Below are 129,626 nucleotides of genomic sequence, written 5' to 3'. Positions count from 1 at the left end.
AAATTAATATTCAATGATTAATTTAAAATTATATATTAACAAAATGTATTAATAACCTAAGGGGCACTTTGATCCTTTCACGTTTGAAACTTTAATATACTTAACATGTTAGTCTGTTTGGGATCCACACGTAATATATTATATTAAGGGGACCCAACATTAGTTTATCGTCCATTTAAGGGACCCACATATAAAAAACTCAAAAGAAAAAACGAAATAAACCAACTTTCTTTCTTTCTTTCTTTCCCTCTTTCTTTGTAACGTGCAAAATTATACATTGGTATGGTGATATTACATAATATAAAGGCGGGGCCTCATTCTTCACAAGATGGCGTCGGAAGAAAGGCGCTTTGCCTGAGGAAACCGATCAATTGCAAGGGAGTAATAAGAAGATCAAGTGAAGGAGGCCAATGAGGGTGGACGCAATGAATTCCCTACTCTCTGCAGATCATATGTGGATACCATGAGAAATTGAGGGACCCCCACTACCAACCAAATTGCATAAATTGCAGAAGAAGATGAATATGATAACGATGGGTTCTATCGGGATGATGACTCAGAGTGGAATATTGATAATGAAAACACATAAGAAAACAATGCTGCAAACGAAGACCAATATTGTCCAACCATTATTCTGACGAAGAAGGAGAAATAAAGGCTTCGCAAACCCTAGAAGTAGTCAATTATTATCAAACTAGTGGGGAAATCTACAGGGTATGCTTTCCTCTCCAAAAGGCTAGGGCTGTCATGGAAGCCAACAGGATCTATGGACCTAATCGACATTGGAACAACTACTTTATTGCAAAATTCAGGGCAAAATTAAGATGATTATAGGAAGGTATTGACTAAAGGACCATGGATCCTTTCAGATCACTACCTCTCCATTTGAAAGTGGAAACCTGATTTCAACCCATAAGAAGTTGAAGTAAAGAAGCTTGTTGTTTGGGTTGATTTCCCAAACATCTCAATAGAGTGAACAAAATTAAGAATGATGAAAATCTGAACCCGAACTTCCAATGATAGGGTTAAGTTTAAATCAAATCGACGAACATACTTTAATGAGAAGCCAAGGGATCCTTGACCATAACAAGGTACCCCTATGGAACCCATATCCAATGGTGGAGGATACAAGCTGACTTCAAACACAATAGGTGATGATGAGATGATTCTGGATAGGGAATATCCCCAGCATTCTTATGAAGGTCTTCGTTTGGAACTGCATGGAAGTTTATAAGCCAAACTGCATTGTTATTTTAGAACAAAAAATCAGTGGTGACCGTGCGGCAAAGGTCATCAACAAGATGAATGGGGTCTCCAGCTTTAGAAGTGATGTTGCAGGCCCTTCCAAAGGTATCTGGCGATGTCTTCTTGAATGAGACTGAAAGACCATAGTTAAAACAAAATCACAGAACTGCAAAATGAACACAGTGAGCCAATCAGAGGAATTAAAACATTACCAACTACTTCAAATTATCAAGTAACTCTGAAGGTTCTTACCAAGGTGGTTTTTATAGACGCACACAGGGGAACAACATTCTAGAGGCAGAATTGCAGGCTATTTATGAAGGAATGCACGTGGCAATTAGAGAAGGCTTTATACCTTTACAGGTGGAATTCGACTCTCATAAAGCAATTACTCTCCTGAAGCCTAATGGCCAAGTCCAAGGGAAGGTGTCTATGGTGATTTACGCAATCAAAAACTTACCAAGTTCATGTAGAAGTATACGATTTACTCATGCTTACAAAGAATCAAATATTGTTGCTGATTGGATGGCAAAGTGGCTAACTACTCTAGAAAGCCCCTTGCTAAACTTTTCGAACCCCCCTCTTGAAATTGCGGAGATCCTCTAAGCAAATAAAAGACAAGCAATTTAAGCTCTTAAGCCTTTTTTGGTTCTTTAATCCCGTTTGGTACTAGGAAAAAAAGAAAAGAAAAGAAAAGAAAAGAAAAGATAGGAGTTTTAACACGAGTTCGGATCTTCACCCTGTCGAGGGAGCACAGACTGCTCCCTGATGGCTTCTCAACCACACAAACACGTGGGCCCAACAGGTGAAAATTTGAAGTTTTTTTTTTAATTTGTTTCAAAAAGTGTTTTTCACCTGTGGGCCCCACGTACTTGTGTGGTTGGGAAGCCGTCGGGGAGCAGTTTGTGCTCCCCCGACGAGGTGAGGATCCAGACTCCTTCAACACTGGCCCCAAGGGGGTTTGAAATAAACCAAAGTTTCTTGGCTTTCAAAACTTTCCTTGCATTTTGTACGGATGATATTGTCATCATCGAAGAAAGTTTAGGTTTTTGAATTTAAACATGACACGGCTAGATTTCAACTCTACTTATTACCTAGGAATGTTAATGGGTTGGGCTGGATTGAGATAATCTAAACCAAAATCTATTGGGCCGGCGGAAAAAGGGGGGGGGGAAACGAAAAGGAAACCAACCAGGAGAGGTTGGTGCAAGCCCGGGGCGCCCCACCCCAGATTAAACCCACATATTGGGGGATTGGGGAAGGGGAAGAAAGGGGCCCCCCCATCCTCCAAACCTCTCCCCCCACCCCACACAGAGGACCACATGTTTCCCACCTTTCCACCCACCTGCAACAACGCCCTTGGGGATCTAAACATAGAACCCAAATCCCGTCCAACCCTATCCGGTCTTAAGAATCCCAAAGTTAAACCCAACTTGCCAAGGTTCTTTTAAGCTTCAATTGCCCTTATTTACCCTAATCAAGCCCTATTTTTTAATCAATTGAAAATAAAAACAACAAACATGGGTTGGTGACCCCCTAGGAGACTTAAACTCTCAATCTCATGCTCCTCCTGTTTTTACCAGGTAAAATCAATCTCTTACTACTAAAGTGTTGGATTTTACCAAATGAGTTAATCACTTGAGGTTAATTAGAAATTCAGTTAAATATAGTTATTAAAACTCAATTTGTATTTAGTTATAAATTTATTTAAACTAACATAGAGTTGGGTAGGATCAGCAGAGTTTGCGTTAGGGCTAAACCAAAACCCTACCCAACCTATTCAGGGCTAGTCATTTTTAATCAAAATACCATTTGGGTAGAAAAAGTTGGGTCGGGTTTAGGCCGTGCTCTAGGCGGGTTTGGCCGTTTTGAGCTGACAAGGTTTCATTGACACCCCCTACTATTACCCCATAACAAATCTATGACCAAGGTGCTAGACTCTGTAGCCATTTCTTCCGGGCGTCACTTATGGTTGGGATCTCTGATGTTCTGCTTACTTTGAATAAATTTCTTATAAAACAAAATAATAAGATTTGCGGTTGTACTTACAAAAGAATTATCATTTGGTTCCAAAATCTCTGCTTTCCCGCAGGGGAGCAAGAGACTATGGAGAGTAGAAAAAACACATCAAGAACACCCACATATGGAAATGAAACCCCGAACATTATCAATGATTTATTCAAATCTGGTATTGATATATACCTAATTCAGATACAGATCTCACTTCACTACTTGGAATCAAATGTTAATTTCATCATCTGAAAACTGATTTTGTTTTGGTTTCTTTGATTATGTGAACCATATGAAGGGTCTATGCATAAAGCCCATCAAAATTTAAATACCATCAAACCAAGGTCCAGTCAAGAAGGATGGAGAATCAACGGTTGGAAACCGTGAAGCTCAAGCTAAGTTTCAAGTTTAGTTTATATATTTTTCGGTAACTGTCAAGGGTCCTAAGAATGTGTTCCCAAGCTCCTCAAGTCTCACACCGAAAAGAAAATCTTCTCAAGTCTCACCTAAGAAATAAAATTGTTCAACCCATGATGATCGAGGCCTCTGACAATAATCTTCGAAAAAAGTGCTACTTTTCAATACCATTCATGTTTTTTCTACCCAAAAAAATATACAATTTATGCTTTCACAAACATGTTCTAACATGTTCATACGTCATCAATGATCCAAAGGATAGAAAGGAAAAGATACGAGTTTGGATTCTCTATCTATTACAATAGAGTACGTTGAATCATAATCCTTTTCACACATCAACGAAACCCATTGGAAGTTTTACTTTGATTCATTTTGTCAAAATTCAAAATTAGACCCTCTTTCTAATATATAGTAGAGAGATATGAGGGGAACATAGACCTCTTAGGTCGTAATCGAGGTGTGCATAAACGGACTTGGGCAAACCTCAAGTTTAAAGGAGAATTTCTTACCCTATTTATTTCCCTTAACTATACAAATTAAGTGACCATTAAAAGAAGATACTCAACGCCAATCTTTGGTCCAAATTCTGATTAATAACAGAATTTACAGTTCCCAAGACAGACTACGATTAGGAAATTAATTAATCAAGCAGGTTAAACTAATTAATGTTTATTAATTAACGTGCCATCGTACTGCTACCATCCATGCCTGTAAAGAGCTTCTTCTTGCTAGTACTAGCTTTCCCTGCAACTACATCAACAACTTCATTCCCATTCTTGCCGTCTCTGGTGGTTCTCTCTACCCTTTCACATGATGGGCAAATCGTCAAAGTTGCTGCCCTGGGAAGTTGGATATAGAATGGTGAAGAAGATTCAAGCTTCATTGAACGCAACTCTTGAAGTTCTTTCTTCAACCTCCGGTTCTCATCGCTTAAACTCTCACAATATTTCTTCAAAAACTCACGGTCCACTTCTGTTTGCTTCAACTTATTCCTGCACCAAGAAGATGCGAAGAAAGTAACAGAGGCTCAGCTTTATTCTAAATAAGCTAGCTTATATTTTGAAGATTTGATCAAAACCATACCTTGCTCTTCTGTTTTGAAACCAAACTTCAACTTGTCTTGGCCTTAAGTTCAATTTATTTGCCAAATCTTGTTTCTGGGTCTGTTTAAGAGCATTTGGATGACTAATTTCAATGCCTGCATGTAAAATTATTTTCAAAATATTTCAGAGAAGAGGATGGACTAAGTACCAAATTAAGAGTTGGGTGTTCTTTGAAGCTGTCTTCAAGCAAGGTGGATTGCTCCTTTGTGAGTCTCAGTTTCTTTCTTGTATTGTTACAGTTGCTTTCACTGTTGTTGCTGTTGCCTTCATCGTTGCCTTCATCAATCAATATCTTTGAGTTACAACCATCTGGCGAGTCACCATCATCATCATCATCATCATCATCCATGCAAACTTCTTTTGTGGGATTTGGAGGAAATAAGACATGAAAAAGAACAGGAGGTTTGGGTTTGGGTTGTTTGGGCTTATGTTGCTGCTGCTCATGAACAAGCCCCAGAGAGAGCCTTGTGTTGCATGTTTCACTGCCTCCTTCCATGTCTTCTCCAGAAAGGAGAAGAGGCCGGGAGAGATTGAGAGAAAATTGTATTTATATAATCTGGACTTTATTGACAAATTAGAAACTTCAACAGATCTAGAGGGTATAGAATGATGATCCAATTTTGTTTTCATTACTAATTGCAATTAAAATATATAGTATCTGCTAATACAGAATAATGAAGTTGTAATAATGGAAAGAAAACTCCCTTTCTACCAATCCATGTTGACCGGGAATTAATCTTTCTAACTTAGCAATTACTTATTGGTAAGACCAACCCATTCTTTAACTAGTAATAAGTTACTTCATGAGATGTTAATAAAGTAATTAGCTAGGGTTTTTAGGGTTTCAGAATTGAAGACAAGTTAATTAGTGGTTCAGTAATCAGGGTTCTTGATTTGATCATTGTTTCCCTCATAGGTTTTGAATTGGTCACGAGGATCTAACGGTTGATATGTCTCTTGCCATAGGGACATTTTATGATTTCCGTTGCAGAAACATTGGCCATGTAAGATATAAATGGTAATAAATATCTTATTCATAACTGCAAAAAGAAATAAATCATTATATGTGATAAACTATTACCCAATTACTTAAGGAAATAAATTATTGCTAAATTATTTAGGAAAATAGAAGGAAAGGAAATTAATCAGAGGATTATGTCTTTAATCGTCTGAATATGTGAAAAGTACTAATTACAACCAAAAAAAATTCCTTCTAGAAATTCCTAATTTGATATCTTATTTCTCCATATCCAGAGAAAATAGGAATGAGAAATCAGAACTAAAATTCCAAAAATAATTCAAAGCTATGCATTTCAAGATTTCAACTTCAACTCTAACCTACTAAGTGGTCTACCTTTCAGACCTACCATGTAAGGAAGTCCACTTGAAATTTGCATCTATCAAACCCTTTGGAAGTCAATACACGTGAATGCTAAAAAAAATTTACAAGTTCAAACCGTATGGGTCAAATAGTGATAATGATAAATAAGAGTGATTTATTCTTCATTAATTTATAAATCTTCAAGGGGTTTGGAACATGACTGATACAATTTCAATATAACATGAATAGATGATATAGCTAAAATAATTAGATTTTTTAATATAATATTCAAATTACAACCTAATTAACTAAAAGTATCACATTGGCTCTTGAAGGACGATATTTAATTGTGTCCTTCAGTCAAGCATAAGGGTTTGAATGTCCATGACCAAATAAAATAACTGTAAATGAATGAACAAATAGTCATATACAACAATACCCCTACGATAAGGTCATTAAAACAACAAACCCAACTAGCCACATGAGATTATACAAGAAGAAGAAGAAGAAGAAGATCGAAGAAGAAGAACAATAACAGAACAGCTCCTCTAGAGGGAGGGAGACTCAATAATCACGGTGTCACCATCTTCAACCTTGGCACTTTCATTAGCTTCAAGAGTTTGGGTCATTGTGGTATTATCATCTTCAACTTCAACATTTCCACTAACCTCATCAGGAGTTTGAGCCATTGTAGAATCACCATCATGAACCTTGGCACTTTCATTAACCCCAGAGCTTTGAGCCACTGCAGAATCATCATCTTCAACTTTTTCACTATCAGTAGCTTGATCAGTTGTTTGAATCACTGTGGTATCATCATCCTGGACCTTGGTATTTTCGTTAGCCTCTGGAGTTTGAGCCGCTGTGGTATCATCATCTTGGACCTTGGCACTTTCCTTAGTCTCAGTCATTGTAGAATCACCATTTTCAACCAAGGCACTTTCATTTGTCTCCAGAGTTTGAGCCATTGAAGAATCACCATCTTGAACTGTGGTGCTTACATTGGTCATAGGTGATTGAATAATTGAAGAGTCACCATCTTGAAACTTCACACTTCCATTATTGCTGGCAATTTGAGTGTTTGTGGTGCTACCATTGTGAACCTTGAGAGATTCATTGGCCCTAAAAAATTGACTCATTCTGGAGTCTCCATCTTGAGCCTTGGTGCTTTCATTAGTCTTAGGAGTTTGAGCCTCCTCTAAAGAAATTACAGTTTCAAAAGCCCCAACCAATGCCTTCACCTTGCTCTTCCTCTTACCCACAAGCTTACTAGCTGTCATTTCTATCACATCATTATATGCTGGTGATGATTCCTTCTTGCCTTGAACAACTTGATTACTCGAGACAACATTCTTTGTCTCTGGCTTCAGTTCCACATCTTCTCTTTCCTTTGTTGGATTGTCAACTTGAGCTATATTTGCTTTATGAACATCTGTGCTAACAGTTGCATTCTCTCCTTCCTTGGATTCACCTTCCTCTTGAGGTTTAGCCAATTTTTCTTCTTGTAACCCAACATTATTTTCAAATGCACTATTGTTACCTTTATGCTTTTGGCTGTGATCTACATGTTCACGAGGATGATTATCGTCATAAGGCTTCTTTTCAACTTCTTCTATATGGGGATTTCCAACAATTATCTGTTCTTGTTCTGCTGAGAATGTGGAACATACACAAGGTTCAGATTTCACTTCATCAAGAAAATCTGGCTCAGGGTCTGGAAGATCCATTGATTTCAAATCTAGAGTTGGCAGGTCCTCAAGACTTCCAACTTCACTTTCCATCTCAGCTACCTCCTCTTCCATCTTGTCCAATATGGGTTCCTTTTCTTCTTTCCTATGACTAACCTCAGAACTTTTGGAGTTAACCTTCTCCACTTTAGCTTCTTTTTTAATGGTGCTGCTTGGGCTTTTCTTTACCATCCTGGAATTTGAACTGGGCACAGCTGGTTGCATTTTCCCACTTTTTGATGTCTTGAGTGTTCTCTCTGGGGTGCTTCTTTGTGAACTGACTATCTTTGTTGATGGTAATGACTTGAGGGTTTTATCCTTAGAAGCAGGTGGTAGTGGTGTTCTTTGAATTTGAGAGGTTGAAGAAGGCTTAGTTGAGTAAACCTGAGATGGAGGTTTATCAAAAGACCTTCTTCTGATAAGTTTTGGATCCTCAGGAGGTTGTTTCTTGCCATTCTTCAATCCATCAAGGCGAGAGCTTATTGTAGGTCTGAGGTAATTGGGTACAGATTTTGCTGGTAAAAGTGACTGACTAGAATTAGATGAATCGATGCTTGATGATCTGGGAACTCTTGCTCTTCCTGTGGATGGATCTCTGCTTTTAGGACCTATTGGAGATAAACCTCTTTTTAGGTCCATACTTCTAGAGCCTGTTGGATATAAGCCTCTCTTTTCCTCCCCAGTTAGAGCTTCCTTTTCCTTTGCAGTTGTAGCCATTACTTATTATTGGAGCTCAGAATATGAAAATTCTACATAAACTGGAAATAAAAAACCATAAATATATGCTGAATCTTATCCGAAGCACAAGTAGAGATGCAGGATGTGAAAAGCATTAAAACTCAATTCAGACCAAAAAAAAAAATTGCATTTAATCATGGCATTTTTTAAGGTAATGTTATGTTATGACATAAATAAATATTGTACCCAACTTTTGAAGATGGATCCACATGTACTGACATATTTTCTTGGGCGACCAAAATGCTCCAATACATATTTTAAGAGATCTCTGATGGAGGGAAACAGTTTAAGCTAATAGAACTATCAACCCATTTACCCAATTAAAGCCTATATGTAGCCTATGTAGTATGTACTCCTATGAGGTCATAATCTGAGATTGAGATTTTCACTTTAGAATTTTGGATGAGAGTTATTTTAATGTCATTGTGGCGATTAGTTGAGAGATTTCTCATTCTTTTATTCTTTTATATAGTTCAAAAATTAATTTTCTTCACCGCATAAACGTAGCACACTGCATTGACATGCGAACATGATAAATCTCTATGTTTTTTTCATCTTGTTTCTGTTTGTGTTTTATTGGTGTTTGTTCTACAGCAAATGTCAGCAAATGTAACAGGTAAATAACATATTTTATTGAGTTCTTCCCAGATTTAATCCTACTCATGCATGCAACCCAGGTATTAATACCCCTCGAATCCAAGAGTTCAGTGGCCCCCAACTTGCATGAATTATAACAGATCCAACCCAATCCCCTATCAACTTAGAAATTTGAACCCAAACATCTAAATCACACCCAGCAAAAACAATTGAAAGCCTTACAGTTTCAGAAATCCATAGAATCAAAACTAATCGTCATCTCATCATGACAAGTAGAAACTATACACGATTTTACATAGAAACCAAGCCTTAGGTTTTGCACTGTCAAGGATGATAAAACAATGAAAATGTTTGTCTCAAGAAATAAACCCTCTCGTTACTAGCAATACAGATGAAGAAGACAAGAACTCATACATGAAAATGATAACTACAGGGGTAATGTTCCATACCTTTTTGATTGAAAGCAAGCTACTGAATTGCATTTCCCATCTCAGAAGTGTATTCTGAGAAAAAGAAAGGAATGTAATTGTTGAGAGATGAATGACAATGAAAGAGAGATGAAAAGAAAGGGATTGGGAAGTTGGATTAAGTTATAGGTGCGAGTAGTACGCACGTTGTTATAAGGTAGTGGACCAAAACTGCTCTAATTAAACCAAATACCGGTAGGTGGCTGACCATGTCAAAGGACAGTTTTCCTTTTTCCCCATTTTTTCTTCTGTTTTTCTCATCATCATCTTTCCTTGGAAAATGAATCCGTATAGTATATTATACAAGTATTTTCTACGCCATGCATGGTATGCATACGTATTGGTGGTAAACACTTCACGTTCATGTCACGATGTACAAGAATATATTTATTCAAACATATATAAGGTCCAATTAATGGTCCATATTGTCAACCACTTAACATGATAAAATAGAGAAGAGAATATTGTAAAAGTTTTAATAGTAGAAAATATAATAAAAGCTAAATTTATACGTGCAAATAACATATATATATAACCTAAGATTATTTTATTATGATCAAGTCGTCATTGGTTCAAATCAATAAACAATTGTTCTATAGAACGCGGTGAGATTGCATGCATTAAGATATTTTTTAGAATCATAGAGGTGGGAGTCTCATGCATTATGTATATAGCCAAGATTTTATTTCAACATAAGTTAGTTCAATTTGAGGAAAAATGATGGTAGGTTAATCATGTTATGCCACTTTATAGTGAGTTATCCAGCTTGGTTTGGAAACATGCATGGGTCAACCAGGCTTGTTAGTCTAAACAAGGGTATACAGAGGGGTTCAACCTTAAGTTCGTGGTCAAATCGGGGGATAAGCTTGGGAATTTCATTTCAGAAGCTCCAATGACAATTAGGGTAAGGATTGCCAACAAATTGTCTCCATTATAAACGTGAAATCCGGCGCTAGATCTAAAATGGGCGAAACGCACCCAATTTACTCTGGATATGGCTACGTAACAAACATTCTAGTTTTCTTAAGATTGGATTTTTTAGTCTATTATGAAAGCCCTAACTAACTCAGATCCAACAACCGAGAAAAGAAGGAAATCCACAATAGCTAAGCAATATATGATCAGCGATGGTTAGGTAACTTAGGTCACTCTATTTAAATTTAAAACCCTATAACTACTTCTCTCAAGGGGTAAAAAATGCTCACTTCTCAATAGCTCCATGACCATTTCTTGTGGTGATAGGACCTTGTTTTGGATGCAACAGGTCATTAATATCTCAACTCTCGAGTGATTGCGATTAGTAAATTAGTATGATTGATATTATTATTACATGTAAAATTAGTGTAAAATACTATTAAAGTATTGCTCAGTTGGTAATAATTGACAGTCTGACACCTCTTAGTGAAAAGATCATAGGTTTGACCCTCCTTGTGCTATATATAATGCTTCGCTCCCTAATATAAAGCTACCATTAATCCCTCCCCCAACTACCCCCCCCCAAAAAAAAAGTGAAAATTTTTAATTAGTCTAATGTCAATTGTTGGTTCCTTAATGTAGATTGGATGGCTTAGCTTGTAGCAACTCTTCTCCACAATGAAACTTCTTTTATCTAGAAAAGAAAAAATCAAATATTGGACATTGTTAGAAGTGTATAATAACAGTTGTCTTAAACTAATTGGGATCCTTTACCTTCGAGGGTAAAGAGAGCATGTAATAACATTTATGTTCATTTTACCACACATTCAAGAGGAAGCCCAACTCTAAACGCTAATAAGATAAACTCCTTGAATGTACGATGATAAGGTAAAAGTAATATATTCCTCAACCCTCAAATTAAACTCGTCCGAGACAACCTCTAGATGTACTATACAAGAGAATTTGGCTGGAAGTCATCATCCCAGTAAGGCAGTTAGCCAAACATCATTGTGTTATTGAAGTTTTTATTTTTCTTCTATGCTGTCAATTTACCAAAAACCAATCTACTTCCTCTAATTACTCCTCGTGATTAGAATAAAACATCAATAACAACCATAATCAATCGACAGAATCATGCATGAGAAAAATTATCTTTATATTTATATGACTTAATTAAAAGTACTTCCTAAAAGCAGAATTTGATAAATTATGCATCTAACTAATGGTTTTCCATTACTTTGCTCTGACTGCTCTCTGAGTGTAAAAAATCATAGAAGCCAAGGTTGGATCTGTAGTCATACACACGGGTAAATAAAACAGAAGAACTGAGGAACTCCGATCTACGGCAATATTAATACAAAGGTGTATGTAATGATATATATCACTTCAGAAGTGTCACTACATGTTCAGAAGGAGGCTATGGAACTGGGTGTTTTGGTGTTGGATTGGGATGCGTGGAGACACCATGATAATCAATGTGGTAAATCATCTGATCATCTTCACTGTCGCTGCTCTCAGAACTTCTGGGTGAAGAACCCTCCCTTTGAATGGTGGTTACAGTTGCCTCCTTATTCTCATTCTGTATTAATCAGTTCAATCAGATTTTCAGACAATCTCAAACAGGAAATTAAGAAGAGAATAATCAAGATCTCCTACCAAGACAACAACCCACCTTGATTTTCCAGTGTTCAGCTTCTGGGTTTGACATGAATGTGTTTGATGCTGTCATTGCTCGCCTTGCTGTGAGTGTCATTATGTGAGAAGAGTGTGTGGTGGTGGTTGATGAGAAATGACACAAAACAGTAGTAAGAAGGCAGAGGAAAACAACACAGATCAGGGACTTCATTGTTGAAAAGCTCAAATTAATGGAAGCTAGGCTTCTTGAATTTCAAGGAGGAGAAGAAGGGAAAGACATTAATAAATAGATCTTCCACTGAGAGGGAAGGAGGACAGATAACAAATAATTGATTGGTGGGTGCAGGAAACATGTCTCTTCATTTGCTTTGGATTCTGCCCAATGTGTGAAGGAGAAATATCCAAGACCATAACACTTAGCTGAAAACCAACCTTCTTTTCAATTATTCTCTTATCCTCTTAGAAATAGTATCGACATCGAGATGGGTAAATAGGTAACACCATTAATGTTTGATTGCAAGCAAGGATGTGATTTTTAACCTAAAAATTAAGAGACCCATTATTTACCAGAAACAAGAAAGGTAAAAAAGATAAACGGGTAGGTCCTACTGGCAGTGGGATAGGGGAACAAGAAAGTAAGGACTTTTTAAGTTTTTAACAAAGTTACATCCAAAATGATAAGACTTTTTCAGATCTTGCTAGGTGTAGTGGTGCCTATGGTCTTCACCGTTGGATGGACAACATGTGGACTCTATTAAGTCTCAGCCATAAAAAAGATTGGTTTGGTTTGAACAAAAAAAATGGTTTATTTCATTTAAGATAGTATAATCTGCATATTCTCTATTGTGTGGTTGAAATTATAAATTTTTTGATTACAGTTAGTAAAGAGAATTTTAAACTAAGAAATAGACCCTAGAAACTAAAAAAGGGTATTCTGAGCAATTGCAATAATTGGGTTCATTGATATTTCTGATCCTACTCACACTGGGCCCAACGCCCAAGTGGTTTGGCCAATAGTGGACCAAGAGATATTGAAACGATGGGGGTGGGTGGAGGCTTTCGAAGAATACAAATAACCTTTGATTTTTCTTTTCAGATTTGACGAATATCGTAGCGTCTATCCAATAATGAGCATCATAAGCCCCACCACGTCTAATGCACAAACCCTAGCAAGATCCAGCTTTGTTTAAACATGGGGTGAAGAGAAAAAAAAATTTGACACATCGGTTGATGGCTTCCCTAGTTTAAGAAAGCTTCCCTACCCATTTTCTCACCCCCATGACGAAGTGAGCTTTTGAAAATTTATTGAAAAGTTTACATTTTTCCCATTTTGTTCCATTAAACAAAACGATGCAAGAAAATCTTTATAAGTATTATGTAATAGAATGATTATTTAATATTGTTTTTTACCATATTTAATTATGATATTGTTTCCCAGGCAATCAAACGAAAAAGGATTCCAAAAGGAGAGTTCATTTTTGTGTGTGGGGTGTGGGAACTGGAAAGTATTTTTCATATTTGAAATCGGTTTGCGTCTGATGAAGTGAAGTTGAGTACACGTGCGTGTTCCAAGCCAAACAAGACCAATTAATTGATGTTAATGTCCATAACGGTGAAGACAAGTGGCATTCTCATGCCAATGCTTTGGCTGATGATGCAGTGTCTAAACGTCTAACAGAGTTGAGCCCCACTGGCCTAATCATGGGCTTCGACCCATGTGAAACACTGACCCCGCTATTGAGTACAGTTCGTGCTTCGCATTATATTGCCAATGAGCGAATGGGTCCGAGAAGGCTGTCTTGACTGGGTGTGGGGCAATGCCCCTAGAGCCTGTAGAGGGGCTGGTCTACGTTGCTTTGGGCCTTTGAGTTTCTTTATAATTTGGGTTTCGGCTCATGAATAGTTAATGGCTTAGAGTTTCTAAGCATATGTATAGGTGAATATACTGGGCAGAATCCGTATTTGATGTTTGTCTTGTTTTATACTCACATTGTGTGTGATTGATCTACGCTAATCCTAACAATTACCTTTGGAATATGAAATGCTGATGCACATAGAAGAGGTTCGATCACAGCCAAGGCTTCAATCACAAGTGAGTTCTGACTTCTGATTTCCAAAGATCTAGCAAAGTAAAAGCTCAATTTTTTCCATCAAGATCCCAACCGATGAGAGCCATCCACATTAACGCTTATCCAACCCTGAAAAATTGCTGCAAATCTGATGATCTGGTTTGCTGATTTACAAGATTTTCCATGAATAGAATCAGTGAAGTTGTTGATTTTCACATTGCCCACAACATATTAAGTTGGAGAATGGAGTCATATTTACCCTCCCTGTTCTTAAAGAAAAACGATAAGGGTTTTTCGGTTGGACATTGAGTTCAAGATCAGATGTCATGACACCAACCCAACTTTTTATTTTTTTAACTTTTAAGGAGACCCACAGAACCTATTTGATTCCATTCAGCCATACTCAAAGCGCAGTTGATGAAAACATGTTCAGCAGCAGTTCAGTAAGAGAACAAACTGCACAAACATCAGGGATATGGCATCTTTTTTTCCAGTCCACTTATGTTTTATAACGTAAGGTTTGCTTTTCATTTTTTGGGCCGTGGGTCATAGGAATGTGGGCTTGGGCTTTGTTGAAACTTAACTGTGCACACCTCAAATTTGTTTGTCCTGTGATCCCAAGCTCACTCTATGCAGTTGTGCTCTTTAACATAAACGTAGAAGCACTACCAACTTATGTTGACTATACCAGGCATTCGATAGAACTACGTTGACAGGGCCTATAATTGTAATGGTAGTTTACAAGGCTAATGCTTGGATATGTTAAACCCGAAGGTTCAAACATTTCGTGAGAATATGCTCAGTGGGGCCAGTACTTGTACTAGTAATTCACAGGGTTAATACTTGCATAAGTCAAACCCAAAAGTCTGAACATTTTGTTTTTTTTTTTTTTTGGTAACCTGAACATTTTGTGAGACGATATTGATTGGGCCATTGCTTGCACAATTTTGCTTTAATCCTGTGCAGGACAATCATTTGAAACAACTCGAGCCGTTGGAATCGAGATCTCGACCAAAATTTTGCGTGACTATCCTGCTCAAGTTTCACAGAATTAATGTTCACATAGGTCAAAACCTAAAGTCCAAACATTTGGTGGAACCTATGCCAATGCTTGCATTGGTAATTCACAGCATTGATACTTGTATCGGGTCAAGCCCTGAATCTCCTCTTTTACTTACCCAAAAACGAAAAACAAAAACAAAGTAGCTACCCGCGACCGGTTGAGGCCTTCAAAGAAACCTAGGTAAGTTTCAAGTTTCAACTCGGTCTGACCCTGAACGGTCCAAAACTTCTTCCGGGACTTTGAATATTCTACTACGCTTTTGGAATATTTTCTCTTTTATCTTCGGTTTTTTTTAATAGAATTAATAGATGATGATGATATTCAGAAATACGAAATTACTGAATCATTCGACCATCAACTTCGATTTTGCATATGAACAAAGAGAATCAACCTACAAATTATAAACAGATTTCCTAGATGCTTTTTCAATAATCAGTAATACTGCAGTGGAATTTGAATTAATATCAGCACCTGTAAAAACCTCTACCTTATAAAATGAATGTACCAAAACACTAAAGCACAGAGGAAAATGAAATGAAAATCAAATAAAAATATTGGGGAATTTTTCATTTCTAAATGTAACTGCTGCAAATTTGAAGGAAGCCAGTGATTAGTAAAGGCTCTCTCCAATCGTGTAAGCAGCTTTTGATTTTCACTCTAGGCTCTATGCAAAAGGTGACTTGGTTTCAATATTCACCAAGCACCCGTGTCTGAATTAGGGCCATCATAAGTAAATCAATGAACACACCTAAAGTAAATCGAAAGAGTAGATCCATCACCCGATTTAATTTTAGAACAATCGCCGTTTTGAAAACACTTTAAAAATTGAAACTTAAAAGGAAAACAAAGATCAAATCGAGAACCATTTAAAAAAAAAACTTGGAAATCAACAAAAAGATATAGAATTTGGAAAAGAAAATGAAGAGATGGGCAGAGAAGGATCCATTTAGCCAGATCTTGTGGCATGAAACAACAGTGGGTTTCAAGCAGTCTTCCACCGGCGATTTAGTTTCGGCTCCAAGCGGCAGACGGGACGCCATCGATTGGGCACCTGCTGCAGACTCAAAAATGGAGCCGTCACTGGTTGAGATCCACCAAAACCAACGACATCAGAATCAAAAAGAGGGAGAAATACATGATTAGAAACTGAAAACCTCTAAAACCCTAACCCTAGCGTCTGCTAATCGGAGGAAGCAATAGAACTCGTGAGGAAGAGTGACGGTAGGTTTGTTGTTCTTATATAGGAGAGACGGTAGGGTTTGTTTGCGCCTCGGCCATTACGCGAATGGCTTACACGTACCTTACCATAAAAAAATGACTTACACGTATAACCAATCGAATCGAATCGAATGAAAAATTAGATCTCGCGTATGGTTCGTTTTTTTTTTTTTTGGTAAAATGTATGGTTCGTTTTGCGAATTGAAAATGGACACGTTTCAACAAGTGCATCGAAGCACGCACAGACTGATTTTGTCATTTTGCTTTAAAACAGCGCTGCTCCAAAGACCCAAATGCAATTTGAAATTTAAAGTAAATATGAACTGATGACTGAAGTGTTCATCCAATGTTCTTAGATTTTCTCTGGACCCACATTCAATTTAGACGGTGCGCTGCTAAAGCAGCGCTGTTCCCCAGCACAATCCTGCACTGACACACCATTGATCGTAAATTTTAATCTATATCATTTCACCTGTTAAGCCAACACTTGTGGCTCATATAGAACCAATGGTTCTAATTGGAATCAGGTGAAAAAAAAATCAAATTTTAAAAAAATAACAATTAGGTGTTAATGCAAACAAATTAAATATTTCACAATTACAACAATAACCTTTAATGAAAACTAAAAAACGGGTTTTAATATTTTTAAAAATTTTCCATTGCCGGGAATTGAACCCGGGTCTCCTGGGTGAAAGCCAGATATCCTAACCACTGGACGACAATGGATGGTTGGATGTTATTTTTAACTTTTGTTATAAGATCTTGTTTCTAAATGTTATCAGCTTATATCCAACAAACTGCGTGGGGGAGGGAAATGATATGTGCCGAGAGAAACTTGAATCTAAAACTTCATTGGCCTTAAGGTCAAGAAACAAAGAGATCTTTCAATATCAATATACCAGTTGAAAAAAATACAAACCTGAAGAAGAATCAAAACAGAATGGTGTATCAGAGGATGAGTCAAATAATCAGTAGTTAATTAGAATTGTCAATGGCCTCAACAAAAATCCATTCTATTGCATTCCTATTATCCAAGCAATCCAGCTTCTTGCTTCTAAGTTTTTGGGTTTTGAGGCAATGTATATTCCTAGAGGATCAAATGTAATTGCAAATCGCCTAGTGAGGATGGCTCTCTCCTTAAGGAAAGTTAGAGATTGGTCTGTATCCACTGCATGGCTGATAGAGCTTTGCTTGGCTTTGCTTGTTTTACCTCTTCAATAAATCAGTTGACTACCACCAAAAAAAGAAAAAGACGGTTCCCCCTGTTCCGGGCAGGAGCTCTTTACTTAAAGGACTGTTACCTTGTCACTCTCTTGATTTGAGGCAAACATCTATGGAAGTTTTGGCCTCTGTTTCTTGTTTCAGCATAAGCACATTGCCTTCTGCCTACTGTTTTATCTTTATAATCCATTGGTACCTTTGTCTGGTTTCAGCATGAGCACATATAGATGTTCGGATTCAAAAACAAGTAAGGATCAGGCGCTTGGAAAACAAGGATTAGAAGTCTAGTTGGGATTGAATCGCGAAATGTAAACACCACCCAAAGCACTAATATTTTGCTGGGCTAGGTAAACTAATAGCTTCGATATTAAAGGCCACATCTTACAAATGATAAATTTCAATGCATAGAGCATCATGGCAGGAGTTATTTAATTCCACAATGATAAACTTTTGAGTATGAAAAACTACTGCTTGCTGTTTAGTTCTTGACTACATTTCAGTCTGAAATCAAGCACAAGCATAATTGAAGAAAGGAAAATCTCTCCTTAGATGAGTTAAGAGTGCAACCCCAAAGACAAAATGTTTCTTCTTTCTCCCCATAACAGACGCTCCTGGTAGCTAGTTCGAAGCTGTTGCAATAACAAAGCAATCAGAAAACCTAACAATTAGTTGAAGTAAAAGCAATTAGGTTGATGTTACTTTAGCATCAAATGAAATAGAAGAAAATATGTTCCCCAAGTATTACAGAAATATCAAAATACAAACGAATAATGTAAAAATAAGGAGGACCACTTCTTCACATCAAATTTCAGAGATGCATTATGTTAAACTCTTATTGAAGATTTAAATACAATTTCATTATACACAATTACTTTGCTGTAAAATGGTAATTAAGTACAATATGTTGGATGCTGATATCATATCATGTTTCATACACATGTGACAAATAATTAAGAACTGTAGCTAGTGTAGAGACTTATCATTTTTCGAGCATGGAAAGAGGGTATTTGAGTGATATATGTCCGTGAATGCTAAGTTATTCATTTCCAAATGGAAATAAGGGAGCCATTTTTAATCTATCCAAACAACAAAATAAACACAACCCTAAAAATTTAGTATCAGAACAAAACCTGCAAACCAGAACTCAGAAACACAATGATTGTGAAAATACCCCTGTGATCAAATAGGCAAAAGTAATATTTGAAGAAAAAAACAGTAACTCAAATACATGTGACCCAAAGATCTTTATACGGCACTGGAATTGGTTTGGTCTATTTAACCTGAAAGTGGTATCTTGGGAGCCCCTACCTAAATATACCCACTCAGCAATGAAGGTACAGATCCTATTAAACCTACAGAATGGTCGAACCTATCATTTCAAACCAATTTGCCTCAACAACTCAACTACATAATCCAAAGCTGTTCGATCTAAATTAAACTTAACAAACACCACAACAATTCATCCATAAAAACAGCAAAAAATCTGATTAGGGGAAATACACAGAAGGGAGCCTCCAGGACCTCCACCAAACTGGATGAAAAACACCTAGAGTCCCTCTTAGACATATATGCTTCATTTCCTCTAAACAATCACTGAACAATAATAGTGTAGACAAGGATAGTCAGGAGATATTATTCTAGAGATTTGAAAAACAGTAACTCATTGAACACCATTAGAGATTCACCATAGGCTCATTGAACACCACAGGTGCCAGGACTAAGATCACTACCTTCTGCTTCAATTGTAAGCACATCTTTTAGGGCATCAGCCAATTCCTCAGCATCGTCAATTGGTTCAGCTATATAGAAAGAGCGAAATTATGTATAAAACAATAGGATTAGATACTTAAAATTAACATAACTTTGACATTTATGATGTAAAAAACTTGCCTCTAAAATCTATACCAAACATCCAATTTCGAAGGCATGCCAGAGTCCGACCATTTGAAACCAATAACTTTCTTTGACATTGATCAATAACCCTAACATCCTCACAAAAAGCAAACTCTGATAAAACAGTGGAAAATGGGATAGCCAAAATATCACGTGCCATCCGAGCCAGTACAGGATACTGATACTCAGCTTCCTTCCAATAGGCCAAAACATCGAATTCTGCCCACGCTCGGGGCCTTGGTTCTTCTAGATACTGATCCAACTGAGAAGCCTCTCCTCCTTCAAGGTTATGCTCCTTCAAATATTGGCAAAATTCCTAAAAAGAACATAGTAAAAGCTGGTTAACTAAAATCCAGAAATCCAAGAATAAGCTCAAATTCACGCATAAAAAAGAAACTCTTAAACCATTACCTCCAAATCCGAATCAACTCCAACCGCACCATCATCATTGTTTAAAGGGGCTCCTACATCTACCATGTTCTGGTAAGCTTGAAAAAATTGAGACAAGTTGCTTTTAACATGGGAGAATATCTCATGTTCTTTTGACTCATTGACAGACACTTTATTAAAAACCCATTGAACAAAACTAAGTTTGTATCGAGGATCAAAGACCATAGAAATGGCCAAAATCTGAATGTTATCACTCCAATACTTATCATACTTAGTCTTCATGTCTTCTACAACCTTTTTCATAAAACAATCCTCAGATGAAATATCCTCCAACAAAGACTTGTAGATCTTCCAGGCATTAAGAAAATTTAAAGTTGAGGTGGGATGCTTCTGAAGCACAGCAGCGACAAATTTGAAGGGCTTTAAACACTTGACAATTTTTTCAATCTTTACCCATTCTTCAGTAGAGGGACAATCCCCATAATTGTTGTCCATTAAACGGAGATTGAGAAATGCTCTCTGATAAAATAATGCGGATTCAAGCATATGATAAGTTGAGACCCACCTTGTGGGCACATCTCGATGCAATCCTGAGTTGATTGAAATTCCCACCTGCCTGCAACTTTCCAAGAACTTTGTTTTCCCCCCTTCAGCACAGTCCACATATTTTACACTTTCCCGAATCAATTTTATAGAACCATCTATCCACTTCAACGTATCTTGCACAATCAAATTCAATATATGCGCACAAGAACGATTGTGGAAAAGCTCACCATTACATAAAAGAGCATTCTTCATATTCAAGTTGTGCTTCAAATATTCAACAAACACGTCATTTAATTCAGTATTATCCACAGTAATGGAGTACAATTTATTTTCAATGCCCCAAGCCACCAATACTTCTGTCATACAATTATAAATGTCCTCACTTGTATGCAGAGCAGGCACAACGCGAAATCCCAACAATTTCTTGTGCAAAACCCAATCCTTGTCGATATAATGAGCAGTGAAGGATACATAAACTTCAGAGGAGATTGATGTCCATATTACCCCAACATCAATGGACAAAGAAACACTCTCAACAGATGATTTTAAGAAATCCTTAATTTTCTCAAACTCCTTAACATATAAGGTTTCCACAACTCCCATTAGAGTATCTGCATCAATATGATCTAGACCTGGGCAAAGATAAGACATCAAAATCCTAAACTGATCACATTCAAAGAATCGTAAAGGCAAGTCACGCCTCAGAACTAGTTCTATAATATGTTCATGCAATATCTCCGGGTCAATCTTCCTGTCTTGCAAAGGGTGGTCGAGAGATTCATCATCTTCTTCAACTGGTTCATCATCCTCTTCAAGCGGTTCATCATCCTCTTCAAGAACTTCATCATCCTGTTTGAGAAGCTCATCCCCCATCTTTCTTTTCTTTACACAAGAGCTATTCTTTTGGGTGTTTTCACTGCCATTCATCTCATGATCGTGTTCATTTTCCATTCTGAGTGGGAATTAAACAAGTCAAGTAATAAACCTAGAGACAAGGTAGAAAAGAAAAATAAAAAAACCTTAAGGGGAAATAGAATAATAATAGATGGAAGAAAAAAAACAAAATTTTAATCCTTACAACATTAAAGCCTGTGACCTAAAAACCCAGCAAAATCTCCCCCTCCCCCCAACCCACAAAAAAAAAAAACCAGCAATATGAAGTAGCTTTAGATTAATTACCAACAATTAAAATGAATAGCAAAGATGATTTATTGGATTCAGGCTATAATTTCAACTAATGCTTTGTTTGGAGCTCTGGTCAGTGGGAAGGAAAAAAGAAGAAAAGAAAAGAAAAAGCCTCATCAATCACTATATGGTTCCATTGCTTCTACTTGAAATGCATTTTCAAAAAGACAGTTAAAAAGAAGATTCAGATTCTAGTTCTTTAGAGGATGTGAAATTCACCAAGAACAATCAGTGAGGGCCAAAAGGGTTTCACGGTGATTCTTCCATGTTTGGAGTCCAAAAAAAATCCCCTCAGCCAAATCATTTTCCTCCCATAATTTATGTTGTTAGATGCTTCGGAATTGAAATTAGGTGCACCCCACTTTGCATGGTAGAATAGGCCCAAAGTTTGATGTAAATAAAGGTAACATGTACAAATCAAGGTGTCCAATTGCTAAGTAAGCTGTTAGGGTATATATATAATGTGCATAACTGTCATAAAACATTTAAGTGAATTTTCACCAAATCACAACAGACGTCCACACTCGAGCTCAATATCCTCATAAATGTTAAAGGGGGGGGGGGGGGGACATATATACAGCAGGTAAGAGATGGGAAAACTTATCTTTAGCAAATTAGAGATACCCTCATAAGAAAGAGCTGGACAAGTTCTCTAGAAGCATAAGCGAAGGGAGTTGACACAAGGGGGGGGGGGGGGTGCGGTGAAAGTAAATCAAAAAGAGAGTTTCAGAATCACTGAAGCTTTACAAATCAAAGTGCTACTCTAAAGTAGAATCATTGAAGCTTTACAAATCAACCTTTGATTGGAGGCGACATCGTTAGCTTGGTAGTAAGGTCTTTAGTCGTAATAGCAGAAGACAGAGGTGGAGTTTCCACGAGGGAGGGGGTGTATGTGCATGACTCTACAGAAGCATTGTATACTCGAATGCAGCAAGCAAAAGAATGGAAACCAAACAAATATATCGAACAGAGAATGACTGGGAGTATATGTGCTTGTAAGTGAAAGTTGAAAGAGAGACAACAGCCCCCAAGGGTGAGCCCTCAAACTAAGTCATACAGAGAATGACTCTATGTCCTTGTAAACGAAGCTTGAAGCTTGAAGTAGTGAGGCATATGTAATTCTTCAACCTACCCCAATGGAGAAAGAGAGAGACACAAGGTGGGTGAGCCCCAGAACTAAAACCCAGTTTGATGTTTCTCTCTCCAACTGATACAACTTTATATTCTGGCATCTAGCAATGTGATTTCGAGCGAGAGAGAGATTTTACCTGCAAGTGATGGACTGGGAGTTCGACGATTGACGAAAAACCTTTGCCTTCAAATAGAGGATTTCCGTGAACTCTGAGAGTAACTTGGAGAAAGTGAACGAAATAGGGTTTTGGCTATATAAAGCAAAAACAGTAAACCCTAATGAGTTTCCATGGTTATTCGATTCTGTCCTTCCGGCGGTATTCGGTACGGTAAACGGTAATTCGGTTCGGTCCCATCGGCGGTATTCGGTTTCTATCGATTTCAAAACCTATACCGAATTTCTTTTTTTGATCAAATTTAAATTTCTTAACTTTGCAGACGATGAGGTCGTCGCATCTGACAACGCAAAACTCAAAATTTACTTTTAGGAATTCAAGCCAGTGCTGTTCTTCTGAACGGAACAAGTTGTCTCCAACCATAGCAAAGAAGATTTAACAGAAACACTAGGAATCAACTGCAGTAAGGCTTTACCCCCAAAAAACAAAAAATTGCAGCAAATGAGGTTAAAGACATTAATTGTTGTTCTTCGTGACCGGGGATCAAGTATTGGTATCTTCAACATCAGGTTGAAGACGAAAGGTTGCGAAGCCAATGTAGCTGCAAACCTGGTTTTGAGAATCGGAAACCGGGTCGCGAATCGGCTAATTTTAAAACCGATTCAGACTTTTAAAACCAGTTAGCTTTCTTTACATTTTTTATTTTTACTTTTCGCATTTCAATATCCAAACTCCAAGCATAAACAAGTAAATGGAAGGATTGCACTTATTGTTTTTTTTTTTTTTTTTTTTCTTTTCCGATGAAATTTGTCAAGGCTAATTTTGCGCATCTTGACGAAAAATCTCGAGAATAGCTATTACAAGTAATTTAAATATAGAAAAAAAGAGTTCAATACATGATAAACCATTTTATAAGATACATAATTGATAAACTAACCTCTCTAACAAATCAAGATTGATTAAGAAAGATCACTCATTCATACAAAAATCATAAAATCAATATTGATTTCAATATTTTTCCTACCTATCGTTGAAGCCTCATTTAAGGAGTTTCATCACAAGTAATTGGAAACACCTGAGCTTTCCTCCCTTCTAATTTGCAACCAAGAATTGACCACTTCTTTCCAAAATCTTCTTTTTGTGAATTATCATCGAAGTTCTTAGCATAGCTAATAGCATCGTAACGAAGATTTGGTGGCTTGGAAACATAACAGTCCTTGTATTCTGTGATCACTAGTTTTCGAAGATATCTACAGAATTCAATCATGCTACTGCAACACATAACATCGTCAAGTGGATCTTCCTCGTGCAATAAGGATACATTTGGATGTAAGTGTGAATTTTGATCACTCTCACTATCCCTATCCATTTGTCCACAATTTTGAAGAGTCGTCTACTTCAAATTGAACGATGGGGTAGTACAAGAGGCAAAGGAAGAGAATTCTAATCGTATATATAGATAGTACATTGACTCCAACGCCTTTCTTGCAACAAGTTAAGAGTTGCATGCCTTTAGCATATGTTTTTTTCTATGCGTGTCACATGCCACAAGGATGAGCAGAAGCAATGAAAATATATAAAGAAAAAAATGAATATTAAAGGGAAAAAAATATCTAGTTAGAAAAAATAAGGCTCATGTAAATAAATTAAATTTGATATCTATATATATTTTTTTTTGTTGGCAAATATCTTCATTTTTTTAAAAGGGAAAAAAATATAGTTAGCAAAACTAAGGCTAATGTAAATAAATAAAATTTTATATCTATATATTTTTTTTTTTTGTTAGCAAATATCTTCCTCTTTTTTGAGTACGGGTGAAGAAGGAATGTATAAGAGTACTTATGGAGAAATTTTAGTTATAAAACTAAAAGAATATAACTTATGTGCACTATGCATGGTACACGGCTATGCACAAGTTACTAAGAGAAGGAATGTATAAATTTCATGTTAAAGTATATAGATGAAAAGACCCTTACCTTTGTTTTTATAGGAGATGAGGGTCATGTTATTATGTTAGTCTAATATCTTAGAGTAAATGATGGTATTACTTATTACCCTTATTTTGTAGATCATATGAAATTATGAGTTTGAATATGGTAAGTTTTTCATCAATAAAATCTTCATTAACTAGACACAAAACTAATCATTGCAAAAGTTTGATGGTTGAAAACTTCTCTTCTCTTTCCGTAACACTTCATTTTCCCCAATTTTCGACTATCAAAACAGATGAGAAGGCATCTAAGAGGATACACATACCAAGTTTCATGATTTGATATACCAATGTAAGGTTGGTCAGTTGGTAAAGACAGTATGTAATATCCTCCAATGTGAGCTAACCGTTCTGGAGATTTTTTTCTTTCTTTCTGTAAACAACCACACTTAGATGTTGTAAATTTGTATTATATAAAGTTTACGAGGTTATATCTAGTAGTTTAGAACTTTGCATACAACAAAATATGACAAAGGGATATCTAGGGAACATATGGTCTAGTCTAAACCTATTAAACTGACGCAAGCATCTAGACGTAGGGTATGGATGATATATAAACTATTACCTATAGACTTTTTTTTTTTTTTTGGGGGATTAAATTACCTGTGTGAAACAGAGAGAACAAAATTTCATGTTATACAAATATCTGTAGTCTTAGGGCCGAGAATTATTGAGTCGGGATCTTTTATTCGTCACGTTAAAGACGTATTTCTCTCATAACTCTCAATCATACGTTAAGGAGTTCACGTGGGGTCTATTGGGAGTTCTAGTTTTAATTTATTTTATCAACTTTCATAGATAGGCTCCAATAATTCTCTCGTTACCTGGGATAAAGCATGCCTTTCCTCTCAAGCAGGGACCTAGGCTTCAATAAAAGCCTCCCACCAAAACTCCGCCATTTTGGCAGAAATTTATCAGGTCCATTTCTGACAAGGAAATGGACCTGATATTGGTCCCCTTTTGGCCAAAACAGCCAAAAACTGCTTGGCGTTTATTCTATGAGCCAGATTCTCTTGGGAGCAACGTCCTCAATAAGGGAAATATTTCCCCCTTTCTTCTTTCTTTGAACCCAAAGTCCTAAAAAAACAAGATCCTATATTTGGAGTAGTTTAAAGGGTGTTGTGCCATTACTGAAGGAAAGAAGCTTTAGAAAGATAGGTGATGGCTCTTCTACTTACATTTGGTTGGATCCTTTGGTGCCAGGGGGTTCCCACCCGATGTCTCTTGCCCTTCAGTAACTTAGGTAGAGCATCCCAAACTGTGGACAATTTTATTTTTAAAAATGGTTGGAATTGTGATGACTTATCAAACGGACTGCTCCCTTCAATTCCCATTGAGAGATCTCTCAAGTCTCAAGTCCACTTTACAGAAAAGATGCAGATTTTTCTCCCTCATAATTTTATTTTATAATCCCACTAGACTGCATGAAGTGTCACCAGGCATGTTACTCACTCACTCCATGGGTTTCCCTCTAATCATTTTAAATGTGGGACTGACACCGGTTACCGGTACCTAACGGTGTGGCCCATAAACATCACATGTCTTTTACTTGTAGTATCAAAATTATATATATATATAATATATATATGTGGTGGCCACGATCACGATCACGATCGTACCTTCCTTATAGTGGAAAGTGAAAACACACATCACGTGTCATCTGGAGCATTGACTTGGATTCTACTGAGGAAGGCTTACTTGCTTAACTTCTGTATCCCAAATGCGGAAGCGACTTATGCCACAAGTGTCGCATAGCAGATCTAGTTGGTTGTGATTGAATCCTAGAATAGAATAGGTAAAAAGTCATGAAGACAACTTACTTATAAAGCATGTATAATGCCAACTAGTACAGCTTATCAACCGTTTAGGGACAAGATTAAAATCTTATCACCCAAAAAATTTGTTAGTAAATAATCTCTCTATTGATCAGACACATATACATGTCCAATGAGTGACGGCCGCGAGTTTAGAGCGATGTTTGCCTCCCTCAGAAAATACCTACCCTAGTATGATCAGACAAGCAAACACCTGTCAAACTCTCATCCACTGCCGTGACTTTTGCTTCTCACCCTCAACAAGTACATGGCCATACGGGGCCGTAGGCCCGTAGGTCCTTTCTTTAATTTACTTTTCTACTCGACAATCGAGATTCGGAAATCAACACGGCTTTCCCTTCAACAAAGTAACGACAAACCGTCAAAACCCCCCATTCATTCTCTTTTTTTTTCGTAAGAAGAAAAAACTTCCTTCATTCATTCATTCATTCATTCATTCATTCATTCAAGTTGTGTTGAACTTGAATCTTAAAAAAGAATTAGATTTCTCTCTCTTTTCCTTTTCTTTTCCCAAATTCTCCTCCGTGTACGATTAGCACGATGCGAATAATAAATTGGGAGTGCTTCACCATCAACAGTGTCACAATCTCTCTCTCGTCAGCTGAACAGAATCGTTTTTATATTGTTCCTCCCTATTATACTTTTTCAGAGACGACAGATTCGAGAAAACGGTGATATCCAGGAGTTATGCTCACTGGTGCAGATCACTACTTTTCTCATCTCTTGCCCTTCCTTAGTCATCAATCTCCCCAGTAACCATATCTCTCTCACGCGCAAAATCAACAATTTAAGTCTTCGTAGAGTCACAAACCTTTTTCCATATCTTACATCTTCTGATCTGCAACTCCAACATCCAACTTCCATAACCGATGGGATCCGCTGGTAATTTTCCAAAACCAATACTCTTCTCTCTCTCTCTCTATATGTTTTTCTGTTGACGTACGCTTAGACATTTATGTTTTTTGCAGGAGATATTCGAGAGCATCTGCTGGTAGTAGACGAGGACGGCGAAGCAGAAACAGAAACGAAAGCGAAACTTCGGATCCAAGGATTGACCAGAGTATCGGACACGGGAGTGCCGATACTGCACGGAGTGAGTGTAGATATACCAAAAGGAATGATCGTAGGAGTGATTGGACCAAGTGGTAGCGGTAAATCAACGATGCTAAGAGCTTTGAATCGGCTTTGGGAACCGCCGGCGAAAACTGTTTTTCCTTGACGGAAAAGACATATGTGAGTTGGAAGTGCTCACGCTTCGCCGTAAGGTCGGCATGCTTTTTCAGCTCCCGGTTCTCTTCGAAGGTACGTTCCATGTTCCATGTCAGTTGGCTCACACGTACTCCACTCTATTGACCCAAAATGGAATCTTTTTTTAGGAAGCTAAGGATTTTGCTTCTTACCGACACGTCTCCACCTTACCGTGTGACACTGGAATCATAACTAACTTGTTCTTTCGGTGAAAAGCAAAAGATGCTTGAAAGTGAGAAAATATAATAAATATAAAATTTAAGTAATTGGGTGATAGATTCATAGATTACCATAGATGTGGGCAATTTGATAAACCAGAACTAATTTTTGAAGAGTTTGAGATTTTACTGTATAATGTAGAAATCTAAGTTTTTTTTTTTTAGGGGTGTAGGAATAGAAATTTTAGTATCACTAGCAATACAAAATGAATCACATAAATTCCACTAATGTATTAATATTTACTAACATAATGCAGGTTAAAATGTTAAAAATCTTTGGTTGATTAGACCGTTTCAATTATTGAGCATCTTTTCTAAAGGTTTTTATTTTTTATTATTTATTGAAATGATTAATTATATATCAACTATGTAGGTTAGTTAGACCTACTCTATGCACATGTAAGATTGTAAAATTTACATGTGGTCTAGGAAAAACCTCATTCCAAAGGCATGATACATTGATGGATTAATTCATTGATGGATTAGATTCATTTAGATTTAAAATTTTGAACTTATACTCATTTTAGTAATTAAATTATTTATATAAAATGATGTAGTAGTTCAACTAAAAAAATAACAGTTAGACCTTAGATTTTAATAAACTACATAGTTGTTATACAACAAATACAAAATTTCAAAATGCAGCCTTTATAACCACTAAGTTATGGAATCTTGTGCATTAGATTTGACTTCTTCATTTTTGAAATATAATATAAAGAAAATTAATATCAAAAGATTACTCAGCTAGTGATGATAAAATCCTTTTAGTGAAGAAGTCAATAAGTCATAGGTTCGACTCTCCCTAATAGTATATACTATAATTCTCACCCTTTAACATGAAACACCCTTACTTGTATTATTTTATATCTTATATTATAAAAATATAAAATAACAAATGAAAGAAGAACTCAAGAAGAAAAAAAAATATGCTAAAATTTAGGATTCCTATCTTTGTAGGAGCAATATTGTAAAGTCATAAGAGATCGAGGATTCTTAGGATTTAGATTAAGATCTAGCTCTAGAGGATCAAATGATGTAGCTGATCTTCTAGCACGGAAAGCCTCCTCGGTTTTAGGCCCGAGCTTTTGGTCGTGTTCCTCTAAGTGGTTGTTTGAGCTTTGCATAGCTCAAAAAAAGAATTTGTTAACTGAGTGTATCATTGTGCAAATTTAACAGAAATTTTGAGATGCCTCTACCAATTTGATATATTTTTAGAATACAGTTTTTGCCAATTATCTTAATGTGTCCTAAGATTTTCCCTAGAATATAAGAAACATGATTTGTACTCATAAATGACAACTTTTATATTCCCTCAGGCACAGTTGCAGATAACGTTCGTTACGGACCACAATTGAGAGGTAAGAAGCTAAGTGATACGGAGGTGGAGAAGCTGCTCAACCTTGCAGACTTGGACTCTTCCTTTGCCTCTAAAAGCGGAAATGACTTATCTGTTGGTCAAGCTCAAAGAGTCTCACTAGCAAGGACCCTAGCTAACGAGCCAGAGGTATTATATATTAAAATTGCTTGGGTGTAGCGAATGGTTGAGACCGAGATGCCGATTGAGATTTCAATCTCGACCGTCCATTTTCAAAAGTGTTTTTTACATTTTTTGAGAAATGGACAATCGAGATCGAAATCTTGACCTGAATTCTCGGTTGAGATCTTGACAGTTCGCAACACAGGTTGAGCTCTATAATACATGATCAAGCATCCACGGCTGCACTAAAAATGATTGATGTCTGACACAGTTGATTTGAACTTTAACTTGAAGGTCTTGTTGTTGGATGAACCAACAAGTGCTCTGGATCCAATATCAACTCAGAATATAGAAGACGCCATCGTGAGGTTGAAGAAGAGCAGGAATTTGACTGTTGTGATGGTTTCTCACAGCATCAAACAGATCCAAAGGATCGCTGATTTGGTGTGCCTCCTTGTTAGTGGAGAGATTGTTGAACTTCTAAAGCCCGATAAACTCTCTGAAGCCAAACACCCTATGGCTCAAAGGTTCTTGGAACTCAGTTCTTAGTGTGTTTCTATTCATCTTCAAGGATAAATACTACTGCTATTACTGCAATATATGAGCTTGTAATTTAAAATGAACTTGGAGGTCTTATACTTCTTGGCATCCATATGCATCGTCAAGTGAAGAAATTCTTGTAACCAAATCCGTTGCAACAAAGATTGTAACCTTGTTAGTTGTTCGATCTCTTGTTTTATTCTTAAAATTTTGTGTTTGATCAATGGAAAAAGAAAGAAAAAAAGTGATCAAGTATATCATTTGCATTATCCATATCAAATGACAAGATTACCCTCGCACTAATTAACTTTTAAGATGAAGATATGAGGGCAGGCACAAAAATAGGGTTATAAGGTTTTAGTAGAGATATGTGCTGGAAGAGTATTAATTACTTGTATAAAGTTTCATACTTTATAAGAGGGGTATTAGCGGAAAGATGAAAACAGAAGAGATGCAGGTTATACATTATATTGAAGATATACTAATTTTTCTTCAATCAAAATGCGATTTATAAATGCTATCCAAAACAAAGTTTCTGAATGAGATAAGAGAAATATTTATAATGCAAGGTAGCGGGTGAAGCCACCTTCACCAACCAAACTTTAGATAGTTCAAGTTTCTTAGCTCCTTTAGCTAGCTAAGAAGTTAGCATAGAAATTTCCAGCTCTAGTCACATGAGTGAAGAATCAAAAATACTTCATGAAATTTTCCTATCTCTTTCACTAGGAAGCCTCTGGCCCAATCAAGATTAGTCTTCTTCTTGTTTAGTGCACTAATACCATAATAATTTGAATCTTGGGAGGAGAATCATTTTGCAGTTTTGGATAAAAACTTGGGGAAAATTAGTACACAGATTGTACACCATGTACTAGATGATGAGACATTGGGGAAAATTAGACAAAAATTGTACACCATGTACTAGATGATGAGACAATAATCCATCTTGAGAAAGGTGCTAGTGTGCAATTTTGCGAGACTGGCATTATGAGTATTTTACGTGATGTATCTAACCTCAAGGAAAAGAAGAAAAAGAACACCATGTCTTAGTAGTAGAATTTTAATGGGTAAGTTTTTACTGAAAGATTGGCATTGTAACCATCGTTTGCCAATTAGATATACATTTCTTTGTTCAAGTTATATTCATATATCTTAGACTCAAATCTTTAAAGTCTCTCTATCAATTCCTTGTAACCTCAAAGAATGACTTTTCCCTATAAACGTACAAGCATAACCTGATGGGAAAGGTGCCATTGATGGTCTTTGTGTTTTAGTGAGGAAGGCTTGGGAGCCATGCCGTTTGCAAGTGCAAGGAAGTCATTGGCGAAGGAGTGTAGCCAAGTGGGAGTCCTCATGTACTCCCCTTCAAATGCAATGTGGATCCGACGTTTGGGAAGAGAGGAAGTGACCAGGTTGGTGGGGTTATCCGAGATAGCGAATTGATGTTTTTGAGAGGATTCAAGCTAACTCGGTGGTGGAGGCCAAACTATTAGTGATTTTGGAGGAGTTTGTTTGGTGGAAAGTTTAGGTACTTAGCCGTGTAATGTAGAGACTGACTCGGTCAAGGCAGTGGGTCTCCTTGAACCAAATGCTCGAGTTCAAGGAGTGGTCGTGAGGGTGGTTAGAAGTATTCAGGATGTGGTGGGGTTGTGTGGGTGTTTCCACTTCAAGCATGTTGTGCGAGAAGTCAATAAAGCAACTATTTTGATGTTGAAGATGGGGCTCCTTGCTCAACAATCATCAGTGTTCTTTCTGAATCCCCTGAGGATTTGAGGGAGATCATTAGTGTTGATCTTACGCAAGGGTCTATTTAATTTTTTCTTAGGTCTATGACCCTGCTTTGTACCCCAAAAAAAATCCACTGGTATATTTATCAAACAAAAAAATTCTCAATTGGATTACCATTAGATTTACTTATAATTATTTTAATATTTTATTTTATTTATTTAGGTTTTCAATAGCCAAGCCGGATCTGGTGTATCATAAGGGATTTGCCTTTTCTATTGATTCTTATGGATTGGATCCAAAAGAAATTCTTGAATGAGGTATTCAACAACAGGGATGAATCGAAAATAAATCTTTAATTGTTCTAACTCCTATTTTTTATGAAGAAAATGAATCTTTTTAATGAGGAGGATCATAAAAAAAATCAGCCCAGATGTTCTGCAGGAATGATTTGGAAGGTCAAAACTTCTTATGGAGTGTGAGGAGATCCTACGGGTGGACCATGCAACTTATTTTATGATATAGTGTAGTTTGTTTTTAGGTCTTTTGATCTAAAAAAAAAAAAATCGATCCATTATTGTTTTGTATGGTTGTTCTATTTGCACTAATTCTGCATTGCCTTAGGCTTAAACCCCGCACTGCTTTCGAGATCTAATCATAAGTGTGTCGTGAAAAGCTATTTCCATGTGGACTGTGAATTGATGGGTTCTTTCTCCTAGTTTCCAGTTTCCGTTTAAGAGATGGGTCAAGAAAAAGTTTAAGAAATGGGCCACATGGTGTTCAGCCCATCAACAAGGCCCATCAAATACTGTGAAATTCAATACCAATTCTGAAGGCTAGATTTAATGGTGCAAGCGTGGCCCGACCCGACCGATCCTCCATCCCTGATTTTGGGGACGGAGGAGAGTCTGTCTAATTTTAGGGCGGAAATAGCTAAGCTGGCAAAAACTGATTCCTCTCAATGAACAGATCAAAAATTCAATTCTGCCTGGGGCCTACGGATGACTAAAATCAAGAAAAATAAATAGCTGCCATTGATAGAGAGAGAGGTCGAATATTGAGATCAACTAAAAACAATTAAGAAGAATTGGATATTTGTGGATCTGATACGAATATGACAGGTATACTTCAATGTTCTGTGGAGAACTGATTGCAAATAAAATATGACTCCACCTGTCCCAACTCCCAAACCCATATCGAGTTTTTAAGATGATTATGACTACAAATAGTATTTAAAACAAAAAAATTAATGTTCCATAGCGAAAATATGAGGGATTTCAATTTTCAAAAATGAAAATTGTTAATTGATTATTGTATAATTTTTCAAGCCTAGATATTATCTAAAAGTCAAGATACAACAAAATTGAATAGGGAGAAATGGCGAGGTAAACAAGGCAATGAGAAAAAAAAAGGAGAAGATGACGAGCAGAAACTAACCTGGAAACTGGAAAGCAGAGAGCTTGCGGATTTGCAGTCAAAACGGAGAAATGAAGCTTCCAAAACTGTAAGCCGCCAATCGCCAGAAGAGTTGAGCACTTGCAGCCAAAATTGACAGTTGAATGCTTCCGAAATTTTTAGACGCCAGGGAACTACATACATGCAAGCGCTTTTTAGGTCTTCCTTTCCAACTAATAAAAATCAAAGTAGTCTTACACTGAAAAAAAACATCAAATCAAATTATCAAACTAGGAAAAAAGAAATGAAGCGGGGTGGCTCGCCGGATCACCGTGAATGGTGAAATTACGCTTTTATCAGAATCCAATCTCCCGTTCCCCATCTTGTGATGGTATTCCCTTTTTACCCTCCAGATAAAAAGGAAAATGAAAATGGCGCTGACACTCGTTTTCTAATAAAGCATTAAAGTTTGAACCCAACAAAATATAAATAATTAAATAAACTAAATTATCTGTACGGCATAATGGCGTCATTCGTTGATCGCATACAATGGAACGAAAATACCATGATACCCTCGTCTTCACCAGTTATTTTCCGCAATCAACCCTGATCGACAAGAACATGTGCAGTAGCCAGCTCGGAAATTTCTAAACTGAATCCGGACCGATAAAACTATGTTCTAGGGTTTTCTTCTCTTTTTTGTTTTGGTAAAATTCTAGGGTTTTCTTCTGTATAGGAGAGAGAGAGGACAAACAAAGGTAAAGCTGAAATTAAAAATTTAGAAATTCTGCAACGCGGTAATAATAGAGATGAATCCTAAGAAGACCAAACATTACTTTAATTGATATTTTCTTGAATTATTAAATCCGGATATCCGAAGAACATTCCCAGAACAATAGATTGAAACCTTCCACAATGGGAAAACACAGTTACGCTGCAAAAGGAAGCAACTGATAAATTGTTTTTTTTCTTTCGGACGAGTAATAACGATACTGGCTAGTGGCTTCGCAAGGCATTTAAAAACAAATCAGCAACATAGAAATCGAAAGGGGAGTAGGGGTTCTACGAAAAAAAGAAGGAAAAGAATGCAAGTTGCAGGGATGAATGGTACGAGAGAAAGGCAAATAGGGTTAGGGTTCAACTACGAGTGGAATTCGGAGAAGACGAGGTATTATGGTCTATATGCCACGTCATCAATGTAGTACTAGCTTGTTGAAAAACTATGGCTTTTTCTTGAGTGAAAGACAAATTAGGATTTGTTGCAAACCGGAAGTTCGATTCGCGAGTTGTGACTCGAGTTAAATGTTGAACGGTATGTTATTGATAACTTGATTTATACAATATACAGTTGTCCGTTGAATCCGGATCTTCTCCACCTCGAGGGGGAAGGGGACCATGGCTTTCTGACCACAAAAACTAGTGAGTCCCACTGATGAAAAAGTTTTTTTTTTTTTTTTTTCAAAAAGTGTTTTTCACCGTGGGCCTTACGGTTTTTTGTGGTCGGAAGCGTCGAGGAGCACTTTGTGCTTTCCGTTGAGGTCGTTGATCCGGACTCTTGTCCTTTATCCCTTCATACTTCTTAATGGTGATATCATAGGTTCGACCCTTACAAATAACAAAGTTTCCCCTTGATTATGTAATCGAGGTGTGCGCAAGCTGATCCGGATGAAGCTCAGATAAAAAATAATAATAAAAAAATAAAAATTATAGTACCCATTGCTTCTGAGAGGCATTGTCCATTTTTTATGGGAATGCTCGTCCACTTCCATCATGTTCCATCTCCAATTGTATTCCTTGCAACAATTAAAGTTGTCTCGTGGATGGTCAGCCAATTTCGCCATCACACTATATCTATTGTGGGGTTGGAGAAATCGTGATACTCATGAAGAAGACTTCACTCGACCAAGGGGAGGGATGAAAATGATAAAATAATACTACTCATATGTGGAGGCAGCTTGGACCCAAGAAAATAATCCACAATTATTATCACGAAGTGTTAGAAGAAAGGCAAAGTGGAAAAGACCAACGGAATGGTGGCTAAAATGCAATGTAAATGCTGCAGTTAGTAAAGAAAATTTCAATCAAATTGGATGGGTTTTTCGCAACTTAGAAGGGGTGTACTTGGGAAGTTTTGTGCATAGAATCCCCAAGACAAGTGTTCTTGAAACCGAGCTCCATGTTATTTGTGTAGGCATATGCTATGCAGTATAAATAAATATGCTACCTGTTTACGTGGAGTCTGACTCTTCACAAGCAATCGATTATTTGAAACTGAGTGCTCAAAATCAAGGAAGGATGACAAGGATTATTGTGGCAATTCAAGAGTTGGTAGATTTGCATGGAAATATCTTCATTACTCATACTAATAGAGAAGCAAATATGGTTGCCGATTGGATGGCGAAAAGAACAACAACATTGGAGTCTCCTACGCATTTCTTTTAGGAACCCCCTCAAGGTATAGAGGAGTTCCATTAGGTGGATCGTTTGACCAGCTCTTTTTAAATTGATTTGGGTTTTTTAACCCGTTTATGTATAAAAAAAAATTAAAAAAAGTTGTCTCGTGGATTAGATTCAATCTAAACCCATTGGGAAACTCATAAATACAATATTATGAGATATCGCTCGTCTCAAATCAATCCTCATTTTATGGTGGAGGAATTTTTTGAGCCGAAAATTAATATTTTGTACTTCACTATACATTTATATAAATAAATTGATTTAGGTTCATATCTTAATAAAATAATTCTTGCATTGTCAACGTAGAATTGCTTTAGCTATAAGATCCACGCTTCTTAGACTCTCACCGATGTGTCTCTTTTGAGAATGTAGTCGAGGTACGCGCAAGCTGATTTGAATAAACCTCATAAAAAAAAAGTTTGCATTCCTACTTTGTGTTTTTATATAGAAATTTATCTATGTTTCTTTTGAATTCAATATGGTTGTTGAGGTATAATAAAAATTATTTTACTTATTGAAAAAATGAGGGATGCATAAGTGGCTGGGTATAATTATTTTCTCCTATCATGTTTGATTTAATGCATGTCTCATTAATTAATCGTGGATTTAGATGATGGTCTTTGTCACAATCTTCTACTCTTCTTATTTTGAAACGGATACTTATTATTTGAGATAAGACTGTTGTGTGGAAAATTCGAGTCTAGAGGAAAGCCCTTCATAGTCCCCCCAATAAAAAAAATGAAGCTATTTAGTTAAAGAAGAAAAAAAAGTATAGTGAAGCCTCATGTACATGAACATACATATGAATATGAATATACCATCGATACCCTTGACACTTACTTTTGATGAATTCTATTTGAATGGACTACATGCATTAGATTTCCCAATATAATATTTATGTTGGGCATTTATAGGCATCCATGGATACTCAAACCCATTCCATTACCTTCTTAAAATACCAAACAAATATATAACAGCTTATGAACTTACTTTGGTTTTCCATGGTTGCAGCCAAGGAATGAAAGTTCGTTTATTTCATTGGCGATATTTCGCCCCAAATGGCTATTAAAACAAATTAATGAATTTTAAATTTTTAATAACTGACAAGTTAAAAGTTTGTAACCCATGCCAACGGATATTCCAAAGTAGCTTCATCTTCTTCTCTTTAGTTCTGCAGCTAACTCTGCCACTAGTAGGTTGTCAGGAAACTTTACTAAAAGCATATATTATTCATGTATTTGCTTGTTTATGTTCATCTTCTTCTTCTTTCATGAGTTGAGAAAATTTGAATAGAATGGATTGAAACAGGTCTGAAAAGAACCGGAAAAAGCTGCAGATGGAGATGATTAAACTACCTAAGAGGTTAAGATCAGATGTTCGGAATTTATGCTTCATCTTTTTCTCTTGTGGGTGAAAGCACCGACTGTTTCACCGCACCAGCGATTACTCCTGTGGTGTTCCTTCTCCTAACTCCTAAGTCGACTCTTCCACCAGCATCTACTCCATCTCCAGTTTCTTCACCGATTTCATCTCCACCATCACCTCCTCCATCTTTCGAGTCTGCACCATCTCCTCCATCACTACTACTCCAGCAGGAAGTCTTGAATCACCAAATGACGGTGCTGCTGGTTTGTTCATAGCCCTTTCCGGCGATATTTAGCGAGAAATTGCCGAGTTTGGCGACAAATTGGCAAGATATCGTCGAAATCATTTTCAGGGTTGATATCGTTTCGCCTCATACCGATATTATCGAAATTCGACGATATTTTGTTCCTAGGTTGCAGAACCTTTTTTTTTTTCTTTTCCCAACGCTATGCACCTTTTTTTTTCCCCAACGCTATGAGTTTATTAGTTTATTTGCTTAAAAATATAGTATATTTCTATCGAAAAAACAACCAAATTTGAAGTGATTGAATTCAAAAAATATTGCTTGAATTTTACTCGTTTGGTTCTTACTAAAGGTAAATCAAAGTGGTTCAATATGGACTAAATATCCATATAAATACTAATTGATACAAATGTTGATCTCACCAATTATAATTGACCAAACTAGCCTTGCCTATATTCAAGGAAGATGAAGACACTTTCAAATCCAGAACCCTGTTATTGCCATTAAATCCCTTAAAAAGCTCCAACATATTATTTATTTTTCATTTTTAATTTTTGGAAAACACACGAGTTTATATATTATAGAACCCAAAAAGAATAAAAGAAAAAAAAAGAAAAAAAAAAAGGATAAAACGCTGAGGGAGAGGTGAAGTGGGGTCCACAGATGCTCCTACCTACGGTCACCTTTTCAGCTTTGACGATGGCCAGTAACCGACCTTCCAGTCAGTCAGACAGGTCTCGCAGAAAGGCGAAAGCCACGCTATAAACTGGGCCTAACAGCACCAAGAAGGCAACAACCACGACCGTTAAAAAAGAAATTAAAACAAAGTAATGGACAGAAAAAATTAATTTATTAATTTTACCTTTTTCACCTGCAAATGTGAGAAAGCAGGAGAGAAAAGAAGAAAAAGAAAATTTTGGATTCAAATCATCCCGAACAGTTTTAGAAGTTGAGAGATTAATTAATTGTTAATAAATTTTTAATTTCAATTACAGTCCATCACAGTTCATCATCATCATTTCTTTGTTTTCTTTGTCTTTTGGGCGGTCCTTTTTCGCTTTCCTATTAGTGTTAGGCACGTCTGGCACTAGTTGTTCCTTCAAACATTCTATCCCTATCACACTCCCTCTGTAAGATTCTCTCTACTGTACCTGGTTTTGTTGTTGTTCATCTTCTTGCACTTTTACCTTCTTTTTTCTTCTTTCTTTTCTTTATCTTCTTTCTCCTTGCTACAGTTTCTTACCTTTTGATTTAACATTTCTGGTAGATTGAGGGCCAAATTGGATTCATTTCTAGGGCTTTCTTTCTCAGTCAAATTGGATTTGGTAGTTCTTCTTTGAGGGCTGTTTCCTTCTCCAGGTACGATGCGAGTTAGAAGACGTGGATATTATTATTTTTTTAAATTTTGATATATTTTAATGTGTTAATATTTGTTGAATTGTTCGGTGTGAACGGAAGATATATGGGTCGTCGATATCGATCGTGAGTTGTAGAGGTGGCTGGAATTGTCTTGGGGTTTTAATTGGGAAGGAATTGATCTGCTTTCTGTTCGTTTTTTTTGTTGAGTCAAATTTAGGTGTTGGTTCTGGTGACAGAAGGGAAAACGATTAGTTCTCTCCTGTTTTGGGTTTCGTCTGGATCTATTTGTTGCTTGGTTTGAGTTTTGTCATTCAATTCTCATTAGATGATGGGGGACTCACGGGTTCAGGTAGGAGCTACTCCTGTGCTTGAATGGAATTGAATTGGATTCTGATGTTCTGATGTTACGACCCCTGCTTGAAATTTTTCATCCGTCGAAGAGGGTCTAAAGTCACTATTAATTTTTTTCTTTCCAAAAAAGAATTTTCAGTTGTATTTTATCTGACATTTCCCTTGCTCTGTTTCCAATTTCTAATCTGGCAGAGTTTTATTTTGAGATGTGATATAGGTTATTTGTTAATTCTTTTTGTTCTTTCTACATACATCATACACTTCATTTCCTCTGGTCCTCTCTCTTTCTAAGTTTATATATTCTGGCTGATTAACTATTATTGCTGTTCCTCATCTGTTCTACGGGAACATTTTGTCTTAGTCATGCTGAGTATGTGTCTAAAAATCCACACCAGAGAGTAAGACATGCCATCTTATATTAGGATCGACTTAACATTTGCCTTCTCATATTTGATGTCTTAAACATCGTGCTTCTTAATGATGTTTTCTTGAGTTAATGTTTGGTCTGTGTTACTAGGCATTCAGGTTGTTATTGATCTTCTTATTACCTGCATAATTGTTTCTTGAATTGGTTTGGTGTTTGGTGTTTTTGTTTATTTACTTTGTGTAATTATTGGTCCTTCAGCACAAGAGCTCTCAACATGGTAATGATAATGGTTAAATTCTCTTTTCCTCCATTGGTGAGCTTGCGTTAGTCAATTTTGGGATTTTGTTTTTGAGGATGGACAGAACTGCTAGGAGAAGATAGAGTTTTCCAATTGCCGTGGATTTGCAACACGACCCCCCCCCCCAACCAAATAAAAGGGACAAAAAAAAGAAGAAGAAGAAGACACAAAAGCTTTTTAATTGATTTAAGATTGTTGAATTGACCCTGAGGCCTGAATTGGCAGTAGGCATGATAGTGCTTGCTGTTTCAGACCTTGATTTGAAGTGCAGTGGGGTTGAGAATACAAGGTAGGGATTTGATTTAAAAGTCAACCATGTCTGTGAAGGACAACCCTTATAGGATTTTCATAAGATAAGTTTTGAGTAAAAAAGTTTCTCACATTATACGTAGATGGCTGGGATGGTTAAAATTTTACGAGTTGTATGATGGCTGATGAGCATGATCCATAATTAGTGAGACCTGAATGCTTATGTTAAATTATCATTATGCATTCAAACAGAGATGGTAATAAGACTAATGCTCTTTTCTCTGATGTACATTGATCTACAGGATATTTCTTCTCCGTCTATCAAGCCAAAGTGGACAGAGAGTAAAATCTTAAAACAAAGAAACAATATGTCTGTTTCAAATAGGGATTTGGATCCTGCCTTCCAAGGAGCTGGACAAAAGGCGTATCCTTTCTTTCTTGTGTGTCTTACCTATTGTTTTGGCTTGATTTTATCTGGACTTGCATTCAGCCCCCTGTATTTTTAAGTGAGAAGTATGCTACAGGACTCATGCAGTGGCATTTGGAAGAAACACAACTGTTTATTCTGTTTGATTGAATTCAGATAAGTTTTAAGCAGTTGTCTGGAGCTTGAGATCAGCAAGTAGATTATCTTCCACTTGATCTTTAAGAAAATGAATGACCAAAAGGATTTTTCTTTTGAGCTATAGAACTAGAAGGAGCAAACTAGCTTTTCACTGTGACGTTCCGATTTGGTATTCTAGTATAGTAATAAGAACAGGGAAATGAAAGAGTTGGAACTCCAGAAATCTCTTTCATTGTAAACATTTCCTCATTTATGTATATATATATATATAATAAATTTAGTTTATCTACTGTCTATTAAGAAACAGCAGAATGCTACACACAGTGATGATTTGAGATTTGACTACATTATTGTGCTCCTGTTGGAAGGATTGGAACTTTGTTTACTCCTAAGTACCAGATTGAAAAAGTCCTTTTGTGGATCTTTCATGGTTTCTCAGTGAAGATATTGAAGAGATGCTGGCTTTTTTGGAATAACTCTTTTAGGAAGTCTAGTGTATTAAAATTTGGCCAGGTCCTCAAAATGTTCCATATTATAATTTGGTGATCCCTCATTATTGATTGGTAAATTATGGATGGTTTTATTGTAACAAGTGGACTTTTACGCTTAAGTGGTAGAATGAGAGAAATTTTCAGTGTCAGTGTGAGTGTTTTCTTGGTATTTTGTATTTGGCTTTGCTACAATACTTGCTCCCAACAATATTCAAATTCATTGCCTATGACAGGTTCACATCTTGTCTACAGTGAGAAAGGCCATGAGCTGCATAACCTGGTGTAATGCCTACTAGAAAGAAAGAGAAAGCATTGTGCTTCTCTTTCTTGGTGAGGTTCTCCTCAGTCCTCCCTGCTTATATGCTGGGGCGGGGAAGCATACAGTTTACTTTCTTTGTTAATTTCCCTATGTATTTTTTACTAATAAGTGATGTAAACTGCAGCTATGCAATTGGCGCAATTAGCTCATGGTTCATTCATGACCATTTGACAATAATAAAGCTTCTCTCAGATTTTATATTAACTAATCGTGCTTGTGATACTATTTAATTGTTGTTATGTTTAAATATCAATATTCTGGCGGCGTTATCATTTCAATTTCTATATCTGAACTTTCAATGTTTCTTGCTTGCTTGTGTACCTTTGACTTTTGAAAATCCTTAACAATGTGTAGTGGAATAGAGATATGGCACATCGAAAATTTCCGTCCTGTGCCTGTACCTAGGAACTTATATGGCAAGTTCTTCACTGGAGACTCATATGTCATTTTGAAGGTATGCGGTCTTGTGCTGATTTTAATATGTTGATGTTTGGTACATGTTCATTGGAGGTTGGTAATTATTTTGTATGCCTCAGTGTGATAGAGTAGTAGCAGCTCCATAATTTATTTCCTGTGGATCCGAAGTGACTGAATGTTGTTAAAAACTTAATACTTCAGAAATTCTCTAACTCCCCCAGTACAAGGGGAGAATTTTGTTTGTTTGTGATGTTATGGGTCTATTGCTTCTCCTTAGGGTCAGCTATGAGTTGACCATTCATATGACGCATTTTACAATCCCCTTCTTTAAGTGGAGTCTGTTGCTTTTCTATCATAGTTGTGGAACTTCTGTGATGGATGCAGAAATTTTACTTTTTGATGAAGTTATTTCTGTAGAGAATTTTGATTTGCATTATCTCATGGATAACCTATTTGGCATATCTGAACTTATTGAAAATTTTGAATTTGCACTATCTCAAGGCTAACTATTTGGCATGTTGGAACTTATTGAAAAACAAATAGGTCTTAGAAGGGCTGCAGTTCTATTTTGGAATGAAATAAAATGAATCCAAAGCTTAAAGATACAGCTAGTATGTTTCTGCTGAATCATTTTCATAGAAGTGGTACTCCAGATGCCTTTTACTTCTTCAGTGAATAGTCTGGTTGAGTGCCTCAAGTGGGCCTTGCTTTTGATGCAGTTAGTTTTATGATGACATTTGCTTAAAATTTCATCATGAATGCAATGAGGACCGCAATGCTGAAAATGCAGAAAATTGAATGGGAAAGTTACACAAAATTCATTGTACAAGCATTGTAGTTTTTACTGTCTAGAGACATTTTAATCCCTACTAATAATGTGGACACCTAGTTACTAGAAGGCTGAGTGCATTACTACTGATAAGATGAAATTTCTTCAAGGAAGATAGGATCGGACTTCAATTTGTGAACAACACTATTGACATTCATATGTTGGCCTGCAATTTCCCGCGGGATCAAGTGAAAGATGTTGGATTCATCTGACCAACATCTGATATTTGGGCAATATTGCCATGGTAGCTACAGAGAACGTTAGATAGGAACCCCCTTTTTTGTTCCCTCCTTTCTTTTTGACCCTTGGGTGTGATATTCCATTCTTTACATGTCAATATTGATCATTATTTCATTACTTCTGACTGTGACACCTTATGCAGACCACTGCCTTAAAAAGTGGTTCCCTACGTCATGATATCCATTATTGGCTGGGTAAAGACACCAGTCAGGTTAGTGGCTGTTACTATTGAATTTTTCTTTAATTTACTTGACAGTAACTGGATCCTGTATGCAGTTACATATCACTCGTTTGATTTTATTTTGTCTGTTATTGATGTCAAATCAATAGGATGAAGCTGGAACTGCTGCAATCAAGACAGTAGAATTGGATGCAGCTCTTGGCGGACGAGCTGTTCAGTACCGGGAGGTACAGGGCCATGAAACAGAGAAGTTCCTATCTTATTTTAAACCATGTATCATACCTCAAGAAGGAGGAGTTGCATCTGGCTTCAAGCATGCTGAGGCTGAAGAGCACCAGACACGCTTATATGTCTGCAAAGGAAAACATGTAGTCCATGTAAAAGAGGCAAGTCCATGTACCTGGCTGATCTTTTCTGAGGTGGATTTATTGACATTGGTCAAATTTATATGTATGTAATTTTAACTTCTTTCATGGTGGACAGGTGCCATTTGCTCGATCCACACTCAATCATGATGACATTTTCATATTGGATACCAAGTCCAAAATTTTCCAGTTTAATGGTTCCAACTCATCTATTCAAGAGAGGGCTAAAGCACTAGAGGTTGTTCAGTACATTAAAGATACATATCATGATGGGAAATGTGAGGTAGCTGCCGTTGGTGAGTAGACATCTTTACTGGGAAGCCGGAGATTATATTTTAGCCTTGCATTTTATAAGTTGTTAAATTGTTATTGTATGTAGAGGATGGCAAATTGATGGCTGATGCTGAAGCGGGAGAATTCTGGGGTTTCTTTGGTGGCTTTGCCCCTCTTCCAAGAAAGGCAGTCACTGAAGATGATAAAACAGATGAATCCTTTTCCATGAAACTTCTTTGGTAAGATCATGGGTTAATTTCTGAATCTTCTTTGCCAAGAATATATCTTTTTCTCACAGTAATAATTTGACATAAATGTGTCAGTAGCTTCCCTAAATTTGGTAAACCTTTTTTTTTTTGGGGTCTTTTGAGGTATTGAGTTTGGGGCTTACAACTTAGTTAGAGACATGATTCACTTATGGCAAGTGGTCCTATAGATACATAGAATCACATAGTGATTACACATGCTAATCAATTTGATCAATAGATTGACCAATTATACCCCAACGAATACGAAAAGGAGAAGCTTTACAGAACAAACAATTTATATTGCTTACATGTTTTGCACAGGAGCCTTGGACATAACCTATGAACTACATGATACTGTTGGGCTCTTACAGGTTCTCTTCTGTGCAAAATTCTAGTGTACTTTTTTGAAATTCTATGAAGGAATTAGAGATAAATTGTAGTCCTTGATCAGTCATATTAGCAGTTCTGTCAGCCTGACAAACAACTAATCAGAGAGGAGTGAGTCTGGCCCAACCCCTCCAACCCCCCTCCACCCAAAAAAAAAAAAAAAAAACCCAAAGGCATGGAAAGCAACTCTGCATCAATTTTTTTTCCTCTTCTTTTTTCCTGCTTTCTTTAGATTTTCATTTCTCATTAATGCAGTTCTAATTCAAGTGTGGACATGTATTTTCCGGTTATGACTTGGTTGTAACAATATGTGTTTGCCTATTTAGGGTCGAGAAAGATCAAGTCCAGCATGTTGAAGCTGATTCCTTGACAAAGGAATTGCTCGACACAAATAAGTGCTATATTCTTGATTGTGGAATTGAAGTTTTTGTTTGGATGGGAAGAAATACATCTCTTGATGAGAGAAAGAGAGCAAGTTCGGCTGCAGAAGTAAAATCTCTGACACTACCAAATATATATTGTCCCCCCCCCCAATTGAATATATTTTCTTAATCCCTATCATGTCATGCATAATCACCGTAGGAGTTAGTTCGTGGCCCTGATCGACCCAAAGCTCACGTCGTTCGTGTTATTGAGGGATTCGAGACAGTGCTTTTTCGTACAAAGTTTGATTCATGGCCTCAAACAAGTGATACTACTGTATCAGATGATGGTAGAGGCAAAGTTGCTGGTTAGTGAATTTCAGTCATTTACCAAACCCTGCTTTTACTTTCAATTTATGTTTTTTATTCAAATTTGATATAGTTTTATTCCTGCTGATTTGTAGCACTTCTGAAACGCCAAGGAGTTAATGTCAAAGGACTTTTGAAGGCTGCACCTGCCAAAGAGGAACCCCAACCATATATTGATTGCACAGGCAATCTGCAGGTGCTGTTACAATGATGTCATACGCTCTCATCAGTTCATGCAAAAAAATATATTCATATATTAATAGCATCTGCATTGCAATTTTAGGTCTAGTTTTTGACCCTAGTTTCCAGCTTGAATGGACAGGTTTGGCGTGTGGATGGTCAGGAAAAGACTCTTATTCCAACTTCTGAACAGTCAAAGTTTTACAGTGGAGATTGTTATATCTTTCAGTATTCATATCCAGGAGAAGATAGAGAGGAATACCTTATTGGAACTTGGTTTGGGAAACGAAGTGTGGAGGTGAGAACTTGTTTAGGAATACCTAGCACCGGAGATCTCAAATGCTTACTGAAATCCTATCTTTATCTTGTTCTTGTGCTATACTCTGGAGTTTATTATTTTCTTTTACGTTCCCCTGAGAAGCCCCCCAAAACGAAAGAAATGCTCAAATTGCTTGTCACATCTCACCATTAATAAAATATTGTATCACTTCTCTGTTTCTCTTCTAAAGGAAAAGTAATGAAATTAAAAGGTTTGAGAAGGATCAAGCAGAAGACATCACAAAACAGTATCCGGACTTCTGATTATGGAAGGCACTGATTTGCCAGATCTGTACCTACAACATGAGTAGATATATCTACATTAGTTAATCTTTAACTGGTTTTAAACTCGGTATGTTGCCATAGCTGTATTTGATGCTCTTCATGGAACTGTGATTATTTTTTGCTAACACTAACTAAATATTACTGATTTAATACATGAATCTTAGGAAGCAACCATGGATCATGTAAATTGTTCCCATCTCTAAACTTATTGAAGTCCTTTCCTTGAGAAGTGGAAGAGGACACATCTCAGATGGAAAAGAGCGTTGTAGGTGCTTACCATTTGGTAGCCCCAGTTTGTTTTGAGAATAGAGGGTCTTTTCATCATCTGCTAGTAAGTAGTTATTGTATTTTAGGTCTCCTTTTCTCCATCTAATCTTTTTAGGATATGTGTTACCAGCTTGTACAGCGGAGCGTTGGGCCATGAAGAAGAAGTCATGTGAATAAACTTGATGTTGTACATATGAGGATGTTGAGATGGATGTGTGGGATAACTAGAAAGGATATAGTAAGAAATTCTTATTTGAGCTGAGGTAGGTGTTGCACCAACACATGATTAGATATGTAAACGAATCAGATTCAGAGCCGAATCTGATTAGCAAAACCACTATCCGAATCATCCGGCGGAAATTTAGAGAAGGCATCTGAATTCGAATATAGAACTTTATCGGATATCTGATAATAATCCGATCAGATAAACTATCTATTTATTGATTGGTGATTGTCATTTTTTGTATTTTTGATTTCCGACTTCTGGTTACTGATTACCAGTTTCTGAATCTCCTCATCTTTTAAGTGCCTGCTGGCGTTCCTCTTTACACCTTAACCTGTTTGTAATCAATTTAATGAACACCTTAACCCATTCACAAGTATTATAGAACTAGATCAAGATTCTCTGTACCGTATACATGAACATTTCTCATCATGTTTGGCAGCGCCTACTTTTAATGACCATATTTATGTTAATGGATGGTATTGGCACGATTCAGATTGAGGGAACCATAGTGAGAGGGGCAGGTCAAATATTGCCATAGAAGTATTGAGGAAAGACATGCTTTGCTTAAGTAGTTAAGGCTTATATCATGTATGACCCTGAAGCTTATTGGAGTGGAAGGATTATGGCAAGCCCAATTAGTGGGCACGGGGATGTATTGATGATGACAATGATTGTAGAGAAGGGATGTCGATCACAAGCATACAAAGAATAGAATATGATGTGAAGGCGGCATGGTCATTTTCAAAGGAGGCCTTGAGATGCACCAATACGATGGAGTGATTTGATGCTGATTGAAGGATCTAAAAGAGCTTGGGGGCAAGCCTAAAGTGACACTATGTGAAGTAGTGAGGATACACTTTTCATAGTGTTTTTTGGTAAAACACTTTTCATAGTGTTGGGTCTTGTCTCCAGTTATGGCCTTGATTAGAGCTGATTGGAGTTTTATGGTTCTTGTAGCCAGCCCTATTTAGGTGGGTTATTGCTTAGTTTTTGTTGCTGATGTGCACTTTCCTCATTACATTTTGTTTTTGTGTGTGTCTGAGGATCCGTGTAGTGGGTCCCAAGTAAGCCTGAGTTGTTGCTGTTTTATAATTCCTCTTATGCTACTACACAATCTTTTCATCTTCAGTCTTTTGTACAAATACTATGTTTTCTGTGATCATACGCCTATTATGATTCCTTATATTTCTGTGTTGGTAACTTACTGCAGGATGAAAGAGCTTCAGCAATCTCTCTGGCTAACAAGATGGTTGAGTCGTTGAAGTCTCAGGGCACTCGGGTACTTTTACCTTATACGTTGTCTCTCATTAATTTGGTGAACTAGTCTATAGTCTGATAAACTTGTATGTTGTTATTTTATCAATAGCATCTTGATTTTGCATTTGCAGGCTCATATCTTTGAAGGAAATGAACCTGTTCAGTTCTTTTCGATCTTTCAGAGCTTTATTGTGTTCAAGGTTTGTATCTATTTGATTAATGTCGAAAGGAACTTCATCTAGAATGCTATTTCTGTTTCTATTGATATATGTATACTATCCTCAATTATCGAAATATCAACTAACTTTGCAATTAAATAGGGTGGTGTTAGTTCTGGGTATAAGAATTACATCATGGAGAAAGAAATCCCTGATGACACCTTTTCAGACGATGGTATCGCATTATTTCGAGTTCAAGGTTCTGGGCCTGATAACATGCAAGCAATCCAAGTTGAACCGGTACATACCCTTCTACTTTCCTTGTTATATTTTGTTCTGGAATGGTATAATTTTCTAAAGCTATAAGGTTTTCTTTTTATTTTGAACCAAACTATAAGGTTTTTCTGGTATGCATTTTGTTAAGATACATTGTAACTGTAGGAGTAGCTTCCCTCCCCAGCCTAATGATGTGTATTTGTTCATACCTGTCCACACATGGAGTAGGAGTTATAGGATACTTCATTTCTTGTGAGTTAATGCTTCTTCTTTTTTTCTTTCTCATATTGGAGTATTTTGGATTACATTTTTATTTCTTCGTCAACTCTCCCAGCTTGGTTTTTCTCTTTGAAGAATTGAGGTTGTAAAACGAACTCTACTTCTTCATAAACAATATCATGAATCTTGAGAGATTCTTGTAGAGTGTCATCTATTTCATAGTTGTTCAGGCTTCTAAACAGCCCAAGATGTTGGAGGGATCCAGATGCAAGGCATCCATAGTGCCTGGAAACCCAGGTGTCTCCTATGCAACCCCTTGACAACTATGCTGGACTTCATCCTCACTGTTGGCCTCCTCTTCCAATACTATGTCGACCTTGTTTTCTTCAGCCTTATCTGCTTTGAGCTTCGTGATATAAACCTTTCACTCTAATATTCTCCCATTGATCTTCCATACTCGAATCTTCAAGCAATGTTTCTTTGCCATTGCAAGTCACTGTGATCCCTTCAGCTTTATCCTAAATTCAGGCTCTTTTCATTCACTGATTTTGTTTGATCTTTCTTTTAAGTGTGCAATGTTTAGCTGAGACGCTACTTCCAATGTAAGCTAGAAGTTAGTTCTTTGTACCTTGTCTAAGTAGATGTCATCTCCTAATGTGAGTGCTCGTTGCAACTTAGCATAACCAACTCCTGTCAATCTCCTGATTCCCTCAGCCAGTTGAAGGCTAGCCATTTCGGAGTTGTTGCAATACCACTTGATGGGTTTCTACAAGCCTAAGAGACTAGGTTTCAGAAACTTAGTTTAAGCCGAATTGCAGCGAATGATGTGTGATCACAGTTAAAGAGGAATATCACAACCAAAATGCGAAGTTCATTTGGGCTGATATTCTGGTCTAAGATCTGTACTATACTGAAACAATCCCTCAAATGATGATCCTGATCCATCGGTTGGATCTGGATCAATGGAGGGGAATTCTAATGAAGGTAGAAGTGGAACTTTTGATTAGAGTTTCCAGATCTGGGATCTCAGGTCCTTGGGAAAATTAAAGCTGTATTGATGATTAAACAGAAACCTAACCAAGCAACAACAATAAATCATAGTTCAGATTTATGCACGGAGTTATATTCTTACCTTGGGATTTGAGCTACAGTTAAACAGTAAGCGGCATTAGTAATAGCAAGTACAGAAGCTTACGAATACTAACAGAATAAGATGCTTGAACCCTTGTTATCATAATCAGAGTACAACTGAAACCCACAGAACATAAAAATGTAATTTTTAATATATATTTCTGATCTAAATAATTCAAAATTCTGGATATCACAAAGTTCTAGTTGCAGAAGGGACTGACAAAAACATCTCACAAATAGGATATAAAACAAAAAACAGAAGCATAAGAATTGTGTCTGTTTGAAACTATAACAGATCTGAATATCCAGTGATATCTTAGGGTATAATGTCAGTTCAATCTGTTATGGCCCTGAATCTGCTTTTGGCAGCCCTTGTGATTTACCTGGACTCATAGTAATCATCCCTGCGACCAATCACACACATAACACGCACTCCAAAGTGATTCAATCCACACACACACAGCGCTTAAGGGAGATAAAAAATGGAAAATCACATAAACTCAGTGAAATTGCAACAACCTCTGGAATCTGGATTCAACTCTACTGGGATGCAAGATGCCCGACTTCAATCCCCTACAAGCCCCTAACTGAGGTCTTCCCCTCACCGACAAGCACTGCTCGTCCCTTCCCTGTACAACATTCTTCTCCCTTTGCGTATCTCCACTAATATAGCCCAACAATCCCCAAAATTCCCTAACTGCTTTCCACATAGGCCAGCATGGAAGTGGCTGCTCCCCAATAGGATGTTGCCACTTGTCCTTGTCCCCCCCCCCCCCCAAAAAAAAAAAGAGGGGTTGTTTTGATACCCTACAGCTCCCCTACACCCTCAACTTTAGGGAATCAACACAATCCAATGACTTAGACACTAAAAAAGATTAATCACTGACTTGTCTGCATAAACTAAACACTGCACAAGAAGAGTAAAACAAGATGATATAAAGGAAATATATGACCTGAGCACTTCGCTCAAGCCTCATCATTCAGCACCCGCTGATCAACCCAGCATCTTACTAGGCTGCAACTGTTTCCCACATGCCATGTTGGAAGGAATAGGTTAAAACAGAATACAGTAGGAATAAGTTAGAAAAAAACAACACAAAGTTTATCCAGAAAAAAACAACATAAAGTTTATCTTCTTAGAGTATTTCTCCAGGATAAAATTCTATCTAAAGAAATAGGTTAATTAGGTGTCTCACACAGTTAGAACTCCGTTCTTGGTGAGGAAAGAGTTCTAATTGATAAGGGTTTATCCAACATTTACAAGGAAAAATAAGCAGGAAAATAATTTAAAAAAAAAAAAAATCTAATCTAAACTAAGAAAGTAAATCCATGGGCCAAAGCGTAGTTGTCAAGGCCACACTTAGGTGTCCAGGTGCCTTGGTTGGATTGTGTTATGGCTGCCTCCCAAAGTGTTGGTCACGCATAGTCACAGAATCAGTGACAGCTACACAAAAGGCCCAACATGTATAAAACCAAACCCTATGCTCTATGCTTATTTCCATTAAAATAAGCACTACTGAGTGTCTAATCTGCATCACTAGATTTCAAATTTTAGAGATTCTATTGTGAGTAGAAATCTAGAACAACAGAGTTGATGGAAGATTTGAAGGGACGAAAACAGTGGCAGAGCTACATAGGGGCCTGGGGGGCCATGCCCCCCCCCCCCCCAATCTATTTTTAAATTTGATTACTTTGATTACTTCTTTTCTTATTTTTCTCACTCCACATGTAAAATGCCACAATTTGTCCCCCCCCCCCCCCCAATATTAAAAATAATGTTTTAAGATAAAGATGACAGGTATAGATGTCATTCGTAATCATTATCCAACGGTTATCCAACGGTTATCCAACGGTGAACGGTTACCATTAAACCCCTGTTTTGAAAGAACAAAAAGTTAAATCTTAATTAGTAACTAACTCTCTATCCATAAAATTTTTCCTATATGTTCTCATTTATTCTCTCTTGAGTCTCCTCTTTTATTCCCTTTTTTTTCTCTCTTTTCTTTCCTCACACCTCTCACAAATGGCTTAAGTAGTTAGGGAAAATTTGGAAAAGCTAGCAGACGTTGGAGTTTGCCTAAACTATCTTCACAATTATCAAGTATTCACTCTCTCTTTCTCAATTTTTCTCTCTCTCAATTTTTCTAGTATTCTTTTCAAAAAACCTTAGAAAACCACGAAGGCATGAACCAATTGAATTTGTTTTCAATTTAATACTGAATTAATTTATTTTTTTTAACATAAAGTGGATAGTATATTTGTATAGTTGTATGAACTAATTATTGAAGTAATTGTTCTACAAAAAATAAAAGCATTAATGAGTAATTGAACTAAAATAATTTTGCAGTGGGTCCCACAAGGGCCCACACAATATGTGCAGTGGCTTAATGTTTCGTCCGATGGGGAGGTGATCCAGACTTATTATTTGCCCCCCCCCCCCAAAAAAAAATGTTTAATACTGGCTCTACCCCTGGACCGTAAAACATAATTCACTTGGAGGAAATCAGCCAATAAACATCAATATGAGTAACAAAATCATTTAACAATCTAATTCTGAAGCTTAGCAGAATTTGATTCTAACGAGGAAACTAGAATCTCAAGTTTAGGAGAATATGACGCTGATGAGGAAAATGGTTTCTGAAGTTAGCAGAATTTGATGCCTATGACTAATGAGAAAACTGGATTTTGATTAGAACTTGAAATTTTTTTAAACAGAAACTGAATTAGAAACTAGAATAGTAAACTCAAATCAGAATGAAGGAGATTAAGAACAAGATTCAATTAGCAACCTGAAACGTGGAAGAATATAGTGAACTGCAGATTAATGGAAGTAATAATCGAAAGTAGGAAAAAAAACAAACAAAAAATTAAAAAACAGCAGAGAAGGAAGAAGATTACCTGGAGAAGAAAGATGAATAGAACTGGGAGGAGGGGAGAGATTGGATCTGGAATATCCATTTGTTAAGAAAACAGAGCAAAAACACAAGCACACAAGCACACAAAACAATGAATTTATGTGGATCACCCGAAGGCTACATCCACAGCCGAGCAGATTTGGTGTTTCACTATGAGGAGGAAGAAGAAGATATTACAGCCTAGCCAATTTTCTCTACCCACTCTCTACATTTCTCAACCCAAATCACGAGACTATAAATAGTTACAAGAAAAATGGACAATGACAGATTTACCCCTGTACTAAAAAAGAATGCCCAAAAATAAATATAAGAATTTCCATAATCTCTAAGACCCATTGCAACTAAGTTGTGTGCACTGTCTATTCATGGAATCCAAAGTCAACACAACCTTTCCAATTTTGTCTAGACTTTCAAAACAAGTCTAGGTTCATTTCATCACATGCATAATCAACCATGACAATAGTAGACATTCCAAAATCTTATATTTCCAAAATTATACTTTCTTTAATTTGTCGAGACACCTCAACGCTTGCATCTTTTACGAGCAATTCAAATTTTAATATTTTATTTTCAAATTTGAACCAATTTTCACATGTGATGAAAATTAGTCTTCACCACAACACCATCCTCATATGCACACTCAGTAGCTCTGATACATCTCCAAGACATTTCGATCAATAGGGGTCTGGTATAGAAGATGCATACATAAATATGGTCCTTTAAATTTCCAGACTAACTTCTAAAAGGGCTCCGAATTGCTTTCACACATGGGATTAAAGTAAATAAACTCAAAACAGAACTTTTGGACGCTATTAAATATCTAAATCTGACTTGAACAGTCAACTACCACTGCTGTAGACCAATTTAATCCCCACTTTATGGACTTTTCGACAAAACCTATTATATTGAAACTCAGGGTATTTTCTTCACTGAAAGTGTTTATTTTTTGAGACTTCCACCTTTCTCCTTTTCCTCTGTCTCATGTTCTTATTCAGATGATCCATTAATTCTATAGCAGTTACTGTCATCAAATAATGTAATGCCTTATTTCTTGTCAAACATTTGTTACCAAATATGTTAATTTTTTATGTTAGCTACCTGGATTAGTGGTTAGTTTTGTAGCTCTGTGAGATATATCTCATTCCTGTGTAATTTGATATTTGTCTGTGGAACATATTGCAAAATCACTGTAATATCCTTGTGGAGCAAATTGATTGTCTGTGGAACATGATAATGTTATTGTAAGGTCCTAGTGAAAAAAATTAAGTTTAAATTTGTTCTCATCTAAACACAGTACATTATAAAATTGCTTTTCTTACATCCCCCCTTATTTCTAACAGGTGGCATCATCTTTGAATTCTGCTTACTGCTATATATTAGTTAGTGGTCCCACTGTCTTCACATGGTCTGGAAGCCTAACTACTTCAGAGGATCAAGAGCTTGTTGAGAGACAGCTTGATTTAATAAAGGTTCATCCTTCGCAGTGGCTGGTTCTCTTTTAAGCATTTCAAATGAAATTTTGTACAGTTTCTGCTAGTTATTTGCTGTCCATTCTGTTATCTGAACTGATTTATTTATGCAGCTGGAGTAACTGGATGGATCCCTCTTTGCATTGATTTGTGTTACTCTAAAAATCATATTTGATTGTCTAGAAAAAATATTCAATGTCCATCCTACTTTTAGGGCATGGAAATCAATTTTCTCGCCTTTTTACTACCATTATTAATACTTCCTTGTTGCAAGGATCCATGTAGCCGAATCCATTTAGTTGGAATAAGGCTGAGGTGCTGTTTTATTTCATCTTTCTTTACTAGGAATAGGATGATGACCCTTTTTGATTAATGAAGTGATATCTTCTAGCTTGAGTGTGGCCATTAGTTCCACAAGATGTTCGCAGACTCTGCAAACACATGACCAGTCAATTGCATCATCTTCTCTGATTTAGATTAACTTGGTATGTTGTTAACCAGTAATCTAGTTTAAGGGGAATATAAAGAAAATTCATTTGGCTGCTGTCATTTATTGACTTGGACTAATTTCCAGCTCATCTCTTACATGCAGTACCCATATCCTTTGGATGGGAACCAACACTTCATATTTGGAAGACTATATCAGTTCTAAACATAACAAATAATTTGAGGCTGACATATGTTTCCCAAATTCTGGTGGTTTGAATAGCCTGGTAATTTTGAATATAGTATATCCTCCCTGAGGATCTTCAGTCAGAAAAAGATTAAAGTTATGATTGATCACTACTAGTTCATACTGAAATGGATAGGGTTCCCGGGAGAAAACATTCCTCAGAGAACATCTAACTGGAATAGACAGGATTCTCAGGAGAAAACATTCTTCAGAGGACATCCCATTAGGAGCACCTTTTTTTTTTATATATAAAAAAGTTTGCTACCATAGCACTTCAGCTTTTGTCATTTGTCCTGGATTATGTGATTCAATAAAAGGTTTCTTGTTTATTTATATTTCTTGGTGGGGTTGTGACCTTTTAGGCTTACGCTAGTTAGAAGTTGAGTGGTATTTGTACATTCTGAAGTCTACCCTGTATAAGTTAATAGTGAAATGCCCATCTCTCTTGGATTGTTTGTGTGGAGTGAGGTGAGAGGTGGGGAGGAAGTGCAGGTGTATGTCAGTTGACTTACTGGATAGTCTACTGAAACTTTTGAATTGTATCTGTTTTCTGTTCTGAAGTTTAAAATGATTGTTCTTAATGCTTTCATATGATCACTCCATAAGTCCATATTGAACACACTGTTCATCATGTCCTTAACTCCTTATCCACCTCATTGTCGTGCAATACCAATATGCTTTGAATTGTTTGCAGCCAAATGTACAGACAAAACCACAGAAAGAAGGCTCTGAATCTGAACAATTTTGGGGTTTGCTCGGAGGTAAATCTGAGTACTCCAGCCAGAAGATTGCAAGAGATGCTGAAAGTGATTCTCATTTATTCTCTTGCACTTTCTCGAAAGGTATAAGGAGTTTATGTTACTTTCCTTTTCTATCCAGTGCTTTTCCTATGTCTAATGTTCCGTGTATGACTAATATACTTTATGTTATCCGAAACACACTGCCAAACTGGTTCTTGGGCTGCAGGTGTCTTGAAGGTGCGTATTTTTCAGTTCTTTTTACCCATTTTGTTAAGCAAATATGAGAAATTATAATTTTGCTTTTCTGTTCAACAGATCAGAGTGGGTTGACACTCTTTGCCTATAAACTTATCTGTCAAGAATAAAACATTTCCTGTTATATTATGACCAGTTCATGCATGGTAGAAAGGATATGGATATTAAGAAAAGTAAAATTTTAGAAGAATATTATCAAATGAACCTGAAAGATAGTAAACTTAAGCTGATTAGGGAACTAGGTACAGAGTAAGTTTAATTGTCATCAGTTTTGATGAATCACTGGAACAATGTAAACTTCCATTAAAAGATATTTTGTGGCATGCTGGCACCTTTTTTTGGTTCTACGGTTTTAATCAATTTTCCTAGGCATCAATTAAATTCAGTTGCATTTTTTGGTGGTTGAGTCATTGGGTTCCTATAAAGATTAAAATTTGTTATTTTGTGTCATCTGGAACTGTCCTTATTTATCTCAACTTTATTGGTTTTCGTTGAATTAATAGTGCAGTAGGTGGTCCAATGCTTTGTTTACAGTGTAAAATCTGAAGTATCCGAATGGTTTGGCAGTTTGAACATGGAACCGGGTAATTGTTGAACATTCTGATGCAGATAATCACACAAGTTGGATTATTCCATTAAGCCTCTTTTGGTTGGGGCCAAATTGGAAAGTGTTCCAGTGTTTGTTTTATGATGGAAAAAAGCCATTGAAAAGGTTTTCAAAATATCAATTTCTGTTTGCAGGTAAAATTTTGTGCTGAAACCAATAAAGGAATGTAATGGGCCACTTTAGTGGGCCTACAATTTGGTAGGAGCTAGGACTCTTGAGACTAGTCAAGTTGTATTAGATTAGTCCAGGTTGGACCCTTCTTTATTTTTTGAGCCCTTTTTATGTACTAGTCAGCTTAGTCCAGTTCTGGAATTATTGCGAACCTGAGTCCTGATTCTATTCTAAGCTTACATTGTGTTTTTATGGCTCTGGTTTACGTGAGTGTCAGAGAAATCTGCTTTTAGTGTCCAGGTAGTAGCTTGAATTCCATATCTGTTTAGGACTAGAGAACTGGTCTATAAATTCTATGCGTCAATTTTTTGTGGCTAATACCAGAAACGAATTTATGAATTGAAAAACTTTAGTTTTTTCCAGCAAGTATTGCCTTTTCTTAATGTGGCAATGATCCAAACAGACAGACTAGGTCCTACCATACAGTTTAATAATTCTTATATTCATTAGTATTAAGGTTTCTTAACTTGGTAATTTTTGGAGCAATTATCAGGATTTGATGTAGTATACCTGTTTAAAAAAATAAATAAGTAAATAAAGAAAGAAAGAACGAAAGAAAGAAGAAGAAGAAACCTCTAATGGTTCCGAGTCTTTAGACTGAGCCTACAACCTCAAGTTCTTTTACAGGAAAATCACCTTATGTAATTATGCTTTTATGCCACATAGAACCCATATCAATGCAATATATTTAGTAATAACCTAATATAAGAAAAATCTACATATACTATGGAAAGCATTGGATATTAATATCAGTATTCATCAGAAAAACAATAAACATAGTGCAACTTAAAGTTGTGAAATGTCAACGAGGTGTTGTTGCCTTAAACCCAAGAAAGAACCTGGACCACCTAGGCAGTGCACTGTGTCCACTGTCTAATCTGGGATAGGAATGGACCTACTTATGTCTTTTTAGTAATCTTCTGTCTTGATCTTCTACTCAGATGGTCTTGCATCATTGTGGTGCATGATCTGGACTGGTATTGCCCAGGACCAATCCAGACTTTTGTTCTGATCTTTAAAAGAACCTGCTGCAATTATGTAAATGTAGTACCTGATCGTCAAAAACTTGTTGCATCTACTTCTCATTTAATGTGAAGACTTTGCTCCCCCATCTTTTCCAAAATTCTCTTCTTTTCTTGAAGCATAGTCCCTGAGGATCTCCCGATTTCTCAAAGTTAATGCAATTATTAACTTGACTACAAGTTCTCCAATGTTTTCATCCCCTTATGATTTGAATTCCTAACAAAGTCAACAATGAAAACAGAAGTTCTATTACCAATTTATATACATTTCAATGCCCAAAACTACTCTCTATACCCTTCTAGAACTAACAAAAAAATAGTAAAAATAAGGGTGATTTGCTCGTCAGGAGAGGAAAGTATTTTTCTCTCATGTCAGGCTAATTTTTTATTTCAGAAAATTGCGAAGATACCTACGATCTTCTTAGTTTCACTAAACGTGTTGCAGCAATTGTGATACTTCCTAACCTCCAATCCAAGAAGACCATTCCCAAAAGGTAGAATTGATATGCTTTAAACTGCTATCTTCATGCTGGTGTGGGGGAATATGAATCTCAAATCAAAGGGTACAAATGAGCTTGTTTGGAATAATTACATTATTTAATTGTTTTAATGTTAATGGATAAATTTACTTCCTCAAGAGATTTTGTTCGATGGTGTGAACAGAATGGTTAAGCCCTCTAGTTTTGCTGTCTCAAGGAGATATTTATGAAACTTTTTATGCAGAAAAATTAGAGAAGCGATTTTCTTTTAGTTGAAATATTCTTTGGGTTGGTACATGTGCACTGGTTTTTGTGTAAAGGATATTTGTCATTTGAGTCATTTGGCCTAAATAGGGGGGGGGGTAAGGGTTTTTCCAAAAAAGAAGAAGTACGGAGAAAAAGAAAAAAAAAAAGAAAAGAAAAAAAAAAAAAAGAGAGGGGCAAAGAAAACAAGAGGAAGAAGGAGGGGAGACAAGAAACAGGAGAAGGGTGAGAAATGATAGAAGAGGCTGACATGCATGAGCCTAAAATAAGGTTCAGAGTTGAGACTACAACATTTATTAGTATACAGTAGTCAAACTGTTCTCTCTGCTATTTGTTTTCCTACCTTTACTAGGATTTTCTCTGTTCACTATTATTCTAATCTTACATATCGACGATCTCTCTAGAGTAGATACCCCCTTATCTAGAGTGCCTTTTTGTGCTATGTCAGTTTCTCCTATTCTCTGTTAAATCTGAAGTGTCCTGTTTATAGAGTTAGTTTCATATTCTGCTCGATTACTTCCATATCCTATATATCCTTAGTACTAGTCTTTTGTTAGATTTTCTGGTTGGGGATTAGTCTGCATTGGTTTTCTTACTTTTGTATACTCTATCATGCCATATATTTGTATGCAATTTCATTTATGAATCTATGATAATAAAATGTATTATGAACTGCTATTTTCATCTTCTTTCCTTCCCCACTCCACACCCCTTCTTTTCGTGGGAAGGTGTTGGTGAATATAACTGTGTTTTCTGATTTAATAAGATACTTAAAAATTAAAAATTCTTAAGAAACATGAAAACATCTTATTGCTTCTGTTGTTCCTCTTATTGCTAGCCGAGAAAAGCATTCACCCACTGCTGTTAGTCATGTTGTGATTGCAGGTTAAAGAGATATTCAATTTCAGCCAGGATGATTTGATGACAGAAGACATATTTATACTGGATTGTCGTTCAGCTATCTTTGTTTGGGTTGGGCAACAGGTGGATTCCACAAGCAGGTCCCAGGCTTTGACTATTGGTGAGGTATGATTTTGTTGCTTTGGTCAAAAGGCTTTGTCCAGCAGATTTAGCTTTAAAGTTTGAGTTGACTAGAGTTAGTGAAACTGCACAACTGTTGAAAACATGTTTACCTTAGCCTTGTCTTTCAACCATGATTAAACTTACGTTAGTCCTTGACCCTAGTTTCCCATTGCCAAGTTATCCAATTAACCATGGTTTGCAGAATATATCAACCATTAGTTATGATTTGGATATTTCAAAATAATTTCTTGACTGGGTTCTTGATGCTTTCTTCATATTGCACAGAAATTCCTTGAACATGATTTTCTCTTGCAAAAGTTATCTCTTGAAACGCCAATATATATAGTCATGGAAGGAAGTGAGCCATCCTTCTTCACACGGTTCTTCTCATGGGACTCTGCCAAGTCTGCAGTAAGTAATCATCTAATCATGAAACTCATATGAAGGTGTTTAAAACTTCTAAGTGTACGTAAATATTTTTTGTTGTGTGCAGATGCATGGAAATTCATTCCAGAGGAAACTTTCAATATTGAAGAATGGAGTCAGTCCAATAGTTGATGTAAGAACAATTTATGATGAACATGCGCAAATGTTTCTAAATTGGCCAGACTCCTTGAGCTTTTATTGTGTTTTTACCTTTCGTGCTTTTTCTGTCACACCTTTTGTATGATTATTTTTAAAATGGTTATTGTAGGTTCTTATGACATGTTTAAGAGTAGATGCAGAAGAAAAATCTGTTTTATATATTCAGTTATTTTCCCCAAATTATATCTGGTTTTTTTTTTTATCCATTTACTTATTTTATTTTATGTGGTAATGGGATGTTTCTTTTACTTTACTATGTTTTCTAGAAAAGAACAATGTGAAGCTTCAACAAACTGAGGTTGTTGAGGAGCTGTTTAGTTGACCTGATGTAACCTTAGATCGAATAGGACCAACTATGGACCAGTCTTTCAAGATCTTAAACAGTACCACTAGTAGTGAGTCTAATAGGGTTTTAGGATGGTACGATGAGGCAGGAACTTGAAACAAGTAAGAGTGTAGGTATAAGGTGTATATTGTTCGAATTTGGGAAGGTTTTAATTGTCGGATTGAGTTTATGTTAAAAATCAGGGATTGTTTGGGAAAATGACAACTTAGCAAAACGGCAAATAGGGTGTTTGGAAAGTTAGAAGATTAGAAAGAGAATTGGGGTTGGGGATAATTCAATTAACTGTTCTCAAAGATATTCTTGAATAATGGGATTAATGATAGATGATATTCTTGGGAGAAAGAAAAGAGAAGAAATTAGACTTAGGATACCAATCCTGCATGCATTGCTTCACAGCATAAAAAGAAAAACTCTGAAAGTCATTTCATCTAATCAAATCATCTCTAATTGATGGGGAGATACCTCATTCATCAAAGGTCTCCTATTCACTCTAAAACTCTACGTGACAAGTAGAATCAAAATAGAAACAGAATTCTATCTAGCCATGAAGTATCCTAATCCAACTCAAACACTGAATTTAACTATTAATTCCATTTACTGGCATTGCCTCCACTTTACGGGCTTATTAGTTAGATCTGTTGTCTCAATAACCCCAAAAGTAACAAAAGCCTAATGTGTATAACTTACCCATGGGTCAAAATAAAATTCTCAATTGACACAATTGGATATTCTTAAATGCATCATGACCTATGAAGTTAACAGCCGTTCTACAATAACAGTGAAATGGCCGTGACGGAAGAAATCAACCCTATGAGAGAACTTTGCGGCTGAAGCCAGTAGTGAGGCAGACCTGGAATGTTAAGAAGATCCATTATTTATTTATTGTTAATATTACATTTAGTGACAAGCCTAAGAAGATTTTTCAAACCCTATATATTATATGCTTCAGGAAATAATGAGGATCGGGTGGTGCAAACGTCGGGGTGAAGCCCCAAGGTTGGGGTTGCTATTGGGACCATTTAAACTATGAACTCAAATAGTAACTGCAGTGGTAATGCTGTAATTACTAGTGGAATAGAACGCATGACATGGAGGGGTAATTGTGGAAGATAAATAAATTCAAACTAAATAGAACAATAAGACAAAAGGAAGGGTCCTATTGGAAATAGGGATTAAAAGAAATCTATCATGGGGAAGAGGACTCAGCTGCATCTAGGGGATTTGGAGCTCAGGTGTGAGCTCGGTTCTACCTTCCAGTAAAGTTGAGACTGGTTTTTTGGCAGAAGCCCTAGGGATGAGTTCGCCCTCTCTCATAGCCAGGAAAGGGTCCTGTGGTTTGAATCCCCCTAGGAGTGTGACTTTATTTGCTGATAGATCTGTAAGAGGGACTTTGAGGAGTGGAATTTCAACACATTCTCTTCAAGGTAATGACACTACTACTGGGAACGAAATAGCAACAGGGTGAGTAGAAAGAAGATGGGTTCAATCCCACACAGCAGGTGACCAGAACTCCAAAACAACATCAGCAAGAGAAAGACTAACAGGAAATAAGAAAGAATAAAGAAAGGAATAAGCTAACTCTTGCTTTTTATACCAAACACACCCCCCCCCCCGGGCAAAAAAAAAATACCCATCTTGAACCCCTATATTTTGCATGATTTTGTTTGGAGTTGGTTTGTAAATGGATATATGCTGTACAAGCAGAAGCCCAAAAGGAGGACTCCTGTATCTTATGGAGGAAGGTCCAGTGTGCCAGACAAGTCACAGCGGTCCAGAAGCATGTCTTTTAGCCCAGATCGTGTTCGCGTAAGAGGCAGATCCCCAGCTTTCAATGCTTTAGCTGCTAATTTTGAGAATCCAAATGCCAGGAATCTATCAACTCCACCTCCTATGGTTAGGAAGATCTATCCAAAATCTGTTACACCAGATTCAGGAAAGCTCTTGTCAAAATCAGCAGCAATAGCAGCACTGACTGCTAGTTTTGAAAAACCAGTGGCAAAAGAAACTCTTGCTCCAAGACCTGTACGAGGTATTGTTTTGGTATGACCATTGAAAGTCAGGGAGGTATGCCTACTTCATAATTGAAATTTATATATTCACTTTTTATGGGTGAAGGAAACTCGGAGGCACCCAAACCAAAACCAAAAGAAGAGCCAAATTCAAAGGAGGACTCCAATTCTATGGGCAGTATACAGGAAGATGTGAAGGAGGGTGAAGCTGAAGATGACGATGGGCTTCCAGTGTACCCTTATGAACGCCTTAAAACATCATCAACTGATCCTGCTCCAGATATTGATGTGACCAAGAGAGAGGTAAAAGTTTGAAAGACATTTCATCACATGTGTAATGTGCATGTCTGAGATCCTGTGATTTGGTGATTGCAGACTTACCTATCTTCAGAAGAATTCCGGGAGAAATTTGGGATGACACAAGATGCTTTCTATAAGTTTCCAAAGTGGAGGCAGAACAAACTCAAAATGTCTCTACAGTTGTTCTGAGTTGCCTTCATGTCTAGTTTTCCTTCAGCGCGCCCTGTATCATAATTGCAGGTTGAGAAACCGTGGTTGTAGATCTGTATGGTTTATTTCTCCCTCTTTTCAGCTCAACATTCAGTTGCAGTTCAAGAGAGAGAGAGAGAGAAATAGTTTTTGGTGCTTAATTTCATTGCTTGCTTTTTACAGGGACTCTGAAACTCCTAGAGGTGAAGGGGACAGCATCAGTGCATTTTTAGCTGCTTCTGTTCCCCAGAAGCTTGTTTTCATGGTTTATGGACAGGATCAGGTTTCCCTTATCATTTTTTTTTTTAACTTTTTTCTTTTGTTTGCATGTCCAACTTTGTCTCCTTTTCCCATATTATTTCCCCTTTTGGTTTTGTCCGAGTTAGTCGGCTTTATTCTTTGTGAGCACAGGTTGGTTGTGAGCTTGCTTTTTTTGTTTTCTTTAACATTGTTTCTTCTAGAGATTAATGGGCTTGTTGCTGCAGAGTACTTAGAATGTATTGTATAATCGGGGATGCAAAAGTGTGTACAGCAGAGTGTAAAAATTCATTTGTTAGCAAATACTTGCCCAGTTATTTGTTTTGATAATAAATTATGGTTTTCCATCCTCTGTAGGCTCATTTCAGTTGTCCCTTGGCGTTCATTTCCTCTTTCATTTTTCTACTCCTCACGGGGTTTAGAAGAAGTTTCACCATTTTTTGGTAGAAAGTTAGTTTCACATTTGTGTAATGGCACAAGTTGGTGAGTTTGTTATAGACTTAAAAAAAGGTAATTTCCTTGGCGAAATTGTAGCACTGTTATTTGGGACTACCAGAAATTCATTTCTTTTACTTCTCTAGGCTTGGGGAGCCATAGCTTCTGTTCTCTAAGGTATTATTTGAAATATTTTTCTATCGATGTGTGGTAGAGCCCAGATGAGATCTAATGAAATGCTTCTGCGATTCCATTGTCAAGTATTGGAAGCTTGATGGTGGTTTTGAAAGAAACTCCATGTCGAAATCAAATGAAGTTCTAAACTGCATTTATTGCTCAATGAGTCATGTTATTCAACACTGTCACACTGTTCTACTGGCGCTTTGGTTACTCTTTTAATTTTCATTTTTTACTACTTTGTTTATAAATCAAGAAACTTGAGAAAGTTTCATCTTAGGGGGTTTTGTTTTGAAGTCACAGAAACCCTTATTTTAATGAAAGACTGCCAGATGCACATCTACCATAAATCCTTTTTTCTTTATATAAGTTCCAACACCAGAAACCAAATGAGAATTTTCAGGAAATAAAGCTAGTTGCTCCTGCTTAGTTCTTCGATCGAGTCAAGATGCAGTCGGAGGTCTCTAAGCTCTCCCTTGAAATCTCTGTTTTGCTCGTTTGATTTTGTTTCATACGCCTAATGGCTTTGCAGTCGAAATCCATCTAAAAGGCTCTCAAGAATACGAAAAACGTCAAATTTAATTCTGAGATTCTACCCCAAAAATATATAGAAACCAAATTTGAAAAACGAAAAGCTTAGCCTTGGGATTAATAAACGTAATGTTTACTACCCTTTAAATCAAAAAAAGCAGTCTTCGTTATTCCCTTTGTTTTTCTTACCAAATAGAAAAATTGTTTCATTAGTTTTATGATGAATTAGAATAATTAAAGGAGAAGAAACTAGCCAACACAGATCTGTTCTAATGGTTGAAACCAAAACCTCATAGAGAGAGGGAACCGGTTTTCAGACTCATCCGATTTTCTGTTCCTCATGATAGACAGAGAGAGGTTTTTTGGGTGACAATGGTGGGTATTTTCCAGCAAGAGCTGAAGTTTAGGTAGAAAATGGGTGAAGGAATCCACTTAAAGATGAGCAGAGTGGTGCTAAGAGGCATTTTGGTTCATTGACATTCAGAACTTGAAAATTTTAAATGGCTAGTGTGAAAATGTAAATTTTTGCCGCTTTAGTGAGCAGAAAACAGTTTTGGCCCAACTTAACTCTAAATCAATAGAATCCAACATATTGGAGGTCTTCCATGACAGAAAATATAACTAAAAGCAGGTAGACCTAAAAAAATAGAAAATCTAAGTAAAGGAATCTTTTCTTAGCTAACTTGACTCTCTTTTTTTTGGGTAAGACCTAGCTTGACTTTTACAGTTTTACTCCATCGAAAGGGTGGTTCCAAACGTGAGATAGAGAAAAAATATGGCAAAGATAGTGGCTCTCTGAAAATATAATATATAATGAGAAATAATCTTTTAACTAAATCATATGTCAAGATGGTTAGAGGGAATTTTGAATAAATGAAAACAAAATTTCTTCTTGGCTTTGTTAGTTGCTTGTAAGCATTGTGATTGTGATGCCACTGATATCTTCTTCTGGTTCATCACTTTAGCCTACTTTCAGTTATTCTATTTTTATTTCGCTACCATCTTCTTTGTCTACGTCTCTTTCTCTTCTTTCTTTACTTCAACATAAACAGGGCTTGCCCACACTTTCAGCCACCTTTATTGCTAAGGAGAGATAGGATGACCCATAGGTTCAGTTTCAACACTTCAACAAGATCCCAGGTAAACCCTAATAAGAGAGTCAAGCTTATCGGATAAAGTTTATACTCATGATTCCCAAAATACAGCAATGATCCAAGGATCCAATTGGAAGTAAATCTGAAACAGAACTTCAGGAAATAAAGCAATGAGATAAGAATCCGATCCTACTTAAGACAGATAAAGCAGAACATAGACTGCAAATTTGATTGCAGCTAAAACTCAAATTATACAGAGAGTTTTAAAAACAATAGATGCAGAAAACCTTTCTTGATTGAAAAAAGAAAACAGTGTCTAGGAGGATCAGTAACTATGGATTTCTACCCAAAAAAAAAGGAACAGAGCCCTGCTGTCCTCCGAGGATCTCTCACCATCTTCTGAATTGGACAGCAATTAATTGTGGTAAAAGCTCAATTGTTCAACAGATCGTGAATGAGATTTGGCTCTTACAATCTATACACATAAATTACAGCCAATCATAACTGGACTAGGAAATTAGAATCTAAACAGCTAATAGCAAACGTCGCTAAAAATATAAACAGCAACCTAACAAGAAAATCCCACATGGAGGTCAGAGTGTTTTAAGCTACCTAAACAACTTAGGAGACAACTTAAAATAAAAGACTTTAAAAAACGATCCTGTAAATTCTGAAGCCCACTAAAGTGAGTTATCTGGATAGCTTTTCTTCTTCCATAACTCCTACTTTTCATTTCTAGTTGCTCCTGATTACAGTACTTGGTATCAGTCACCAGCATCAATTCCCTTCATTACCAACAAATAAACCACAGTATAATATATCCATTTCCATGAGTGGGTAAGCCACTGCTGCAACCAAGATCCAAAACTTGGCTAATCGCACCCTTCACTTGTCAAAGCTCCAATTAAAATTTTGAGGTTTAGTTTGACAGTCAAGAAGGGCTACTCAACTTGAATTTTAGCTTATTCAGGTATATGGGTCTCTGAATATAGAATATCTCCCATTTTCCCTAAATTTTGCCTACGTGATCTAACTCCAATTCAGATCTTGTTCAAATTTAGCCCAAAGTTCTAAATTTAGGATTAAGGTTCCGTGGAACGCACCAACCTATAGCCCTGATTTTAGACATTAAACTAATGAGAATAATGCATGAGCCACAGGACTGAACAGAAATCAATCAATCAAGCAAAGCAAAGGCCATGAGAAATGCAAATATTGACATCTTCAAGTAGGTAAAATGACACAGCATCCACTGCCCCACTGGTCTATGTATATTAATCAGGTGCCAAAGTAAAACTCATTTTTTCCCAAATGAATTGCCAGCCACAGGCAGATTGCCTACTTTAACAACCAGGTAACCATTGAGAGCTGAATATAAGCCATACCCTGGAAAATCCAGTCATATTTGTAAACAGAAACCAAAAAAAAGAAAAGACTGACTCAATAAATAACTAAGAACTCTATGGGCCTGTTTGGTTACATGAGTCTGGAGATTTCAAATATCTAGAGATTTCAAATCTATGGAGTTATAATTTATAAAATTAGATGTTTGGTTGTGGAATGAAATCTGTGGATTCATCCTAAAAAACTATTTGATCGATGTGATTTTTGTGAATGTGCAAATGTATAGCTTTTTTGAAATCTCTGGATTTCACCCATTACCCATAAATCTACAGATTCACGTTTTTAGTGTAAAAAGGTGAATCTCTAGATTTCATGAATCTAGAGATTTTTACAACCAAACGGGTATAATTCTCAGATTCATGAGTCCAGAGATTTATTCATGTAACCAAACAGGCCCTAAAATATTATCAAATTGCAAATCCTTAAAAATGGTTCAAGAAAGAAATTTTTCAAGAGGAATACATCAAGAAGCCCAGAAACAATACTATATATTAGTACCATTATTTAAACATAAGCACACCATTTATTTTTGCAAGTATAGATCATTCCTCTATCACTGTAAAGAACATGATATGCAGAGCAGAGATAAATTTTATCAGAAACTTTAGTAAAAAAAACTTTAAATATCCAACCAGCAAGCGCGTTTTACTAACCAACATTTAAAAAAAGAATCATTCATGAAATCACATAGATATTTCTTATTCCACTGAAATGTAGAATAAGGAACAGCAAAGCACCTGTTGACTGAGATTTGAATCTTGATAAGGTAAAACATGATAGAACAAGCATTTGAAGAAGTACAACCAACCCTGGCACCTTAACTGATTAAACAGATAGGGATCGCAACATTCTTAATTGTTTAATGGCTGGCAAGACACTCTTTTTAGCCTTCCGCCCCTTCTTGACAGAACTTGTCTTCAGCTTCACCCTTTTTGTTGTGGGTGGAATCTCTCTTATGGGACCTGCAGGAATTCCTTTTTTAAGGGCACTACCTCTAGGAGTTGTGGATGGGGGTAACCTCAAACTCTGTGGAGGTAAGGCACTGTCAGGTTTCCAAACCAAATTATTTTTCATGGAAAACCTGACCTTCTTGGAACTCTTTTCCCCACTCTTTCCAGCAACACTACCTTCGACAGCACCCGGAGTACATAAACCCTGCCCATCCTTACTCTTGGATCTCTTTCTCTTTTTTGATGCAGTGCGACTAACTGCTGCTGTTGGTAAATCAAGTGAGCTCATACCATCCTCTCCCATGCCAACCTCAGCAGCAACTTTCTCAAACTGCATCTGTAGATTTGATATCACAGTTGCATTCAATTCAATTGAATTTTCATCACGTGCCATGTTTCCATTGCAATTCTCAGTAACTGCAACATTATTGTTATCTTCATCCTTCATTTCACTATCATCATTTGAATTCTTCTCATTTCTTGCATCTACAACCTCACTCTGCTCATCAAGGGTGGTTCCATTTTCCAACACTATGGAATCAGGAACAACAGTATTATTCTTTTTACGCTTTTTAGTTCTTTTCCCACTTCCATCCAATGCTTTCTTGGCCTTCTTGGCCTTTTTTGAAGGGTTGTCAGCAAAACCATTAGCAACCACCTCAACTGGCTCTGAGCAGACTTCAGCCGCTTGATCATTCTGCCCGGTAACAGGGATCAAATCAGGCACCTCTTCGGAATTGTCATCATCAACATGGGGGTACGGAATCTCTATCCCAGCATTTTCCAAATCACTTGCTAATTTGAGAAACTCCTTATGCAAAGCAAACAAAACTTTCCTATTGCCTTGAAGACAGCCTGAAGAAGAACCCATATCAAAGAACTTAGAGTGAAGTCCCAAATTCAATGCTATCGTCCCAAATAACACCACTTCATCACGGGAATCAACATCTTCCCCTGCTTTCCTAATCTCCAAGAGCTTGCTCCGCATTACTAAGCAAGCGCCCAAACATGCTGGTCTTAATCTTATTCAACTGAACCTTGTCCGCAGATTTCATCATCACAGCAAAGAAAGGACTCAACAAAGCATCCAGAGCTTCCCTCCTAATCGGAAGAAAAACCTTGAGTTCATCCAGAAAAATCTCCGAGATATGGTAATTAACACCCTGAGCGGGATACTTATCATCAGCAAGCAAAGTCCTCTCCTCCAAGACACTCATTAGACTAGTCAAGAGCCCAAGATCCCATGAATTCTTCTTTAATAGAAGGAATAAATTGTGCATAAACCTCCTAAACAAAAGATAAAACTTGTCCAACCTCAAAAAATCGATACCACTCCATTCACGACGCATCGTAGCTAAAAAAACCTCAATGTATTGCAAAGAGACAGCGAGATCTAGACTTACAAGCAACGAAGTAAGACGATTGATGAGCAAGAGCTGTACAGGCTGCTTGTCCGCGTGCCAAACACAGTAGAAGAGCCCTTTCCAGATCTTCTTCATCTCCTCCTCGGGCACTTGCTGTTGCATAGGAAGCCATTTTTTAAAGGTTCTGATAGTTCCGTCCCTAGTTTTTCTGTCGCATGATGCAAGTTGCTTGGCTAGGAACGAGCCGGTTAGGGCACGGTCCATTGACAAAGAGAAACCCTAGTTTTCTGCAAGTTGGATAAGAAACGGAGGAAGAAAAACCCTAGATTCCAAGAGGGTTAGAAGAGACGAAGGGACAGAACAGAGCAAATGAGCGAAATGACGCTCTTGATTGATACCTGCTAGCTGCAACGGTAGAATCGTCCAAGGAGAAAAGACGCTTGCTTCTTCTTAGCTTTACTTTCCAGTTTTCACTAATCTCAGTGGCGTAAACGATAGAGAAGGGTCCTCATTTTGAAACCCTAGGCGTGGGCGCGCGTAACCAAGGGTTTAAATGCGCAGCATTGAGTTGTGTGTGGCCACGACCGAACCGAGTGGTATGGTAAATCCAGATCCCCTCTCCCCAAGTGCAACCGATACCCAAAGTTTTATCTCACAATTCATCTGATAATAAGTAAGCTCATGATACGTGTGTCAGGGTGTAAAACATAAAATTAGGTGGAGGGTGAGAAATGGGTGTATGGTGGTGAGCCAAAATACCCATTTTGTAAACAATCAATAAAATTAGGGGAATTTTGAGTCCCACATCCCCGAGTTATACCTTAATATATCAATCATTCCCTATATTTTACCCAATGTATCAATCATTCCCTATATTCCCTATATTACTAACAACATTAGTATATGTTAGTTTTTATTTATCCGTTTCTAATATTATCCTCGCGGGTTCGGTTCCTCTCTATAGAGGAAATCTTTCAGGGAGTGGCGGAATGCCGAATGAGATATTGGATTCAACCACTTATATCATTTTGATCCAATACCTAGGGGGAAAATGCCAATTTCTATCCTCTAAAATGCATCTATGATGAGAAAAACTTAACCGTCTATACAGATCTCCACAATCAAGCTTGAACTTCTGACTCTTTCTCCTTCCCATCAGGATTCTTCGACTTGGTTTTGAGGCAAATTATTCCCTTTTATTTTTTACATATAGGCTGTGTTTGTTTGTTGGAAAGAAAAAATGGGTGAGAAAATTCTTGAAAAAAATATAGATTGCTTGTTTTTCCCTTAAATCCCAAAATGACAGATTGTTTGGTTGTTTGGGATGGGAAAGTGAGAGACAAGTTATCTGGTGATGTGGCAACCCAATTTTCCCACCCCAAGCCATTTTAAAACCCACAATCTGTTGTTTGGTTGCTTGGGGGTGGGAAAGTGAGAGACAAGTTGTCTAGTGATGTGGCAATCCAATTTTCCCATCCCAAGCCATTTTAAAACCCACATATTTGGTAGAACTTTGTGAGAAAGTAAAGAAAAGTAAAAAGTGGGACCCACCACTATCATTTTTCCACAAAATCATTTCTTTCCTTCCATTATTCCCTCACCCCACTATACATGAGACCCACATGTTTTTTTTTCCCACCCTACTTTTGTAAACAAACGCAGCCCTAAGGAAACCCACTATACATGGGACCCACATGTTTTTTTTTTTCCAAACCCACTTTTGCAAAAAAACTCAGCCCTAAGGAAACGTAGTAGTTCCCCTACAGCAAGAATATAAGCGAACACTACTTGCACAGAAGAACTCAATTGCTGGAAGATAAAAAGAGAACTCTAAGATGGAATTTCAAACTTTATTTGCCGATGAATTGAACAACACTCTAGTCAAATTTTCCCGGATGGGTTTTAGAGGATAGAAATTGGTATTTTGTTATAGCTTGTTAGATCAGCATAAGACAGGTGGCTAAATCCAATAGCTCATTGGTCACTCTCTAAAATATTTCCTCCATAGAAAGGAGTTGAACCCTATCCACACATCCTAAGTATAAAAACAATATCCAATAGCAAAATTTTCAAACTTGTGAGGATTTATGATTAAGAGATGAAGAAATTGCAGATGGTCAGAGCAAAATAATGATTTAACATGGGGAGGGGCAAAATACCGATATTTCACATCGAACATAATGAAATTTATATCCATTATCTTGATCGTTGAACAATTTCTCCAATGGGGGCCCATGTATTGATATTTCATACATGAAAAGAAAATTATAAAAGAAATTTCAAAATTTAAAGAACAATGAAATAAATTATGAGACCGTGTTGACATTTCACATATAGGAAGACGGCTATAGGAAAATTTTCACAAAATTAGAAAGGTAAAAATAAAATTTCACAAAATTGAAAAGGTAAAAAAAATTCAAAAAACCAAGGGGGCTAGGGCCTCAATTTAGCTCCGCTCATGAAAACGGTAGTGGGAGATGTTTCCATTGCAATTCTCAGTAACTGCAACATTGCTGTTATCTTCATCCTTCATTTCACTATCATCATTTGAATTCTTCTCATTTTTTACCTCTACAACCTCCCACTGGTCATCAGGGGTGGTTTCATTTTCCAACACTATGGAATCAGGTATTCCTTTTACGTTTTTTAGTTCTTTTTCCATTTCCATCCAACGCTTTCTTGGCCTTCTTGGCCTTTTTCGAAGGGTTGTCAGCAAAACCATTAGCAACCACCTCAACTGGCTCTGAGCAGACTTCAGCCGCAGCCGCTTGATCATTCTGCCTGGTGGTAATAGGGATCAAATCAAGCACCTCTTCGGAATTGTCATCATCAACATGGGGGTACGGAATCTCTATCCCAGCATTTTCCAAATCACTTGCTAATTTGAGAAACTCCTTGTGCAAAGCAAACAAAACTTTCCTATTGCCTTGAAGACAGTCTGAAGAAGAACCCATATCAAAGAACTTAGAATGAAGTCCCAAATTCAATGCTATCGTCCCAAATAACACCACTTCATCACGGGAATCAACATCTTCCCCTGCTTTCCTAATCTCCAAAAGCTTGCTCCCATTATTAAGCAAGCGCCCAAACATGCTGGTCTTAATCTTATTCAACTGAACCTTGTCCGCAGATTTCATCATCACAGCAAAGAAAGGACTCAACAAAGCATCCAGAGCTTCCCTCCTAATCGGAAGAAAAACCTTGAGTTCATCCAGAAAAATCTCCGAGATATGGTAATTAACACCCTGAGCGGCGGGATACTTATCATCAGCAAGCAAAGTCCTCTCCTCCAAGACACTCATTAGACTAGTCAAGAGCCCAAGATCCCATGACTTCTTCTTCAATAGAAGGAATAAATTGTGCATAAACCTCCTAAACAAAAGATAAAACTTGTCCAACCTCAAAAAATCGATACCACTCCATTCACGACGCATCGTAGCTAAAAAAACCTCACTGTATTGCAAAGAGACAGCTAGATCTAGACTTACAAGCAACCAAGTAAGACGATTGATAAGCAAGAGCTGTACGGGCTGCTTGTCCGCGTGCCAAACACAGTAGAAGAGCCCTTTCCAGATCTTCTTCATCTCCTCTTCGGGAACTTGCTGCTGCATAGGAAGCCACTTTTTTAAGGTTCGGATAGCTCCGTCCCTAGTTTTTCTGTCGCATGAGGCGAGTTGCTTTGCTAGAAACGAGCCGGCTAGGGCACGGTCCATTGACAAAGAGAAACCCTAGTTTTCTGCAAGTCGGATAAGAAAGGGATGAGAGAAATAAAAAAGAACCCTAGATTCCAATAGGGTTAGAAGTGACGAAGGTACAGAACAGAGCAAATGAGCGAGATCACGCTCCTGATTGATACCTGCTAACTGCAACTGTAGAATCGTCGAAGGAGAAAAGACGCTTGCTTCTTCTTAGCTTTACTTTCCAGTTTTCACTTAAATCTCTGTAGCGTAAACAATTTTTTTTTTTTTTTTTTTCGGGGTAAAGGTGCTTTTTTAATACTGGAATTTAAACGATGCGAACCCAAGACCTCCCCATGGGAATCTGGGCGTTTAACCGCTCTACTAACCCACCATTGAAGGGTCCTCATTTTAAAACCCTACACTAGGGGTTTAAATGTGCGCATTGAGTTGTGTATGACCACGATCGAACTGAGTGATTGAGGTTGAAATCTCGGTTATTCATTTATTATTATTATTATTATTATTATTATTATTATATATATATATATATATATATATATTTAAGATGAAACACCACTTACTTCACTTCGAGGAATCAACTACCAAGAGGTAGAGTCCAAATCCCCTCCCTTGAGTGTACGTTACATCCAAAATTTTGTCTCACAATTCATTTGACATATAAGGTTCGTCAATTTTGGAAAGCTAAGGACGGATGATGAACTGGAGGCAACACTTTTTGATCTACAAGCAGAATTTGTAGCAGCAAAGGCGTGATGAATAGAAGTGGGGGAGGTTTGGAGTACACATCGTGCATTACCAAATCTTTTACCGAAACTTAGATCTTTTACTTGGCCCCTAAATATAATATCTCAATTGATGCAAATTACAATGACATCTCAGGCAATTAAGCTTGATATAACCCCCTCCCTTGTGCTCCATAAATGGATTGGGCAGGTAGCACTAATGGCAACTACTTTAGAAGTAGAATGTAGTGGAATGCAATCTAAAATTTGTAACTGTTTTTAAGTAATATAATGTTTTCTTATATAAAAACAAAAAAACTCATCTAATAATAGGTAGGCTCAAGATGCCTGTGTCGGATGGGCGTGATACATAAAGGTAGGTGGCGGGTGAGAGATGGGTGTATGGTGTCAGCATAAATACCCATTTTGTAAACAATCAGCAAGATTAGGGAAATTTTAAGTCCCACAACCCCGAGTTATCCCCTAATATTAATGTCATTCCCTATATTATCCATTGTATCCATCATTCCCTGTATTACTAATGTGGATAAAATAATACCAAACTCGGTTGAACCATGGTCGGGTCATTGACCACAGTTGGCAGCAGCCATAACATGGTCGAGACCGGTCTCTGACCAGGACCCAACAGTTGCGTGAGGATGAAAACTCAGCAGTTACGGATATGAACATGGTCTTGAAGACTGCGGGATCATGTAACCGAATCATAATGGGTAACTTCAATCTATGAGAGTGGAGATCGTGCCAAGTTTGTAACTACTCCTGGAGAAGGTAAAAACCCTAAGATCGAACGGTCATCAGGGAAGAAGGAAGGCAAAGGAGTTTAACGGTCAGGATTGAGATATAAAGTCTATTTAAACAAGAAACCCACGCCCAAAAGAAGTATTTGAATCGTTTCCCTTACTATTATAGTCAATTGATGCTCTGCAATTCGTTAGAGCTTCAGTTCTTTAACTGACTTAACCTTCGGAGGTGGCCTCCCGATCCCACAGTCGGGCCACGTCTAACACTCTTTTGTAGGTGGTTCCTTAAGTACCTTAGGACTAAGCAGAATTTTGACGCATCAATTACTAACAACAGTAATATTTGTTAGTTTTTATTTATCCGTCTAATATTATCCTCACAGGTTCGGCTCCTCTCCATGGAGGAAATCTTTCAGGGAGTGGCGGAGTGCCAAATGAGATATTTGATTCAACCACTTATATCATTTTGATCCAATGCCTAGGAAAAAAACACCAAATTCTATCCTCTAAAATGCATCTACGATGAGAAAATTTTCCATCTATATAGCTCTCCACAATCAAGCCTAAACTTCAATTAAACTTCTCTTTCTCCTTCTTGTCAGGCTTCTTCAACTTGCTCTTGAGGCAACATTGTTCCCTTTTATATTTTTTCATCTAAGGAAACATGGTAGTTTCCCCACATCGGGAATAGAAGCAACATTACTTGCATAGAAGAATTCAATTGTTGGAAGCAAAGTTTAAAGTATCCCACGATACCATACGGTACTAGCCAATACGTATCCATATTTGACCAAACCAATATGAGAAATCTCAATACGTTTATCCGTTGAATTACACTAAAATACATTAACTAGAGTGATACAATACTTGATACAGGATGATACGTCTCTTAAAAATTAAAATCACCTCACCGATACGATACTCAATACCGATACTTTAAATCTTTGCTGGAAGATAAAAGAAAACTCTAAGATGGGATTTTGTACTTTATCTGTGGGTGAATTGAACGATACTATAGTCGAATTTCCCGGATTTGGGTTTTAGAGGATACAAATTGGTATTTTGTTATAGTTGATAGATCAACATAAGACAGGTGGTTGAATGACTTGAATCCAATAGCTCATTAGGCACTCTCTGAAATATTTATTCCATGGAGAGGAATTGAACCCTATCCACCACATCCTAAGTTTAAAGACAATATCCAATAGCAAAATTTTCAAAGTTGTGAGGATTTATGATTAAGAGAGGAAGAGATTGCACAAGGTCAAAGCAACTAATGATTTAACATTGGGGAGGGGTAAAGAACCGATATTTAACATTGAACACAATGAAATTTATATCCATTATCTTGATCATTAAACAGTTTATCCAATTAGGGGCCTACGTATTGATATTTCAAACATGAAAAGAGAATTATATAAGAAATTTCAAAATTTAAGGAAAAATGGAATAAATCGTGGGAGAATGTGTTGATATTTCACACATGACACATGGAAAGATGGTTTTAGGAAAATTTCACAAAATTAGAAAGGTAAAAATAAGATTTCACAAAATTGGAAAGGTAAAAAGAAAATTTCAAAAAATTAAGGGGACTAAGGCCTCAATATAGCTCCGCTCATGTAGACGGTAGAAGGAGACAAAGAAATGAATTGAGTGTAGGATTTTTGGTTCCAAGTTAATCTTACCCTTTTGATTTGATTTTTTTTTGGGTAAAGAGAAATGGGGTGAAACAAAATCAAAAAGAAAAAAAAGAAAGAGACTACACTGGCATAGGCAGTAAATCTGCCCTAAGGAGCTCATTCAGGTCCAAAGTCAAGTATTGAATAATCAACGAGTTACTGTCCAAAGGAAGGACCATTATTGAACATCGATCAACACTGTCCAAAGGAAGGACCATTCTTGAACACCAATCAACAGTTTTATTTCCTTTCCTACTTACATGGGTAAATCAAACATGTCCATGCAAGTGGTAGCTTTTTCGGGAATTTGGATAAGCACCCTGTCAGGGTGCTCCTCAATGGCTTTACCACCACAAAACATGTGGGCCCCGTAGATTAAAAATAATAAAATATATAAAAAATCATCATCCAACCCCTGTGCGCCCCCACATGTTATGTGGTGGTAAAGCCGTCGAGGAGCACAAAGTGTTCCCCTGACGGGTGCTAATTCGGATTCTTTTTCCGGATAGCTGAAATTATGTCACCATATTTTACTTGAAAACACCCATTAGTTTCGAAAAGGGATATGGCTTGCAATGAATCTAATAAGTGTGATTTCTTAATATATGTTACACTTCAGCGTTGATTGATAAATTAATTTTAAAGTAAATCGAGGATGGCGCCGAAAATTTCCCTCCAGATTATTTTTCTCTAGAAACCCGAAACAGGTTTCCTGCGGTCCAATGGTCGAAGGTCGAAATATAATTGTCGAATTCACAACTGTAAAATGACTAGCCAGCCCTCGCTTAATATGCCAAAGGGTGTATCACTTAATTTATTATTATTTTATCACTTAATCTGAAGACAACTCGAAAGATCGATATCAAAATTGCGGGTCTTGACTCTTGATGCGTTTTGGCAGGAAAGTTTTAATGCGTTTTGCACTTTTGCAGAGGTATCGATCTAAGCCCAGCGAAATCTAGCGATTTCTCTCCCATTCTCGCATGTCGAAAGTAGGGTTTCGGAATTAGCAGCAAATTTTTGGAGTTTGGAGCTTGAATCTCCCTTTCTTCACTTGGTTGTGAAGTGAAATCGGCTTTTCTCATTAATCCTACCACCGATGGATTCTCTCTCTTCTTCTTCTGCAACAATGGCCCTGCAGACATGGGAGCTCGAAAACAATATAGTAAACATGGAAACTCCGTCTGTGGATTCCGACGCTATTTACTTCTATGATGAGCCCGGACAGGTCAAGTTCCAGAATGATAAGCCATGGGCAAACGATCCTCACTACTTCAAAAGGGTCAAGATTTCTGCTCTTGCGTTATTGAAGATGGTGGTTCATGCCCGTTCGGGTGGAACCATTGAAGTGATGGGGTTGATGCAAGGGAAGACCGATGGTGATGCGATTATCGTCATGGATGCCTTCGCATTGCCAGTTGAAGGCACGGAAACTAGGGTTAATGCCCAAGCAGATGCGTATGAATATATGGTCGATTATTCGCAGACTAATAAACAGGTAGGGTTTCGATTATCCTTCAATAGAACCCTTTAATTTTAACTCTTAACGGATGAAGGATTCACTAGGCCTTCACTACAGATCCTAATGTGATTGGTATTTATGCTTTCAATGTATGAAGAGTAGTTGGTTTGTTTGATTTTGATTGTTAGGCGGGGCGACTGGAAAATGTGGTCGGATGGTATCACTCTCATCCTGGTTATGGATGCTGGCTTTCGGGTATTGATGTTTCAACGCAGATGCTTAACCAACAATTCCAGGAGCCGTTTCTAGCCGTGGTTATTGACCCGACTAGAACTGTTTCTGCTGGTAAAGTTGAGATTGGAGCTTTTCGAACCTATCCTACGGGGTATAAGCCTCCAGACGAGCCAGTATCGGAGTATCAGACTATTCCGTTAAATAAGATCGAAGACTTCGGAGTACACTGTAAGCAGGTTAGGAATTACTGCATTGTTGCATTACAGAGTTGAAGAATGTACAATTTTGTGGTGGTTGATTGACTTGTTTATTTTGTTCAGTATTATTCACTGGATATAACCTATTTCAAGTCTTCACTTGACTCCCATCTGTTGGATCTGCTATGGAACAAGTATTGGGTGAATACTCTTTCTTCTTCCCCATTGCTGGGAAACAGAGACTATGTTGCTGGCCAAATTTCGGATCTTGGTGCGTTATGAAAATTTCTTATTCCCTTCTTTTCTAGAGGTTTTCTTTCAGCTTACTGTAGTTGTTTGTGGGCATTGTTGTCTGATTCTTGATTCAGTATGGCCTAATCATCAGTATATGGGTATAATTATGTTCAACAAGCCTGAAGCTTGAACATACTCTACCAGCTGATCTGTTTCAGCTTTATGCATAGACTTTTTAGTGTTGCAACTGTTGAAAGTAAAAGAAAATTTTCTTGTGATGATGCAGCTGAAAAGCTGGAGCAAGCAGAAAATCAGTTAGCTCATTCACGGTTGGGAGCTTTTCTAGTACCCTCTCAAAGGAAAAAGGAGGTAAGCTTTTTTTTTAAGCCCTGTTTTGCAGTTTAATATTAAAAGCATCTTTGAATTCAGTAATGGTGTCATGAGGAGCTGGAATTGTACTTATCTATGTCCTTTTTGCATCATAAGCTAGAAACCAGAAAACTAATGAAAATTGAGCAGCATATCCTTTTGTCATGCATACTTTTGTGATTGTTCTAGAAGAAATGAAACAAAAGATACGGTAGAACTAGGACAATTATTGTATGAGGTCTACCCAATGCTAGATGTAGAGGCGCATAATAGATTGATATGGACATCATGAGCTTTCCTATAAATCTGTAATATAAATTGACTATATTATGATGGATTTCTTCAGTAAGTCTTGAATTGCACACTCACATTATCTAGCCTTCCCACGATTAGTGAGATTTTACAGGGCTCATCTCCTTTACTTGGTTGCCTTCAACCTAGTACCAAAATAGTAAATTTACAAGACCTTGAGAGAATATTTGTGAAAAGGTACAATACTGCATCTAAGAAGACAATATTTCTTGACTCTTGAGAGAATATCCATGAAAAGCAACAATATGTAAACAAATCCAAGATGCATATTCGAGGCCATTGCCAGATGTCAACCCCCATACATGGTCTTACGATTTTGCAGAGACCTGTGTTTTTGGTAAACAGTCGTCCGGGCTTGGTCACTGCAACCCCCTTTGTGAGTAGGCACCCCTTCTCCCGAAGTTACGAGGCTATTTTTCCGAGTTCCTTAGAGAGAGTCGTCTCGCACCCCTAGGTATTCTCTACCTACCCACTTATGTCTTCTTCGGGTATAGGTACTCTATGGAATGCTTGCCCACCTGTGTTAGGGGGCTATTACACTTGGTTTAGGGTTTAGGGTTCGAGGTAAGCCTTAGATTGGCCCTAAATTTTGATATGATATACACTCAACTGAACAATACATTTGGTCAGATTTTTGTTCATATAGTAGTTGCTAATTGTTTGCTTGTGTCTAAAAATGCTATGCAAGTGCACGTGTCGCAATCAAGTAGTAAATAATAAGTAGAGTATCAATCCCACGAAAAATTATATCGTTAACTATCAATGTAAAAGGAAGACTAATTTAAACAAGATTAACAAAATTACTTTGTGATTAATGAACTAAATAAACAAAAGACAGGTTATTAAGCTAGAGATCCTAAATGGAAAATATGCAATAGAATGAACTATAAGAAGTGGTACGAATGTTGGGAATCAATTTCCCCTCCCCTAAATTTAGCTGTGAATGCTACAGCAACGCTGCAGCACAAGGTATATCAAAGAACCTTGAACACAATTGCACACGGGTATTTTCCAATCCACATATGCACTAACATCCTATTTTAAAACCCTCATATTCCTATGGAGAATTGAACTGAAAATGCAAATTATGCCCGAGTCCAATAAAGGCTACGTGAGGCAGGTAAGTATTCCTACCATACCCACTAATTAGCTAAACCCACATAAGGATTAAGCTAACTCACGCTATTCAACATTGATTTAGCTCTAATTAACTTTCCAATTAACTAAAACCACAACATTCACACACAGATGCTCAATCAATAAATGAAATTACTAAAAAACATACATGCTGAATACATTGATAATAAATTTGTTACAGTAGAGCTACAACAAATTGGATAATCACAGTTCAAATCACATGTTTGGGTACTCTTATCATCCCAACAAAATAAGGAATTAGTTCATGTTAAAGTTCAAATGCAGAGAAATAAATGCAGCCATTAACACAGTTCAGCTAGAATATGAAGAATTAAGAACTATAAAATCAAATAGAAAACTAGGAGAATGCTTCCACAATGCTCCAGCTCCCTATCTTCAGTAGGTCTTCCTCATGCATGAGCTCCCTCTCTGTCTCCTTGGTTCTTCTCTATCATCCCCCTGTTTAGTAGCTCTTATTCGCCTCTTTATTTTCCCTAACTTTTCCCCCAAAGTGATAGGGTAAAAGTGGATTGTAGGTTTAGAACTTTTCCTTATGATATCAAGGGCTGAGATCCTTCACTTAGTGAGAAGAAGAATGTCTAATTAGTTAGCCCTTTTCAGTCATTTCACTAGGTGGTACCATGTGTGTTCAATCTGGGAAAATTCTGCTACTGTAATGCTGTAGCATCTTTACAGCAAGCTGAGAAGACATGTTCTTTATTCTTCTTCTATGATTCATGTCATATATTCATTTATGGTTCTTTTCCTACAAGGCCAAGAGAAAGAGGGCTGATCAATTCCATCTATTAATTCAAGAGAAATTCATGCATGAATGACATAAAAGACCTTTACAAAATTTAAAACACTAAGACTCACTAAAACGAAAGTTAATGAAAATTAACACTAAAACAAAGAGAAGATACTCTTGGATCAAGCTATCTCAAATATAAAATGACTAGAATTAACTCTTTTTCATAGAGTTATCACACCCCCAAACGTAAGATATTGCTTGACCTTGAGCGATAAAAAGAAAACCACGAAACAAAAATGCAAAGGATAATTCCAATAGACCAAAAGAAAAGAAAAAACAACCTAGCTTAGTCATGCTTAGGATAGAAATTAGACAGAAGTTGCCTCTCAATCTTTCTCTAATTTTCAGTTCCAACACTTATTGCCAATAACACTTAGATGTCATAATTTTACTCATAAGGATGCCCACAAGTGTGTGTGTGTGAAAGTTAAGGATTTCACCCCTGATTACCCTAGTTCAGCTGAATTATGGTCATCAAGCTTAGTTCATTGATCTCATAAGTTGACCAAGTGATTACCTCTCCACTAATTAGGGACTCATATCCTTTTACACCCCAAAAATCCGTTTTACAATATTTTGAGTGTTTGACCCCCAAACTTTATCTCTATGAAATTTCTCACTTTTTTTTTTTTTTTTTGACATTCTTTGTTGTCATTCTTGCCTTTTTACGCGAATACCAACATTTGTGATGAAGGTACCCGGTTACTCAACAAGATCACAAACAAAAGTGCACATGCATGCTCATATTCCAGGCCGCTGTTTGGCGTAAAAGTAAACATGGTTTCATGGATACTCCTAGTTGCTTCTTCTTTTTTTTTTTGGCTCATATTCCGGGCCACTATTTGACACAAAAGTAAATATGGGTTACATGGGTACTCTTGGTTACTAGGCAACCCAAAGTAGCGGAGCATTATTCTCTAGGGGGAAGGGAGAGGGTCAAACCTTTGCCAATACACACAATGTACATAATTTTTGGAACAAGTCATATTACAAGCATATTTTCAGTTACACACCCAAATTAGGACCTCTATATGTCAGTCTCAAGGTTCTCATTCAACCAATTTTGAAATCCTAAACTCTCACATTGATCCAACCTTCTCAGGTTCTCCAAGGCTTGAAGCATCACTTGGTGCTCAATAGTAAGACATCACAAATATGAGTAAATGAAGACATCAGATCATTATAGCAAAGTTGTGCTAAGACCTCCCACCAAAATCAGATTAAGAGGCACAGACATTCTTATCAACTAATTGCCATCTAAATCACATAACAACCTAGATTAGGAGATGGGAAGATTTATAACAGAGACTATTTACCTAATTAGGAGACTTATGGAAATGTGTAGAGAATGTAGGAAAGACCTTCATATGGTATTTATTGACCTAGAAAACTCTTATGATAGAGTATCTAGAGCGTTAATTTGGCAAGTACTAGAGGAAAAAAGTGTTGTAAGTAAATATGTAGATATAGTTAAGGATATGTATGATGGTTCGGTGACTAGTGTTAGAACAGTGGGGAGACAAAGTAATGAATTCCTGATAACAGTTGGGCTACATCAAGAGTCAGTTTTAAGCCCATATCTATTTGCACTGGTTATTGATGAATTAACCAAAGACATTCAAGATGAGGTCCCCTGGTGTATGCTTTTTGCGGATGATATTGCGTTGATTGATGAGACCCAAGTGGGGATTAATACCAAATTAGAATCATGGAGAGTAGCTTTGGAATCAAAAGGCTTTAAACTTAGTAGATCAAAGACAAAATATCTAGTTTGTAACTTTAGTCATAATCGAGCAGATGATGAGGTGGTGATACTTGACAATAAAGAGATTCCCCAGAGTGATTGTTTTAGGTACTTAGGTTCAATCAAAGTAAAAGAGATGATTGAGAGGATGAAGTTTCCCAAAGAATTAAAATAGGGTGGATGAAGTGGAGAGGTGCGTCCGGGGTCTTATGTGATCGGTGTATTCCATTAAAGTTTAAAGGAAAATTTTATAGGACCGTTATTCGACCAGCTATGATGTACGGTGCAGAGTGTTGGGCTGTTAAAAAGAATCATATAGATAAATTCAGTGTAGCAGAAATGAGGATGCTAAGATGGATGAGTGGCAAAACTATGATGGATAAGATAAGAAATGATCATATTAGAGTTGGTTTGGGAGTTGCTCCCATAGGTGATAAGCTTCGAGAAAGTCGTTTGAGGTGGCACGACCACGTTCAACGGAGACCTATAAATGCCCCTATATGGAGAAGTGATATAATCCATATTGAAGGAACTGGAAGAGCTAGGGGTAGACCTAAGATAACCTTAGGAGAAGTGGTGAGAAAGGATATATATAGCTTAGGCCTTGTATCTAGCATGACCTCGAACAGAACTGATTGGAGGGCAAAAATCCATGTAGCCGACCCCATTTAGTTGGGACAAGGCTTGTTGTTGTTGTCATAGAAATGCACACTATATACACGAAACATCAACTAACATTACTGTAGCAACAAAGAATCAAAGCAAACAAAACCTAGGCCATCACATAAGCTAAATGACTTACAAACCTTGCTACAACATCAAATAGCAAAAACAACAGAATAGAAAAGCCATAAGTTAAAAAAAATGAAATAAAAATTGACTTTAGAATGCTACTCACAAATCAGCAAACAAAAACAGTAAGAGACTAAGACCACATATAAAATAAATATGACAAGATGACATGCAACATGCAAAACCTACCCCCAAACTTTAAGTGAGCAATGTCCTCACAGCTAAACATATAACCAAGGTTTAAAAAAACCAAATGATGCAACCATTGAGAAGGAGAATAAAAGCACTTAGCTGTTGCAGAACGTGAGATTTCAGTGGCAGCTTTGCTATAGCAAATGGGTTTGGGTCATTATGGGGTTGTAATGGGTCAAGGGTAGAGGTTTGGGAGTGATGGGTTGGTTGGTTTAAAGAGAAACCGAGTTTGGTCGAATTGAGTGGCCCTGTTCTTGTTTTTCTTTTTGCTCAGATGGTGTGGCACTGTTGCAGCATGGCTATAGCATCTCATAACTTCCGCAGGTCACATAATGCATTCCTATAACTGTAAAACAAACTTTGTTATAGCTTTGCTTTGGCAGAGTAGTGAATTTTTCTGTGGAATGACAAATGCTCTTTTCATCAGTTTACTCTTCCACTCAAAGTTGCAACACACTCACTCATCCTTTTTGTTTTCCCAATACTCCTTACAAGTCAAAATACATGTTATCATGTCATCTTGCATTTTTACTATCAAGTTAAAACTAAGAAAAAATTGTAAACTACCCACAAACAAAAGCTAACTCTACTATGCAACTACTCGACCAATGAACAACAACATAATAAAAAAAACAAATTGGGTTGCCTCCCACAAACGCTTGTTTTTAAGTTGACTGCCTGACTACTTCCCTTTTTAGGCATCTTGAAGGATGATCTATGTCTAGTGATGCTCCATCATTCTTCCCAATAATGTTTCATTCACTGCATGCTCTATTTCCCAAGGCCATTTAATGATTTCTTCTTGCACACCTTCCATAATTAGACTCAAACTCCTTTGCTGCTTCACATACCTGTTGTAACATTCCTCGAACCAAATTTTAAGCTTGTATACTGAAGGACTGATCCCTTTGATCTCTATTGTATTCCATCCCAATGCTCTTCTATACTTCTTCAGCACTTCGAGGAGCATATCTTCTTGCTCCTCTGTTAGCATTGTTGAAACAATAAAAGGGAATGTCTTAACTTCACCCAAATAGGCATACCGAAGGTGTTCTGGAAGAGGTTTGAACTCTAACACAAGTGGCTCTTCAATTCATGGTTTAAGGGGTTTAGTTTCACACTTAAATAATTCAAGACTCTAATTGACTCCCAAAATGCCTTTGCTGGTCTTGCCTCTAACCAAGCCATATATCTACTTGCTTCATCATCCATTTGTTCAATTTTTATTGCCAATGAAAGGTCTTGTGGGTTTTTAATACACTATTTCTCTAACTCTTCTGAAACCAGCTCTTCAATGACATCCACAATAGAGCACTCTTCTATTGCATCTGGAGATCTCATTGCCTTCAAAACATTGAGTGTAACTTGTTCTCGATCAACCCTTATTGTCAATTCTCCTTTCTCTACATCAATTAACGTTCTCCCAGTTGCTAAGAATGACCTTCCTAAAATAATGGGCACATCTCTATCCACTTTAAAGTCCAAAACAATGAAATCAACAGGAAAGATAAACTTATCTATTTTTACCAAAACATTTTCAATTTTTCCTTCTGAGTAAGCAAGAGATCTTTAGCTAATTGTAAGGCTATTGTTGTTGGCCATGCTTCTCCTACTCCAAGCTTCTTGAAAATTGACATTGGCTGGCATAAGGTTGATACTTGTTCCAAGATTAAAAAGGGCTCTTCCAATATAATTACCTTCAATAGCACAAGGAATGGTGAAACTTCCAGGATCTTTTAATTTTGGAGGGAGCTTGTTCAATAGAAATGCACTACTCTCTTGTGTCATTACCACTGTTTCAAACTTTCTAAATTTCTTTTTCTTTGAAAGGATGTCTTTCATGAATTTCACATAATTTGACATTTGTTCAAGTGCTTCTACCAATGGTATATTGATATGTAGCTGCTTCAAAACATCCAAAAACTTCTTAAATTGATGGTCTTGCTGCTGCATATGAAATCTTTGAGGAAAAGGTGGTGGTTTATAACTTTGTTTTTCTGGAGAACTTTGCTGCAATGATGCTGTAGCATTTGGTTCAACACTCTGTTTTGTAGAATCAGTGTGTTGCTTTTGAACAACAACCGTATCTTCCTTCTCCCCTTCTTCTTGGATAGAAATAGGCTCCTTCTGTTGGCTGGACTTTGAGTGGGTTTGTTCTAGAGTTTTTCCACTCTTTAATGCAATAACGTTACAATGCTCCTTGCCTTCACGCCTAGGATCTTCTATGTCGCTTGGCAGTGATCCTTGAGGTTAATTTCTTAATGCACTAGCTAGTTGTTTACTTGATTCTCCAGATTCCTCAATGAAGATGTTTGACTCTGAAAAATTTGCATCATTCTTTGCCATATACTCCTTTAATAGAATCTTTATTGATGAAGAGGGTTTTATAGGCCGAGTCTTCACTTGCTGTTGAGTACTTGGAAGGTGGTGAGGTCAAGTTGCGATGGAAGATGGATTGATTTGTCTTTAAGCATTCCAAAAAAGTTAGGGTGCTGCCTCCAACCAAGATTATAAGTGTTGGAATATGGGTTATTAGCTTTGATGAAATTACCAACATAGTAGGCAGATTCTGGGTTGGATGGATTGCTTAAAAAAAATGCTCCCCACCACAATTTGTACAAGCGACTGTTGTATTTGTACAGCTGCAGCCAGGTTCACTGATTTTAACACACTAGTTTAGGAGAACACTTGTGCAGTTAAGGCTGTCAGTGCATCCAACTCATTAATCCCTGCTACTCTCTTATTTACAGCTGCTCTCTCAGCTGACCATTCTTATTTAACACGCTAGTTAAGGAGAACACTTGTGCAGTCAAGGCTGTCATTGCATTCAACTCAAATCCCTGCTACTCTCTTATTTACAGCTGCTCTCTTAGTTGGCCATTGGTAGTTGTTGTTGGCTATTTTTTTCCAAAATCTCATAAGCTTTATTGTAAGACTTTGCCAATATAACCCCATTTGCTGACGCATCCACTATGGTCCGAGTTTGTTCATTTAAACCCTTGTAGAAAGTCTCCATTTGAATTCAATGAGGACATTTACGTAAGAGCTCCTTAAATTTGTTCCACGCCTCATGCAAAGATTCACCATCCAGTTGTTGAAAACCAATGATATCATTCCTGAGCTTGGCATTCTTTGTTGGAGGGAAGTACTTCATCAAGAACTTCTCTATTAAATCATTCCATGTGGCTACGGACTGTGGAGGTAAATAGTTCAACCATGCTCTTGCCCTATCCCACAACGAGTAAGGGAATAGTTTCAATCTCAAGGCTTCTTTAGTTGCTCTAGGTATCTTGAAATAATCACTTACCTCCATAAAAAGTCTAAGATGGAGATGAGGATCTTCTGTTGACATCCCACTAAACTGTCCCACAGTTTGGAGCATTTGGAACATTACAAGCTTAAGTTCAAAATGTAGCGCATGGATTTCTGGCCTTACTATGCTAGGATTTAGCTCATGCAACATCCGTACAACATACTCTCTAATGGCCCTATCTCTGTTATCACCCTCAGCTGTTATATTATTCTTATTATTATTCACCCCATTTCTCTCTGTTGCAGCCATTGTTTGAACTGCTGGTAAACCTTGTTGCTCCCTTCTTCTAGCTCGAAATGTCCTTTCGTTTTCTAAGTCAAAGGGTACCAACTCTTGATCATGCAGTGTATTAATACAAGGGTCAAAGCACCTGGGAACAAAATAAGTGTAATATCAAAGTAAAGAAAATGCTGTAAATAAAACTAGAAATTACTTCTACATCAATTATCAATGACAAAACTCCCGGCAACGGCACCAAAAACTTGTTTGCTTGTGTCTAAAAGTGCTACACAAGTGCACGTGTCGTAATCAAATAGTAAATAATAAGTAGATTATCGATCCCACGGAGAATTTTATCGTTAACTATCAATGTAGAAAGAAGGCTAATTTAAACAAGATTAACAAAATTACTTTGTGATTAATGAACTAAATAAACAAAGGACAGGTAAATTAAACTAGAGATCCTAAATGGAAAATATGCAATAGAAGGAACTATAATAAGTGGTATGAATGTTGGGAATCAATTTCCCCTCCCCTAAATGTGGCTGTGAATGCTACAGCAACACTGCAGCACAATTGCACGGGGGTATCTTCCAATCCACATATGCACTAACATCCTATTTCAGAACTCTCATATTCCTATTGAGAATTGAACTGAGAATTCAAATTATGCCCGAGTTCCAATAATGACTACGTGAGGCAGATGAGTATTCCTACCCTACCCACTAATTAGCTAAACCCACATAAGGATTAAGCTAACTCATGCTATTCAACATTGATCTTGCTCTAATTAACTTTTCAATTAATTAAAACCACAACATTCACTCACTAGAGCTCAATCAATAAATGAAATTACTAAAAAACATACATTGATAATAAACTGTACTACAGCAGAGCTACAACAAACTGGATAATCACAGTTCAAATCACAAGTTCGGGTACTCTTATCATCCCAACAAAATAAGGAATTAGTTCATATTAAAGTTCAAAGGCAAAGAAATAAATGAAGCCATTAACACAATTCAGCTAGAATATGAAGAAGTAAAAACTATAAAACCAAATAGAAAACTAGGAGAATGCTTCCACAATGCTCCAGCTCCCTATCTTCAGCAGGTCTTCCTCATGCACGAGCTCCCTCTCCGTCTCCCTGGTTCTTCTCTTTCCTCCCCCTGTTTAGTAGCTCTTATCCGCCTCTCTATTTTCCCTAACTTTTCCCCCAAAGTGATAGGGTAAAAGTGGATTGTAGGATTAGAACCTTTCCTTCTGATATCATGGCTGATATCCTTCATGTAGTGACAAGAAGAATGTCTAATTAGTTAGCCTTTTTCAGTCATTTCACTAGGTGGTAGCACGTGTGTTCAATCTAGGAAAATTCTGCTACTGTAATACTGCATCATCTTTACAGCAAACTGAGATACATGTTCTTTATTCTTCTTCTATGTTTCATGTCATATTTTCACTTATGGTTCTTTTCCTACAAGGCCAAGAGAAAGAGGGCTGATCAATTCCATCCATTAATTCAAGATAAATTCATGCATGAATGACATAAAAGACTTACAAAATTTAAAACACTAAGATTCGCTAAAACGAAATTTAATGAAAATTAACACTAAAACAAAGAGAAGATACTCTTGGATCAAGCTATCTCAAATATAAAATGACTAGAATTAACTCTCTTTTGTAGAGTTATCACTAAGGCTGCGTTTGTTTGCAAAGGTGGGGTGGGAAAAAAGGGGTGGGAAAAAAAAAACATATGGGTCCCACATGTAGTGGGGTGAGGGAGAAGAAAAGGAAAGGAAAGGGTTTTGTGGAAAAGGAGGGGGGTCCCACCAACCCCCAAACCACAAAAGGGGGTAAAAAGCAGGGGGGAAAGGAAACACGGACGGCTTCAAGGAACCCCCCCACCCCAAGCAACCAAACACTACCATTTTAGGTTTAAAGGAAAAGTAAGAATTTACATTCAGTTCCCCCTCCACCCACCTTTATCCAGCAAACAAACGCAGCCTAATGTATTGATGTCTAATGTCTCTCGAATTCAGTAGCACCTCATGGCGCAGTGGTGGCCAGTTGCAGCCTCAGTCCAAGGGCATAGGATTGAACAAAACATCCCCCCACCCGTGCGCGCATGCTTGTGGGGGTGGGGTTGGGGAAGTAATTTCTTCTGGTTTGATGATCACAATGAGTTGGGTGGTATCTGCTTGAGTTCTATATTTATCTAGGTGTGAGGTGGTTCCCTGATCCTGTACGATACTGCACTTCTTTCATTATTGTCCCTGCAGTATCCTTCTTTCAATAGTCACTGAAACTTGGTTTTCAGGGAACTTGTGTGGCTGCAAACCAGAAATCAGCAAATATTCTTGAAGGAGGCTATTGTGCCTTATTCCTTTTTTCTTTTTTTTTTTTCCCTTGGCTTTGGGGGGAGCATCTATCTGCCACAATGCATAGCTACTTAATAACTCTAATCTACAGTTGTGCTTTGACCAATAATCCTGATAAGCCCTTTTTTCTTGGGGGGGGGGTAATTATTTGGTTAAGAAGGATGCTCCCACCGAGTGTGAATCATCTTCCCTGTGCTCCCCCGATGGCTTTACAACCACAAACTATGTGGGGGCCACAAGTAAAAAAATAATAAAACATTTAAAAAAAAAAAACATCACTCTAATCCTGTGGGCCCCCTGTAATTTTAGGTCAATAGCCGACGGAGAGTGCTCCCCGTCGGGGGAGATGATCTGGACTCATTCCCACCACCTTCCAAATTTGAAGGGGGAGGGGTGCTCTTTGCCCCCTCTCCCTCCGCTTTGCGTGAACAATTGCACAGACAGTTGCAATGTGCATGCCGTACTCGTAATGCATCAAGCCAAAAATTTGAGATATGAGGTTGGGGTCAAGTTAAGGCTTCTTGCGTAACATGTACTTCATTGTTGTAATGCCTCAGTCCACAATTGAGATGTGGGCTTTAAGTCAAGGCACCTTTAATTGCAAATATTTAGTCAGCATCCTCGTTGCACTTCAAAAGAAAAGTTGATTTTGTTACGGCTTACGTGTGCTGAGAAACATGTTTTTCTTTAATGATTCTACTATTGCTATTTTATCTGCTCTTCCAGTCCACATTCCATGGCTCTTATAGGAGTAGTCCTGCTTTTTCTTCCTTTTTAGATGGATTAACAGGTGATCTAATGGTCTTGGTGTATTAACCCTGCCAGTCTCTTGTGAATTCAAGCCAACCCAAATAACTGCAATTGTCCTTAGCTTTCTAAGCTCTCATCTTTTTGTTATGCTTTTCTTTGTTATTTATTTGTACCCCATTTATTCATAGTCTTTAATGGGGTTGTCACTTCTGTGTGTCCAGGAAGAATCTCAACTAGCTAAGATCACTCGTGATAGCTCAAAGATCACAGTCGAACAGGTGCATGGTCTCATGTCACAGGTGAATTCACTGTTCTTTATTCTTTTTTCTAGTGTTAAACTGTCTTTATGGAAGCTGCTTCACCCATCTCTTACACAGGATCTTATTATATCCATCATTTTCTCAGGTTATCAAGGACATACTATTCAACTCTGTGCACCCTTCGAACAGATCTCGAGCGACATTGACAGAATCATCCGGTCCTGAACCTATGGTTGAAACTTGATGCTGCCCCTAAATTATAGCATTAGCTGCATATCTTACCTTTTGATGTTACATGTCCTTGATGTTATAGCCAGATATCTGAAGATTCTAAACACTTAGCAGAGCTTTTGGTTATTTTTATTGAGATGTAAATACCATGTGCGGCCTCCCGATAACAGCTTGTTGATGGCTGTTGGGAACTTGTCTAAAACTTCTATCTCATCTCGGTCAGAAATCGGATTATACAGGATGAGTTGAATCTCGATTTCCAAATTGGCAATTTTAATTACTGCAGTGTGATAGCTCTTTTTTGATATCATCTTTTGTTAGATGTGTTGTGGTTTCATGGTATGCTCGTGCATCAGTATTGAGATGAGAGTTGAGAGTCTAATGCATTATGCATGTTCTTTCGTACAGCAAAGTGGTCCTGTGTATTCTATTCTATGAGTCTTAGTTATAAATGGCTTCAGCATCATCATGGAAGGAATCCCCATTCGCGAATATATGGAAGTAAAAGACAGTCATTCTCTACGTACTCGCGAAAAACCAAATTATTACAAAATCAGGATGCTTTTTATATGGTATGAACATCAGGGTTGTTCTGTTCATTATCAAGAATTTCCATTTATTTTTTCGAAAAAAAAAGAACGCAGGTCCATTAAGTTCCTTTTGTTTCAACATTATTCGAATTATTGGATGTATCAAAATATTATGACTCATGGAGGGGCAAAGTTACCCGTGGGCTCCTAGCCTACTACTCCCATCTCTTTCTTCTTCTATTTATTTTTATTTTCTTCCTTATTCTATTTTCATTTGTGAAATATCAGCATTTGGATCCTATTTTTTTTTTTTTTAAATTTCTTTCTAATCCTCTTTTGAATATGTGAAATATCAATACTTTGCCCTGTTGATGTTAAATTCTAGTTCTGACTGTGGACACAAGCAGTGACAATAGCTTGCCAAAACACAATGAAGATTTGGTGCTTTCGGAGCCTAATTAAAGGTGGATGTCTCTTGTTTTTCAGTGGGTCGCATGTTCTTGCAAGACACCCAACAATTCGGTTTAAATTTTGTTCCTTTCACTTTTCTTGGGTATAGAACATGGCTTCTTCTTGACAAACACTTCCCATTACCAGGTTCATTGCTTTGCTCTTTTTACACTAGGTTGTTGCATGTGTGATGCAATGCATGGATTGAATGAGACAGATTATGAGCAAAAACAGTTTCCATGTGCAGAAGAAACGAGTTCATGTGATCTGTTTATAACAATAGTAATAAATTTTGATAACTCTTATTAGTGCTGCTTTTGGGGATTTGCAAACATTTAAATGCAAGTAATGGGTTTATAATCTCATGAAGTAATGGGTTCTGTAATCTCGAACTTTATGGGCAGTAGAATCACTCTATCTCTCCAAGTATAGAGACATCTTTTCAAATCAAATATATTCTTAAGTTATAATCATATGGTTGTTTCTTCTTTCGATTTTGTTGTGTTACTCACTAAACAAAGAAGATCAAAAAGGGACGGTGTAACCTCTCTTCCCACAAGCCCCAAAGCATCGATCATTCCCCTGTTTCAAGCAGAGGAAAACAGAGGAGGACCATCATTCGCAGCTATGGCAAAATCACATAGATTCAGAGGAGTCAGACAGAGGCATTGGGGCTCATGGGTCTCAGAAATCAGGAACCCATTACTGTAAGTTCTTCATTAACATAAGAAATGATTGTTATCATTTCATTTCTGTATCTGAATTTGTAAGTTCTTTGCACCCATAGGAAGACCAGGATCTGGTTAGGGACATTTGAGACTGCAGAAGATGCTGCTAGAGCTTATGATGAGGCTGCAATGCTGACATGTGGACCTAATGCAAGGACTAATTTTCCATATGAATCAAACTCATGTAATCCTGGGGTTCTTTCTGCTAGCTTGAGAGCTAAATTACAAAGAAGTTGTACAATTTCGTCACAAGATTCCAAGACAGTGGAGGAGACTCCATTGGTATCAGAAGAGCAGCAGAATACCATGGATGTTGAGTGTATCGAAGAGATGATTGAAGAACTTATTTATTATGGTTCAGTAGAGATCTCTTCCACCTCCTCTAGTTCTTCAGATTGAGTTTGTAGACTGGCATTTTACAGAGGATGGAGAGTGATAACATACCATACAGTGTTCCTCATTTTCTATTAAGGGTGGGTCTGTTTTCATTCAAGGTTCCCCAGATGTCTTTCTTTCTTAGTGTTTTATGTGTTTTGATTTCTTTCTTAGTTCACCCAGGTTTTCTTCTTTGGTCTTATTATGTCTCCAAGGTACACTTGGTAGATGCCGATTGGAGGACCCACAAACTATTAACCATGTGATGACATGTGAATCCATTGAATATTTTTTGTTTTTGTCTTGTGGCAAACCAATTAATAAGGTTTGGTATGATGTGATTTATTCATAAATTTTCCAAAATTAGCACCTATGGTTGGTCTAGGTTGGGCTGTACATGGAGAGAGAACTTTCAGCATGGTCTGGCCCAGCAGCCCAAATTATAGTTTTAGACAAGCTCAGCCCCCAAATCTTACTTGAAATGAATGAGAATGGTCAAAGGTTATAAAGGGTGGCTTTAATTGATTTTCTACTTTTAATCCTCAAATGATCCAATCTTGTCACCATGGAGGGTTTCATACTAATTCAGATCCTCTGCGTCCATGTATCCGGCTGCTGGATGCCTTATTCGTGGTACTCGTAAATTAACCCTGATACCACGAACAAGACATCCAGCAACCGGATGCACTGATGCATTGGATGCCCGGACACAGAGGATCTAGATACGTTTCATACATATATACATATGGTGTGGTCCGGGAGTAAAGTAAATAAAATTTAGCTTCAGGATAGATAGTGACATGACCCCAACACCCAAACACTAATATTGGAGAAGGAAGTTTCTGATAAAACCATAGGATTCTGCTCCTTTGGCAGTTCCATTACGTAAAGGAGAACTTGTGTGGGTGATGGGGACCAAAGACATTGCCATTTAGACAATAAGTAATGGGACCATCTGGGTTTGATTTTGTGCCATTTCTTAAGATTTCCATGCACTGAAATTTTCAATTACAACAAAAGAAAACGTTTCCTACTGAAACCTTTTTTATTTTAATTTTTTGGGGACCATTTGGGTTTGATTTGGTGCCATGTTTTAAGTTATCCATACACTCAAATCTTCAACCACAAGCGGAGAAAACGTCTGTCTTTTTATCAATTTTTTTAGAAAAAATGTCATCTTCTTGAAACTTTCCACATAGCTGTGATGAACACTGGGGAATTTGGGCAACGTGGAAAATATTTCTAAGTCAAGATGATAAATGCATAAGGTGTAAAAAGTTGCATTCAATCACGGTGAATGAAAAAATCTAGTTATTGTAGATTGAACTGTAAATTAAAAGTGAAAACAAAAATACAGTGAACTTGTAAATAAGCTGGTTCAAGCAAACCTTGAGTCCCTAATAAAAGAAAAAAAAAGAAAGTGCATAGAAGAAGGTTAGTTTGAGGATTATATTAAATTCTCATAAGAGTTATTGAGTTGATGAATCCTCATTGTTTCATGAAAAGATTTTTTCTTTAATTAAATATAAAATGCAGGTAGAGACCATGGTTTTATCCTAAAATACAGGAAGAAAAAACAAATCAATTGACATCAGCTGATATGGATACCATTAGAGTGAAAGGATTGAAGAATTCAGAACATGATGAGAGGAGGAGAGGGTGGGAGGACCTCAGAGGACATTTGATAACATAAGTCCAAGAGCCAAGGAGTGGAGTGTGACCAAGACGTCCTACCTGCTACGGACGTGGCCTTCTGAGCTAGGTAGTCAGCCGTACCATTATCTTTCCTGGGAATAAACACAAAATTACATTCCGAAACATATGATTTGAGATGCAAAATATCAGCTACAATCTCTCCCACCAGAATTGGCACTGCTTCAGATGATATGATATGATAGAATAAACACTAGCTGTACCGAGCTAGTGTGACTTGCATGCTGCGCATTTAATGCGTAGCATGTGCAGCGCACGGTCGAGATCGAAATCACGGTCGAGATTTCGATCTCGACCGTCCGTCTCGACACCATCGTGCGCTTCACCGTGTTACGCATTTAATGCGCAGTACTGAAGCACGACCCGTACTAAGCTGGTCTCAACAATAACAGATTTTATGTCTTCTGAAACTGCCTCATGGAGAGCTTCACAAACTGCCATGAGCTCTCCAAGTAAAACTGAATCAATAGCTTAATTCCTTAGTTTCTATTTGGAAAAAAGTGATTGTAGTAGTACTGATTTTGTCATCATTTGCCAACACTATTAGATAAAAAAGGAATTTTTTTTTCTCCTTCCCCTGTACTTGCCCTCTATGCTCTTATTTATCTCTCAAAAGTTTCATTTGATTCTCCAAAAAAAAAAAAGTGAAGTCTTATATCTCTTTTCCCAGGTAATTTAAAATGACTAAATTACTTTCTATTTTGTTCGTTTAGTTGATTAAAACAAAAATTTTTCCCTTTTTTCATTTTCTATAAGAATCCATTATATGTATGATTAGCTTTGTTCTTAATTTTATTTTATTTAATCTTTAGAATTAATTACTATTGCCCCTTATACTATTGCTTAATTACTAAAATGACCATATTCTTTATGATATTACTGTTTCCCTCTTTCAGTTTTATAGGTATTAAAAGACTGTTATGATTGGATGTTTAATATTTATTTTGTTCTTTTAAAATTAAGAAAAAAAAATAATATTATCCTCATTTAGATTTTTTTTTATTTTATGAAATACTAATTTTACACTTGTATTATTGTCATTTCGGATTCAAAAAAAAAAAAATCTATCTAATAATAGAAACTTCTTAAAAGTGATAGTGTCAAATTAGAAAGTAAATAATTATCATTTTTTTATTTCCTTATTTTGAAAACCAGATTTGTTTTCTTTCTTTGCTCTCTATATTTTGATTAGAGAATAAAATCCTTTAATTATGGTTATTTTTTTCTAATTACTCAAAGTAGTAATATAATTAATATAAAGTGTAAATAAATAAAAACCTTAAAGTTTTTTTTGAATTTTTAGATAAATCAAAGATGTCACATCATCACTTAACTAACAGAACTTAACGGCAGAGGGGCATTAGTAATTACCTGAAAATTTTAAGTTTGGATCAGTAATTTAAAAAAGTATAAGAAATAAAATAGTAATCAAACTATATAAGAGGCAATAATAATAATTTCTTTATTTTTTCCTCTCTTTTATAGAAGTTTTTATTTTAATTTTTTTTATTATCTTGTGATAAATTCTTATAAAAAGTTTAAAAATTACATCTAATCAATTATGTGGATGTAAAAAGATAGACACAACCAACTGGGGTTGGTCAAAGTGGTAAGCAGCTTGATTCGCTTAAGCAAGATTTCGGTATCAAAACCTTGTGGATACAAAAAATTTCTGCTGTGAGACTCACCCACTACAGCCAGGTGTGCGACTCGGGTCGAACACCGGATTAGTCAGGACAAAGCCTTGGAAACCAGGATTGGCAACCGAAAGAAAAAAAAAAAAAAAAAAACCAGATACATATGATCCCATTTAATGGATGAAATGGAAAGTGAATCAATATCACTTAGTGAATCATATACTCTATTAGATACCAAAATAAAATTCTCTTTTTATCTGAGAAATTTCCATCTCAAGCTATTTTGGGACCTCAAAGTCCTAATGGAAATTCCCATAATATATATATAAAATGTTAAGATTCAAACAATGAGAAAGTGCCAAAGGAAAAAAGTCTTTACCTACTTTCCACTTGTGGTTGAGGTTGACATTCATATGATGCATTTGCTGACTCTTCTTCCAAACCTCTCCTTTTTCTTTCTTCTACTTTTATTCCCACCCTCACACAACTTGATAGAAATTAGAAAGATATGTTTTACAAGGATTAAGACTCGTTGATCATGTGATTTTGGCCTTGTAAGATTACATTTCTTTCTTTCACACAATCTTTATATTACACGATAATAGTTTTCCATCACTAGAATTCAACTCTTGTCGATCTCTTTGCTTCCACCCTTTTTTGCAATCGCTTATTATCTTATGTATCAGAATCGAACTATATATGTATGTATGAGTCTAAATTGACAGCGATTTTCGCAAGAGGCTCACTTGTTTTAGAGTTTTTAATCCTTGTCTATATCAATTGACATAACCCCTCCTAAAAGTCTTTATTAGTACCCAAATTATGTCAAGCCTTTTTCCTACCCTAAGTCATTTTCTTTGATTTGTTGGAAAAAGGATAACCATCATAACACGAAAAAAATTACATAGTAAAACCTTAAAAATGTAGATAAAAGATGTAGCATTGCATTAGACTTCTACTATTACGGAGAAAAAATAATCTTATCCTTGTTTGTCAAAGCGTAATCTTTACCATGCAAAATTATGAAAACTATAAATTATTCCTTGTATCTAATCTAATCTTTCTTTTATATCCATCCAAATCACATCTTTGTCTAGAAAATGACCATATATTAAAAAACCCTCTTGCCTATCCTTAAGAATCTTTCTTTTTGAAGTGGGGGAATATGTTACACTAGGTAGAACTAAAGCATTGGTGTACAACAGAATAAGATATAAAGGGTGCCAGGAGGAGCACTAATGCATAGTAGAAGAGTTAGATCTTGATTTCTTTTATTGGTTTAATCATATTTGATTGATTCCCTTCACAACCCTTTTCTCATTCTTTTCTTATGTGCATTATTATTAGGTCAAAAGGGCATTCAACTCACTTGGACCAATGGACCATGGCCTTCCTCACCAGTTCTCATCACTAGATCATACAGAAGTATACATAATATATATATGGTGGATGAGTAAGAATTTTATTGAACATGACATCATCTATAGATTCATAGCCCCTTTCTAGTATTATTGGTCCATGTGCTTAACAACATATGTAGCTCATATTATTGGAAAATGTTCTGTCAAGTCACTACCCATTCAAACCATAATGTATGTCCATGGTATCAGAAAATTTCAAAATCAATATTTTGAAAAAAGAAATAAAATATGTTTGGCACAAAGACTGTAACATATACATAAGAATTGTAGAATAGAAGTTAGGTAGAAGTCCTGATAAACTCCTCACATGGTGATGGGTGGGTTGAGATTTGAGAGTTGGGTAAGGTTGGATAGAAAAGAGGGGGCAAGACAAGGATATTGAGAAAAATATGTTTAGTATAATTTAATCCGCCTATAATTATGTACAAACACAATCATGTATAAAAGTTATGTTAAAAAAATATATATATGTATAATTAACATTTTTAGTTGCATAAAAGCATATTGTTAATTGGATTTCTACTATGAAACAAGTAGAAATGACAAATAACAAAAATTGTTTGGTTGGATTCAACTATAAACCTACCAGTAAAGCTTTTTTATGAGCAAAACCAACAGGTGCTATCGTTGGTATGTAGTTTGCCTCATCAATGAACCAACTGATTTGCCTTCTTGTGTTTCTCATGTCTGGTTTTGCTTTTTCTTTTTTACATTAAAAGTATAACTTAGGTACAGAAGGACTAAAAGCATTAGATTAAAAAATTGCTAGAATAAAGCCTTATAATTAGGTTATAGATAAAGTCATTAATATTCCTCTAGAAGGGTCTTTTCCTTATAAAAAGGAGGGGTATTTAGCTTAAATTTTGAATTTGAGGTATCTTGTTTAACACTAAATCAATTAAGCTCTTGATGCATACCTACTCTATTGATGCTTCTATCTCAATTTACTGAGGTTAAATAAATTTTAAAGGTAAAATAATGGGTATAAATGTTATCTCTATTCAAAAAAATAAATCTTCAATCCCTATTTATTCTCCCCTCTCTTCTCTCTCACATCTTTTCTTCTTATTTATTCTCCTTTCTATAAACGTGGTTTAAGGGAAATTTTTGAAAAAAAATATATTATTAAATATTCAAAATGTCATTTCTAATGGAAATTAACTCATCAATCCTATTTATTCTCTTATATCTCCTCTCTTCTCTCTCTTCTTTTCTTCTTATTTATTCTCTTCGGTTTCTTGTTTATTTATTTTTTCTCTTTTACTTATATTTTTTATATTATTTTTTATTTGATTTTATATTCTTTCTTTTTGTATTTCTTTTGTAATTTTTATTATTTGATTTTATATTGTAAATAAAATGTTATAATTGTAAGGTAACTAAGACTAACCACCATTGGTTTGTATTTTTTATCTAATTTTTTTTTTGTTTACAAATCTTTTAGGGTTAAAGTCACGTGTATTTTTTTTTAACTAATGCTTTAATTTACCTTGTTGAAAAAAAAAATACCATTATTAATAATTTACTTACTTATTTTTTGTCAAATATATGTGGGCCCTACATAATATATGTAGGTGCATTTTTTAATATAATAAGATAATTTATAGGTGTGACCATAATGGGTCTTATAAGGGCCACACAATATGTGTAGCGAAAAAATATTGATGCTTCTCCAATCTGAACTTTTATTATTCGGCCCCCCACTATTGAATCCTGAATTATAATATTGTCCGTCATTAATGTGTGGATGACTCTTTCTCTCAATATTGTAGCTCTTAGATGTCCATGGGTTATCAATGATGATTGGGGTGGAATGGTGGAGCTATCCTTTTCTTTACTTTTTGCCTCTGGATGAACAGAAAAGCTCTTGTTGACATAATCAAAACAGAAGATTGGTCAATGGGGAGGTAGGCAGAGAGTTTGTATCAAAATGAAAGAAATGAAAAGCAATGAGGAACACTAGAGAGTTGGTGTATGAACAAGGAGAAATAATTCTACTTAGAAAAGGGTTTCTTAATAGAATTGGTTTCCACAATTGAATTGCAAGAAAATGAGATTGAAATGACCCCAAGAAATAGAAAAACATATGCAACTAGGGTAGGTTTTTTTTATTCTTCTAAGTCAACCAAGGAAGGGTTGAACCGGGTGTGGATACAAATAAGGGTGGATTCTGAATGAGGTGTCACTGATCTGAGTGAGAGTTGAAAATCACAACTTCCATTGCCATATTTTGTCATTTTGTGAGATTATTTTATCTTAATTATTTAATCACCGTTTAAGGTCACTAACATGGGTTCAATTATTTACTTAATTATCATAATTATTATTATTATAAGTTTTTTAATTTCTAATTCAATTATGATAACTCCCATGTAGATAATATTTTTCTCACATTACTAACTTAATTTTGGATAGAAATCTTTCTCGCTTCGTTAATGACTTTAATTTTGTCAGCGTTCATCTTCAACTTTGTTACATAAGTCATGGTTGCACCCAACCACTCTCCTTAACATCACAGTCACTTAAATGACGCAGTAGTAGTAGACAAGAAAATTAAGCACAACAAGATAAATAACTTCCGATCGAGGGTTGTCTAGATATACCCTGAACGAGGTAAGCCGCCCGCCCGTCTTCATATTCCGAGCTTAAAGATCAAAACTTGATCATATCTTCGGATTAACATATGAGGTCATGAATTATTTGATCATTTAACTAGTAAGAAAATGATTGATTTAGATTACGAGAAAGATGAAAATCAATTGGTTTAGAGGATTATAATGGACTATAACACACATACATGACCATGCACCTAGTGATGCCATGGCGTAAAGGAAAAGTATGCTAGTTCCTTATCCTCATGACATAATCTTTGAATATTAAAAAGGTAGATGTCAAAATTATCCAAATGTAGTAGTTATTTTGTTATTTTCTCTCTATGTGGAGATGGAAGACTTTGCATTAAATTCAGTGGCTGCAAAGAAATTTTTTTAAAATTTTTTTATTTAAAATCTAAAATGATTTTCAAACGTGTGGAAATAGTCTTTGTAGCTCAACAACAATCAAGTGGCAGCATCACAAATAAAACTTAACTAATCTTAAATTGTATTTACCAAAAAAATAAATCTTAAATTTTTTATTAAATTATATGAAAGCTATTTGATGAATGAAATAAATATGCATGATGAAATTTCATGAATTTTTTCAAATAAAAAATAAATAAATTTCATATTAGTCTTTTTTTGAAAAGTGAACCATTTAAGTAGTAAAAAAATTATATTTTTTATTTGAGATAATGTTAACAAAGTTCACTAGAAGGACATGTAGATGGTTCTACTATATTAAATAATATTGTTGAACTGTTGAACAAAACCTTATAATGATATTAAAATTGTCAAAACCATACTTTGACTTGAACTAATAACAATAATGATTTTTAAATTATAAAATTTTACTTAGAAAATCTGAATTTAGTGTCGGGTACTTAATTAGACCAGAAATAGATAGAAATGATGAAATTAATTGGAAATTAAAAGATATAAATCCAAGTTATTCCAATTTCAAGTTTTGTTGAAATTTCTTTATTGCTTTTTTTATGTTGAAGAAAAATTCTCGTTGTCTGTTTGGTTACATGAATCCACAGATTTCAAATATCTGGATTTATGAATATGAGAATTATACCCGTTTGGTTGTAAAAATCTCTAGATTTATGAAATCTAAAGATGACATTTTTACACTAAAAACGTAAGATTTATGGGTAAATGATGAAATCCAGAAATTTCAAAAAAGTAATACAGTTGAGCATTTAGGTCGATCAAATAGTTTTTTAAGATGAATCCACAGATTTCATTCCACAACAAAATATTTAATTTTATAAATTATGACTCCATAGATTTGAAATCTTCAAACTCATGTAACCAAATAAATATTTCCTACAAAACTTAATTTTAATTAATGCAAAATTAATATTTGAAAATTTAAAAATGATTCCTTCAAAATTTTTAGTAAATGATTCTCAAAGAGAGCTAAAAGGATGTGCTGATGAACAGGTTTAATGAAATTTACAACCGTTGGATCGAGATTTCAGTCGAAATTCAACCGCTGCTGTTTCAAGTTGAACAGTTCAACACATTTTAACAATTCCAAGCTAGAAAGAAGGCCCATGAAAGCCACAAACCACCATTATCGCTAATACTGTTCATATTTCTAGGGTTGGTAGACCACTATTTTAATGGAGGGTGATTTCCATCAAAATTAAAGTCAAACCCTCCACATTAAAAATTATCTTCATTTTCCACCCTCACTAAACAATTGAACTTCTCCCTAACAGGCCAAAACCCCTTGCCTTTAAAACGGATCAAGTACGACGATTCTGTACGGAAATTAATTATAAGCAAATATCTCTCTCTTTCGTATGTTTAATTTAATTCAGGTTTACCCCAAAAACCTCTTTTACGTAATTAAATGGAAATTGCATATATGTTCCTTAGGTTTTTATACTATTGTGTTTACATCCTTATAAAATTTATAACATTACAAAAATCCCCTAACTTTCTTAGTTTTAGATAATAAAGATATATTTACTTAGATTCGGTTGACTGAGAGGCTTTAGAAGCACGATCAACAATTTCTTAAAATTTTTTATTTTCAAGGTGAAAACCAGTCTTTAGGGAAGTTTATTTGGAAAGGAGGAAGGCAAGGGAGTTTTGAATAAATATAGATAAATACGGAGAGCTCTATAACATTTCTCATATAAATAAATAGATTGAAAATTTTATCTATTTTTGTAAGGAAATGGATTGAAATCTAATTTTGAAGATTCGAATGTGAGGCCCACCATGAGCATTACAGAGTAGGTGATATATGTATATATATATTTTTTTTGATGAGAGAAGGAAAAGGTTATGCCACGCTGATGGGCCCACCACAATTTAATTGGAAGAGAAAAAGAGAGTTTTAGGTAATTAGTTTATGCTGGAGAATAGAAGAGATGATGGGAGACAGAGCGAATGGATCCAATTATCATTTTGGACGGCGTAGGAAAAACCGTAGGATTATACAACCCGTGAGAAGCAACTTCGTGATTGGTTCTCTCCCCCTGGCTGGGACCCACACCACCCCGGGCTTCTTGGTTCTCTGGTGGGAGTGGGACCCACGGATATGGGGTAGTCAATATCGACGACACCTACCTGTGTGGTTTTTTGAGAGGTATAAGAAAGAGAGGCCCTCGAAACCCCCAGCCTCTCTCATTCTCATTCTTCTTCTTCTTCTTCTTCTTCTTTGATGCTTTGCTTCGTTCTTTTAACGAGACGAGGTTTCTCATCGGCCATGGCCGCTTGCTTCTTCTTCTTCTTTCCTTTCTTTTTGACGATTTAGGGTTATGCTTTTAGGTTTTGAGTCTCAGTGTCTTTTTGAGTTCTATATTGACTGTTAGAGTTCTTTTTCTACTGCCGACGGAGAAGATGGGAGGAATCAACTTGGACGAAATTAAGAACGAGAATGTTGATCTGGTAAAGAGTTCGTTCTTCCTAGTATATTAATTCACTGCATAATATCGTTTTGTTCTTGTTGCTTTTTCGGTGGTCTGAGATCTTAAATGAGATTTTTAGGAGCTAATTTGAGTTTTAAATGTTTTAGTTTCAGCATAAAGCAAGATTCGTTGAATTTGTTCATTGTTTAATATTTGTTTTAGTTTTTCTGAATTATTTGATACATCGGACTGAGAATTTGGGTTACCGATCGGCTCTGCAGTTGTTTTCCGGCTCCGACTTGTTTGACTTGAAGTATGAACGATTGAGTAATTTTCGTATTTTTTCTGCTTCGGTTCATTCTTTTAAGTATCTGGAAATGGAAATTTTAATCTCTCTCGCTACCAAAGTTCAGACTAAATTCATTGGCCTTCAAATACTCCAGTACTGATTTATTAACTTTTATTTTGCTATTCTCCGTGACGATCTGCTTTCTTTTTTTATTCGAGATTGGATCAGATCGTAATCGAAGATTCTTTTCCAATTTTTCCAACGATCAAGTTGGAAAACGAAGACTGATAAATTAGTCAAATAGATATTTTACCCGTTATTTCTGCCGTTTCATCGGGAGCGTACCGTCTTCAGCGTTGGTTATTATCTGGACCTGTTAATCTGCAGGATTTCTCGTTTCCTACTTAAATTCGAAGTCGCTTTGACTTGAGCATGGCTACTGTTCCTTTTTTTTTCTTTTTTTTTCGCAATAAATAAATAAACATAAGTCTGTTGGTTCAGTTGGTTTATTTTTTTTCCGATGAGTACTGAAAGACTCACCTGATTTCACAATACGGATCCAGAATTCTAGGCTGGTTTTCCCCAGTTGACGAAATAGCCCTGATTAAAATAATTTTTTACGCTTCGTTTGAGGAGTAACTGATTTATATTGTTTGTTTTGGGCTTCTACTCTGTACTTCATTTAATCCGTGGTCCTTCAACCCTTTCTCGTTTTCACGCTTGATTGTATATATTGGTAATTTGTCAATTCAATTTGTGCTTTTTCATTATGGTTAAATATTTGCTGAAAAAAGGCAAAATAACAACCTAATGTGACGAAAGTACCCTTTTTTTCTTACCCAACAGAAAAAAATACTACCTTTTAGAAAATTGTGTTTATTCGGTCGAACCTCTTTCTCCGTTACCGAATCTGAAAGAAGATTTACGCTACCTGCTTGGAGTGTGGTCGGAGTTGTGTTTGGTGCTTAAGGGGTTTCTTCACCTACTACGATTTTTTTTTTGTTGCTAAAACCCCAGCTGAGTTTGGTCTTTTGCTTGGTTTTTGCTTTAGTGTAGAGCGTACTGAGTTTGGTGTTCCTCTGTTCAGGAAAAAGTTCCAATCGAGGAAGTGTTCGAATCATTGAAATGTTCAAGGGAGGGTCTGTCGTCCGAGGAAGGAGCCCAGCGGGTTCAGATATTCGGCCCCAACAAGCTAGAAGAGAAAAGCGAGAGCAAATTTCTCAAATTTCTGGGGTTTATGTGGAACCCTCTGTCATGGGTCATGGAAGCTGCTGCTATAATGGCTATTGCTTTAGCAAACGGTGGTGGTCAACCCCCAGATTGGCAGGATTTCGTGGGTATCGTTGTCCTTCTGGTGATCAACTCCACCATTAGTTTCATCGAGGAAAACAACGCCGGTAACGCTGCAGCAGCTCTGATGGCTAATCTTGCCCCCAAAACTAAGGTAACTATACGAACCGGAACATGTCATATCCCTGAATTATTTCCATTTTTGCTAAATTTATGTGTAACTTGTTGCAGGTGCTTAGAGATGGCCGATGGAGTGAACAAGAAGCTGCCATTCTGGTTCCTGGAGACATTATCAGCATCAAATTGGGAGATATCGTCCCTGCTGATGCTCGCCTTCTAGAAGGTGATGCTTTGAAGATTGATCAGTCTGCTTTAACTGGAGAATCCCTTCCTGTCACAAAGAACCCATACGATGAGGTGTTCTCCGGTTCAACTTGCAAACAAGGAGAAATCGAAGCTATTGTCATTGCTACTGGTGTTCACACTTTCTTTGGAAAGGCAGCCCATTTGGTTGACAGCACCAACCAAGTTGGTCACTTTCAGAAGGTTTTGACTGCCATTGGTAATTTCTGCATAGTTTCGATCGCGCTTGGTATAGTCATCGAGATCATTGTCATGTATCCAATTCAGCACAGGCCATACCGGAGTGGAATTAACAACCTCCTGGTTCTGTTGATTGGTGGTATACCCATTGCTATGCCCACTGTGCTTTCAGTTACCATGGCTATTGGCTCGCACAGGCTTTCTCAACAAGGTGCCATTACCAAGAGAATGACTGCCATTGAAGAGATGGCTGGTATGGACGTCCTGTGCAGTGACAAAACTGGTACCCTGACTCTTAACAAATTAACTGTTGACAAGAATCTCATCGAGGTGTTTGCAAAGGGTGTGGAGAAGGATCACGTGATCTTGTTGGCTGCTCGGGCTTCGAGGACTGAAAATCAAGATGCAATTGATGCTGCCATTGTTAACACCCTTGCAGATCCGAAGGAGGTATGGTTTTCCCCCTCTTACCTCTTTCTTAGCTTACATTTGAATGGGTTAATTCATTAACTAGTTCTTCTGCTGGTATATATTGCATTTGGGGCAGGCTCGAGCTGGCATTAGGGAAGTTCATTTCTTCCCGTTCAACCCTGTTGACAAGAGGACTGCTTTGACCTACATTGACTCTGACGGTAACTGGCACCGGGCCAGCAAAGGTGCCCCTGAGCAGGTAACTTTGTTTTTACATCGTCTTTGGATTAGTGACTGTAGATCATAATATTGTTGAATGGTTTTTCACTCTTTGATTTATTTCTGAAAACAGATATTGACCCTTTGCAATGCTAAGGAGGACCTTAAGAAGAAGGTTCATTCCGTTATTGATAAGTATGCCGAGCGTGGGCTTAGATCATTGGCTGTTGCTAGGCAGGTGAGTAGCTTTAAGTTCAGTATATATTCTTAAAGTGAATTGATTAGTGTTGGGCCAGGCCTCGGTACAACAATTGGTGGACCACAGTTGTAGCCTGAGGTCAATGTAAACAAAATGGGGTTAAGGCTGCATAGGAAGATCCAGACCCCCTGGACTTTGCTTGTGAGGAAGCCTTTGGCACTAGGTTCACCCTTTTCTTAAACCCCACTTCAAGAAATTGAAATCCCCCCTCATGTCTTTTTGCATTGTTATTTGTTTGCAGGAAGTGCCAGAGAAAAACAAGGACAGTCCAGGGAGCCCATGGCAGTTTGTTGGGTTGTTGGCACTCTTTGATCCCCCAAGGCATGATAGTGCAGAAACTATCCGCAGGGCTCTTCACCTTGGTGTGAATGTTAAGATGATTACTGGTAAGTAGGATCTTCTTTTTCCTGTTATTGTTGAACCCCTTAATGCATGGCTTGTTTTCATCATATCATTATTTCAACTCTAGGTGATCAACTTGCTATTGCAAAGGAGACTGGGAGGAGGCTTGGAATGGGAAGTAACATGTATCCTTCGTCCTCACTGCTTGGTGACCACAAGGATCAAAGCATTGCCTCTCTTCCTGTAGATGAGTTGATTGAGAAAGCTGATGGTTTTGCTGGAGTATTTCCAGGTTGGGCCTTTAATGCTGCTGCCTACTACATTGAGCTATTGGTCTTTTCCTTCCTCATAATGATCATAAATATTGGCTGTAACACCTCTTCATCCTTTTGTTGTAGAGCACAAGTATGAAATTGTGAAGAAGTTGCAGGAGAAGAAGCATATTTGTGGTATGACTGGAGATGGTGTTAATGATGCCCCTGCTTTGAAAAAGGCTGATATTGGAATTGCTGTTGCTGATGCCACTGATGCTGCTAGAAGTGCGTCTGACATTGTTCTGACTGAACCTGGTCTGAGTGTTATTATCAGTGCAGTGCTGACAAGCAGAGCAATTTTCCAAAGGATGAAGAACTACACTGTTAGTTTCTGGCATCTTCTTACTTTTTCTGTGTGCCAACTTATTCTCCCTAGCAGAGACTGATTCATTTATTTTTAATCTCTTGTAGATTTATGCAGTTTCAATCACAATTCGTATTGTGGTAAGTTTATCAAATTTCGGTTAATTGATCTTTTTGGCCTTAGTATTTTGCAGGATGGTTACTAATTGAACTGTTTGCCTGCTTCTGTTTGTGTAGTTGGGTTTCTTACTTATTGCGTTGATTTGGAAGTTTGACTTCTCTCCCTTCATGGTTTTGATCATTGCCATTCTAAATGATGGTGAGATTTCGACAGTCTTCTTGGTTGTTCAATAATCTTTCATTATTCTAATTATGAAGCTGATCTATTTTTGTATTTTATCATTAGGTACAATCATGACAATCTCTAAGGATCGGGTTACACCATCTCCAATGCCTGACAGTTGGAAGCTGAAGGAAATATTTGCAACTGGAGTTGCTTTTGGAACTTATTTGGCATTGATGACTGTGTTATTTTTCTGGTTGATGAGCAGAACAACGTTCTTTGAGGTAAGAAATCCTTTTTCGCCTTCTATGGAGTTGTAGATTAATTTTTTCCTCCATGCATATTAATTTTAGAGCTCACTTTTCTTTCTGATCTTGATAATGCAGTCAAACTTTGGTGTCAGAAAACTAAGTGATTCAAATGATGAGATGATGGCTGCCTTGTATCTACAAGTCAGTATTATTAGCCAGGCCCTCATTTTCGTTACCCGGTCTCGTAGCTGGTCCTATGTTGAACGCCCTGGATTGCTCTTAGTGGGCGCTTTTATGATTGCTCAGCTGGTAAGAGCCATTTTCATAAGCTACTCTTAAACTGTTAGCTTTATCTACTCCCCACAACTTAATTATAGATGCTTCTGTTTGCTCTATGCTAAACCTATCTGATGTTCTCAGGTTGCAACTCTAATAGCTGTGTACGCCAACTGGGGTTTTGCATTCATCAAGGGTTGCGGCTGGGGTTGGGCTGGAGTCATCTGGCTTTACAGTGTCGTATTCTATATCCCACTCGACTTCATCAAGTTTGCAATCCGTTATGTCCTCAGTGGAAAGGCGTGGGTTAACTTGTTCGAGAGCAAGGTATCTTACTTATCTGTTGAGCTAGGGTCCCCCAAGTATGTGGCTTGGATTGGAATCTCAAGCGAGTACCTGAATATCTTACACCTCACAGATCAGGTGTAAGACCACCTCATTATTGGGAAGGGATTTCTCTGACAATTTGGTGCCACTCATCCAAAGATAGTTAGGGGTCGACTTGGAGATTCCTTTCCAAATTGGACTACTTGGAGGAACATTTTCCTTGTCTTTACGTTTTCCTCCCTTTTGGTGATCTGTTTCACCTTGATTAATTGCTTTTCCTTTTTCCTTGAATGACAGACTGCCTTCACAACCAAGAAGGATTACGGCAAAGGTGAAAGAGAAGCACAATGGGCTCTTGCTCAGAGGACACTTCATGGGCTCCAACCTCCAGAAACCTCCAACCTCTTTGCTGACAAGAGCACCTTCAGCGAACTCTCCGAGATTGCTGAGCAAGCCAAGAGACGAGCTGAAGTTGCTAGACTTCGTGAACTGCTCACACTCAAGGGTCATGTTGAGTCGGTGGTGAAATTGAAGGGTCTTGACATTGATACAATTCAACAGCACTATACAGTTTGAGTTAAAAGAGTATAAGAGGAGTGGTCGGGTCTATTGAAAAATATATTGACAGGAAGGAGAGTGAAGGCCTGATTGCTACATCCTTTCCTAGATAGAGAAAAATGTCCGTGGACTTTTTTCATGTCAGTCTCTTTTTTTTCTTCTTCTTCTTTTCTTTTCATTCTTGACATTGTGAGTGCGCAGGAGAGAGTAGCTGTCTTGTTTCTAACTGATGTTGAGAGTAAAATCTCTCTCGGCTGGAGAAGCAACTAAAGGTGGTGTTTGTTTTTCATTTTTCGTCTTTAGATTAGGTTAGTTCTTAAGTTAGTGATGCAACATACGCTTATGTATTGTGACAATAAGGGATTAGTTGCAGAAGGTGAAACACCTAGGAGCTCATGTAGTAGGATAAACTGGTGGGGTGAAAGTGTTATTTTTACCGATAGGATTGATGCCTCCATGAGATTTGATGGTTATTTGCTACGATTGTAAATGGATGGTTGAAATTTGGTAATTATTTTCCGAATTCTCATAAAAGGAAAATTTCGTTTGGATTAATTTATTTAAAAAAACGATTAGTTTTCATATGAACCCCTAGGGGTTTGACCTAAGTCAATCAAACTCTCCACTTATGAGGCTCTTAATTATTTTAACCCCTATAAATCCTTTATATCATATAATAAAAGTGTAAATTTTATTTATAAATATTCTATTTTCTTGTAATAATGTAAGTACCTTTGATTTCAGGTGAGCATGGCATGGTTATTTCACTTATAACCAAAATCTACTTAGAAGGGAGTGTTTCACTTTCAGTGTGTAATGATAGCCAAGGGTTGAGTCTTTTAGATAGCTTTTGGAGATACACTGAATTCTACAAGGTATGAATGGTGTATAATACAGTTTGATCGAAACTTATTCTTCAATCCCTCAATCCATGTCAATGGTCTCTTTTGTTGTGGACTAGGGTTGACAATGATGAAGGGGTGAAATTTAGTGATTGAACCCAATAACTCCTACTAGGCCTGGTGTGGCTTCTCTAGAGACATCCGATAAAATTGGAATGATACTACGCTTGGGGGTGTCTTTTCGCCATTCTTCGTTCTTAATGTGAGAATCATATATTATCACCCCATTCCTTTGGAGTCTATTTGGTTACGTGAATCCAGAGATTTTAAATCTTTGGATTCATGAATGTGAGATTTATACTTGTTTAATTGTGAAAATCTTTAGATTCATGAAATCTAGATATTCATTTTTTTACATTGAAAAAGTAAATTTATAGATTTAGGGGTTTAGGGTGAAATCCTAATATTTCACATCTACTATAAAAGAACTAAACATTTTGACGAAACTCTCGGAACTTCGACTTTCAAATGAAAATAAAGAGCTTTCTAGGGTTTTCATTCCATAGATTCAGGTTAACCAAATAGCTAATTAATTAATTTTATGAATTATGACTTCATAGATTTGAAATCTATATATATTTGAAATCTTTTGACTCAAATAAACAAACAGGCCCTTACAAAATATTGATAAAATTTTTTAAGGATGGAAAGGCAAAGCTTTTGTTAAACATTATCATACACAAAAGTTAGTTATATGGTCAATCCTTAATTGGCCGACCCCAGGGTCAACTGAGGATGAACTAGACCGGCCAAAGTTTGGTTAGATCATGAACAAAGCGTGTACACTAAGTAACATACACCGTTTGAGTTATAACTAACTTCCTTAACGTTCTAGATAAGGACACTGTCAAGTTAGGGAGTTTGAATTGTTCACAGAGTTCAGGTTGGACTCAACATCAACAAGACAAGATATACCCTAAATTTGACGATCAACAATTGTAAGGGAGATTGATCACACAGTCAAGATAACTTCCCAAAAAACTATATAAACCTACCACATGCTCATAACCAACTCGGTCGAGCATGTGTTTTGCAGGTTAATTTGCTTGTGCTTTTGAATAGATTCCTTGAGCAACAACTATTGCATATGGACCATTCTTGCTTTCGTTTGCCAACCAAATGAATAAGAAGGGAAATCAAAAGAACCAATTCGGATAATATGAGGAAAAGGTTAAATGTTATAAATATAAAATAAAAAATAACCTAAGAGCATAAGAACAGGAGTTTCATATTACCCAATTAAAAAGAAAATCTAAATCAGAAAATGATAACTTGAAATTATCAGATGATAAAAATCATAAATTGAAAGCAATATTGCAATATATTGAGTAATAGACACACACCTTTTTCAAGCAGAGAAAATTGTTTGCAGGTGGGTTTAGATTGAAAAGCAAGAACTAATTAATAACACATAAATCCTCTGCAAAGAGATTTTCTTGCAGACTTAAAAGGTGCTCAATATGTGAGGAAAAAAGTGCATTTATACTTACTTGCAAGGCTGCTTTAACCTCTCAGCTTCACAAAAGGATCATTTTTCAACCAAAACCATTCAATTTAATATAGATATTGTTGATTTATAATATTAATATGTATTTATCAATCATAGTTTTCTACTTCATTTAAATCTTAATTTATTAATTTACCTTATGAAAAATAACAATTCACCTAAAATTGCATGATACATCATGATCATTATCGAATATAGTGGTTAGAGTATGATATATATATTTAATCCTCATCAGATCTTACTAAATGAGAAAGTCTTATGCATTGGTTATGCACTAACTATTGAGTATAATTTGTGAATACGAAATTACATGGTACTTTAAATATTTGTCCATATGATAAAAACAGTCAAGAACGACATTAAAACTTGATCGACTGATAAGTCATCGAGCACTCTTTTAAGAGAACAGTGCTAAATCCCCAAACGTCGTGGTTATGTTTCTCATTTCTTTTTTTCTCTTGAAAAAATTATATTAATTTTTTAATGCATTCCAGGTTTTTTTGTTTTTTAATTTTTTATTTTTTAAAAGGTCACATCCATAGTGGCATGGTGGCTCTCACCAAAACTAAAAATGAAAGCACTCAAGAGTAAAAGTTCTTTCCACCCACACTTGTTGATCTCAAATTTGAGGGATGAATAATTATATAATTTAAAACTCTTTTAATATAGAAATTAGAAACCCTTCAATACATCTCAACCGTCCTTTCCCACGGATTTTTATCATCTCATGGTACAGTTTGCTTTTACCTACAACTCATATATGAATTTTGTTTTTTTATTCTATCACAAAAAGCCATAAATTTATTTATAAAAATTCAATTATCAAACTTATTTTTCATTTCGTAAGCAATTATATTTGTAATTATCAAACAAGTTTTCATTTTGTTACTAAAAATGATTTTCTTGGTATTTTTCTTAAATTGGACTAGATGATAATGACAATAGATGCAAAAAAAAAAAAAACCTTAATACTTTAGGGTTATATAGTACAACAAAAGTTTCATTAACATTAAAAGAAAATTAGCATCTACATTTAGATGCTCTTTGGAAAAGTTCTTAGTTAATTATTCAATGGTTAAAATTAGCTGAATCAAATTAATTCTTAAAATTAAGTCTCAAGAAAAGAAGAGAGATTAAATTAGCAGAAAATTTAGGGACTCATTAGATCCAATTCTTAGTTAGGTTTTAATTGTGAGAAATTTTAGGGAGTCATTAGATTCAATTCTTAATTAGGTTTTAGTTGTGGCTATTGGGTAATTAACTGCTATGTGTCACAATCCTAAATACGAGTTAGACGAGGTGGGAGTCGTAGAGGATGTGAATCCGAAATATCCTCAAGAGTTATTCTACGATCTCCTGATATTTCTCAACTCCCTAAACAAAAACTTTCCTATCTCTCTATATCTACAGAACGAAAGAGAATATAATCTCCAAAATCTATCTTTCATTTCATTTTCAAAGGTTGCAACAAGGGGAGATATCAAAAGAAAACCAAGCGAGTTACTCTTCTAGTCTCTTATTACCTCTTACATTTTTTTTTCTTTCTCTCTCTCTTTCTCCTCCTCCACTCCATATTGAGTATTATCTTTCAAGTTTTTGTTTTTGATATCTTTGCTTTGCCTTTGCCTTTTGTTTTCTTTCTTAATTATTTCATTTAGTGAGAGGAGACTGGTTGTTGTTTAATCTCATTCATCTATTTTATTTACTGATCTGATTGTGAAGCTGATTCATTTTTTGTATTTTATTGTTAGGTACAATCATGGCATTAAACTCAGATAATCGAAATCCGTCAATAGAGAGTTGGCAGATAAAAGGGTTAATTTGTTTCACATTGTTGATTTTGTTACTTTATGGGTACTCCTTTATGAGTTTGAGTTTGTCTCGTCATCTCCCTGTCTGGGAAGTGTCCGCACACTCCCCGTGTGCTCCCCCGACAGCTTTATAATATTACTATGCTTTATAATATTACTACGATTGTAACTGAGTTTTGAAAATTTTTATTCAATTTGCGTTTGAATTCATTTTGCATTTGAATCAAATTGGTGATCGGAAAAGTCTAACCAAAATACCCTTATGCCTTTCCATTCCCTTTCTTCAACTAACTTAGATATTGGATAGAGATACTGTGATATAAAATTTTTGGTATCGGAGTATCTCTAACTAAGAGGTTAATAATTGAAATTTTGGATATAGAGGTATGATATACTAACAATATGGTATTGGACTATTTTCTAAATGAATATACTACTAGTTGAAGAAATGAAATTGATAAGGTGTAAGGGCATTTTGGTCATAAAAGTGACAATTTATCCTTACTTACTTATCTTTTTTAGAGACACAAAAATGAAAAATGAAAAATGAAAAAAATTAAATCACAATAGAAACAAGAGTTTCATATTATCCAATTAAACTATAATAATTATAAAATAAAATAAAATAAAATCGTAATAGCATACCTTAATATCATCATAAAAATTGATAACAATTATAAATTGAAAGCATATCACGATGGCATCATACCTTGCTATTAAAACCATGAATTTGTATTCCCTCACACCTTAGCAGAAAGAAAAAATTGTTTGAGACGGAGAGCACAATATAATGAGTTTCAGTTAAAAGGTCAAATCTAATTAATAATGCGAAAATTCCCTTGCAAAGGGGTTCTCTTGTAGACTATAAAAGTGCTTGATATGTGAGGAAAATGTAATTTTATAATTAATTGAAAGAATACTTTAACCTCTTAGTTTTCATCCAAAAATATTGAATTTAATATGAGATATTACTGAATTATAATATTAAAATAACTTTACAAATTATAGTTCAATTTTCTATTTTATTTAAATCTTAAATGCCTAAGTTACTTTACAAAAAATGTCAATTCATCAAACTGCATGATACATCACGATCATCATCGAATATAGTAGTTAGAATATAATGTGTGTATTCAATCCTCCTCAAATGTTACTAAATGCAAATGCATTCATTCTGACATTTTATAGGTAGAGTATGTTTTTAGAAAAAAAGTAGGTTGTACGCTTAAAACAAGCTTGAATATAATTTATTAATATAAAATTACATAGCACTTCAATCTCTTATCCACATAGCATAAATAGGCAACGATATTAGGAATGTCGTCATAAGCTTGATCGATTGACAAGTCATCAATCACTCTTCTAAGAAAGCAGTGCTAAAACCCCAAACGTCGTAATTATCCTTCCTCATCATCATCTATCTAATAATAATAATAATAATAATAATTCTTTTGTAATGCATATTACCCTTCAAATACACCAATTGGTCACATCTAAAGTGGCATGGTGGCTCTCTACCAAAACTAAAAATTATAAAAGTTGCTCGTTTCCCATAATCCACATACCCCTCCTCGCCCTAAAGTATTTTTCTTGTCAAATCAATTTGTCTTGATTTAATATTTTAGGGTTATAGTAAAACCAAAGTTTCATAGATATTAAAAAATAATTGGGCATCTACATTTAGATGCTTTTTGGAGAGAATCATTTTCCATAATTACAAAATTTTTAAGATACTAGCAAAACGACAGATACCTTCCACTTGTTATAGTTAAATTAAATAAATTCTGGGTTAGAACTTAGAACTTAGAAGAAGACTGGGGAAGGTCATTTTTGGTAAATAAGATTTGAGCGAAGATCATGTAGCGATGAAATTAAGCTGGGCCCACATTGACTAATCTGGTGGGCCCACAAACATGCAACAGTAGCAGTCTCTTTCCGAAACGGCATGGGGCATGGCCGGAAGCGAAAGGAAGATTATCTGGTGACTCTGGTCTACCGTCTACTATTGGAGGCCTTGCCACACGGACACGTGTCATCCTCAAAGTAGAACAGTAGGAGAGAGAGAGAGAGAGAGAGAGAAAATGGCAGTGTGTCCCGGGACCCACACACGCATGGTGACGGGTATGTAATGTATGTATAAAGTTATAAACATGACGAGAGAATCGGAGTGAGTTCAGAGTTGAGCAGCAGAAGAGCTTCTCATTCTTCGGTTGACGAAGCTTCTCAAGGGAAGGAGAAGGAGAAGGAGAAGGAGAAGGAGAAGATGAGTGGCATCAATTTGGAGGAGATTAAGCAAGAGAATGTCGACCTGGTAAATAATTCATTAATCTTTCTTCTTATACTATCTTTCTCTTCTCTGCTTTGCTTCCCTTCTTTCAATTTCTGAAAGCTAAGGTAAGTGGTGGTACTAAGTTTGACTAAACTGCTTTGTGGAATTCAGGAAAAAGTTCCGATTGAAGAAGTATTTGCAGCATTGAAATGTTCCAGGGAGGGTCTCTCGTCGGAAGAAGGAGCAAACCGGATTCAAATATTTGGAGCCAACAAGCTAGAAGAGAAAAGTGAGAGCAAGTTCCTCAAATTTCTGGGGTTTATGTGGAATCCTCTATCATGGGTCATGGAAGCAGCTGCTATCATGGCTATTGCTTTAGCAAACGGTGGAGGAGCACCCCCAGATTGGCAGGATTTCGTGGGTATTATTGTCCTTCTTGTCATCAACTCCACCATTAGTTTCATCGAAGAAAACAATGCCGGTAACGCTGCTGCAGCTTTAATGGCTAACCTTGCCCCCAAAACTAAGGTAAAAAACACTGAATGGTCTCTCTCTTTCAATCAAAATATTATGTTTTTCCTTTCTTTTCCTCAAATTAAAATTAATTAAATTTATTTTATGCTTTCGCATATGATAGTTGCTTAGGGATGGAAAATGGAGTGAGGAAGAAGCCGCCCTTCTAGTTCCGGGAGACATTGTCAGCATCAAATTGGGAGACATCGTACCTGCTGATGCCCGTCTCTTGGAAGGTGATCCTTTGAAGATTGATCAATCTGCTTTAACTGGAGAATCCCTCCCTGTCACAAAGAATCCTTATGATGGGGTGTACTCTGGTTCAACTTGCAAACAGGGAGAACTTGAGGCTGTCGTCATTGCAACCGGTATCCATACCTTCTTTGGGAAGGCAGCCCATCTGGTCGATAGCACCAACCAAGTTGGTCACTTCCAGAAGGTTCTCACTGCCATTGGTAACTTTTGCATAGTCTCCATCGCGGTTGGTATTGTCATCGAGATCATTGTCATGTACCCAATTCAGCACAGGGCATATAGGAGTGGAATTAATAACCTCCTGGTTCTGTTGATTGGTGGTATCCCCATTGCTATGCCCACTGTGTTGTCTGTGACCATGGCTATTGGCTCACACAAGCTTTCTCAACAAGGTGCCATTACCAAGAGAATGACTGCCATTGAAGAGATGGCTGGTATGGATGTCTTGTGTAGTGATAAAACTGGAACCCTCACCCTCAACAAGTTAACTGTTGACAAAACTCTCATTGAGGTGTTCACAAAAGGTGTAGAGAAGGAACACGTGATCTTGTTGGCTGCTCGGGCATCAAGGACTGAAAATCAAGATGCAATTGATGCTGCTATTGTCAATACCCTTGATGACCCAAAGGAGGTATGGTTTTCCCCCATCTTTTACCTCTTCTTAATGGTTTAAAGCTTGAAAATCCTTCTTTTTTATTCTTCTTTAACTGTTGCTATATTTTGCATTTTAATGCAGGCTCGAGCAGGAATTAGGGAGGTTCATTTCTTCCCATTCAACCCTGTAGACAAAAGGACTGCTTTGACTTACATTGACCCTGATGGCAAATGGCATAGGGCCAGTAAAGGTGCACCTGAACAGGTAACTCTGTTCTTCCATCATCATCTGTATTCAGTAGTGATGAGAGGTTAATATAAAGGGTTAAGCAGTAACTGATCAACTAATTGATTTGTTTCCAAAAACAGATCTTGGACCTTTGCAGTGCCAGGCCAGACTTGAGGAACAAGGTTCATTCTGTGATTGATAAATATGCTGAGCGTGGGCTTCGATCCTTGGCTGTTGCAAGACAGGTTCATGGTTTTTAAGAAATACATATTCTTCAAGTGAATTGAAAGACCTTATCTCAATTGTTGTTGTAATATTATTTGTTCTCAGGAAGTGCCAGAGAGGACCAAGGAGAGTCCAGGAGGTCCATGGGACTTCGTTGGTTTGTTGTCTCTGTTTGATCCTCCCAGGCATGACAGTGCAGAAACAATCCGCAAAGCTCTGCACCTTGGAGTGAATGTCAAGATGATTACTGGTAAGACCAATTGATCTTTCTAGTTTTTCTGTAATTATCATTTAATCCACCTTACCCAGTGTTGGTTCTCATTGCATTTGTATTTCATTCTTCAGGTGATCAACTTGCCATTGCAAAAGAGACTGGACGGAGGCTTGGAATGGGAAGTAACATGTACCCTTCCTCTTCACTGCTTGGTGACAAGAAGGGTGACGCCGCCACCATTCCTGTAGATGAGTTGATTGAGAAAGCTGATGGTTTTGCAGGAGTATTTCCTGGTTGGTCCTTCAATTAACACCTTTAATTTTGGACTATATATTGGTCTTTTCCTTCCCCCGTCAGGATCTTAAGGATTGGCCCTGACACCTCTTCAAACTTTCGTTGCAGAGCACAAGTATGAAATTGTGAAGAGGTTGCAGGAGATGAAGCATATTTGTGGTATGACTGGAGATGGTGTTAATGATGCCCCTGCTTTGAAGAAGGCTGATATTGGTATTGCTGTTGCTGATGCTACTGATGCTGCTAGAAGTGCTTCTGACATTGTCTTAACTGAACCTGGGTTGAGTGTTATTATCAGTGCTGTGCTGACCAGTAGAACAATTTTCCAAAGGATGAAGAACTACACAGTCAGTTTTTATCAAGTTCTTTACTTGTTAGCATGCATCAATTTCTTTTACCTCATGAAGGATATTGATTAATTTGTATCGTTTTTTCAACATTTTCAGATTTATGCAGTTTCAATCACAATCCGTATTGTGGTAAGTTTCTTAAATGCAGACTAATGGTTTCTTGGTACTTGTGCAGATTGTTAATAATAATTGAACTGTTTGTCTTCCTGGTGATTGTGTAGTTGGGTTTCTTGCTTATTGCTCTGATCTGGAAGTTTGACTTCTCTCCCTTCATGGTTCTGATCATTGCCATTCTAAATGACGGTGAGATTTTATCGAACAATGTTTTGGAATTAATTAGTTCACAGGTCTCTTTGGTCTCCCAATCGTTTTTCATCATTCTAATTGTGGTTGATCCATTTTGCAACATATCTATAGGCACAATCATGACAATATCAAAGGATCGGGTGGTACCATCTCCAATGCCCGATAGTTGGAAATTGAATGAAATCTTTGCAACTGGAATTGTGCTTGGAACCTACTTGGCATTGATGACTGTGTTATTCTTCTGGCTGATGTTCAAAACAGACTTCTTTGAGGTATGAAATTGAATTAAAATTCTTTTTTATGACTAATGATTTTAGTGTTAATATTTCTTTCTGGTCTCGATGATTCACAGAGAACATTCCATGTTAGGACTATAAGTGGTAACTATAACCAAATGATGTCGGCTTTGTACCTACAAGTCAGTATTATTAGCCAGGCTCTCATTTTTGTCACCCGGTCTCGTAGCTGGTCCTATGTTGAACGCCCTGGAATGCTCTTGATGATTGCATTTGTGATTGCTCAATTGGTAAGAGTTGTTGTCCTAAGCTTTAATTTCCATGTCCAATATCAATGGAAACTGTTGCTGAATCAAATCAACCTGATATCCTTCCTCAGGTGGCAACTCTGATAGCTGTGTATGCCAACTGGGGTTTTGCATTCATTGAAGGTTGTGGTTGGGGTTGGGCTGGAATCATCTGGCTTTACAGTGCTATCTTCTATATCCCACTTGATGTTGTCAAGTTTGCAATCCGCTACATCCTCAGTGGAAAGGCCTGGAAAACTTTGGACAACAAGGTACTTATTTTTATCTCTTTGGAGAGGAGTGTGTGTTCTCTATGTGGGCAAACATTTTGGTTCCCACTTGGAAATTCCTCTTAATGTTGCATTGTTTGGTGAATGTTTTCCCTTGATCTTTATGATTCATTCCTTACACTTCTTGATGAGGTATGTGGTACTTTCACTTGTTTAACTACTTTGGTTTCTTCTTGAACCATAGACTGCTTTCACCACCAAGAAGGATTTTGGCAAAGAGGAAAGAGAAGCACAATGGGCTGTAGCTCAGAGGACACTTCATGGGCTCCAATCACAGGAAAAAACCGATCTCTTCGCCGACAAGGCCACCTACAGTGAGCTCACTGAGATCGTCGAGCAAGCCAAGAAACGAGCCGAGATTGCAAGGCTTCGGGAACTCCAGACACTCAAGGGTCGTGTTGAGTCAGTGGTGAAGTTGAAGGGAATTGACATTGAAACAATTCAACAGAATTATACAGTTTAAGTAGCAGAGAAGGAAAGAGGAAAAGTAGTTGGGTCTGTTGAAAAGCAGATCATAGTGCAATAGGAGAGGAGGGAATGTCTTGCGGCTGGAGAGCCAACCAAAGAACACCTTGGTGTTCTTTGGTTGAGAAATGTTTTCATGAGTTAGTACAGCAACAAACTGTCATGTACTTGAAAAATAATGAGGCCGTTCCACTTGTGAAAGAACTAGGGTTTCCCATAATAAATTGTTAATTTAATGTAGAGATATCATTTCATTAAAGGATAATGACCCAATGATGATCTTGGTATTGGTATTTCTTTTATTCTTTTATTGTTGGTGAAAATTATGATTATAATTGTTTGTTAAAAAATATTTACATTCTTAAAGAGCTTATTTGGTTGCAGTGGAATTAAAAGGGAAGGGAAGGGAAATGGAAATGGAAAATTTTTATCTTAGACATATCATGCATATATGATGAATAAAATTCTTATTTGTACGTTGCAATTGGCCTCTTGAGCACATTAGAGGATCCATTATATTAATTTCTTAGGTTTTATGAGTTTTGATGTATTAAAGGTTAGTGTTGAATAGTGAAATATACATATATCAGAACATTTGAAATTATGGCATTTATTAATGAATTCAAGAAACGGTCAAACATGGAATTCATCTTTTGTAAAGACGGACCAGAACAAAATAAAAGCTTTTTTTTTTCTTTCGCCCAAGAACAAAATAAAAGCAGCGGTAGTGTCTGTGTATTTGTAGACGTGATTAATCTCCATTTTTCAAGTAGAGTTCACCAAAGATCTAATGTTATTGATTATCGTGGCGTGGTGTGGTGAGAGACAACCTCTAGTGGGTTTGACTCCATAATTTATTTTTTGGAATCAAAGGAAAAAATGATATTATATTAGAGCTTCCAGTGTAATACTAGAGGAAATGTAAGTGTTGTTTACAAACCAGCTGACGGGGAGTGTCACCCAACACGGTTTAGATGGAACTTCTTTGCACCACGAGCTAAGAAGTGAGCATCGCTATTACAAGTTTCAATGATATAATGAAACCGAACATACTGGAGAGAGCTAAGAAGTTGCAAAATATCCTGGACTAACCCATCACTGGTCCAATCAAGGACGACAGCTTAGCCATTCAAACCTTGAATGGCAGGAAGACAGTCAAAATAAAAAATGATGTGAATAATATTAAGATGTAAAACTACAAATAAGTTGTCTTGAAGAGCTTCCAATTCCATAGTAAGGACAGACAAACCAAAACCGAAGGTGGATTGACCTACGACAAATCGGCCTGTGGAGCTCCATATGACATAGCTTCTACTTGTATGTGAAGATGTAGTGCGATCCCAAACTGCATCAGAAAAGACCTTGAAGCTAGTGCAAAGTGGAGTAAAGCCTTGAGTACCAAAAGCATTTGCTCCAGGAAGAGGTGAACGACACAACACAATTGGATCTGATGGAGGTAGGGTAGGAAAGCACCAGTGAAGTTCAGACTGTTACTTGAGGTGTTGAATTTTAAAGCACCAAAATAAAGTAGTCCAAAACCCTTGTCAACAACTACAAAAGACCCTCTTTGAGAGCAAGCAACCTTACTTCAAATAGTGTGACAGTGCGAACATCTAACCTCATCACAGGCAACTTTACTTGAGTCCGAATCAGCTGATCTCCCGTCAAAGAAGAACATTGTGCTCTTTTGATGCTTTTGAACCACATTGTAGGGAGTGCGGTCCACATGAGACCTATTGAAATTTTTACAAGCGAATCCTACCACTATTATATGGTGAAGAAACATCAAGAAGCACATTGTTCTCTCTTAACGGAAAGATAATCTAAAATGACTTTGCTTCAAGGATTGTTCTACCTTCCCATACAATAGTCGATAGAATGGTTCTTGAATCATCATCATTTCTGCAATCATCATACATAGATCCGATGGAAAATGTAAACGGTTTAATTTCATCAAAAAATAAAAAGTATAGGGTTTTGCAACAGTAATTATGGGCTTGCTAGGGTTATCTGGCCACAAGTGGATCAATTAGGCTAGTATTGAGACAAGCTCAGACACTACAAAAAACTTATAAATCCTATAGAGCAATTTGCATTGGCACCCAAAAATGGAAGCTTTTAAGCACTAACACTCCACTTTATGTTTGAAAAACACAAAAATACCCAAATTCATTAAACACATTAGTCAATTCTATTAGTGAAACAGTTAACCCACTGTTTATTTTTCATATATCAACACCTCAATTCATTAAACACATTAGTCCAATATTTAAAGGTGAATCGCATCATTATTGTGTAGTGAAGAAGCGTCAATTAAGTTTACCAAAAAAAAAAAAAAAGAAGAAGAAACGTAAATTAAGCATATTATTCTCTCCTAATGGAAAGATAATCTAAATTGACTCTGCTTCATGGATTGTTCTACCTTCCCATACAACAGTTGATAGAATGATTTCTTGTAACATCATCTTTTCTGCAACCATTATACATAGATCTGAAGGCAAATATACACGGTTTAATTTCATAGAAAAATAAAAAGTATAGAGTTTTGCAACAGTAATTATGGGCTTGCCACGGAAATTCAGCTTAACATAACCCACAAACAGATAAATTGGGCCAGCGCTGAGGCAAGCTCAGCCACTACAAAGAACTTATAAATCCTATAACTCGTGGAAAATTTTCTAAAATATAAAAATAAAAAAAATTTAAAATTTAACTTTAATTTAAGAAGAATGGTGCTTTTTTTTTGGTTAGAACTTATAACTATTAATCGATTAGAGAAATGATAAATGTATCTTTAGTTATATCTTGGAATATCAAAGGACGAATGGAGGAAGAAGAATCATATATTAATTTCTTTTTAAGATAAAGTTGGGGTTCGGGATCCTCTCCACCTAAAAGGATAAAGAAGGATGTTTCATTCACACTCTACCATATATTTAAAAGGGAGCTCACCTCTAATCCATTTCATCAGTACTCAAAGGGGAACGTCTCTCTTAATTTGTGATGACAAAGTGTGAGAGGAGCCAAAAGTTTTTTTTTTTTTTTGGCTTGCCAAGCCCGGTTTATAAACCGGTGGTTCGACCCATGTTGCATACTGGCTGTGGTGGGTGAGTCTCCCAATCCGGAACCTTACTTAAGCGAACCAAGCTGCTTACCACTTGAACCAATTCCGTTGATAAAAGACAAAAGACTCAAGTGGATTATTATTTTTTTTTTTAGGGAAATTTTTAAGGCCACGCCATCTCTTGAGATATTCAATTTATCAGCAATCAAACCCCTCGTAGGGTAAAACTATATCAAAACACTCCTGCAATTAGAATACCATAGAATAATTTTGAATTAAAAAAAACAGACTAGAATAACCTTGAATGAAAAGAATATGTTTTTTTGACAAAGAAAAAGGAAAAGTATACGGTTGACTATTTTTTGGTAGAGCTTAATAGCACGGAAAATATAAAAAAAAAAAAAAAAAAAAAAAAGCGAATGGATCCACGCCACGTTGATTAATGAGGGGGTGCAGGGAGCATACACAATACAGCAATTGGAAGTGCGTGGGAGAAAAGGAGACATTTTCTTTTGTATCCGGTTACGAAGGTGAAAGAGAAAGTTAAGCGACCCAATAGCGTTCCAACACGAATCGGGAGAGAGCGAGAGGATCCATGCCACGTTTAAGTAAGTTTTACGTTTTACGTTTTAACTCAATTTACTTGTGGGCCCATAGAATAGAGCGGGCGGCATTTGGAACGGCGTGACAAGACAACTCAGCGTACATCGCATGCACCACGGATGCGTTACGGCATGAGCCGCCCGCGAAAGGCGAGATTTTGACACTGAAGCTGGGACCCACAGAAAAAGGGTTGAGTCAACTCAGGCAATAAGGTATAAGAAGGAGAGAGAGTTTGCAGTTCCTCGATCGAACCAAGCTTTCTCGCTTCGCTCCTAACCTGAGACAGAGCTCTCTCTCTCTTTCTCTCTTTCTCTCTCTCTTTCTCATGGCCGTAGTAGCTGATTCTCTTTTTTAAACCATCTATTTGATTTGATTTTCTCTGTGTTTATTGTGTGTGTGACTCTCTAAGAGTCCCGCAGGCAAACATGGGTGGTATCAGCTTGGAGGAAATCAGTAAGGAGAATGTCGATCTGGTAAGTTTTTTAGTTTTTCCTTTCGTTACAAGAAGTAATTAGGTTATGTTCTTCTGGTTTTCTCCAAATGTATTTGATCGAAAATAGATTTTTTGTTGTTCTATCTATAGATGAGGTACCAGAGATTTCGATATTAAAAAGAGAGAAGAAAAAAAAACAAATCACCATTTTGGAAATTCATCGCCATTTTGGTTTCTGATTGTCATTACTTTCGATTTTCTACTGGATTTCTCATCGGTTTGGCGTTTAGCTTCTGCAGTCTACTATTTCTCCTTTATTCCTGTTTTAAGATAGATTTCACTGGGAAGGGTAACCGTTGCTTGTACTTTTTGTTCTTTTCATTAAAGGTCGCTTAACTATCCCATACATTTCCATATTTTCGGGAAATCATTAATTATTTTATTGGCAAGAAAATGACAAAATTACCCATTTCCCAGTATTTTTATTTCATATAATTTATTATTTATGACTGACCATTAATTAATGGAGCCCAAAGGGGCCAGCCGACCCCCGAAAACGACCCCAACAAAACACAGGCCACGGGACGAGCCGACACAACCAAAAGCCCAACGAGGAGAAAAAAAAAAAAACAAACCCGCCCAACCAGCCCCGCGGGACCGACCGGCAACCGGCGCGCCCCGCGGAGCGAACAAGCCACCACCCCAACCCCGGCGGAGCGGCACCAACGCACAGGGGGGGGAGCCGAGACAAGGCACGGCGACAGGAGGGCCAGCCAACCGGCCAAAGAGCGGCGAGGCACCAACACCAAGGGAGGGAGGCCCCGGGAAACCCACAAGCAAACCGAGAAAGCGGAAGGACACACGAAGACCCCAGCCAAGGACGGCAAAGGAGAACAGAGCACACCCAACAAACAAAGCGACCAAAGAACACGAAATAGAGCCAGGAACCAACCGCGGCGGAGCAAGCGAACAAGGGACAGACGACCAAGGAGGAGGCAACAAAGCCACCGAAAAGCGACCACAACAACCAGGCACAAAACAGGACAAGAAAGGAAAAAAAAAGAGGAGAGAAGAAGGAGACGAGGGGGGGCGGGAGGAGAGGGGAAAGGGGGAAAAGGAGGGGAAACAAGGAGAGGGGGGGAGGAGGCAAGAGAAAAAAGGGAGACGGGGAAGCAACAGCCGGGAAGGACACAAGAACGACAGGAGCGGGGGAAGAAGGGAGCAGCAAGGACAGAAGAGGAACGACAGGAAGCCAGGAGGACGAGAAACAGAAAAGAAAAAACAGGAAAGGCCCGAAAAAACGAGAGAGGGGGGGACGGAGCAAGAAAGGAGAAACACGACCGGAGAGAGAAACCCAAGAAACGAGGGCCCCGGGGGGGGGGGGGAGGGAGGGGGGCAGGAGCGGGAGGGGCCACAAAAAACAAAGAAACACGGGAGGGGAGTCGGGAGAAAGAGTCGGAGAATAGGGGAGGCACGTGGACGGTTTTATATAGGGGTGCCTGGGGGGCTTTGCCATTATTATATTATACGAGTTGAAAAAACTGCGGGCTCTTTAGTCCTAAGAGCTTATTGAAAGTAGCAAATTTTCCAGCAAAAACGAATTCGTCTCAGTGGGTACTGATTCAAAAATATTCTTTCTTTCAATCTTGGAATATAGGAAAAAGTCCCGATAGAGGAAGTGTTTGCGGCATTGAGATGTTCGAGGGAGGGTCTCTCGTCGGAAGAAGGAACAAGCCGGATTCAGATATTCGGCGCCAACAAGCTAGAAGAGAAAAAAGAGAGCAAGTTCCTCAAATTTCTGGGGTTTATGTGGAACCCTCTATCATGGGTCATGGAAGCAGCTGCTGTCATGGCTATTGCTTTAGCAAACGGTGGAGGAGCACCCCCAGATTGGCAGGATTTCGTGGGTATTATTATCCTTCTTGTCATCAACTCCACCATTAGTTTCATCGAAGAAAACAATGCCGGTAACGCTGCTGCAGCTTTGATGGCTAACCTTGCCCCCAAAACTAAGGTAAAAACACTGAAGGGTCTCTCTATGAAAGAGACAGTATTCTGTTTTTCCTTTCTTCAAATTAAAATTAACTAAAATTGATTTTATGCTTTCGCATTTGATAGCTGCTTAGAGATGGAAAATGGAGTGAGGAAGAAGCCGCCCTTCTAGTTCCAGGAGACATTATCAGCATCAAATTGGGAGACATCGTCCCTGCTGATGCCCGTCTCCTGGAAGGTGATCCTTTGAAGATTGATCAATCTGCTTTAACTGGAGAATCCCTCCCTGTCACAAAGAACCCATATGATGGGGTGTTCTCTGGTTCGACATGCAAACAGGGAGAGCTTGAAGCGGTTGTCATTGCAACCGGTATCCATACCTTCTTCGGAAAGGCAGCCCATCTGGTCGACAGCACCAACCAAGTTGGTCACTTCCAGAAAGGTTCTCACTGCCATTGGTAACTTCTGCATAGTCTCCATCGCGGTTGGTATAGTCATCGAGATCATTGTCATGTACCCAATTCAGCGCAGGCCATACCGGACTGGAATTAACAACCTCCTGGTTCTGTTGATTGGCGGTATCCCCATTGCTATGCCCACTGTGTTGTCTGTGACCATGGCTATTGGGTCACACAAGCTTTCTCAGCAAGGGGCCATTACCAAGAGAATGACAGCCATTGAAGAGATGGCTGGTATGGATGTCCTTTGCAGTGACAAAACTGGAACCCTCACCCTCAACAAGTTGACTGTTGACAAAAATCTCGTTGAAGTTTTCGTAAAGGGTGTGGAGAAGGATGATGTTATCTTGTACGCTGCTAGGGCGTCAAGGACTGAAAATCAAGATGCAATTGATGGTGCTATTGTCAATACCCTTCCAGACCCAAAGGAGGTATGCTTTGCTCTTCCCCCTGTTTTAACTCTTGCTAATTGTTCACAATTGAAATGTCCTTTGACGATTTCTCTTATGTTGGTATATTTTCCATTTTGGTGCAGGCTCGAGCAGGCATTAAGGAGATTCACTTCTTCCCATTCAACCCTGTAGACAAGAGGACTGCTTTGACTTACATTGACTCTAATGGCAAGTGGCACAGGGCTAGCAAAGGTGCCCCTGAGCAGGTAACCTCGTTCCTGCGTCGTCATCTGTTGGTTACTGACGAGAAGTCATAATATAGTTGAATTGTAAGTAGTTCACTAATGGATTTGAATTCGAAAACAGATCTTGGACCTCTGCAACGCCTCCTCCGACACGAGGAAGAAGGTTCACTCTGTGATTGATAAATTCGCTGAACGTGGACTCCGATCCTTGGCTGTTGCAAGACAGGTATGTAGTTTTTCTTCTCTCTTTTTGGTGCTGAAGATAGGTATGTGATGTTGACATAAATTAATGTGAGTTCGACAAGCGAATTTTGAAGTATGTCCCTCATTGTTGTTATATCATTTTTTTGTTCCCAGGAAGTGCCAGAGAAAACCAAGGAGAGTCCCGGGAGCCCATGGCAGTTTCTTGGTTTGCTGGCTCTCTTTGATCCTCCCAGGCATGACAGTGCTGAAACTATCCGGAAGGCTCTTCACCTCGGTGTGAATGTTAAGATGATTACCGGTATGTTAGATTGATCTTCCTTAGTTTTCCTGTAATTATCAGTTGATCCCTTTATCCAGTGTTGGTTTTTTATTGCATTTCTATTTCTTTCTTTAGGTGATCAACTTGCCATTGCAAAGGAGACTGGACGAAGGTTGGGAATGGGAAGTAACATGTACCCTTCCTCTTCATTGCTCGGTGACAAGAAGGATGATCTCTCCACCGTTCCCGTAGATGAGTTGATTGAGAAAGCTGATGGTTTTGCAGGAGTATTTCCAGGTTGGTCCTTCAATTAACACCTTTTATCTTGGACCATTGGTCTTTTCCTTTCCCTTAATGAGCATAAGGATTGACATTAATGCCTCTTCAACGTTTTGTTGTAGAGCACAAGTATGAAATTGTGAAGAGGTTGCAGGAGATGAAGCATATCTGTGGTATGACTGGAGATGGTGTTAATGATGCCCCTGCTTTGAAGAAGGCTGATATTGGTATCGCTGTTGCTGATGCTACTGATGCTGCTAGAAGTGCTTCTGATATTGTCCTAACTGAACCTGGGTTGAGTGTTATTATCAGTGCTGTGCTGACCAGCAGAACAATTTTCCAAAGGATGAAGAACTACACAGTTAGTTTCTGTCATTTTCTTTACCTGTTAACAAGCATCAATTTCTTTTACCTCATGAAGATTATTAATTTGTTCCTTTTTTCAACCTTCTCAGATTTATGCAGTTTCAATCACAATCCGTATTGTGGTAAGTTTCTTAAATGCAGACTAATGGTTTCTAAGTACTTCCACAGATGGTTACTAATTGAACTGTTTAATCTTTCTGGTGATTGTGTAGTTGGGTTTCTTGCTTATTGCTTTGATCTGGCAATTTGACTTCTCTCCCTTCATGGTTTTGATCATTGCCATTCTAAATGACGGTGAGCTTTTGTCAGACAGAGTTTTGGAGTCAGTTCACAGGTTTCTTTGGTCTCCCAACCGATTTTCATCATTGTAATTGTGTGGTTGATCCATTTTGCAATATAATCTATAGGTACAATCATGACAATATCAAAGGATCGGGTGGTACCATCTCCACTGCCCGACAGTTGGAAATTGAAGGAAATCTTTGCAACTGGAATTGTGTTTGGAACCTACTTGGCATTGATGACTGTGTTATTCTTCTGGCTGATGTACAGAACAAACTTCTTTGAGGTAAGAAGTTGAATCATTTTTTTTTTAATATATTTATTTTTAATGCTAATATTTCTTTCTGATCTCAATATTTCACAGCAAAGTTTCGGTGTTAGGCATATAAGTGGCAACACGTACCAAATGATGTCGGCCTTGTACCTACAAGTCAGTATTATTAGCCAGGCTCTCATTTTTGTCACCCGGTCTCGTAGCTGGTCCTATGTTGAACGCCCTGGAATGCTCTTAATGGTTGCATTTGTGATTGCTCAATTGGTAAGAGTTGTTGTCCTAAGCTTTAATTTCCATGTCCAATATCAATGGAAACTGTTGCTGAATCAAATCTACCTGATATCCTTCCTCAGGTGGCAACTCTGATAGCTGTGTACGCCAGCTGGCCTTTTGCATTCATTGAAGGTTGTGGTTGGGGTTGGGCTGGAGTTGTCTGGCTTTACAGTGTCATCTTCTATATCCCACTCGATTTCATCAAGTTTGCAATTCGCTACGTCCTAAGTGGAAAGGCCTGGCACACTTTGGACAACAAGGTACTTATTTTCATCTATTTGGGGAGGGTCATCTGTGTGGGCAAATATTTTGGTTCCACTTGGAAATTCCTCTTCAAGCTGCATTCATGGGAATGTTTTCCCTAATTTTTATGATTCATTCCTTGTACTTATTTAACTACTTTGGTTTCTTCTTGAACCATAGACTGCTTTCACCACCAAGAAAGATTTTGGCATAGAGGAAAGAGAAGCACAATGGGCTGTTGCACAAAGGACACTTCACGGGCTCCAACCTCCTGAGACCGCCGATCTCTTTGCTAACAAGACCACCTACAGTGAGCTCTCTGAGATCGCTGAGCAAGCCAAGAAACGAGCTGAGGTTGCAAGGCTTCGTGAACTCCGCACACTCAAGGGTCATGTTGAGTCAGTGGTGAAGCTCAAGGGAATGGACATTGACACAATTCAACAGAATTATACGGTTTAAGTAATGAGAATACACAAAAGTGAATTGGTGTTTCGGGTATATTGTGATGGAGCGAGTCAAAACATAGATGAATAAGGATTCTTTTTATATTTTCAGTTGTTCAAGTTGTTTTGAATGTCACTATTTTCTCTCTCGATTGTAAGTTTTTAACCATATACTGTAAACGTTATAACAGTTTTGAAATTTTATATAAACACGGTCGTGAATTACCGACTTAGTGGAGCAGTTTCCATTTCATTCAAACTCTAAAATTCCTTCTATCATATTGTATGGACTAACAAAGTTAGTAATATTAAATTTTAGGTGGTGAATCGGAGGGTGGCACTAAAGATTTTCCAAAATATAAAGATGTAGATAATTAATTGCATATTGTGTGTGCATTACACAACATGGTCACTGTTTTTGTTTTGTTTTTGTTTTTTTTTTTTTTTCGGGGGTAATGAGATGTTCTATTGATTAGGAAAAATTAACGAGGCCGAGCAAAACTCTAATAACCACGTACCATATATATCCCAATCTCTCCCTTCCCTCAAGGAGCGATCCATCCTTGCTAAGCGATCTAATAGTATGTTTGATCCCCTAGGTACATAAATTGCCTCAAAACTCAAAAACTTAAAAGGCTAAAATCTGAATATCTTAGACAACATACTCACTTGCAAATATAAATATGCTCAGTAGTAAGGTATAAAGTGTAGTCAAATCATTTCATACTGTGAGCATGTAATAATGCAAGCCCTCAGCCAATTCATAGAACTCACAAAAATTCTACTCGGATAATCTATCAACATTACTTGAAGTCTAATATTTTTTGCATTTTGATGGGT

At 37.0% G+C, this 129,626-nt stretch overlaps 9 protein-coding genes, 2 non-coding genes and 2 pseudogenes across 13 annotated transcripts; 8 read left to right on the top strand and 5 right to left on the bottom strand.

The window, feature by feature from the left end:
* Positions 1–6,456: 6,456 nt before the first annotated feature.
* LOC149009628 (uncharacterized) lies at positions 6,457–9,693 on the bottom strand. Its single transcript, XM_089163194.1, has 2 exons — positions 9,608–9,693; positions 6,457–8,581 (listed from the first exon to the last, which is right to left on the bottom strand). Exon 2 carries the CDS (start codon positions 8,538–8,540, stop codon positions 6,645–6,647), a length of 1,896 nt encoding a protein of 631 aa, XP_089019320.1. The 5' UTR covers positions 8,541–8,581; positions 9,608–9,693; the 3' UTR covers positions 6,457–6,644.
* A 7,486-nt stretch (positions 9,694–17,179) lies between these two features.
* Positions 17,180–17,251, bottom strand: TRNAE-UUC (transfer RNA glutamic acid (anticodon UUC)). The gene has a single exon. It is a non-coding gene; the product is annotated as a tRNA-Glu (tRNA).
* A 656-nt stretch (positions 17,252–17,907) lies between these two features.
* Positions 17,908–23,276, bottom strand: LOC149009626 (zinc finger BED domain-containing protein RICESLEEPER 2-like). Its single transcript, XM_089160334.1, has 5 exons — positions 23,029–23,276; positions 20,051–21,527; positions 19,637–19,955; positions 19,477–19,545; positions 17,908–18,375 (listed from the first exon to the last, which is right to left on the bottom strand). The coding sequence occupies exons 2-5, from the start codon at positions 21,524–21,526 to the stop codon at positions 18,365–18,367; spliced, it is 1,875 nt and encodes a 624-aa protein (XP_089016460.1). The 5' UTR covers position 21,527; positions 23,029–23,276; the 3' UTR covers positions 17,908–18,364.
* A 3,970-nt stretch (positions 23,277–27,246) lies between these two features.
* On the top strand, positions 27,247–30,882 carry ABCI17 (non-intrinsic ABC protein 3). Its single transcript, XM_089162023.1, is given in 5 exon segments — positions 27,247–27,714; positions 27,801–28,042; positions 28,044–28,134; positions 29,615–29,802; positions 30,070–30,882. Coding segments are annotated over 5 exon segments (789 nt in total). The 5' UTR covers positions 27,247–27,701; the 3' UTR covers positions 30,325–30,882.
* Positions 30,883–38,370: 7,488 nt separating this feature from the next.
* Positions 38,371–63,622, top strand: LOC149009624 (villin-4-like). 2 transcript variants are annotated; one of them, XM_089161872.1, is made up of 25 exons: positions 38,371–38,628; positions 38,766–38,857; positions 40,425–40,546; positions 41,852–41,951; positions 43,126–43,194; positions 43,314–43,550; positions 43,648–43,825; positions 43,909–44,041; positions 44,764–44,926; positions 45,020–45,167; positions 45,264–45,364; positions 45,491–45,646; positions 47,655–47,723; positions 47,833–47,901; positions 48,022–48,159; positions 53,741–53,869; positions 55,237–55,384; positions 55,509–55,519; positions 58,966–59,106; positions 59,389–59,514; positions 59,597–59,662; positions 61,739–62,063; positions 62,150–62,346; positions 62,419–62,583; positions 62,716–63,622. In XM_089161872.1, exons 3-24 carry the CDS (start codon positions 40,491–40,493, stop codon positions 62,530–62,532), a joined length of 2,874 nt encoding a protein of 957 aa, XP_089017998.1. In that variant the 5' UTR covers positions 38,371–38,628; positions 38,766–38,857; positions 40,425–40,490; the 3' UTR covers positions 62,533–62,583; positions 62,716–63,622. The 2 variants fall into 2 exon arrangements, with proteins under 2 accessions (XP_089017998.1, XP_089017997.1); XM_089161871.1 differs by lacking the exons at positions 38,371–38,628; positions 38,766–38,857 and adding an exon at positions 38,895–39,206.
* A 604-nt stretch (positions 63,623–64,226) lies between these two features.
* Positions 64,227–69,313, bottom strand: LOC149009623 (uncharacterized; annotated as a pseudogene).
* A 1,669-nt stretch (positions 69,314–70,982) lies between these two features.
* On the bottom strand, positions 70,983–72,683 carry LOC149009622 (uncharacterized). Its single transcript, XM_089163085.1, is given in 3 exon segments — positions 70,983–71,375; positions 71,377–72,481; positions 72,602–72,683. Coding segments are annotated over 2 exon segments (1,266 nt in total). The 5' UTR covers positions 72,459–72,481; positions 72,602–72,683; the 3' UTR covers positions 70,983–71,191.
* A 3,768-nt stretch (positions 72,684–76,451) lies between these two features.
* Positions 76,452–90,820, top strand: LOC149009620 (COP9 signalosome complex subunit 5-like). Its single transcript, XM_089161180.1, has 6 exons — positions 76,452–77,106; positions 77,259–77,540; positions 77,625–77,772; positions 78,022–78,104; positions 89,974–90,051; positions 90,158–90,820. Exons 1-6 carry the CDS (start codon positions 76,708–76,710, stop codon positions 90,254–90,256), a joined length of 1,089 nt encoding a protein of 362 aa, XP_089017306.1. The 5' UTR covers positions 76,452–76,707; the 3' UTR covers positions 90,257–90,820.
* LOC149009621 (small nucleolar RNA R71) lies at positions 86,112–86,216 on the top strand. The gene has a single exon (XR_016174847.1). It is a non-coding gene; the product is annotated as a small nucleolar RNA R71 (small nucleolar RNA).
* A 923-nt stretch (positions 90,821–91,743) lies between the features above and the next one.
* Positions 91,744–92,501, top strand: LOC149009619 (ethylene-responsive transcription factor ERF003-like). The gene is made up of 2 exons (XM_089164295.1): positions 91,744–91,930; positions 92,011–92,501. The coding sequence occupies exons 1-2, from the start codon at positions 91,851–91,853 to the stop codon at positions 92,348–92,350; spliced, it is 420 nt and encodes a 139-aa protein (XP_089020421.1). The 5' UTR covers positions 91,744–91,850; the 3' UTR covers positions 92,351–92,501.
* A 9,825-nt stretch (positions 92,502–102,326) lies between these two features.
* Positions 102,327–108,671, top strand: LOC149009618 (plasma membrane ATPase). Its single transcript, XM_089164002.1, has 14 exons — positions 102,327–102,604; positions 103,941–104,297; positions 104,375–105,136; positions 105,234–105,356; positions 105,450–105,554; positions 105,817–105,961; positions 106,045–106,209; positions 106,316–106,554; positions 106,643–106,675; positions 106,772–106,853; positions 106,941–107,101; positions 107,204–107,377; positions 107,489–107,671; positions 107,969–108,671. The coding sequence occupies exons 1-14, from the start codon at positions 102,557–102,559 to the stop codon at positions 108,245–108,247; spliced, it is 2,856 nt and encodes a 951-aa protein (XP_089020128.1). The 5' UTR covers positions 102,327–102,556; the 3' UTR covers positions 108,248–108,671.
* Positions 108,672–114,619: 5,948 nt separating this feature from the next.
* LOC149009617 (plasma membrane ATPase-like) lies at positions 114,620–119,354 on the top strand. Its single transcript, XM_089164001.1, has 14 exons — positions 114,620–114,760; positions 114,890–115,246; positions 115,356–116,117; positions 116,223–116,345; positions 116,450–116,554; positions 116,640–116,784; positions 116,880–117,041; positions 117,151–117,389; positions 117,489–117,521; positions 117,614–117,695; positions 117,810–117,970; positions 118,051–118,224; positions 118,314–118,493; positions 118,696–119,354. The coding sequence occupies exons 1-14, from the start codon at positions 114,713–114,715 to the stop codon at positions 118,972–118,974; spliced, it is 2,850 nt and encodes a 949-aa protein (XP_089020127.1). The 5' UTR covers positions 114,620–114,712; the 3' UTR covers positions 118,975–119,354.
* A 3,587-nt stretch (positions 119,355–122,941) lies between these two features.
* Positions 122,942–128,995, top strand: LOC149009616 (plasma membrane ATPase-like; annotated as a pseudogene). Its single transcript, XR_016174719.1, has 13 exons — positions 122,942–123,116; positions 124,734–125,090; positions 125,195–125,957; positions 126,062–126,184; positions 126,285–126,389; positions 126,521–126,665; positions 126,762–127,266; positions 127,361–127,393; positions 127,484–127,565; positions 127,679–127,839; positions 127,918–128,091; positions 128,181–128,360; positions 128,524–128,995. The product of XR_016174719.1 is annotated as a plasma membrane ATPase-like (transcript).
* The last annotated feature ends 631 nt before the right edge of the window (positions 128,996–129,626 follow it).

The sequence above is a fragment of the Hakea prostrata genome, chromosome 7 (assembly GCF_041222555.1).
Source record: "Hakea prostrata isolate BN-2017 chromosome 7, UWA_Hpros_2, whole genome shotgun sequence".
Lineage (NCBI taxonomy): Eukaryota > Viridiplantae > Streptophyta > Magnoliopsida > Proteales > Proteaceae > Hakea > Hakea prostrata.
Note: the sequence above shows the minus strand (reverse complement) of the source record. Positions and strands in the feature narration are given on the sequence as shown.

What these genes read in the sequence shown, in the direction of transcription:
- LOC149009628 (XM_089163194.1), bottom strand. Translation starts at nt 8,540, where the DNA reads ATGGCTACAACTGCAAAGGAAAAGGAAGCTCTAACTGGGGAGGAAAAG.
- LOC149009626 (XM_089160334.1), bottom strand. Translation starts at nt 21,526, where the DNA reads ATGGAAAATGAACACGATCATGAGATGAATGGCAGTGAAAACACCCAA. An exon ending in GAGTTGATTCGGATTTGGAG is followed by an intron (nt 19,956 to 20,050) that starts GTAATGGTTTAA and finishes TGTTCTTTTTAG; the next exon opens with GAATTTTGCCAATATTTGAA. An exon ending in GTTTGGTATAGATTTTAGAG is followed by an intron (nt 19,546 to 19,636) that starts GCAAGTTTTTTA and finishes CTTTCTATATAG; the next exon opens with CTGAACCAATTGACGATGCT.
- LOC149009624 (XM_089161871.1), top strand. Translation starts at nt 39,183, where the DNA reads ATGATGGGGGACTCACGGGTTCAG. An exon ending in CAAGGAGCTGGACAAAAGGC is followed by an intron (nt 40,547 to 41,851) that starts GTATCCTTTCTT and finishes AACAATGTGTAG; the next exon opens with TGGAATAGAGATATGGCACA. An exon ending in GAGTCAGTCCAATAGTTGAT is followed by an intron (nt 59,663 to 61,738) that starts GTAAGAACAATT and finishes CTGTACAAGCAG; the next exon opens with AAGCCCAAAAGGAGGACTCC.
- LOC149009620 (XM_089161180.1), top strand. Translation starts at nt 76,708, where the DNA reads ATGGATTCTCTCTCTTCTTCTTCTGCAACAATGGCCCTGCAGACATGG. An exon ending in ATTCGCAGACTAATAAACAG is followed by an intron (nt 77,107 to 77,258) that starts GTAGGGTTTCGA and finishes TTTGATTGTTAG; the next exon opens with GCGGGGCGACTGGAAAATGT. An exon ending in TGGCCAAATTTCGGATCTTG is followed by an intron (nt 77,773 to 78,021) that starts GTGCGTTATGAA and finishes GTGATGATGCAG; the next exon opens with CTGAAAAGCTGGAGCAAGCA.
- LOC149009619 (XM_089164295.1), top strand. Translation starts at nt 91,851, where the DNA reads ATGGCAAAATCACATAGATTCAGAGGAGTCAGACAGAGGCATTGGGGC. An exon ending in GAAATCAGGAACCCATTACT is followed by an intron (nt 91,931 to 92,010) that starts GTAAGTTCTTCA and finishes TTGCACCCATAG; the next exon opens with GAAGACCAGGATCTGGTTAG.
- LOC149009618 (XM_089164002.1), top strand. Translation starts at nt 102,557, where the DNA reads ATGGGAGGAATCAACTTGGACGAAATTAAGAACGAGAATGTTGATCTG. An exon ending in TTTTGCTGGAGTATTTCCAG is followed by an intron (nt 106,210 to 106,315) that starts GTTGGGCCTTTA and finishes CTTTTGTTGTAG; the next exon opens with AGCACAAGTATGAAATTGTG. An exon ending in GCAGAACAACGTTCTTTGAG is followed by an intron (nt 107,102 to 107,203) that starts GTAAGAAATCCT and finishes TTGATAATGCAG; the next exon opens with TCAAACTTTGGTGTCAGAAA.
- LOC149009617 (XM_089164001.1), top strand. Translation starts at nt 114,713, where the DNA reads ATGAGTGGCATCAATTTGGAGGAGATTAAGCAAGAGAATGTCGACCTG. An exon ending in GAATGTCAAGATGATTACTG is followed by an intron (nt 116,785 to 116,879) that starts GTAAGACCAATT and finishes TTCATTCTTCAG; the next exon opens with GTGATCAACTTGCCATTGCA. An exon ending in GGAAAACTTTGGACAACAAG is followed by an intron (nt 118,494 to 118,695) that starts GTACTTATTTTT and finishes CTTGAACCATAG; the next exon opens with ACTGCTTTCACCACCAAGAA.